We start from the raw sequence: 121,896 nt of genomic DNA on the forward strand, positions 1-121,896 counted from the left end.
TCTGGGCAAGAGCACTCTGGGCAGAGGGGATGGAGAGTGTAAAGGTCCTGGTGATGGTGTTCTTGGGCTATTCAAGGAATCACGTGGAGCCAGAGTGTCTGGAAAGGAGTGAGGCAAGGGGTCAGCCATAGGAAGAAGTCAGAGAGGTAGCGTGGGACCAGATCACAGAGAAAGCAAACACAATCTGAAGACTCATGGTCAGGGAGAGCCCCCCCCACCCCAACCTGCCACCGAGCCCCTGGGGAGAGCCACAACCCATACCTGGGTGTCCTCTCCCTCTGTCCAGGCTGCCTCTCCTTTCAGCCTTCAAATCCCCCTTCCCCTGCTTGGCTTCTTCATCTCCCTGACTGCAGTCTTCTTAAACTTTCTTCCACGTCCTCTCAGAGGCCACCAATGCCTCCTAAACTCCAGCTTGTCCACAGAGAGACAGAACTGCCTCCCTTGAGAACCAAAGCCTGCGAACCCTTTCTCTTCCCGTTGCCATCTGCCTTGGTACCAAGTTCCTAATAAGATGGATGACCCTTCCTGCTGCCCGACCTGAGAGTGGGAATCTCCCGTGGCCTCTTCTCTCAGAAACTGCCCCTGCAAAGGCAGCTCCCTCCTTCTGTGGCTGCATTGGCCATGTCTCCTGCCTTGGCAAAGAGCTGGTGGATGGCCACGTTCCTCTGATAGGATCATATTCTCACCCCAGCCCTGAACGTGTAAGCTGGGACATTCCTGAAATCACTTCATCCACAATCTTCCCATCCACAAGCTCCAGCTCCCTGGATTGTTGCAAATCTTAGTCTTGGAGCATCATTTCTATACACTTGTCTGAGCAGTTTCATTCTGGAGGAGAAAAATGTCTTCCCCTTGCCTTTTCTTTGGTCTTCCACTTCGTGTCTTTCCAAAAGCCCCCATCAGTGTCTGTCTTTCCGTGGCAACTTGGCATCATCCAGAGCTTCTTTGCATCTATTCATTTATCCATTAATTTAGCAAAACTGTATTAAAGCAGGTCCAGTGCCTGCCCCGGGGAGGGGAGGGAAGCAGCAGGCAGTACAAAGACAAACATGCACAGGACACTGTCCCTACCCTCGAGGATCTTCCATTCTGTCAAGGGAGAGGCAGAAGCATAAACAGACTATTTCAATACATGAGGCCTGGTGTCATGTGATGGTGGTCCCCGATAGTAAGGCACCTAAATCAGAGTCTAGTGGGAGGCGGGGGAGGCGGGGGAGGTAAGGGTGGGTTGAGGGAAACTTCCTGAGGGATCTTAGAAAGTCCTCTCCCAGGTCCCACAATAATAAGGAAACCTCAAAGGTACTGAGAACTTACTACCTGCCAAGTGCCGTGCTAAGGTCTCTTGTGAATTATCCCATTGGACTCTAGGTAGAGTGGATCTACCTGGGATGCTCACCTGATGGCCTGTAGGGCTGCTCACTCTCTTGTCCTTTTCCCCAAAGAGGAAGAGAAAATTCCAGTGGCCCACAGGCCCCAGGAAACAACATAGCAGCTTGGAATCTCTGGAGCAGGCCCAGCTGGCTCGGTGGAGGTTGTCCAACCCAGATGACACTTCCCTGTGTTACATCCTGGTCGCTACTTCTTGCTACAGGGCAGTCATTTCTGGGGCTGGGGGGAGGGGTTAGGATGTGGGTTCCATCTTCTGATTCTCCTCGGTCTGTGCAGAGCATCCCTCCTGCTGGCCTCCCTGCCTGCTCCTCAGCCCAGGACCTGAGACGGTAAGCTGGGAGTAAAGACCGCCGCACACCCCCTTTCTTTTGGGCACTTAAGAGTTCAGCTTCCACAGTTCCAGACACGGACAGACCTCTGCCTTCCGCCTTCTCAGCCTACCCACCTGCTTCTCCTTTGCTGCTGTTGGAAGAGCTCAGGCTCTCAGCCAAAAGACCAAAGGCGTAGCTTCAGCCCTAGCATTGCCTCTCCCTCTGTGTTAGACCATAGGTCAATCTTGGAACTTGGCTGAGCCTCTGTTCTCCCATCTGTACAATGGAGTTCATGCCCCTACTCTCCACAGGGCTGTTGAGCAGATGTGCTGCTACATAAAATTGTGAAAAAGAGCTATTCTGTCCCAGAAACCTGAAGAAGACTGTTGAGGGATGCTTTTCTCCTTTAACAGGTGAATATTCCAGGCAGATGTTCCCGGCAGAGCTAGGAGCTAGGTCTGAGCTCTTCCTACTAGATCAGGTGAGGAAACCACACAGGGTCCAGATGGCTCAGAGGTGACAAGCTCAGGAATGGTCCCTGCTTCACAGAAACTTCTGGGTCTTGGGGCGCTGAAATCTACATCCAATGAGAATCTATATCGTCAAACAACTGTACACCTCTGGGCTCCACTGCATCAGGAGTCAGGCGATCTGGCTGTCGGTCTTGACTCTGAGATTAGGACAAAATTGTATGATGCTTGCAAAGTCACTGTCCCCCTCTGGGTCTTAAAGTCCTAGCAGGAAAGTGAGTGGTGCTAGTGGTACCACTAGCACCCCTCACTGCTGTAGCACCCATACAGCACCCCCAGCTCTGATGTTCTGGGACCAGCACACAGTACACACAAGACCCACCCCTTCACCTCCCCACAGCGGGGCTGAGCCAGAGCCTACAGCGGCAGGACGGCAGGACGCGGGAGAGACCTCTGCCCCTGACCTCCTGGGCCTGAATTTAATGATCCTGCTTCCTGCTGCTCAGACTTTCCGGCCTCTCTCCAGCCCCACTGGCTCCCTGGGCCCTCTGCTCCCTGACTATAGTTCCTTCTGGCCTGTGTCTGTGGTGGGGGAATGTTCTGCAGCTGTGATTGTTTGGGGAATGTGCTTTTTAACCCTTTCTCTCCCTTATTTGCCTGCAAAGTGCGTAGAAACTGGCATTTAGTGAGGTCCCCTGGTTTGGGGTCCCATTCAATCCAAATGCTCTCAGAGTGGCCTGAGGGGCGTGGATGGTCAGCCTCCCGCCCATGGACTGGAAGGCCCCGGAGGGTGGCCGGCTCCTGGCAGGAGCCACTGCCCCGCTGAGGGAGCTGCAGGGCCTGGAGGGCTCAGAAGCTCTGCCTCTGGGTCTCCACCCTGAAGACGCATACTGCTGGGAGTCCTCCATTTTTGGATTTTAGCCCCAAACCCACCACCTGAGCCTCTACCTCTCCTACCGGGAAAGGCCTCTCAGGAGGTTCTGGAACCTCATTCCTTCTTTCCAACCCCAAAGCCCAAAGCCCAAAGCCCACCCTCCTCCTAACAGGCTGCCCGGAACCAGCAGCGCCTCCCAGCCGGCACACCCTCTCTCCCTTATCTAAACATCACCTACTTATTCCACCCCTCACCCCACTGAAGCATCTGCTGGGTTTCCCAACCACCCCTGGGTCAAGCCTGTGTCGGATGGGTTGAGTCATTACCTCCACCTCCTCCCCAACTCTCCCAGGTCCCAGGGCTTGGTCTGGTTTAGCAGGCTGGGAGGGACGAGGCATTCCTCCCATGCAAGGAGAATCCAAGGCCCTACGGGCCTCCTGGGACTGGGATTTTCCTGATGTTCAGCCTACCTTTGTCTTCCCTGGAACAATACCTGGTGGGTCCCCCTATGTCAGCACCATAGACCCCTCCATCACCCATTTGACCACCCAACAGATCGCCTGAGTTTGCTTCCTGCCCAGCTCTCCCCTGCAGCACCTTCTCTGAGTACTCACAGAAACTTGGACGCAGCAACTAACCTCTCTGGGCCTCAGATGACACATCTCTGAAATGGGGATAATAATACCTCGCCTGCCTCAGGCAGGACCCTGGGCCAGCCGATTTCCCAACGTCCTCTTCCGGTTCTCTTAGGTCTGCTTATTCTCAGCTCTTTCTCGCCCCTACTCTGAGAACAGCACCTCATCTGCACCCACTTGGGATTCTTAGCTCGCTTCTTCCCCATCCTTGGCACACCAGCCTTCTCCCAGCAGCTCTGTCCTTGGCTCCCACCTGTCTCCCATCCACATCCCCCTACCCTTGAGTCTCTCCAGACTTTCTTATAGGAATCTCCAAACAAATCCAAGAACAGGCCTCCAGACACCACCCCATCCCACGCTGCCACCAGAGGTTCAGGTCACCACTTCCCTCTGCACTCCCCCCGCATCGTCCAGGGAACCCCAGAGGTTACAGAGCAAAGCCCAGTTTCCCTCTGGGGACCAGAAGATGGGCTCTGGCCTCTGTTCATGCAGCATTTTGGAGCTGGCGGGGCCCTCAGCGGTCCCTTCTGTGTGCAGCCCAGTGGCGGCAGGGCGGGGGAGGGGGGTGTGCGGCGGGGGGAGGGGGGGCTCCCCTCTCTGTACGTGCCCTGCACACATGCTCACAGCGGCCTCACTCAATTCTCCCGCAAGCAGTCTCTCCTGCCCTCCCTCCCCCTCTCGATTTCTCTTTCTGCACTGTGCTCCTAGAACACACCCTCCCAGCCCACCGATCCTACACATGCCACTGCGCTTTACAAGCATTGGCTCCAGAATTTCCCAGTTCTCCACTCGCTCCTCCACCCCACCCCTCTAACTCCTCCACCCCCAAAAGGGTGGGCCCCTGGCTGCCCACAAGACAGACATGCCTCAGCTTCCCCCAGCCTGCCTTTATCAGAAGAGTCTTTGCAGGCTCCTCCCTAAGCCCCTCACCTCCCTTTCCCCCTGAACGAAAGCAGTTCAAGGTCCCCAGCAGCCCTGGCAGCCCCTCCCTGGCATCTGGTGAAAGGACAAGAAAGAAGAACTGTAGGTTCTTTTTCCCCAAGACTCCTAGATTTTGCACCAAAATGCAGGGTGTGCTCCTGTTTGCATCTTTTTTTTTTTTTGTTTCCTTTCTGAAAATAACCATGAAACTATCATTTCCTCCCACTGCCTTTTCCCTATCTTATTTGGATTAGCAGAGTTGCTGGGAGAGGTGCTTTGGAGCCACTGACAGCCTCCTTCTCTGACCTGCGCCTGGAGGACTCACAGGTGGCCCTCAAGCAGGTGCTGCCAGATGGGTACTGGGTCCCACAGGTTGGAAGGAAGGCGTGCAGACGCTGGGCACGGTGGGTCCACGAGAACCCCCCCACCAAAAAAAAAAAAACAGCAACAATCAAGGGCTTCTGGGAAACCAGGTTCTGCCTGGCCTTGTCCCCAGAGTGGCATATATTGGGAAGAACTCTGCCCTGGTTTTCCCCTCAGCTGTAGCTCCTGGGTGTGGGGGAAGGACTGGCAGCTCAGCCCCCTCCCAGGCCGACAGGAAGGGAGGCTGCAATGGTTGCAGACTCTCAAAGTCTGTGTGCAGGGTGGGGGTGGGGGGGAGATAAACACAGAGGAATCTATACTTACACAAGAAGGAAAATGGGGTACATGCTGGGGAATATATTGCTCTTTTTCTATTTTATTTTCATGCTCCTCCCATTCAGCCATTCTGGGCACCCATGCTGCTGCATCAAGCAAGCCTCTAAAGATGCCAGATCCAGGGCTGGGGGCGGCGGATCCGAGAGGCCCCCAAAGGAAGCTGCGGCTCGCTGCACCCAAGCGCCTTCAGGGTCCAGCCACCTGACTTTCCCTTGACTTGCTTGAGAAACTGGGTTCTCCCTCCACCCCCATCCTGCTCAGCCCTCGCTGTGGAGAGTTGTTGGCCCCGCAGGTCTTAAGCCCTCTGTGACACCTCAGAGAGGTCCAGAGGCAGCGGCTTGGGCAGAGGGAGGGCAGTTAGACACGGAGGGGCAAGGAGCCTCTTCTTGCAGGGCGCCCCGTGGCCCCGGCTCCTGGAACCTCAGCCTCTGAGGCCTGCGGCCACCTGGCTTTACCTCTGGTTGAAGTTCACCCTGAGGGAGGGTCCATGGGGCCCGGGAAGTTGCAGTCCCATGTGAGGCAAGGGATGGCTGGAGGAGGGTCTAAGACCTGTACTGCACACAGACCTTGGCCTGGCCCTGTGGGGTTTGGGGAATCTGTGCCCCCGACCCCCTCCTCGCACTCACTTAGCCTCCCTTCCCTTCCCTGTGTGCCTTCTTTGGGGGTCCTTTGCTGATCAATCCGGAGGTGCCGCGGGTCAAGGCTGGAGGTGGGCAGCTGGTCTGGCCTCAGTGGCGCCACTGGTTCCTCCTATGCTGTGAGACCCTCTCTACATCCCCGCTCAGGCTGGGTACCACCTTCTCGGGCGACCAGATTTACCCTCAGGAAGGCTGGAGTAGTGGCGTCTGCCCCATCTAATTCCTCTGGGTCGGCCTGCAGCAGCGGGGATCTCATTCTTTTCCTTGATGGCCCTCGCCTGCCCTGAAAGGCAGAAGCCTTGACGTGGTGAGCTCCTCCCCCACCCCACAGTCCTTCCAAATACATCCATCCCATATGCACCCTCTCAATCCTGCCCCTTCTTCCCCAGCGGGACCCTTCTCCTCCCCCACTCCTGTGCCAGGCTGAGCTGCTATTTGGGGCTCTGGACGGCCCTGCGGTATAATCAGTGCCCAGGGATAATTGCCACCTGCCATGCCGGTGTCTGGGGGCTGTCTCGGCCACAGCAGCAGGGGGTGGACGCCGGCAGCCAGGCCTGGAGCGAGGTCAGGCTAGGGCAACCCTCCCCATCCCCCCAGATCTGCTCTTTGCCACCTACACAACCTGCAAGGATTCCCCACGAAAGCCATGCTCTCCTGGGGGCTGTGCCCACCTGGGAGATCCTGTGGCTACAGCTGGGAATGGGCGGCCATCCCAGCCAGGGGACAAAAATCTGGAGGCCACTCTATCACCCACAATCATCTCAAAGCCTGTCCCCCCTATACTGTCCCCAGTGGGTACCCTCCCGCAGCTGAAAGCTGACCGCTGGACAGCACCACAGCTGGAGCACGGGCTTTGCAGCTAGGACTTCAGTTTGACGTTCAGCACAAGCTTTCCCGGGGTCAAGCCCTCCAAGCCTCATTGTCCCCCTTCAGGGAGGAGGCAAACGAGATGACATGTGAGAGTAGGTCTCCCATAAATGCCAGCTCCCTGACCTTTTGATACTTTCTTTTCTACTCCGAGGCAGTTTACACAGCCTGGGTTTAAAACACCTGTCGTTCTCACTTGGCCAACTCTACGACGTTGGGCAATCCGTTCAGCCTCGGTTTCCTCATCAATAAAAAGGAGATAATCAGAGGAGCCTCCTCATCAAGTTACTGTGAAAAAGACATGATCTAATACATGCCAAATGCTTAACGCAGTGCCAGTAAGTGTCAATGGTAGTTACTATTATGGGAAACTTCAGAGGGCAGAGAAGGGGGCTTGGGAGCATCCAGCGGCCAGTTGTAAGACGCTCAGGGGAGCAAAGCCTGAAGAGACAGGCCAGAGCTGATGGAACTAGCTACACAGCAACCCTGGCACCTGGACATCCCCTATTGCACTGATGGCCCTGGGGGCTGAGGGTGATTTCTCCTAGGCCTTCTCCCTCTTTTAACCCCGTTTGCTCTAAGGTGGTACCATATACGCTTTTTGAGATCAGTGAACACCAGACACCTGTGGATGTTTTATTTTTAAAAGAGAATCACGGGTTTCCCTGGTGGCACAGTGGTTAAGAATTCGCCTGCCAATGCAGGGGACACGGGTTCGAGCCCTGGTCCGGGAAGATCCCATGTGCTGCGGAGCAACTAAGCCCATTTGCCACAACTACCGAGCCTGTGCTCTAGAGCCCGAGAGCCACAACTGTGGAGCCCGCAAGCCTAGAGCCCGTGCTCCGCAACAAGAGAAGCCACCGCAGTGAGAAGCCCGTGCACTGCAACGAAGAGTAGCCTCCCTCGCCGCAACTAGAGAAAGCCCGTGTGCAGCAACGAAGACCCAACGCAGCCAAAAATAAATCTAAAAAAAAATTAAAAATAAAAGAGAATCAGCAGTAGCAAAATCAAGATGAAGTACTTTGATCTTGAGATGGAAAAATAAAATTTCTTTTGTCTTTACTGTTAGAGTCCAATGCTAATTTGTCCTGACCCTTGGAACTCTTCACACAGATATCCATGAGTGGCCTACTAGGGCCACTCAGAGCAGTGACTTCTTCCTAGGGTGGAACAACACTGTTGGGGAGAATGGGCTGCAGGGCTGGGCAGAGAAAACAGGATTCACAGGGCCAGCCAGTCCCTGACACAGCCCAGTGCCATCCCTCCCTATTTCTCTTCCCTAACCAGGCACAGAGCTCCCATCTCTGGCACCCTGGCCAACAGGCCAGACCGGGAGAGCGCCTTAGCTCTCCTGCCCCACCAGCACCACAGCAGGTGCAAAGGCCACTTTGGATAGAAAGATGAGGCCAAAGTACTAGATACTGCCCCCGTGAGGATGGAGAAGAAAAGAGAATGGTGAAGTGTGGAGTGTGGAAAGTGGGTACCATCCCCACCTGCAGGAACTTCTCAACCCCAATCCGAGCCCTGAGGATGCCAGCCCTAAGGCGTTTCTTAGCCCCACCATGGCCTGGGTACCAGCCTCACATCACAGCCATGATGACTCCACTGTGCTCTCCCTCATCCTTTTCAGCCACCAGCGCCCCACCTCAGGAGCCACACCTTCAAGGACTTCCTCTGACTTCCCCTTGGTGGACCCACCTGGAGGAACAGGCCACCCAAAGCCAACTTGGACTGCGGGAGCAGTGGGCTCAGTGCTCCTCCCGCGAGTTCTCTTTCCAGTGGACGCCTCCCACTGTGGGGCAAGTCATCAGGGGGCTGCCCAGGCTTGACAGAGCATACTTGGACTGATGCCTGGGGCATATGTTGTCCAGGGGGGATTGTTTTCCCTCCTGGTGTGCTCTCTCTCTCTCTCCCTCACTCGTGTCTCCTCCCTGGCTTCTGTGAGCTAATCAGGGAGCAGGAGGGGGAGGAGGGGGATGCTGCTTGCCTTCCCCGTTATCTGCAGCAATCCACGGTGACTAATGCTCCCAGTTGGTAAAAAGGCAGTGTAATCAAAACACTTTTTTTTTTTAGTCCTTAAAGTTAGTCATTCTCCCAGAGTGGAGGAAAAAAAAGCCCACAGCAGGCACCATGAAATGCAAGCTGAGAGACTCGCGCTGCGGATGGAACTAAAGCATTGGCCATGGCAGCTCCCTGTGGGTCTGAGGCTCAGTCCCTCCTCCTCTGGGCCCCTTGGCTAGCCTTCCTCCGCACCCTCATTTGTTCTTGCTTTCCTCGATAGATATCTGGGCTGTCTGATCCCTGAAGGACTCCCATGCCAAGCTGGGATCTGCCCTTTCCTCTCACCCTGCGAGGTGCTGCCACCTGCTGGTCCTGAGTGCTCCAAACTGGAGGAAGCATATAAAAGCTCCCAGGCCGAGGCTGGGTGCCAGATCTTTTGTTAGTTAGGTGTGTGGTCATGTGCTGCCCCCTCCCTTCACCCCACCCGGCCATGGGCCAGGTTGCCCATGTTGGATTCTCCATTTTGCTACTTATTATTAGCTTCATGCTAATAATAATAACAGTACCTACCTCGTAGAGTCATTGTAAAGATTAAACAGGAACCGCTTAGAATACTGCCTGCCACATCGTGAGTGCTCAATTCACTCATAAAAATAATAACAACAAAATAACAAACTGGAACGTATACCATCACATTGCCCTTACTCATCCATGGCAGACATTGCTAATCAATCACAGAATTTCCCCATCAGTAGAAGATTCCCCAGAATCCTTAGCACAGCACTCCAGCACTCCCTAGATTTCTGTGTGGGGAAGCTGGGAGACGAAGTATATGACAAGCTCAGAGCTGAGGGTCAATGGGGAGCAGCTGCTTACCAATTATTGCGTGAAAAGCTCCAAAGAGAAGTCAGGGGTCTGATGGCAGAGCTGGTAGTTCTTCAACTCCTTTCCCTCTGGTAAATAGCTTTGTCTCCTAAAGTAGATCTCTGCCACCTGAACGCTCATTAAACTTCTGGCTTAGGCTTCTGGGGAGAAAGCAGTAGTCACCAGGCTTGAAACCAGGAGCATCTACCTCTACCCAAAGCTCCTCCACTCTCTGCTTCCACTTAGAAACTGAATTTGCTTGTGTTCTATTCCACCCCCCCCCCCCCCACTGAAGGGGCAGGGTCAACCTGTATTGTGCTGTCCTTTGGTTACAGAAGAGAAAGACATAGCTCCCAGCCCTGGGTCTAGAGACCCTGCCCCTGAGTTTTCCCCAACAGTGGGAGGGTGTTTGTGCTTCCTCATGCTCAGCTCCCCAGGAATCAGTACATGGCATGCCACACTCACGGAGGGAAGCCTGTGGGTCCACAGGATAGCAGGATGCCTGCCTCAGCCCAGCAGGCCTCGAGCTGAACCAATGAGCCACAGGTAAGGAGACGGAGCTAAGCTCAGGGCAGGCACTCTCCTTACAGACTCCCAGGAAGCCAGCACTCTTCCTAGTCCCCTCAAAAGTCCTGCTGGCTACATGAAAGGTTTGGGGTTGAAAGTAAGCAGCACAGCCTTAGTAGGGTCTCAGTCTGAATCCTTCCATCCCAGAAGGTACATGTTTGGCTTCATTCCAAGACATCCATGATTCCTCAGACCAGCTGACTTCTCTGGGTTTGCCTCTCTGTTTGGGCCCCATCTCACATGCCTTCCCCGTTCTCCTGTTTCCTGAGGGCCTCTGGAGTCAACAAGAGAGTTGACTTGGATTCTCAAACTATTGGAGACTTTGGTGATGTGATCCATCTACTCATATTTTAAATGAGGGGACCAAGGCCCAGAAAGGAGATGGGACTCGTCAGCTGTAGGTTTAAAGAACTAGAGCCCAGTACTCCTCCAGATTCTTAATCTAGAACTCATCATTCTTGCCCTGCAGGATGTGGTTTCCACCCCACAGCCCTCAAACAGACTTGCCCTGGGTTACGGCGGTTGCCTAGGTTGATACTTGGAAATTCTTTAGCACTGTGGGGCAATAACTAGGGGAGACAGAGTAGGGGGAAAGGAGGAAGCAGGTGGGGAAGACATCCACACGCACTGAAATTCCAGGAGCCTCATAAACACACTGCACCCTCCGTCCATTTATCACACCCTGTGCAAAGCAGCAAGGACTGTCCTTCCCTTTGCCCACACTCTCTGCCCCAGCTGCCCTTTGGTGACTTCTCTTCTTCCTCTTTACTCTTCAAGGCTGCTCTAGTGCTCATTGTGGCCTGTTTCCTGAGGAGTAACAATGGTGATGAAGCTGATCTGTGTGATGTGCTTGGGGGCCCACTCAAGAATGGAAATAGAAAATATAAATGAGAGACTACCTCCCCTGGACAATTTTCTGAGCTCCCCTATTCCCCCTGGCCAAGCCCTCCACCCTGCCCTGGGAGGTCAGAACAAACTATACATTTCTTTGCCCTAGTTCATCAGCTTAACTACTCCCCAAGCATCCCTTATAACACTAAAGCCCATTTGAAGAAGAATTCTTAGAGAGAAGGCCCTTGGGTGTCCAGCAGTTACCAGCAGCCTCACTGCCTGCTGCTCTCTCTTCTAAGGCAGGGAGATTTGGAAGGGTGAGGAAGCCAACTTGGCCCAGAACAGCTTAGGAGGGATTTTGGAAGACCCACGGCAAGTGAGCTGCTTGCCTGGAACTCAGTCCTCTTCTCAGCCACCATAGGTTCCCTCTGCCTGGACTCTCCCCAGCCTCCCCTCAGACTCACCGGGCCAGTCTGATTTGCCTTCAGGATGTGGCTTACCCATTGGCTCCTCCCAGAAGCCTTCACTAAAACTCCATGTGCAGTTGGGGGGGGGGGGCCTTACAGGCTGCCACAGCACTTTCTTTCCCATCATATATTATTACTTTGCTGCCTGTTTATCTCTCTCTCCAGGTAAGTAGCCCTGGGAGGGCATAAGGGCAGGATCCGTACTGCTTTTTCATGGTTGTATCCTTGAAGTTAGCTCAGTGTCTGGCACATTGTAGGAGCCCAATGAATATGTGTTAAATGAATGAGCATAAAAATGGAACCATTCACATCATTTGGGTTCTGTAGTGCCGAGCACAGAGGGAAGACTGGAAGACTGGGAGCAACCCTTACTCTTTGTCCTCTTTTGTTGAGTAAATCCACAGAACATTCCAACCTGAAAAGCACTATTCTATTTTCTATTCAGAGCCCTGTGCCATTTTGGAGGAGCGAAGAGATCCATTTGTTTCTTTGCAACAGGTAACTATGTACAGGGTACAAAATTTAAAAGATACAGAAGACCGTACAGTGAATGTAAGTCTCCCTCACACCCACTCCTTCATCGCTCCTTTCCCCCCTGCCCCCGCTAGGCAATTAATTACTGCTACTGTCCCTGGATGAGAAATCTCCTTACAAACTGAAAAACTAAGGCAATCCCCGGTTAAGCAACACGTGTAGTCCGTGGAGGAGAGTTTTACCAAGTCAGCGTTTAAGGTACAAAACGCACCCAGGGGTCCACATGCCCCCGCCACAGGCTAAATCCTCTGGAGCCCCTAAGCCTAGGCGCGAGGGTCGCGGGCCAGGGAAACTCCGCAAAAGTTAGCGGCAGCGGAAGGGTTAATGCGTCTGACCCCGTCCTCCCGGCCCGCCTCTTCCGGGCAGAGGGGGGCGGGGCTCACGTCACTTCCTGGAGACTGGCTGAATCCGGAAGCGATCCCCCAGGACCGAGTTGCAGCTGAGGACCCCGGCGGCAGGGCCAGGTTCGGGACCATGAGCTGGTGAGTGGGGCCCAGGCAGCGGGGGCAGCTGGAGCCCCTGGCCTGCAATGCGCTTTGCCCTGCGTCCGTCCGACTTGAGTCCCTTGGCTCGCGCTGCCCGCGGACCCTCTGCCCCGGAGCAGGGCCCAGTTGGCCCCAGCCCTTGGGGTCATTCAAGGGGCCTTCCTCTGGTGCTTTCCTGGAGGCTCCAGCTCTCGGCAGGCCTCACCGGGAGGTGGGGCGGGGGATCCCTTTAGAGTGGGATCCCGCGTATCTTTGCTGACTCTGTACCAAGGTGCTGGCCCCGTCCGTCTTCTCTCAGCTGCGTGAAGTGAGGGACGCCCCTTTTACCTCCTTTACTAAGTATCCGTTGAGAAATATCCACTTCTCTCTCCCCCGTGGGCATCTCTCCACCACTGCCAGGTGGCCCTCACTCTGGCCGTCTGAGCCCAGCTCATGGATCAGAACCCCTAGCTTTCAGACGAGTAGCCTTTGCTCCACTTAGTCTTCAAGAGACAAAACTTGCTTCTCTTTTGGAAGGAGCCAGAATTACACACCACCCGCACTCCCATTATGGGATTGGACTAATTTTTTTCCAGGGCCTTACACACTCTTTGCTTTCCCTGTTAAATTAACGTAAGTAAGCTTAAATGTTATGGGAACTATCAGGCCATGAGAAAAGAAGCCAGGGAGCCTCAGAGTAGTAGTCACAACTCCAGAGCTGGCACGTGCGTTGCTATAGAACTGTATGATACTTGGCTCATAGTGGACACTTGATAATGTTCAATGGTTGATTTCTTTTGTAAGACTCAATTTGCCCAAAGGACCTTACCTTCAGGCTTGAGGGCCTGTATATCCACAACCCAAACCTCAGGGCATCCAACTAAAGTGTGCTTGTATGAATACATTGACCCCCGGAGATGTACAAGAATCAGTCCTTTTGGAATCCAAGTTACGTTGGCATAGGGTACATGTTTGCCACTCTCTCGCCTGCTGCATCTTGAATCTTTGGAGTTCTCTTACCTAATGTCTCCAAAAGCAGACAGTACAGGTGCTTTACGTTGCCTAGACTGGCATTTACAATTCTTAAGAATGAATCGATCTTTCCTTCACAAATCAGGAGAAGAGTAGAGCAGAGGCCACTAAAGGTAGAGTCGTCTCTGGGTGATCTGAGACGCATTGTTTCCACCTGTCTTACAGAAATCCTTTTTCTGAAAAACTAGTAGCCTATTTCAGGCTGGAGAGAATTGAAATTGACAAGTAACTGCCCAGCCAAAGCTGAGATTTTGTCCAGTAGAATTAATTTAACAATACACACACATCTTGGCACCTCCTTGGACTGAGGGTCACAACCAAAAGGGTGGCTTTGTCCCTCAAAGCTGAGGTTCCTTTCTCTTCCTCCTTAGAGGGCTTCTACGTCATCTCTTGCGTGGCCCCTGACCCTCTCTCCCTGAGAGGGGAATAGCACCAGCGCCTGGGCACACAATTGCACTCAGTTCCTGGCTCAATGGCTGGCAAGGGGACCAGGGCTGGGTCCTTCTGATTCACTCCTGGAGTGGTTTTCCTGCTCCCAGAATGAATCCATCCATTCATCCGAGATTGGAATTTTCAGTGGGGGAAGAGACCAGAGTGACGTAGAGCCGTCATGGGAGGCTGATGCCCAAGGTCAAGTTCACCAAGCACATGGGATATGCCAGCCATCGTCGAATAAGGCCTAGGGGTACGCGGCCCATGGTCCCCAGAGGGTAACCATTGTTCTGGGCTAGGCTGGACTTTCAAAATGTCACAGTGAGAAATGTCCAGTATTGGTGCCCTTTGCACACTGTGGACTTTGCATGAAGAGTGAGAGGTCTTTGTTCTCTGCTTCCTCAGTGCATGCAGCCCGCCCACCGCCTGTTTGTTTAGTGGGCACTTGCTGCCTTCCTGTACCATCCGCTCATCCATCTGCCCACTGATCTGCTTTTCAGCAAGGTGGCCCAGTGATGGGCTCTGCTCAGAGGAAGGCATTTGATGTTTACATCTCAGATCGCTGGTCCACCTCTTGGCCCCAAGCCGAGTGCTGCTTTCTTACCCTTCCTCCTCCGTGTCACCCCCCCCCCTGTGTGTGTGTGTGTGTCTTTATTATGGTGTGGAGGGAGAATTAAATGGAATTAACGATAGTGACCTTAATCTTGCTTAGCTGTCTCCAGGACCCATAGCCTCCCTTGGAACCACACACCTTCATGGTGACCTTAGGCTTCAATGACGAGGAAAAAGGAGCAGTGCTGCAGGAAATCGTCCTATACCTAGAGGCTCAGGAGTCTGACTCAGAAGGAAGGAAATTAAAGTCAGTGCAGATAAATTTGGTAGGAGTTGGAGTGCTGAGTTCAGGCTCTGGTTCCCTCATTCGCAGTGTGGCCTGGTTAGGCATCTGATCTTCCTCTGTCTTGTTTTCTCCAATTATAACATGGAATGGATAAGCTCAGCTCATACTTTGTCACCCAGACCTGTTGTGAAAAGAAAGGAAACCCTGGGCTTCCCTGGTGGCACAGTGGTTGAGAGTCCGCCTGCCGATGCGGGGGACACGGATTCGTGCCCCGGCCCAGGAAGATCCCACATGCCGCGGAGCGGCTGGGTCCGTGAGCCATGGCCGCTGAGCCTGCGCGTCCGGAACCTGTGCTTCGCAACGGGAGAGGCCACAACAGTGAGAGGCCCGCGTACAGCAAAAAAAAAAAAAAAAAAGAATGGAAACCCTGCGGATGCTATTTTGTTTTCTGACTCTTCTGGGCTCTTCTGCCCCTTAAATATTGGTATTCCTCAGGGAACATCTTTTTTTTTTTTTTTTTCCTGTTCTCACCATGTATACCCTCCCCATCATCTTCAGGATAAAGGCTTAACTCTGGGCCATGGCTTATAAGGCCCTTCTGGATCTGGCTGTCCCCCTTCACTCCTGTGTCCAAGCTTTTCCTGGTCTCTCGTGCCCCTGCTCCTCTGTACGTGCCATTCCCCTGCCCAAAATGCCCTTTACTCCCCTCACCTCCCCACCCGCCATCCCCCAGGCCAACATCTACTCATCCTTAAAGAGTCAGGGCAGGCTTCAGCTCCTCTGAGGGTCTTCCCTGAACGGCCCCACACACCCTGCCAAGCTGAGTGGGGTGCCCCTCCTCTGACCACCATTAGCATCTGTACTTGAATTCTTGGCTTACTTTTCAGTCAGCCCACTAGTCCATGAGCTGTTGAAAGCAGAGGCTGTCTCTTGGTCACCACTGTATCCCTAGCGCTGTTCCTGGCAATCAGTAAATGTTTACTGAATGTATGAATGAGGACTTTCTTCCCATTTACTGACTTGCCTTCACTCAGGAAAAAATTTAAGATAAAAATGTGCAAAAGCTACTGGCCACTTCCTGAAGTGAAGAGCCTCTAAGCGTGCTATTGTTAACATGAAGAAGTGGCTTCCGAGGCTCTCTGAGGCTGTCTCTGTTCTCTGCCCTCCCCTCCCCACCCTTCCCCCACCCAAACTCCTTTATTCTTGAGCTCCATGGTGCTTCTCTTGTAGTACTCCCACGCTATCCACGTATCACAAACGTGCGCCTCTCCCCCACATAAAGTCCGTGAGAGCAGGATCTACAGCTTCTCCATCTGTGTGTACACATACTGTCTTGCACATAGTGGGTACCTAATCGGTAATTGTCAAATGAAGTGGATGGAATGTAAAGAAGGACGGTAAACTGCTGGATCAGAGGGAACCATCCATGCAATTGCAAACATTTTCTCGGTGGAGTCTCTTTTCCCTCTAGCATCACCAGTGCTATCTTACATTCATATAGTGCTTTTAACTTTGCACAGTACTTTCCCATCCATTCTCTGATATCATCCCCACATCTACCCTTTGAAGTTTGCAGTTCAGGTCTGATTATCTCCCTTTGACAACTTACCCGAATTCACTCACCTGGCAGAACTGGGACTGAAACCTGCATCTCCTGAGTATTCCCTGTGCTTAAACAGGAACATTAGGAAAGTGGAAGACCATTCCCAAGCTGATTGGATCCCAAAGGAAGGTGTCTGACTTTGCTAGGCCGTATTGACACCACCAGGTTGGTAGTGAATTACAGGAAGTGACCAGTTTTCACAGGTAAAGTGATAGAGGAAGTCCTGTGTCCTGCAGACCTCCAGGTATTCTGGACCATCTCAGCTTCTTCCTATTCTGGGGCCTCCCTGCATGGGGCAGCCTTATCACTTGCTTCTGTGACTTTGGACAGACCAGGCTCTCCCCAAGCTTCTTCCTCCTGTGTAAAGAGCATAGTAATGCCTAGAAGACAGGGACCCCATGAGGAGCCCATGAGATTCTATATTCAACATTGTTTTGGGAACAAATGTAAAACTCTTCTTTCAGCCTTTCATAACAAGGGGGGAAGGGACCTTTTCCCGATTTTGGAGGAGTAGTTGGAAAGAGTCAAGTACCTTGAGTCCCACAGCTTCACAGTCAAAGGTGTTTTCTTGTATATTATACTTTTAAGTAAATGTGTTGAGGTAGCTTTCAAATTGGCAGTTAAACTATTAAAGTTGTTTTCCAAAAACCATTATTCTGGTGGCTAATCTATTAAGTAGAGCCCAGTATAGTTTGTTGCACACAGATAGTGCTCAATGAATCTTTGTTGATTTAATGCATATCGAACAGTTTTTAACGACAAGGGCCTGTGCTAAACACTGGGAGACCTTCAAAATGCTTTAAGAATCCATCCTTGTCTTCGGCCGGTGTATGGAAAGTGCCAGAGGTTCACAAGAATGAGAGCAGATCACTAAACGTCCCTGTGGCAGCATCAAGAAAGACTTCAAGCAGAGGGTGTGATTTTAACTGAACCTTGACGTAGCAAGCGTGTCCTGTTGCAGTGGGGAACAGGAGAGGGGTGTGCAGTTTAGAAGAATGGTGTGAAAAAGGTGTGTGGAGACAGAATGCGTGAAGAGTGTTGGGGGCAGGCAGTCAGGAGGCCAGCTTGGGTTTAGTAAATAGTGATTTGGGTAGAAGCTTCATTGATGAAAGCTGGCACTCTGGTTGGGGCCATATTGTAAGCACTTTCAGTGCCATGCTGAGGAATTGAAATTGAGCCTAGGCTTCTGAAAATTGAAGGTTTTTGAGCAGGGAAGTGGCAGGGCAAAAGCAATGATTTTTGTCAGGTTAATTTGGCAGTGGTCTGCAGGATAACTCAGAAAAGAGAAAGAATGGAGTTGGGGGCGGGGTACCTTGGACAGTGGCTTCCGAAGTTTTTTGACCACAGCTTGCAGTCAGAAATGCCTTTGATATCAACAAACACACACACACACACACACACACGAAATAAGTTTCACATTGTATGTGTACAATGCACTCAGTATTTTCTACTATGTTTTATTTTGTTTTTTAAAGAATGACCCACTTCAGTTGATTTCATGACTAATTTTGATAGATGTTTACAATGGAATGATGTGTAGCAGTGTAAATGATCGGTGAGGGATGGGTGTTCTACACACCCCAGTTTGAAAAACACTTTTCTAGGAGTTTATTACAAATATTCAGACTAGAAGCTTATACCTGTGACTCCAGCCAGGTAAAGATAGTGTTCTTTATTTGGTTGTTTGTCATTGGTTATAAATAAGGAATACAGAAGGGGCGGCTGTAAAGAACGCTGGCTGGTTCTGCATAAGAACTTATTGCATAGATTTGAAAGCCGCCAACCACTTTATATAGAAAAGAAAACCCAGGTAGACAAAAGCCTAAATCAGGATGTTCCATTGGGCTTCCCTGGTGGCGCAGTGGTTGAGAGTCCGCCTGCCGATGCAGGGGACACGGGTTCGTGCCCTGGTCTGGGAAGGTCCCACATGCCGCAGAGCGGCTGGGCCCGTGAGCCATGGCCACTGAGCCTGCGTGTCCGGAGTCTGTGCTCCGCAACGGGCGAGGCCACGACAGTGAGAGGCCCGCGTACCGCAAAAAAAAAAAAAAAGATGTTCCATTTATTAGTAATCAGGGAGAGCAGATTAAACCAACATTGAGAAATGAAATGTCATTTCACAGCCATCAGACTGGCAAAAATGGGCAATTTAGTCTGGCAATGCCAAGCCTCTGAGGATGAGGAGCGGTGGGAAGTGGCATCCGCCGAGTGGGGTGGCGGGGTGGGGAGCTGACGCAACCACCGGGAGACTCTGTAGTGCCTCACACAGCCAAAGACGGGCCTGCCCCTCACCCAGAGAAACTTCTGCCCCTGTGCACAGGAGACCTGAGCAGGAATGTCCGCTACTTCATTGTTTGTACATGTCTAGCCTCTGAAGAATGGGAAAATAAAACATGGTGTCATTACGTAGTGAAATACGCAGTGTCAAAATGAATGAAGTGAGCCATGTGTACCAGCAGGGGCAAATCTCAGAAACGTAAGGCCCAACATAAAAGGCTAGTTTGGAAATGATACATTCAATATTGTACTATCTGTATAAAGTTTAGATCTGTAAAACAACACTGTGTTGTGCTTATGGATTCAAACTGATGAAGCAAAAGTATAGGATTAATAAACACTGAATTCGGGGTAGTGGTTACCTCAAGGATAACAGGAGGGAGGGAAGGAAGGAAATGGGATCAGGCTGTAACACTCAGGGAGCTTCAGCAGTATCTGTGCTGGTGTGCTGCTTGAAGAATAAGACCCGAAGCAAGTACGGCTCAGTGTTAGAATTTGACAATGCTAGGTGGTGGGTACATGAGTATTTATTATATGTGCTCTGCTCTATAATTTTCTGAGTGTTTCCAATATTTCTGTAACTGTCGTCATGCCTAGCCTGACCAGTATCATGGCTAAGGCTGACCTCATAGCAGGAGAATTATTGCCTCCTGTGGCCAAAAGCTGGGGATGACCGAGGCAGGCGGGCCTAGAAGTGGGTTTCCATCCCAGCCCTCCTTCTGCTTCTAGGGGCCAAACCTTCAACAGAGAAGAGGAAACGGTGGAGTGAAAGCTCTTTTTAAGATTCCTGGTTGGTAAGGGACAAGCGAGAATGAGATTAGAGCTAGTGCCTCAGCTGGTCTGGTGCTTCTCAGAGTGTCTGCCCTCAGCCACTGTGAACCCATCAGAGTGGAAGTCGGGCCATAGGAGGCTTCTCTCTGGCTTGTTCAGTAGGCAGGACAAGGCTTTCACCTCCAAATGTCTTCTGATTCCCTATTATAAAATAGGAAAACTGAGTTTCTACTTCTTATCTTAGCCGGTTAGAATGAGAATAGGTAGTAACTTGTCTGTCAAATATTAGGAGTCTCTTAAAGAGCTGCCAAAAAAAAAAAAAAAAAAATTCCAAATCACCTCCCTGAATTGCCTTCCTTCCTCTCTCTTCTTGACCTTTGGATGCTCCATCAGCCTCCAGACTTGTGTCACAAATCCTTTTACTACTCACGAGGAAGTCACCACTCAATTTTAAGCAAATATATTAACTTGGACCTGGTAGTGGTGATTATGGCAGGGACTACTGCATGCTCCCCAGACAGAAAACAACCATTTCAGGTTTCCTGACCATACTTACCTCTGTGTAATTTTGTGCAAGTCCCCCATCTGGGTCTCAGTTTGATCATCATCAACAAAATACCACCACCATCGTCTTTACGACAGATACTCCCAGGCTGCTGGGAACTATTTTAGAGATTAAACTCACTTAGCTTCCACAGCGACCCTATAAAATAGGTATATCATGATCCTATTTTATAGACAGGGAAACTGAGACACAGGAAAATTAGGTAAGTTATCCAAGTCTCAGAGCTGGCAGCTGGCAGAGCCAGATCTTGAGCCCAGGCAGCCTGGCTCCACAGTCCACCCCCTCATCCAGTGCGCCGTCTCTTGGGTGAAATATGGGAGGGCAGCACTTTGAATGAGCTGACATATCGGAAGCACCTAGCGCAGACACTGGCAATAGTAGATGCTCAATAAATGATCGCTTTAATTGGATGATCTCACTCAACATTCTGTGATTCATTCTGTCTTTCCTTTTCAGCGGTCAGCCTGGGGAGCATGGGGAAGGAAGGATCACAGCTGAGCTGGGCCATTGTTCTGGTCAAGTAACAAATCAGCCAAGTCACAGAGTCGTGCCTTTTATTTTTAAACACACACATACCTCCTCGGACTGGTGGCAAGCGAGAGTGGTGTTGTCTGTGCTCTGGTTCGGAATCCAGCTAATTTAGGGGAAGGACTGAGGTGGGGCTGGAGAGGCTATGGTCATAGGCACTGGAAATGGATCCTTCACAGCTCAGGCCATTTCCCCTTCTGATGGGGTCTCTCACGTCCTTGCTTGGGCTGAACTTTCCTTGGCCCCGGGCATTGTGGCCAGCTGGCCCTTCAGAGAGGATGGCATCCAGCAAGCAGCTGCTCCGCCGGAGCCAGCTGACTCTCCACAAACCCTGCCCTGGCCCCGGCCCACTGTTTTCTCTCTCCGATTGTCAAGGTGGTGGTAGCCTTGGTGGGGCCTCAGACCCGAGAAGGCAGCGACCAGAGGATAGAGTGACAGAAGGGTGGGGGAGGAGGGGCTTGTCCTTCCAGCCTGCAGAAGCTGCTGCCTTTCGCCCACCTTCCTGCTCTTGCCGAGACAGTGACTCAGGCCCAGACCACTCCCCGGAGAGCCAGGATTTCAGCCACTGTCTGCTGCCTCCTACTCTTTGCTCAGCCCTCCCTTCGTTCTCGCCTCCCTCCCCTCCCCCCACGCCCCACCCCCAAAACTGTGATCTTTGCCCCGCTGGAGATATCGGGATGATACACGGTTGGGTTGACTGAATCATTCCAGGGTTCTCTCCACCCCCGGGCAAGGCCTCGGCCCATTCAGGCTCAGTAGAAACAAATTCTGGAGGCCCAGTGAAGGCCAGGGAGGAGGGGGTAGGTTTTAGCTTCTTTAAGCTGTTCTTGGTAATGGAGTGGAGGACTCTCCAAAGAAGGTGGGGCTCAGGAGATCTGCTGGGGTGACCAGGGGATCCCCACCCAGCTGCCATCCGGGCCTGCCTCTCGTCTCTGCCTCTGCAGTGGAGGGGGTGGGGAAACAAAAGATTGAGAAACCTAGCAAATCGAAAATGCACAAGAGCTGGTTTTGTAAATAGACATTACCCAAGAGCAGGAGTTTTTGGGGAGAGGTTTTCCTGAGACAGACAGAATTAGCCAACTGGCATCATGCTGCTAATAGAGACATTTACTGTTTGAAAAAGTATATTTGTAGCTTTGGAGAACATCCTGTTGACTTTTCTTTATTGTGAAAGAAAATAGAACCCTTTTTCTTCCCCCCTTTCCCTCTGTACACACAGAACTTTTTTTTTTCTTTTTTGAGGTGGGGCATGTTGGGGGTTGGAGCAGGGTAGGGCTGAGAGAAATGTTTTCTCCATTTTGTTGCCGAGACCAAAATATCCCTCCTCCTGCCCTCTGGTGCTCATATTTATGGAATGGCAAGCAGAACAAAGTAAAGAATCCTACTCCAGGGGCCGGGAGCTCACAGCCTTCATGATGGTTTCCAGAACGTAGAGATTCTCTGGGGAGCAAGCCCAGTCTCCTCTCTGGATCTCTGCGTACCCGCCCGATTCCGGGGGGAGAGCCCTGAGGAAAGCTGTGAGAAGGAGGAGGAACAAAAGTCTGGAAGCCCGGTGAGCGCCCCCTGCCCCAGAGCCCCAGCCGTGCCAGGACAGCACTGCTCTGAGATGCTCTGATACTGTCAGTCTTGCCGCACACTTTCCAAAGCAGTTGCTTCTCCTGAGGACGTCCCTGGGTTCCTGCGGGGGCCTAGACCGCAGGATGAAATCAAGAGGTCAAGGAGAAGAAGAGGCAGAAGAGTCAGTTGACGTGCAGTTGCTTTGCTCTATCGTCTCACCATCTTTCACGTCAGTGGCAGAGAATCCGATCCCTCCATCAGGGCACCTGCCCCAGTTTTCTGGCTCTTTCTCTGGCAGAGTGGGGTACGTTTGCTATTTGGCAGCCTGGGAATAAACCCAGGAGACTCTTCTCCTTTCATATTTCCTCTCAGGCTCTTGAAAATGTTTTCCCTTGACCCATACTCTGATAACTTCGCCAGGCTTTACTGCCAGTGCCAAAGGCCAGCTCCGTTCTCTCCGTCTCCACTGAATTTACTTTCCCTTGACCCAGGCAGTTACTTGTAGCTGGTGATGCCTTTTTCGGTTTTATTTTACTCAGGTAAGGATTGAGAGACCAAGGACAATGAGATTACCTTTCTTTGTTCTTTATATAGCCTGATCTAAGAGTAGCTTTTTTCAGGAACCCTAAATTAGAGTATGGTATTTGATAGGGCCCCTGGGCCAATAGACTCATTTTACTCATTCATTTAATCATTCGTTCCCTGCTTACTATGTGTATGAAGCCAGACTATAAGCTCCATGAGATCATAGAATGAGTCTGCCGTATTCATCCTGATATCCCTAGAACCTCGTCTAGTGCTAGGCATGAAGGAGGCCCCTAATACATATTTACTGACTGTTCATTCAGTAAAAGGTTGAGAATAGCACTGTGCCTAGTACAGCACTTGGCAGGAGTTGCAGAGAAGCATAACATTGAGTCCCTACCCTTGAGGTGCTTTCGTGTCATAATCAGAAAGCAAGATGTATGCACGTCAAAGTTAATTAACCTGTACCTTTAACCAAGCAGAGCTCACTTCAGTAATGGAAGGATGGCTCAGTCTTAGGACATGTATTCACACAGTTCGTCACAGCACTAGGTCATAGGAGAACCAACTGGTCCACCAAATGCATGCTGAAAAGGCACTGATATAATTCAAAAATCCAGTCTTTGTATCTTTCAGTAAACTAGAAACAGAAAAATATTTCCTTACCATTAGCCTCCTGAATAAACCAGGAGCCCTCTTCGTATTTTATAGTGAACGATCAAACTCGAAGTATTCTTACTAAAGTTAAAAACATTTTTCTGTAATTTTTAGCCAATGCCGTAATACAAGACAAAAATAGGTATTAAATATTGGGGAAGAAGAGGGAAATTTTACAATTATTTTTAAATGGTATCACTGTCTACTTGGAAAACCCAATTAGTTTTTTTTTTCCCAGCCAAATTTCTTGGGCTATGTAGGTTAGGTGTATAGCTGTGGTGATTGGTTGTGGGGTAAATATTTAACACCCACTAGCTTTCCTGTGTACTAGGAAGATGAAATGAAAAAGAGAATCCATTTATAGTATAACCAAAAATATAAAATTCCATGGAATGTACCTAAGACATGTGTAGGGCAAAAAAATTCACAGATACGTGTTACTTTTGGATGTTAATATTTAACTAAACAAATGTAGAGGACCTATGTGAAAAAAACTCTTAAGACTAAAGGGCATAACGAAAAGACTTGAATGACTGGAGAGACGTATTTTGGCCCTGAATGAGCAAACCTAATATTTATAAAGATGTAGTTTCTTCAAAAGTTAGTCTATAAATATAATGTATTTTCAGGAATTAATATCCTGATTTGGAAGGGGAAACACAGCAGATGATTTTGAATTTCATCTTAAATATGAAAACAAAATTAAAATAGCCCAATTACCTGAAAAAGAAATGTAATGAGAAGGGATTTGCTTACCAGGTATCAAGATCTGCTTTAAACCTAAATAATTAAATTTGTGTTATTGGCAAAAGAGTAGACAGATCTATGATATAGAGCGGAAGTATTTAATGCTGATAAAATGGTTTTTCGAAGATAGATTTTTTTTTAATTCATTCATTTATTTTTGCTGCATTGGGTCTTTGTTGCCGCAAGCCAGCTTTCTCTAGTTGCAGTGCGCAGGCTTCTCACTGCAGTGGCTTCTCTTGTTGCGGAGCACAGGCTCTAGGCGGGCGGGCTTCAGTAGTTGTGGCTCGCAGGCTCTAGAGCGCAGGCTCAGTAGTTGTGGTGCACAGGCTTAGTTGCTCTGTTGTATGTGGGATCTTCCCGGACCAGGGCTCAAACCCATGTCCCCTTCATTGGCAGGCGGATTCTTAACCACTGCGCCACCAGGGAAGTCCCAAAGATGGATTATTTTTTAAATCATGTTAAAACAACTGGTTAGCCATATACTCAAACTCTACATGGAGTAAAGATTTAAATATAAAAGACAAACCACTAAAATTCATATGGAAATTCAAGGGACACAGAACAGCCAAAACAATCTTGACAAAGATGAACAAAGTTGGAGGACTCACACTTCCCAATCTCAAAACTTACTACAAAGCAACAGTAACTAAGACAATGTGGTACTAGCAATAAAGATAGATATGTAGATCAATGGAATAGAATTGAGAATCCAAAAATAAACCTTTATACTGATGGTCAGTTGATTTTTAACAAGGATGCCAGTTCAATGGAGAAGGAATAGTCTTTTCAACAGACGGTACCGGGATAACTGGATAGTCACATGCAAAAGAATGAAGTAGGATCCTTACCTACACCATCTTAAAAAATTAGAAAACACAAAAGGCCACATGTTATATAATTCCATTTATATGAAATGTCCAGAACAGGCAAATCCATGGAGACCGAAAGTGTCTTTGTACCACACTACAAAATGGTGAATGACTGCTAACAGGTACGGGGTTTCCTTTTGGGTGATGAAGATGTTCTCAAATTAGCTAATGGTGGGAATTCCCTGGCAGTCCAGTGGTTAGGACTCTGCTCTTTCACTGCCAAGGGAGCAGGTTTGATCCCTGGTCGAGGAACTAAGATCCAGCAAGCCACACGGCGTGGCCAAAAAACATAAAATTAGTTGTAGTGATGGTTGCACAACTCTGTGAATACAGCAAAAACACCAAATTGTTTGAAAGGATGAATGTTATGGTGTGTGAATTACATCTCATAAAGTTGTTACTTAAAATGAGTAAATAGAGCAGTTTCTCAGTAAAGGTGACAAATTGTAGGATTTGTGCAGGAGATGAAACCAGGCGTATATAATAATATAATACATATACATCTGTAATGTATAACACATTATACATTATAATGTATAATAATGTACATCTATTTTATCTCCCTCGGAAATCCCACACAAAGCACAGTGAGGTGATTTTTTTTAAGTCATCAACCTACCAATTCAGGGAGAATAGAACAGACATTGACGACATTTGGGGATTGGAATGCAGTTACATGGGGTAACTGACTTGGCAGTTCCCAGAAGGCCAGGTGGTGAACTGGCATTTAGGAAAACCAAGAACTTACATCACAGAATCCTCAAAGGTTCAGGAACTGGTGACACTAGGTACCTCTAGAAGTGGGCTGAAGCCGAACACTCAGATCAGGGGGATTGGTTGAAAGCTGCTTATGAATAAGTTGAGACTCCTACCATCTCCTCCCCAACGCCATTTCACTGGACACTGTCCCCACCTCACCCTAGCAGAAGAATGAAGGGGCCCCACCCCTGGAGAGTGTGAAGCAGGGAGTTTCTCCACAAGGGCACACAGAGGTGGATTTACTGTATGAAACTAATGAAGCTTAAGCCTCAGGGCCCCTCGCTTACATGGACCTTGTCCAGGGCCCTAGAAGGAACCCTAGCCATGTGTTCAAATGATCCTGTGTTTCTGTAAACTTCGAAAATGTATTTATACTGCGCGCAGCTAAGAATATCTCTGCCTTCCTTTCCTCCTTTTTTTTAAATTAATTATTTATTGGAGTATAGTTGATTTACAATGTTGTGTTAGTTTCTGCTGTACAGCAAAGTGAATCAGCCACACATATCCACTCTTTTTTAGATTCTATTCCCATATAGCTCATTACGGAGTATTGAGTAGAGTTCCCTGTGCTATACAATAGGTTCTTATTAGTTACCTGTTTTATATATAGTAGTGTGTATGTGTCAGTCGCAGTCTCCCAATTTATCCCTCCCCCCCCTTTTTCCCCTTGGTAACCATAAGGGTGTTTTCTGCATCTGTGACTCAATTTCTGAATTTCTGTTTTGTAAATAGGTTCATTTGTACCATTTTTTTAGATTCCACATACATATAAGCGAGATCATATGACACTTGCCTTTCGCTGTCTGACTACACTCAGTATGACAATCCCTAGGTCCTTCTTTTTCTTCTTTATACTACCCTTCATGTCAGGCAGCTTTGGAGTAGCCTAGACCCTTTTTGGGATGGGACAGGATTGGAGGGGGTTGTTGAATTGGGAGTATGCTGTTTTGACTTCAGTTTGTAAAGACATTTTTGAAAAACATAAAACAAGTGAGAAATTAGAGTCCTGAGTTGGAAGCGCACAAAGGATACCTTTTTTGATCATCTTCAAATGTATTTTATAGCTAAGAGAAAAATTGGGTAAAAGTAGAACACAAAACAAAAGTGACAAAGGTGAGAATGAAATCAATAGATATTACTCTGAAATCATGTAAAGTGTAACAAAACATTGTCACATTGTACCAAAAGCTAGTAATTCATTAAGAGAGTAAGATCAGTTTTAGATAGGAGTGATGATTATCTGATGATCTAGTTAATGAAGAGGAGGAGCAAATCATATGAACCTATTGCTAAAACATTTAAATTTCTAGTGGATTTAACGTGAAAGACATAACAAAGATAACATAAAACTCATACCCTCCTACTAGGACCTCAGTGACAGACCAGTTACTCTCATTAATTCAGAGAGCATTTAAGATTAGTCATTGTACAAGAAAATTTGAAATGTGGCCTGAAATTTTACAGTTTATTTATGAGAGAAACATGAGATTTTCCTAAATTTTACAACAGTCCTAAAGTTTATATTATATTTATATGTTACCAGTAAGCTGGAAAAAAAAAGCTTTTGTAAACTGTCAGTAATAGAAAACAAATTTCAATCAACGCTACTAGAGAAAAGGCTGAATTATTTGTCTTTTCTCTCTAAGGAAATGATTTATCAACTCTGTGTCACATGAAGAGGCAATCATAGACTATGCAGCCAAAAAAGTGCAGAGAAATAAATATAAAGGTGTGTCAGGCAGGTGATTAATAAAAATATTAGGTTATTCTTGATTTTCTGATGTTCATGTTATTTGTCAGCTTTTATAGCTTGTAATTTATAATGCTCTTTTCTCTGTTTAAATAAACATTCACTTTCAGGCCTATTTTTATATTTGCAGTTTTGTAATCTCTTTTTTTTAAAGGGCATGCAAAATTGTGTAAGCTTCAGGCCCACAAAACCCAGATCCGCTTCAAGCACAGGTGAGGGCAGGACTTCATAGGAGGATGAAGTGGATGAATGCGTGTGGAGTGCTGACACATCCTCTTACACACACACCCACTCACACACACACACACACACACACACACACACACACACACAGCCTCTTCTACTCTGCTCCCAGAACAGTGAGCTGGGCCTTTATTCCCAGTCCAAGACAGTGGAAGAATCTTCTCTAGGGAATTTTACCTCCCTTGGAGAAAAGAGTACAAACTGGCATCAAGGATCCCCCACAAAACTTCTCAGCCAGATCATCCTACACAATAGACAGACATTATTCATGTACTTACAGCTTCTAGTCAGCGTTTTGGTCCCCAGTCATATATTGGAGAAGACAACCAAGAATTACCACTCATCCAAGGGACATGTTTAATATGAAAAATGGAGACTAAAACAAACGCAAAAAGCAACTTGAAGGGAAACTGAGACTGTAAAGGAAGAAGAAACTTTTTTCAAAGCTATCATTAAGATTTTCAGATAAGGCATCCAAGAAATAAAAACAGGGTACCATTTAAAAAAATAAAGGGACATCCTGAAAATTAAGAAGAGCTGTTGGAAATTAAAAACGTGGCAGCAGAAATGAAAAACTCTTTAGAAATATTAAAAGATAAGGAAACATTGAAAAATAGAGAAATTAGAGGACCAGCCAAAGAGGGTCAGCATCAGAATTATAAGAATTTCAGAAATAAGAAACAGAGAAAATGGGTGTGGGGGGAGTGGTCAGTAGCAACAAAGTTTCCTTTAATCCCAGAACTAAAGATTATAAATTGCCAACTCGAAAGAGTCCTGTGTATCCCCCAGCACAATGGATAAAAACAGACCCCAAGGTACATCGTTGTGAAATTTTGCAACACGGGAGACACACATCTGACCCTCGAAGCTGGCATGAAGAAGATAAAAAGCAGGTCACATACAAAGGTTGGGCATCACATTGGCTTCTTCAGACTTCACCACCACAGCGGCACTGGGAAATGAGAAGCCAGTGAAACAGTGCCTTTGAGATTCTGGAAGGAATCATGTCCAGCCTATAATTCTATACCCAGTCAAAACTAACTCGTGTGAGGATAGGATAAAAGGGGTTTGGGTTGCGCAGTCTCAGAACTGATCTCCCTCACACTTTTTCTCCACCCAGACAAGGAGTAAACCAAGAAAGGAGAAGACACGGAATCCAGGTGGAAAAGATCCTAGGAGAGAGGTGGAAGGAATCCCTGTGAGGGTGGTGACAGGGGAGCCCAGAGTGGAGGCAGCCCGTCTAGACCCGAGCAGGTCCAAGGCTCCAGTAGAGACTGCTTCAGGAAGGGAAAATGATAGGACACCTGATACGCATGAATGTGTTGAGAGTAGATTTAGACAACTGAGAGAGGATTAGGGATAAACATCTAGAAGATGAAGCATATGAAAGAAAAGGAAAACTTATTTTTAGGGAAACTTGTGCAGTGTTCTTAGTTCTGTATTGCTGTGGAACAGATTACCCCACAAATTAGTGCCTCCCAACAATAATACCAGTTTCTGATTGTCAGGAATTTGGGAGCGGCTCGGCTGGGGGTTTTGGCTCGGGAACTCCACAGTCCCCTGAAGGTTTGGCTGAAGCTGAACGACCTGCTGGCTGCCGCACGCAGGAGGGAAAACAAACCATGTTCTGTTCCTAATGGTGTATTTCGTGTTGCTCTTACCAGATCACGGTATACCTCTGTTGAGAAGGCAGAGTTGCAGATGTGCCTTTGGGTAATAGGGGTGAAGACCCAAAAGAGGTGTGTGTTTTTGTTTAGTTAAATCTTCCTCTTCCAAGATAAAAAGTCAACAGCTAGGGCCTAAAACCTGATCATCACAGGGTGGTAATGCACGCATTTTTATTTAGAGATGCAAAGGTACATATCAAAAACAAAACAAAACCAGCCACGTTAGAAGTGCTCATCACAGGCGATTGAGTTTAGGGGAGCCTAGAACCTAATGTTTTACTTAGCAGACATTGTTGCCTTGTTAAACTATGCACATGTATAACTTTGATAAGAGCAAAACTTAGATTAGTAGAAGGAAATCATAAAAGTAAAAAGTAGGTCCAGGTGAAATTTTTCTGTGTTGGAGTGGAAGAGGCAGGTCTTTCTCAGTATGACACCAAAAGAAGAAATCATAAAGGAAAGAGACAGATTTGGGCAGTTTCACTTCATACAAATTAAAAGCCTCTGTACATTAAACACACACATGTACAAAATGGAAAGGTAAACGTTAAGACAGGAAAAAAATCCTGGGACTGGTGGTAAATGATTTCAATCCTTTAAAAAATGTAAACTGTTTCAGTCTGTCTCAGGCAATTTGGCAAGCGAATCAAAGCCTTGAACATGCATGTATCCTTTGACCCAGCAATTCCAATACTAAGAATTTATCCTATGTGACTAATCCTTGATATGCCCAAAGATTTAGCCGTTGGTTTTTGTTTATATTAGAAGAAAAACTTGAGGCAGTTGAAATGATAATGTAAGCCATGTGGGTTACAAAAAGAAAACTAGTGACACAGTTGATTAATGAAATACTAGGTAGCTCTTAAAAGTCAGGCTGATGAAAACTTGTGTATTGGCATATAAAAGCACTCCTGATATATGTTTCCTTTATTTTTTTAAAAGTTGTGTAAACATGCATATGCTGTACACACTGAAATTTGGGGTATTACTTTTTCTCTGGGATTTTGTGTATTTGTATCTGTGTGTGTGTGTTTGTCCTTTGTGGTTTTCCAAGTTTTTGACACTGATCAGGTGTTATTTTTATAGTCAAGGAAAAGAACTTAAGGGATTTTTTTTCTTCAGTTTATTTGAGAGATATGGAAAGTGCAAAAAAGAAAACAGTAATCATATTCTCACCACCCGGAATTAACTACTAACATTTGGCATATCTGCTTCAGGTTTTTTTCTTTCTGAAAATGTTTAAAATATAATTAACACCAAAACATTAACCTTGGTTATCTTTTCAATATGAGACGGAGGGCTATTTGGGGTTTTTTTCTTTTCCTTCTTTTCCTTCTCTTTGTCTCTCCCTCTCTTCTCTCTCTTTTAGGCTTTCTGTACTTCTCAAGTTTTCTCTGATGAGCATGTTTTACTTTTTAAAGAGATGAACTATAATCAACTGTAAAAGGTAGAATATTTTTAAATGCCTAATAAAGTCGTAGACATCTTGAAGAAGGTAAGCAAGGTTTGGGAGTCAGAACAGCTTTGATGAAGCCAGGAGAAGGGAAAGGTTCTCTCTGGGTGGGGTGGCCGTATGTCCCAGTTGCCCTGGACAGTCCAAGTTTTATGCCTTTTGTCCTGATGACATTATTAATGACATGTTGGCACTAAAACATGGACCTCCACTTTGGGACAGGAAGTTGTTTATAAGGCGTCTAGATTTGGGGGATAAATGAACAGCCACTTGGCTGAATCAGAGTGGTTGTACTGGGTGAATGGGAAGGGAAACTAAAAGGCGGGGTGAGACCATATTATAGAGGCACAGTGACTGCTGGTTTAGGAAGTTCCTCGACCAGTTCTAGGGCTGGCTCAGGAAATGTACAGGGTAAGCCTGGAGCAGTTCATAGTCCAGAAAACAAGGAAGTACTAAACAAAACACACACACACACACACACACACACACACGCACGCGCGCGCACACACACACACGCACACACACTGATGTGGGTATGTCAGAAAGACACAGGAGTCAACTGAAGGAGCTCCCAGTGGCCAAAGCTGGAACAGTTTGAGCAACAGAATAAAGTAGGATTGGATTATAACCCATATAAAATAAATATCGATGCATTTATACTGCTATAAGTGACTGAATAAATAAATAGAGAACAGAAATCTCCCATGCAGAATCCCAAATAACTTATGCCAATACTCTGCCCGCAAAAAGGTGGAGTATTACTTCTCATTTCTTAAGTGTGGGCTGTGCCCAGTGGCTTCCTTCCAAAGGTGGGGGGGGTCGTGGGGGGGAGGGGGAGGGACCATATATCGGAGAATCCCGGGAAAGGCTGCTTCAGCCCAGTGACGGAGACTCACATCAGCAGTAGGAAGTCGGGTTGATAGCTCGAACCCTCAGTATGATGTGGCAAGAATGGCACTTCACTCCTTCCCTCCAGAACCTGTAACTCCAGTCTAGTCATGAGAAAAATAGCAGACAAGTCCCAGTTGAGGGACATTTCTATAGAGTACCTGACCAGCACTCCTTAAAACTGTCGAGGTCATCAAAAACAGGGAAAGTCTGAGAAAATATCAGGAGGAGTCTGAGGAGACAATGACTAAATGGAATGCGGCAACCTGGCTGGGGTCCTGGAACTTAAAGGGGACGTTAGGTGAAAACTAAGGGAATCTGAATAAAATGTAGACTTTAATATTTCAGGATTGGTTTGCTAATTGTGACAAATATGCCATACGAATATAAGATGTTAATAGTAAGGGAAACTGGGTGTGGGATATATGGAGTTAGGTACTGTCTTTACAATTGTTCTGTAAATCTAAAACTTTTCTAATCAAATGTTACTTTTTTTTTTTTAAGGCATTCTTCAGGCAGGGAGATGGCTTTTGAAGAGGTGAGGTGAAAACGAATCAGAGTCATATGATAAAGTTATAGGTGATTGTCAGGAGCTGCAGTGAGATTACAGAGGCCTGGTTCCTTCTACACAGTTCACACGGCCTCTCATTTGTGCAGAAGCACCCAGTTCAGCACCAGCCTCCTCCTGATAACACGGTCCTCTTTCATTTCCAGGCTTTTAACAATGAACCCTTTCTAAATTCCATAGTATTTTAAGATTAGGTATTTTGACCAGATGATTTTTTTCCTAGTTCCTTCAAACACATATGACATATCTATGTGAAAGAGTATTGAACTGTGAGTAGTAGAGAGAAAACTGGACAAGAAATCACAACCCTGATTGTTTGTTCTGGGTCCTGTTGCTGAATGACCCTGGGCTAGTCACTGAACCCCTCCAGATCTGCTTCCGCATCTCCAAAATGAGAGGGTTGAACTGGAAAAATTTCTATGGTAACTTGCAGCTCTAAAAATACTGTGATTCTAAATTAAGATTTAGAGAGAGGCTGTGGCACCACAAATAATGGAATCTAAGTTCCTAATTCCTTTGTAGCTAGTCTGTAGTACTAGACGCCACGTTAGAGTCACTTTGAGGACCGCTCTGAGGGCTCTTTAGAATGCGCATTCTGCTCCCCATGTTCTTGGAGTGGAGATTCAGTTTAGAATTCAAGTTTTAGGTAAGCTGAAAGGGCTACGTAGTCCAGCTCCTTTGTTTTATAGTTTGTTTAAGAAACTAGTCAGAGGCAGAGACCATGGTTTCTTTTTTTTTTTTTTTTTTTTTTTTTTTTTTTTTTTGGTGCGCGGGCCTCTCCCTTTTGTGGCCTCTCCCGTTGCAGAGCACAGGCTCCGGACGCGCAGGCCCAGCAGCCATGGCTCACGGGCCCAGCCGCTCCGCGGCATGTGGGATCTTCCCGGACCGGGGCACGAACCCACGTCCCCTGCATCGGCAGGCGGACTCTCAACTACTGCGCCACCAGGGAAGCCCAAGACCAGGGTTTCTGATTCCTGGTCCAGAGCCTTTTATATGACAACATGCTTCACACAGAGCAGGATCGGTCTTTTTGCAGTGCCACCAGGGCCTCATTTGCACTGTCACCAGAATGGTCCTTGCGGGCAGTTGCTCACTGTCCAAAACCATTGTGTCAGTCAACTCGAGTCCCTGATTTGGGCAGAAGTAACTGTTGCGGGGGGAGAGGACTAAGGCTCTCCTGTCCCCTTAACCTTTCTTCTTCAGGTCTGAGAGAGGGAAATGGCAATTTCATTTTTTCTTTCCTTTTCAATTCCATAGCTTACCTTCCCTTGGTAATTACATAGCCAGAGATTATTTGTTTACAGAAGCCACGTGAATCAGCCAGCCCCCAAAGGGTTAACGCTCCTAAATTACGGGGCTGGATTAACAATAAACAGGATGTCCTCCAGAAATTAAATTTAAACCGCTGTGACTCAGGCTGGCCCATCCTCTCAACCAGATCGTTGTCTGGGGTTATTATCGGTGGTTAATTATACCACTGGCCTTAGCGGCAGTGTTGGTCAGTGTGGGCCAAGAGGAGCCAGGCTTGGGGAGAGGGGGGTGTGGAGGGAGGGGCCTGGTGGAGGGGGTGGGGGCGAAGGAGTGGGAGCGGGAGGTTTGAATGGAAGGGACCACTGGTCCTGAGCACTGGAAGGAGAGCAGTGAGAGTGGGGTCCAACCTGCACCCTCAGGGCTCTTCCCTGAGCTGATCCCAGCCAGGGATGCTTAACTCACTGCTGCCTTGGTGGGAGAAGCCCGCGTTTCTGTAGCTGTGGGGATGCCCTGTGGCTTCTTTAATTCTCAGAACTGTAGGATGGGAGAATTTTCAGCGCTTGAAGGAAGCTTCTAGATTACCCAGTTTAACCCTCTTGTTTCACAGAGTAGGAAATTAAGTCCCGGCGCAGTCATTTCCTGGCGTCCCGCTCCTCAGGGGTGGAGGCGGGGTTAGCGCTCAGGGTTTCACTCCTGGACCATGACCTTCCTTCCATTATGCCACGCCTTCTTCCATTTCCAAGTGGGGAACCTGAGGTGCAGAGCTTCCCAGCAAGTTCAGGGCAGACTTGAACTGGATTCAGATTCTTCTCCAAGCTAGCTTTCTTTAGATGTTGTCAGTTCTCACGGGAAATAACCCAGCCTGACTGGTCCTCAGTGCTCCTACAATTCGTCATCTCTCCCCAGCCCCACAAGAAGCCCTCCACAGTCTGTCTCTCTATAGAGAAGTAGGGAAGCACCTGCTACTGATGATAGTGGGCTTTGCGGCGTTTTCTAAAGGCACGTTTTCAAGGATGATAGCTGTCCAGGTGAGCCTGCAACCTCTGACTTCGCAGCTCCTCAAGACACAAGGTTTGTAGTGACTGTTACTAGTACAGTATCTCACCTTTCCTGCCTTCACCTTTGCAATGTATGTAGACATTGCAGAGAAAGATGCCCTGGGGCACCTCCATCTGATTCTGTCCATGGGGGACCGTTCTCCTGGAGCCCAGCCTGGTTGCTGATGGTCCTAGACCCGCAGGCACGTGGTACGAGTCCCGGGAGTGAGGCACTCCTTCCAGGGGGGAAGTGGCCGTACCTCATCAAGTCTTTTCAGCCACATCCTTCCCCATTTCTCCTAACCTTCCTCTTTGACTCTTTGTCTTACAGGATTCCTTTCAAGATTGGGCAGCCCAAGAAACAGATTGTCCCCAAAACAGTGAGTAACCAGTTCTTTCACTCCGAGACTCACGTGGCCTTTGTGTAGAACCGGAGCTTTGACTCAGTGAATGGTGGTGCTGGGAAGGCAGAACCCAGGCCTTATTATTCCCAGTTGTGCTGCTCTAGAACCTCACACAGGCGGGGGCTTATAGGGCCCTCCTATCCTGGGACACTTTCCTCCCTCAGGTCAGCCTGGGCCCCTCCCCTTCCTTGGGCAGGCGGAAGAGGTGGGTTACAAAGTGAGGACAGACACCCTGCTTCTGAACGGCCCAGCACTGGGGTCTAGCGTGACAGTCTGCACTTTCCTGAAAGGGTTCCTGAGACATAGGCTCCCGCCAAGGACACGTCCCAGGCCTCTATCTCCCGCCGCCTCAGGCTGCGTAAAAGGCCAGAAAGCCTCCCTGGGATGTCCAGGTCCCCTTCTCTCTGCTGCTACATTCATTCTTAGCCAGGACCCGGAGCCACTCACTGGGAGGGCATGATTGAATCCTACCCCTTTGTAAGTCCACAGTTTTTGTCTCTATTTTATTGCCACAATGGAAGAGGAGGAGAATCTAGATTCTCAGAAAGTTAGAACTGTGGGACTTCCCTAGCAGTCCAATTGTTAGGACTCCACTCTTTCCACCGCAGGGGGCCCAGGTTCGATCCCTTGTTGGGGAACTAAGGTCCTGCAAGCTACGCAGTGTGGCCAAAAAAAAAAAAACACTGGAAGCCCTTAGAGATCATCCAGTCCAACCTTCTGAGTTTTCCTGACGAGGAAACCAAGGCCCACGGAGTTTTTGTAACTTTCTAAGAATTACGTTTCATAAACCTAATTCTGATGGAGCTGGAATTAGAACTCAAGTTTGAGGCTCCGTTTCGTACACTTTCCATAGCTTCACGCGAGCTCACTCGGGCTGTGAAGCTCTCCTGAGGTTTTGGAATTCTAGTCAAGAATGGCCTCTCCACAGGACTTCACTGGTGGCACAGGGGTTAAGAATCTGCCTGCCAATGCAGGGGACACGGGTTCGAGCCCTGGTCCGGGAAGATCCCACATGCCACGGAGCAACTAAGCCCAGGTGCCACAACTACTGAGCCTGTGCTCTAGAGCCCGAGTGCCACAACTCCTGAGCCTGCGCGCCTAGAGCCCGCGCTCCGCAACAAGAGGCCACTGCAGTGAGCAGCCCGTGCACTGCAACGAAGAGTAGCCCCCGCCTGCCACAACTAGAGAAAGCTCACGTGCAGCAACAAAGACCCAATGTGGCCAAAAATTAATTAATTAATTTGAAAAAAAAGAATGGCCTCTCCAGCCCCTCACCCACCAACGTGGGTGAGGCTCTTGAGGGTTTAACGTGAGAGACTATATCTGTAAGGTTAGCACTGTCAGCCTGCTGGAGGCCCTGGACTGTCATCCCAGCCGCTTATAAGACGGTTCTTGTCTTATAACCTTGGCCCTCCTCAGTTCCGGACTCTGAACTGGGTTTGGCGGGAGGGGAAGTGCAGCACGCATCTGAGCACTGGCTCCATCTTTGGGAAATCCAAAGTTAGGTCACTTAAAAGGAAATGGGTCCATGTTAAAAGGGCCCTCCCTTTTTTTCAAGCAAAGGCAGGCCAAGGACAGACTCAGAGTATACCTCCCATGCAGAGGCTGACCAGCTGTGGAGGCTCTCAGCTGAAGCACGAAGAATCTGGGCGTGCTCCAGCCAGCTACAGGAAGTGGGAAGGTGTGGCTTTGAGTCTCCAGAGTTTAATCCAGGGCAGATCTGAAAGGGAAGTGGTTTCGAGAAGGGTCTTTTATTCCCAGCACTCACTACCAAAAAACAAACAAACAAACATTTCTCCTAACACCCCAACCTTGATGGAAATAGCCTTTGTTCTCCATGGAAAAGTATAGGGTAGCATGCGGTTTCTAGCTTCCTTGCCAGAATTTGTTGTTGGAAAGGTCTCTAGGTCTTTTACTCTAAGGGGTGGCCAGGACTCCCCGGAGGAAGGGCAGATGGACAATCTCAGTGCCTGTGGATGGTCCCGTGGCCTCCCTCTTCCCTTCCTGGCATCCGTCGTGTTTGGGATGGAATTGTAGCCCTCTAACACCTGGCATCAGCTCCTCCAGACAGGCTGGGCATCAAGAACTGGTTATGAAACTGGATTTGGAAGGTTCCCTGCCTGGATTCCCATCCTGGCCCTGCCACGTGTTGTCCGTGACCTTTAGCAAGTTCCTTACCCTCCCTGAGCCCTCATTTTCTCCTTTGTGAAGTGAGGATGATGCTAGCTCCTATGTCATTGATGTAAGTATTATGCATCTTACATGAGGTAATGCATATGAAGCACTTAGCACAGTGCCTGGCATGTAGTGAGCCCTCAGTAAATATTAACTGCATTATGAGACGATAGCTGATTTGACTCTTAATAAACCGCCAAGGACCCAGCCTGTCCCAAGTAGCTGGATTCCCCAGTACAATGAAATGGTAGGCTGGGCCTTTGATCTCTCGCGAGGAATAGAATCCTTTGCTTCCTCAACTCCCCAGAGGCACTGAAGTCTGTGTAGCAAGACCCTACCTCTTCGGAGTCTCCCTACCCTCCCCCGCACAAGCCCCCTCCTGGCCCCCAAACAGGCCGAGGCTGTACAGTTGTCTCAGCATCTCTGGCAGCTGCCCCCGAACATGGGTGACGCACTCTATTTTTCCTGTCCAGGCACTCTCGGGGAGGGGAGCAGATGTGGCTGTCTGGGTTATTGGAAGTCGTGGCACCCCTGTCATGGGAAGAAAAGCTCATGTTATCTTCAGGGAGTTTCAGGAGGTTTTTGGCTCAAGGCACCCAACCATCAGACACAAAGAAAGCATTGTGCATTTGCCCTCCCCATTCTGCTGTGCCCAGGTTATTAACACAGATTCCAGTATTGTCAAGGCTTTGGCTGGAAGGGCGTGTTCTCTGCAGGGGCTGACCACTGGGGCTGAAATGGAAGGACAAACACTCCCCCACTTTCCAGTCCTAACCTTCTGCTTAGTCCCCTCCCGCTGCCCCAGCTCATGAAGGAGCTGGAGCATCTTGGTACAGCAAAGAGATGCTGCACCTCCCTCTGCACCCGGCATGATGGAAGGCTTCGCACATTGAAGCAAGGGTTTCCCTGGGTCTCGCACACACCTAGATTCCCAGCGAGGCAGGCGCTCTGGAAGGTCAAGGCAGATGGGAGTCCCTGCAGGTCGCGCCTTCACCTGAGAAGGGTTTTCAAGTGCAAAGTGGAGGGACCCTTTGTAACAAACCAAAGGCAGGCCGCTCTCCACCCTGAGCCGCCCTGGAAGAGGAGCTTCTCAGAAGGCACAGGGCTTGCTCTGCCTCAGACCCAATCTGGCTCCGCTTAGCCCCGGGATTAGAGCCTGGCCCTGCCTGCTGCCCTCCCTCTTCCCTTCACCATGAGTGTGAGTGGGTGGGAACTCAGCCCACTATTCACTTAACAACCACCAAGCTCCTGCCGTGTGGCAGCCTGACCTAGGCCCTGGGGACAAGCTGTGAGCAGCACGGCCCCTCCTGCAACCCTGAGCCTCCGAGAATGCAGGGGTTGCTGAGGCAGTCTCGGTGCTTGACCCTCCCTGCGCTGACCTCGCCAGCCTGACCCAGCCCACCCTGACCTGCCGACAGTCGTGCACATGTGTTTACACTTGCATTGTTGACCGGGGTCCAGTTGCCTTTTTGGCAAAGGCATCAAGCATCCAGAGATGTTCAGATCTTTTGTATTTGGCTCCTTCCCTCTGCACGGATATACCTTGGAATGAGACTCCAGTGTGTCCCTTGATCCCCTCAGCCGTTGTCTGAGGGCCTAGAATCCCGGTGCTCTCAGATCTTTCCTCTCAGATCTTTCCCCCGGGGAGGAGAGAGACCTCAGGAGCAGTGAGCTGTGGAAGCAACGCCAGCTGGCTACCGACAAAAGAGGTGAAGCGTTCTTGACCTTCTCTTAGGCTGTCAGATGGCCTTGAGCTGGGAGAGCAGAAGACTCAAGCTCCCCACTTCTCCACTTCCAGCGTGAGACCCTGAGTTTCTCCTCAGCCAGTTGGAAACCTGCGGTCCTTCTCTGTGCAAGTTCCAGCAGTGGCAGCCCGGGAGACCAGGTGTTCCCTGACATCCCACACAGCACGCTGGGGATTGCGCAAGAGAGCGAGGGGAGCCTGGCCCTCGCCTCCCTTCTCGCCCACCCACCCCCAGGGTACCTGCTCTCTGCTCTTGGTCTTCAGGAGAGCTGGACCCTGGCCAGGGCATCCTTAATTTCAACTTCATCTTTTCGGCAGAAAAAATACTTGTGCAACGTAAAGACTCAGCTCAGCTGTCACATCCTACAAAGTAAGAAAGGAGACGTGTCCAGTGGAGGGAGGCACCTCTGTGGCCCCAGGCACAGGGCCCAGGCTTTACCCCACCTGCCAGCTGACTGAGTGCTCTGTGCCAGAGGGTCACAGACCAGTCTGCTTCCTCAGACCCCCGGTCCTCTCACCACCCCAGTGGAGGGGAGCAGGGAGACCCCGTGTGTAAGCCGGGCGCTGTGCTCTGTGCTCTACACATACTGCTCGTTAATCCTCCAAACAGGCCAGCAAGGCTGAAGCTGCCAGCCCACTGCCTTGTCAGCCACCTGAAATTCCCATGGGCTGAGACCAAGTGAAACTATCCCATTTTATTAGAAAAGAAACCGAGGCTCAAAATGTTGGAAATGTTTCTAAAGCTCCTCATCTAGTATCAGAGTTCATATCTTCTGTCTGCTTGCTCCCCTCCACCGCCTTCCCCCGGGCGCTGTTGAAAAAAGGACTAGACTAACTTCAGTGCGGACTCCAAAGGGCAGGGTGAGGCCCATTTGCTCCAGAACAAATCTCCCATCCACGATCACACCAGCAGCTGTTCGGACCTTCAGCTAAGACTCTGATTCCTGTCCAGCTACAAATCCCCCCGACTTAGGTAGCACTTTAAACTTTTATCAGGCACATGCACTTTAGCGGGAGTGAATTATGAATTTTTTCTTGAGAGAATCTTTTGGTGGGTCATACAAAAGGTGATGATGAAAATGTTGGGTTCCCAGATGGAGAAAAAGTGGGTCTGTTGAAAAGAGAGGAAAAGACTGTAGGGCAGGAGGCTAGGGCACCAGTGATTGATTGATTGATTGATTGATTGATTGATTTCGCTGCACCACGTGGCTTTGGGATCTTAGTTCTGGGACCAGGGATTGAACCTGGGCCCTCGTCTGTTAGAATGCGGAGTCCTAACCACTGGACTGACAGGGAATTCCCAGTGATGAATTTTACTTCACAACTTTGTGGAAGGTCCTAGATGTTAGAATCAGAATGTAAGGGGAAGACCATGTGTTTCTGCTTCTGAGTTTTACAGTTCAAATGAGGAAGGCGAGCCATCTCCATGCAAGAGAGCCCCGTTGTCAAGCCCTGAGGTCGGATGCTAAGTAGGGCCTCTGTGTCAGGCCTCACTGGGCCCTTCCTTGCCCTCCATGGGGCTCCCCACAGCCGCCCGTCACGTGTGTGTTTGTTCTTTTGATCTCCCGACCAGGACCCGTGTCTGTTTTTTTTTTTTTTTTTTTTTTTATTTTTGGCTGTGTTGGGTCTTCATTGCTGCGTGCAGGCTTTCTCTAGTTGCGGCGAGCGGGGACTACTCTTCGTTGTGGTGCATGCGCTTCTCATTGTGGTGGCTTCTCTTGTTGTGGAGCACAGGCTCTAAGTGCGCAGGCTTCAGTAGTTGTGGCACGCGGGCTCAGTAGTTGTGGCTCAAGGGCTTAGTTGCTTCGAGGCCCTTGGGATCTTCCCGGACCAGGGCTCAAGCCCGTGTCCCCTGCATTGGCAGGTGGACTCTCAACGACTGCACCACCAGGGAAGCCCCCGTGTCTGTTTTATTCACCAGTGTATCCCTGGCACCTGGCAGAACGCACTACACTTAATTGGTGCTCAATAAATGTTTGTGGGATTAATGAATGCAGTTTAAAAAAAAAAAAAAAAAAGGCCTGGATTAGGAGTCTGAATTCTAGCCCTGCTTTGCCACACACTAGCTCTGTGTCCTGATGTAAATCACTTCCCCCCCTCTGGGTGGCATTCTCATTTATCTCGTGAAATAATTGGCCTGAATAATGTTCCGACAGTCTACGACTGTCAAATTTACCTTAATCCAAACATGGAGCATGAGGCCAACGGGGTTTTAGAAGACTCCTGGTGAGGCACAGCGGGGCTTTGATGATCACTGCAAATCCACACTCCTTCACCTCCAGCCTGTGATAGCCAGGATTTACGGCTCTCCCTGGCGGGAGTCTTGGGGCAGCCGCCAGGAAGGTGCTCTCATAGGTCATGGCTTTAGTTCATCAGCCAGAGCTTTTCCCCCTTAGGTAGAATGACAATAGAGGGCGCAGGCCTGGGAGCCAGGCCGCCCGGCCCGTGTTCAGACCCCAGGCCTGCCGCTTACTAGTGGTGTGACCTTGCTCAGGTGACTCCCTCTCTGTCCCGGTGACCTCAGTGCGGTGAGGGCCGTCAGCGCACCTGCCTGCCAGGTGAGTGATGGAGGAGAAGCCGGTCACGGGAGAGTGTGGCGCCTCAACAAGGCATGCAGGGAGCTGTTCGGCCTCCTTGGAAGAAGACAAAGCAGAGGCGGGGGCTCCGTCCTCCTATCGGCCCTCAGACGTCAGGACTCCGCAGACCACTCTCCTGCGACCGTTGCCTGGGCCCCACTTTACAGATGGGGAGATTCAGGCTCTAGAAGTGCAAGTGACTTTCCTGGCTTCACCTGCCCTGTAGGCCGAAGAACTGGGGTCAGGGCGCATACCCACTCGGTCTAAGTATCAGGGAAATCTGATGACTCATCCAGAATTTAGAGAGCCTTGCCTGAGTCGATAATCATATCTGTGATGGCTGCATCCCAGCGCACAGAGCGGGGATACCTGGTCTTTCTTGATCCACCCTGAACGCAGCAGGTTCTGGACCTGTGAGGAAACCAGGACCGGGAGGGGAGGGGAGCCGTTCCCGCCCCAGAGCTGCTGAGCGGCAGGGACAGGACCGGACGCCAACCCACCCGCTTTCCTCCGTGCCCTGCCTCTTCCCCGATGATGAGTTTCCATCACACTCTGAGCCCCTTACCCAGACCCCGCAGGGGAGGGGAGGGAGCACAGCCCAGCCTCGCTCCCTGAGGCGGAAGAACAGAGCCAGCCGGGATCCGCTGGTACCTGCCTGGCTGGCCCGTCTGGGAGGGGCGTCCTTTGACCTAAGTCAAACACTTAATTAATTTGGGAACACAGGGCTTCTGTCACGAACGGTGTGCTGGTGCTTGTGTGGACTGGATGGTGGTGCTTTCTGCAGGAGGGGTGCGGGGAGGGCGTGGAGGGAGTTTCGTAGGTGACAGATTTTCTCCAGCCTGCTGTCATTCCTCCAGTGATTGAGTTGTCGCTTCCCTTACAGGTGGAAAGAGACTTCGAAAGGGAGTATGGAAAACTCCAGCAGTGAGTGTCAACCCCCAGAAGGGAGGGCAGGGAGGGGGCTGCTCTGAGAAGGAAGAGAGCCTTCTGCCTGGGCTGCCTCGTCCACTCACCCTGGGAGCCAAGGGCAGCTCAGTTCACGACCTGCCAGAAATTCTCCCCCCCGGGGTGGTGGCTCCGTGACAGTCGTTAACTCGTAGCCTTTGGGCACCTCACGCCAAGCTCGCGGTGGCCCTTCAGTCAGTGGGGACATCCGCGCAGAGCAGGCCCTTCCTTCTCCTGGCAGGTGACCTGAGTGTCGCTTGGGGCTCGGCTCAGGGGGACGGGCAGAACGGGGGCAGAAGCAGGTGGGTGATGCCAGGTCCCCAGGCCCGTGCCCCTGCCTTGCAGGCTGGAGGAGCAGACCAAGCGGCTGCAGAAGGACATGAAGAAGAGCACGGACGCCGACCTGGGTAGGCGGCCCGTCCCCCGTGCCCGGCCTGGACGGGGGAGGGGCAGAGGTGGACACCCTCCTCGCTCAGTCCCTTTGGGAAGTAGGCGCCCCGCAGACGTCCCTGAGAAGTGGCTTGAGGTCGCCCTTCACTTAGCAGATCACCACTCCCTGCTTTCCCTGGGGCGGCAGCAGCCATCACTGGCGGGTGGAGGGCAGCTCCCGGGGTCTGCGCCCCAGAGCCTCCGGCCAGTGCTCCTCCAGAGGATGGGGGGGCGGGGGTGGGGGTGTCTGGCCATGACCGCCCCTGCTTCTGACCCTGGCGTCTCCAGACTGTGTGTGTAGCAAGCCACGGGTCTGATTTTCAGTCTGTCCGTTACTTGTTTTGTAGTTAGCTCTGAGTCGCCTGGATTCCATCTTTCGTTGTGGCTCCCGCTGTCTTTCTAGTAGGGAAGTGCTGTGGCCTGTGCTCCTCTTCCTTCCTGCTTTTCCGCACAGCTGCACCCTCAGAGCGTGAACGGAAAGGACAGAACGTCAGGGATCTGTGAGCTGGAGTCTAGCTGTAGAGAGTTAAGCTTTTAACAAAGAAATCAGGACAAATGGGTGACCCCTGGCACCTAGGATTTCTGGCTGCTTCTGGCCCGAGTCAGACGTGGAGTCTGGGCAGCAGAAGCCCTCCTGAAACAGTGGTGCCCTCACCCACCCCAGAGCCTGCATCCCCCAGTCCAGGCCAGAGAGCCTCGCACACTGTTGGCTGGGGCATCAGAGTCAGTGAGGGCCTGCTGCAGTGTGGGTCGCCCGGCCCACCCCGAGACTCTGATTCATCAGGTCTGGGTGAGGCTTAGGGACCCCACTTTGAGAACCACTGCTCCACACGGTCGGGGGGAATCAAATTACACCTTTCCTGGTCTTGGAAACCCCTGAGCTGCTGCCTGGGCAGGATCTCACATCCAAAGCTGTGGGTCCAAAATAAGACCAAGTAGGCGTGACCAGACCCTGCCAGGTCCTTGTCGACCCCTGCACTCCCAGGTTGTGTCAGGGCTCTAGAGACCCACGTGCGGTCCAGGACTCCTGGGCTCCCTAAGGTACGAAGCCCGCCAGCCTCCCGGTTTGTGCTGGGCTGACCATGCCCCTCCCCTGTCCCTGTAGAGGTAGAACAAGGGATGTGAGCTGCTCCAGAGGAGAGTGGAGGCCACGGCACCCTGCTGTGTTCACACAGGCCGGTGATGCCTCGGGGCGGGGCTCCCAGACAAAGGGCCACCCCGCAGACTCTCGCCGTTCATTGACTTCAGATGGTTCTAGCAGAGAGACATCGGCGTGAAGATGTGGAGGCGTTAGGAAAGAAAAGGAAAATTGGGAAGAAAGTCTTCCCTCCCAACCCCTGACTTTTGGGGGGTTTTCCCTCAACTATTAAAAAAAAATTAGGGGAAAAAATTTTTCAAAAACATTTCCAGTTTTGTCCTTGTTTTCTATCTTTTAATTACGCAGTCTGTGACTGTTTCATAACCCAGTCAAATGACACGTGAGTTTGCTCCTAAGCCTACAAAGCCACGTTACTTTTTTTTAAGAGGGTTTCTGCCTCCGTTGCTTCAACATCTCTGGGAAGTTCACATTTCTAGTCTTCTCTCATACTTTGCCCTTTTGCTAGGGGACTGCAGCACACCCCCAGATTCAAGAGAAATCAAGGTGTATAACAGTAGTGTGCTCTGGTTTCGTTGGCAGCATTTTTTTCCTTCACGGTTTATGCAATAATGGTGTGTCTTGCAGTTAATAGCATCTTAAATTTAATGACATAAAATAAGAAATAGATCAAAAACACGTTTTCCCGTGAGCCCCTGAAACTGGTACAGACACTGTGGGGCAAGCAAGGCCCTTCTCCAGCCTTTCCTGCCCCTCTAGGATTTCGTTTGCTGGTAATGGAGGCCTGAAAACTCTCACGGGACCAAGAACTCCAAAGCTGCCAACAGGTTGCCTCGCCATAGCAAATCCGGCCTAGTTTTGTCAATAAAGTTTTATTGGAACACACCCATTCTTTGGGTGTCATCTATGGCAAAGCTGAGTTATTGAAAGCCTAAAATCTTACCTCTAGCTGTACAGTAGGTTTGCCTCTCTGGTGTAGATACCATGCTACTCTTTCTGTGAGGGAGCCCCAAACCAAGCTTCACATCCAAACCGCCTGGAGATTTTTTTTTTTTTTTAATGCATATTCCTGGATTCCAGGCTTACTGAAATAAATCTTTGGAGCTAGAAATACGTATTTCTTACAGCTTCCCGCCCAAATGATTCTGTTGTAATCCAGAGTTTGGAAAGTAAGTCATTGCAACAGGTAAATCTGCTCAAAAGAATTACCCAGAGCAGTATCAGGAATGCACATTACACCGTAAGGACTGGCATCTTGTGCCTCTGGGGTACTGTGTAGTTTATGGCCTGTGGCCATGGATGGAGGCCGTCCAGATGCAGGCCTCTGGCCCCAAGGACGACAGGGAGTCCTGAGGACAAGACCTTGAAGCATGCCCTGTCATTGGTTCACTGAGCTTTGACTTCTTACAGCCATGTCCAAGTCCGCTGTGAAGATATCCTTGGACTTGCTCTCTAATCCCCTCTGCGAGCAAGACCAGGACTTTCTGAACATGGTGACAGCCCTGGACACGGCCATGAAGCGGATGGATGCCTTCAACCAGGAGAAGGTGACTGGGGTCTTGGTCTCCCCCTCCTCGAGGCTTCTTTCTGGGTGGAGTGCTGCATGGAGTCCTTATCGGGGCTTGGTCTCCTCTCTGGACACCTGAGTGTCCCAGCCCTGTGAGCTCTCCCCTGGCCACCCTGCCCCCGCACCGGCTGCTTCCCGTAGCTCCCACTAGCTCACATCACTCACGTGGGGCCACGAGGGAGACTCAGGCCGGCTCTGCCCACCCACGCCTGTAGCCCCTCAGACTTGCCCGCCCAGCCTCCTCACTGAGCAAGGCCATCGTCGGCTTCACAGAATGAGAACTGACCCGGGACAAGGCCGGTGCGCCTTGTCACCCTTCAGGCTCCCCGGTTGTCATCTCTGCCTCACTCCAGCGGCAGTTAGGGGTGTCTCCCTGCCTGGGGCTCTCGGGGTACCCCTGTCCTGCTCTCTTTCTCTTCTCAGGAACTTGGAGGCTCCCCCTTTTGGGAAGAGTCTGGCTTCCCCCCAGTTTTTTGTTGTTTTTTTTTAATTTTGGCTGCGTCGGGTCTTCATTGCTGTGCACGGGCTTTCTCTAGATGTGGAGAGCGGGGGGCCACTCTTCGTTGCGGTGTGCGGGCTTCTCATTGCAGTGGCTTCTCTTGTTGTGGAGCACGGGCTCTAGACACGTGGGCCTCAGTCGTTGTGGCATGCGAGCTCAGTAGTTGTGGCTTGCAAGCTCTAGAGCACAGGCTCAGTAGTTGTGGCGCATGGGCTTAGTTGCTCCGCGGCATGTGGGATCTTCCCGGGCCAGGGCTCAAACCCATGTCCCCTGCATTGGTGGGCAGATTCTTAACCCCTGCACCACTTCCCCCCAGTTTTGACGCCATCGGGTTTTTCTTTTGACAGGTGAACCAGATACAAAAGACTGTGATTGAACCCTTAAAAAAGTGAGTAAAGGTCATCGGGGGGACCACAGGCCTGAGGGCAGTTACTGGAAAGGCAGGTCAACCAGCCACTTGGGGACCGAATATCGTTTCTGGCAGCCTGTCCCCAGACTCACACGGGGTGGACAGGAACCTCCAGGGGACACCAGCTCCCTGATCTGTGGCCCTGGGGTTGACACTCCCGGTAGCTCCAGAGCACCTGCCTGGCCAGGCACGCTCAGTGGTGGCAGGGCCTGTCTGATCCTCCACAGTGGCCGGCCGGTGCTCCTGTGGTCATTCTGCCATTGTCCCTTTGTTCCTGACCGAGAACCAGTGGGACCAGAGCTTGTGGAGTTAAGCTAGCAGAGATCTTGGCCGGGCCTCCACGGAGATGAGTGAGGCCTTTCATCTCGCTCAGCCGGGTTGGGAGAAGCAGCTGCCTGCCGCACGTGGCTTTTGAAGCGGTGGGGGGGGGGGGGTGGGGGGGGGGCCGCACACGGGAAAGGGTGCTGCAGCGGGGTCCCGCCTGGGAAGGTCCCCCGATTCATGACCTGCCAGGGTCAGAAATTCTTCTGTGAGACTCATCTTCTGTCCAGCAGGTCCTGGTCAGTGATCAGACAGGCCTATTCCCCGGGTCCCCTAGCGGGGCGGCGCTGGGCGGGAGACAGGCAGGAACGTTGCCTTGAAGCTCCCGAATCACTTCATCTTCCTCCCTGGCCTCTCCCAGCTCGGCTCCGGCCTAGAGAGGCTCCCGCTCCAGCCCAGCAGCTGCACTTTATTACCTCTTCTGTGGTGGTCCCTGGCAGGTGCCTCACCAGGGCCTGGGTAATGAGGCTGTGCTAATTACCATGAGGCCTGGGTCAGGGCCCGGAGGGCGATGGAGAGAGCAGGTTTTGATCCTCTGACCCCTGGCGTTCAGGTTGTTGAGCTCTTGTTCCCTGTTCAGGTCCAAGGGGTGGGGTTAGGCAAAGCTCTTTCTAAGCTGGGCTGTCTGGAGGCTTAGCCGTGGAGGGCAGGCAGAACCTGGCCCGCAGGGATTCCTCCCCGCTCCTGCCCCGGGCCCCTGTCCCCAGCCCCTGCTCGGCCCCAGGTCGCAGGGTCATGTGAGGAGCAGGGTGCTGGGCAGGCCAGTAGCTCAGGAGGGAGCGTCGGAAAGAGCTCCGCTGCTTGTAGTAGCTCTGTGACCCCGTCTCCAGGCCTGAGGGTTCAGAACTGGGTGGGAAGGACCCCTGGCCAAGCTGACCTTGCCCACGGGGGTCCCAGGGGTTGCCACGGAGGCTGCCGTGCACACCCATGGCTGGCAGAGCTAGGCAGGGGACACCGGCCCAGAGAACTGGGGACTGACTTCCGCCTTGATTTCACCACCACCGAGGCGGGCCTGAAATCTGATGCCTGGCTTCTGGAGCCAAATGGAGAGAAATCGCGGCTGCTTCCCACCACTCCAGCCGCGCACCACCTGCCAGGAAGGTGGGTGAGTGGCCGAGGGGGTGGCCACCATCTCCGCAGCAGATCCGCTGACCTCTGCCCAAGCCCCCCAGGCCTGCCTGCCTGCCTGCCCGCCCGGCTGGCTTCTTTGTATCCCGTGGCCGACATGCGATCTCCCCCAACCACATAAACCCGGCACTGCCTGTTGCCGCCTCTTGCCAGGAGAGAAGCTCCCAGGGACCCCAGCACCGGAAACAGGAAGCTGCAGCTTTCCTGTCCTCTGATGAGGAACATCGCCACATGGCCACCCCGCCGCCCCCGGCCTCCCCCCAGGGGGCTCGGCCTCTAATCCCCCAGTCTCTGGGCCGCGTTCACAGGGTGGGATGGGGATGCTTTCAATTTCCCTTTCCTGGTGGGTGGAAGATCCCGGCTGTGTGGGCACAGATTGAGGAATGGCAGGCATGCCCCACCTCCCAGCCAGCCTCCCTCCCTCCCCCTTTCCCTCCGCCTCTTGATGCCTCTTCACCCCACGCTTACCCTGAGGAGCCATTTGCTGCCCCACCTTAGGACAGGCAAGAAATGGGCAGAGCTTCAGGAGCGCCTGGGGAGGCCCAGCCCTGTCCTCCCTTCTCTGCGATTCAAACTTTAGGAGCTTAGGATGTAGTGCAGAAGCCATGCGGCATCCCCCGAGAAACGGACCAGAATGATAACTGCCGAGGCGGGGCAGTGCAGTGGAGTGGGGAGAGCCCTGGACAGGACAGGCCTGTTCCTCCAAGTCTCTTCCCCTTCTGCGGAAGCAGGAACGGAGCTGAACTCTCAAAATGGCAGAGCCGGGCACTCCCCTGAGTGGAGAGGGAGGTATCGTGGGCTGGAGTGGCGCTGTATGTGGAGGGCAGAGTCCCTCCTGGGGTCCTAGCCCAGGGACTCCCATGTGCCCCTCACCACTAATTATCAGGGGGACGCCGGGCACTGAGCAGAGAGGTTCTGGGCCCGCAGCCTTGCTCCTTCGTGGCAGCCCCATAAAAGTGCAGGCTTGGTGCCCCAGGGAGAGCTGGATCACCCCATCCTTCTCAGGTCAAGTCAGCAGGTACCCTGTCAGGTCCCAGGGACATGTCTGGAAGGGGCCCGGGCTCTGGGGGCCAGCCTATGCTTGTCCTTGCCTCCCTGCAGCTTCCCTGCCCTGATGAGAAGGTAGGGGCAGCACTAAAACACCCCACACGAGGAGGGGTGTCTGCTGCCAGGAGCCCCTTACCCCGAACGGTACCCTGGTGTTTATACCCCCCCGGCACGTGGAGCTGGCAGAGTTCTTCCTGTTACTTCAAAGCGGAAATCGAGGCGGTGTGGCCTCAGTGGGGCAGTGACCTGAGCCAGGGATTACAGAGTTCGGTCCCCACCCCCCCACCCCCCGCTTTTGTCAGCTACCTCCGATTACACTGTCTGATCTCCCCTGCCTGACCTTAGCTTCCCTGCTTTACTGTGAGAAGGGCGTGACACCTACCCGGGCGGTCCCGAGGCCCAGGGCCCAAGGAGTCACGTCCCTCGGCAGCGGTGGACATCAAGCTGAGCCCTCTGCGGCCTCTGGGTTCAGCTAAGGGTGCTGCTGTCTGCCGTGGGAGGTGGAAGTCAGCGTGCTGACCAAAGTTTCCCTCGGGCCTCACAGAGCAGCCGCTTCCTCCCCCCAGAGGATACGTGGCCTTGCTTCCGGAAGGCTGAAGGTAGTGTCCTGTGGACACACCCGTCCCCTGAGGTTGCCTGGAAATCAGTCAGCCCTGGATCCACGCCTTCTCCCCCTCGGCTCAGGACCTGCCCTGAGGCTGGATTTCTACATCCTCTGTAGGCCAGCCCAGTCCCAGCATGTTGTAGTCAGCCCTGCCGTTGTGTACGACCCTGGCCCTGGAGATAAAGCCCAGTGGACTTTCTGGGGGGAAGAGGGTTGTGAGCACTGGTCCAAGTGCTGCCGGGGTCAGAGTATCGAGAGCTGCTTGACCACCCGCAGATGACGCCCGTGCTGCACATTGCTTCCTTACTCGTGCCGCCCTCCTCCCCGCGGACGTGGGGTGCAGGGGGAGGTGGTGTGGCGGCTTCCCAGGCCCAGGTGCCCCTGCTCCCCTGAGCCACGTGCCTCTCCGCCGGCGAGGGAGAGGGGCTCACCTGGCATCTGAGACCCCGTCGTAGCACTGCCTGAGGCAAAAGCGGTGAAGTGAGTCCAGCTCCCCCAGAGGGTCTCAGCCGTCCCAGGCGTGTTCAGCCCTACCCCAGGGGGACCTTGTGTCCTGGGCGTGGCTGGTCCAGTTTGCAGAGCACCAAGTAGGCCTGCGTCTTCTGCCCAGCAGAGCAGTCATTCAGGTGTTGACTTGATTGCAGTGTATAGGGACCTGCGACTGAGGATTTGGAGAGGATTCGGAGAAGCGTGGGTGGCCTGGCCCACGTTAGCATCTCCAGCTACGTGGCGAGCCCGTTACGGACACCCAGAGAGTGAGAAGAATCCGCTTTAGTGGCCTTTCTGTCTGTTTCATCAAACCCTGCTGCCTGGGCCTATAGCTTTGTTTGGGGCATTATGCGTCCGTCAAGTGTCTGTCCTCTGTTCTCTGGCAGAGGTATTCATTACTCTTATATGTCATGTGGCCTCTTGATTTGTTGAGGCTTTTTCCTGCCCCATCTTTCATCTTCTCTGAGTTGCTCTGGGAAGAACTGACTCTGCTTCTGGTCCTGGGTCTCCCTCTGTGTGCTTCGCAACCCCCCCGAATAGCCACTGCGCCGTCACCTCGGCTTGAGGCCGGGGCTCCACCGGCCACTCGGGCTCCCAGCTGCGAGGTAGACGCTCCAGCCCCTCAGGCTTTGTGTTCAAGGAAGCTGCCCCATCTTCTCTCCAGTTCCAGAAAACCTGCTTGCAGGCTGGCCTGGCCTCCTCCCACACTCGTTAGTCAAGGAGAATGCAGCATTCCTGCCTGGAATGCGGTCCTGCCCTGGGTCCACCCCAAGACTGTGTTGCCCTTCCCGGTCAAAGAGGATCCTAGTCACAAAGATTACGCCCACGGTGCCAAAAATGCCAGAGCCTCTGCTGCTGCTCTTGCTGAACAGCCACCCTGGCACTGCCCTGTGGTTCTTGTAGTCCTGGTGGGGCAGGAAGAGCTCCTGCAGTCGTTTTCCTCAAACGTTTGGTGTGACAGTTCGGCCGTTTCAACAGTAGAACATGAGGATTCCTGTTTTTCCAGCAGAGTTGGTAGAAAAGGCTGGGAGTAGCTTGTCGTCATTTAATAGGAGTAGAGTCGATTTACAAGGTTGTCTTAGTTTCGGGTGTACAGCAAAGTGATTCCGTTTTTTATATATAGTTATAGATATACATGTATGTATAGTGTATATATACAGGTGTGTATACATGCATATGTATATGTGTATGTGTGTATATATATGTATTTTTCAGATTCTTTTCTGTTATAGATGATTATAAGATACTGAATATAGTTCCCTGTGCTATATAGTAGGACCTTGTTGTTCATCTGTTTTATATATAGCAGTGTGTATCTGTTAATCCCAAACTCCTAATTTATCATTTATCCCTCCCCCCCTCCTTTCCCCTTTGGTGACCGCAAGTTTGTTTTCTATGTCTGTGAGTCTGTTTCTGTTTTGTAAATAAGTTCATTTGTGTCATATTTTAGATTCTACATATAAGCGATATCATATACTTGTCTTTCTCTGTCTGGCTTACTTCACTTAGTGTCATAATCTCTAGGTCCATCCATCTTGCTGCAAATGGCATCATTTCACTTGTTGTTAATGGCTGAGTAATAAGGGAGTAGATTTCGGTTGCAGGTCTGTCACCTGCTGTTGGCAGCATGAGGTGGTAGGGAGGTGCCAGAGGGAGAGCTGGGACACTTGAGTTATCTGCTGGACCGTCACTACCTAATTGTGACCTTGGACAAGTCATGTCATCTCCCTGGTCTCAGTTTTTTCACTTTTTTAATGGAAGATGTTGGACAGAAGCTTGATCTCCCAGCTTTTCTGATACCAGCCCTCAGAGCAGCTGCCCTTGGCCTAGCTCCCGGAGCACCCCTGGGTCCGGGCCCACTCCCAAGGGGTGCTGCCTCCATCTGCTCAGATGGCTTCCTGAGCTCTGTCCACCCCTGTTCCTTCGTGATTGTCCAGAGAGCTCTCCTGGCTCTGCTAGCTCATCTGTCTTTTGTTTCTTCTGAGATGCCTGATGCTAATTAATAGAACCTGAATCTTTTTGTACCAGGTCAAAAAAAAAAAAAAGACTCCAAGGAGTCTTCAGCTCCTCCATGCCGTAGCACAGGTCTCTGAAATGTGGGGTGGGGGCTAAAGGGCAGTGGCAGCATCAGTGGCATCATGCATTCATGACCTGCTGAGTCTTACCCAGGTCGGTGGAGTGGCCCTTACCCTGTCTTCCTTGCCCTGGCCTTACCCCAAGGCGACATTCTCAGCCTGTGCCCCACCAAGGCCAGGGCCCCATCTATCTCGTTCACAGCAAGATCCCCAAGACCTAGAACAGAGTCTGGCGCTTGGTAGGCGCTCGATACATATTTTTGAATGAGCGATGAGCTGCCAGCATGCAGCTCCAAGAACAGGCCCGTCTCCAACCCACTGTGTCCGGCAGGTTTGGCAGTGTCTTCCCGAGCCTCAACATGGCGGTGAAACGGCGGGAGCAGGCCTTGCAGGACTACAGGAGGTTGCAGGCCAAGGTGGAGAAGTACGAGGAGAAGGAGAAGACAGGGCCGGTGCTGGCCAAACTCCACCAGGTACCGGGGAGAAGGGGCTGGGGCTGGACAGGGGGCCACGTGGTTCCTCCTTCACCCAGGGACAGGAGGCCAAGTTCCTCCTTCACCCAGGGACCAAGACACCAGATGTCCTGACTCCCCCCACCACCACCATACACACACACACAGCACCTCCACCACCCCCCGTGCCCCACTCAGGAAGCTGGATGAGCCAGCAAGAGCTGTGCCACCCAGGGTCTTGCTCCTCAGGCCCGAGAAGAGCTTCGGCCCGTGCGGGATGACTTTGAGGCCAAGAACAAGCAGCTCCTGGATGAGATGCCGCGGTTCTACAACAGCCGACTGGACTACTTCCAGCCCAGCTTTGAGTCCCTGATCCGAGCACAGGTGAGGCCGCTGCCACCCCGCATGATGGCCCAACACTTCTTCCCTCGGGAGGCAGTCGCGGGCTTTGGAGACCCATCTCATGCCAGCCACGCCCTGCTCCCCACACCGGAAGCGGGGCTCAGCCACTCTCTGCCCCCAGCCCTGCCCCCGAGGGAGGAATGCAGGGCGCCTCCCGGTTGTTGGCTGGAATTCCCGTTTCGGTCTCTCCGTTGCTCTTTGGTTAATCCCAACTTTCGCACGAGGTCCCTTGTCGTCCAAGAGTTCTTCGCTGAAGTTCTCTCTCTCCACGAGCAGCAAGAGGAGACCAGGCCGCACCTCCAGCGCCTCACCCTGATGGGCAGGTCGCTTGCCTGGTGGGCCCAGGTCAGGGACAGGGGCCACAGGTGAAGGCCTTTTTCCGAGGACCCTGCACCCCCTCCCCTCCCTAGTTAGTCCTTCTCTTTTGGTGGAAGACTAGGGGGTGTCTTGACTTTTAGCAACCCTTGGAGGGGTCCCTAAACCCCGGCGAGAGCCATGCGCAGGGGCCCCACCTGGGCGCCAGGCCGTGGTGCATCTTCCAGCGGAAAGGCAGGCCTGCTCGGGTTGGGCGCGGGTGGACGTGCACCATGGTAGCACCGGGCCCGAGACCCCATGCCTCCTGCTACTCAGGGGTGTAAAGACAAAGTGTGGCTCCTGCCCTCCTTCCCCCTCCCCCACGTCCTTCAAGCCCTTAGCAGGGAGTATTCTCCCCATCTGTAAAAGAGAAAAGGTTGAGGTGCCAAAACCAAGAGGTCTCCTCCACGTGGGAAACACCCCCCGCCTCCCGCCTGCCAGGTGACTGCAGGTGCTCAGCACTCTGCCACCTTCCCCACCAGGTAACAAAGCTGAAGGCTCAACGTGTCCCCGTCTGCCTCCAGCCCGCCTCGGCGCTGGGCCTGAGTGTCTGGCGCCCTCCAGTGGGCGCTCTCGTTCTTACACAGTCCACAATCACAGATACCCAGGAAAAGCCTGGTTCCTGCCTCCCAGCCTGTGTCTTCAGAGAGCACCAAACCCCATGGGAATCATGGGATCCGGACACTTGGGATCAGGACCCCTGAGCAGGATTAATGCTGGATCCGGGACTTGTTAGTGACCGTGTCCTTAGGGGCTCAGGGAAAATGAGGCAGAGAGCTACGTGCATAGGGACGTGGAAGGTTCCCACGCTTGCCCCAGAGTACAGCCCCTGGAGGTGCGGGCTTCCTTTCAGCAGCTTCGCCCTGGGCCGGGGACGGTGTGTTTCAGGAGACCTGTGACTTCCCTGTCCTGTGCCTCTGCTCCCGGACCCGCAGTCACCTGCCCTGCCCCCTCCACCCTGTTGCTCACGGGAGACAGCTCCAGGCTGCCCAGGTTGGGAGCCAGGGATACCCTGTAACCAGGCAGCAGGGTGGCGGAGGGTTGTTTACTGCCTCGTCAGCGCCAGCCTCCCCCTCCCGCGGCTGCTGCTGCCATTAGTCACTGGAGAAGTGAGCATTCCTAGTGACTCAGCCCGCGCAGTGCGGCTCAGGGCAGGGAGCTGGGGCGGGGGGGTGGGGGGGCATCCCGCTCCCCCCTCCAGCACTAGCCCGGGCCCTGTCCCCTCAGGTGACAACCCTGTTTGGAGACCTTGATTTAGCTCCCCCTCAGCCCAGCTGTGCGAGTGTGGAAGACATGGCCTGGCCTGGCCAGTAATGGCACTCCAGGTTGCTAGAGAAGGAGAGTTCCTTCTCCCCAGAGACAACTCGGGGCTGGAGATGGTAACACGTAGGGGTGTTTGAGTGGTGTGGCACACTTTCTTGAAAGTACGTGACTTCATTTGGTTGTGAGGTGGAGACTGAGGCAGAAATGGTCCCTGCCCTCCTCCCCTGGGCCTGCTCAGCTCTCAGCCATCTAGGGCTGCCCATGGGTCCCCCCATTCCTCGGCCTGCCCCCGCCTGGTTCCTGTGCGCCTCTCCCATCCCGCCTCTGGTGGCTGTGCAGAGGGAAACGCGGAAGTGAGCCTGGCCTCTGGGCCCTGCTTTCCTGGCTCTGCAGCTAAGGCAGTGATTGGCGGTGGGATGAGCTGGGAAGGGACGGAGGCTAGAACCGTGTCCCCTCTCTCACCTTTACTTCTAAGGCTGGCCCAGGGCTTTGGGAGCTGCTGTGCCCTCTCCCATGGATGAGAGCTTCTCCTAGCTTCTGTAAAGCAGTTAGCACCTGGTCACAGGGCCTGACTCACTGGCGCCCCCAGGACCCGCCGAGGACCCACCCACGCCCCCCAGCCCTTCCCCCTCAGCTGCCTGGAGAGCTCGGAGGCAGAGCACCACCACCCCCACCCCCACCCCCGCCTCACCAAGGACCCGTCGCTCCCTCTGCCACCCAGGCAGTGGGCAGTGAATGTTCCTGAAGGACCCGGGGCTGCGGTTGCCACGCAGCTCAAGGGGAGGGGCGGTGGTGGAGGGAGAGTGGAGTCGAGACCTGCGCTCCGCTTCCCACAGGCTCCGGCCCTCCGCCCACCCACCCGCCATGCCCCGGGGGGCTGGTACCCTGGAGCCCCCCACCGCCCACCTCCTCCCGTTCCCACCCCAGGTCGTGTACTACTCGGAAATGCACAAGATTTTCGGAGACCTGACCCAGCAGCTTGCCCAGCCCGGCCGTCCTGATGAGCAGCGGGAGCGGGAGAACGAGGCCAGACTGAGCGAGCTCAGAGCCCTCTCCATCGTGGCCGATGACTGAGCCCGGCCCTCGGAAGTCTCTGAAACACGAGTCGGCCTCTCTAGCTTACGCTTCACGAGCTCAGGCTCGGGCATCAGGGAGCAGAGGGCCCTCGCCTGGGAGAAGGATGGGGATACCATACCGGCAGCTCCCGCTGCACCACCCCAGCCCTTGGGAATGAGCCTGGAACCAGGAGCCCCGAGCAGGCTCTCACCTCCCCACTCGTAGCAAGAACCCACCGACAGGTAAGCAGTGTAGACTGTCTTTTAGTCCCTAAAGAACCGTCCAAAGTGCATCCTGGCCTAGGGCCAGAGCCTGGGCTCCTGTCTGCTCCCTTGAAGTCTTAGCCTGGCTTGCACGGTTGGGATCACGTCTACCTCCAAAAGGGCCACCCTGGGGAGTCACCCACCCTTGCTGCCTTTTCACCTCAGACTCGCCTGTTCTGGGAGAGGCCTCGACACTGCCCTGGGCAATGTGAAAGCCACGGTCTCCCAGCCGCAACAGGCCCCTCACCCCAGCCTCTCAGCAAGACAGCGGCCGCCTCTGCCCACTTCTAGACTTTGGGTCAACTGCAGGGCAGAGCCCCAAGTCTTGCAGCTTCCCTAGGAAGCTGGGACTCAACGCGTGTCAACAGCCTACCCCACAAAATGTCACAGACCGAGTCACAGGCCTCAGAGCAACAACAGTGGGTTTATGATGTCTCACCTCATTATTTGGGATTTTATTTTTCCAAGTAAAAAGTTTTCAATAAAATGTCCGTATATCGTTGTGCCGTAACTAAAGAGAGGAGGGGAGGAGCCACCCCCAAGTCCTTCCCAGACCCCGCGGCAGCCCCTCTCCTGGACAGCAGGGCCCAGAGCTGCACCGCCCCCCTCCCCCCCGCACCCTCCGGAGGTGACACCTGCATCGAGCAGAGGCTGCGCTGAGGGTTGGGAGGAGGGCGGAGCGCAGGCAGACCTAGAAGAGGAGCGAGGGGAGAGGTACAGAGGACACTCAGTTTGTTTTGACTTTGGTTTATTTAAAAAACAAAAAGCCAAAAAAAACCCAAAACAGAACACTTTATATACAAAGTCAAACTGAAACCACGGATTATGGAAAGAGGCGAGACTTATGGGGAACAGGGAAAAGGCTGGGCCAGAGCCAATACCACATTCTGAACATGGGGAGCCAGGGAAAAGAGGTGCTGGTTTCTTCTGGCAAGTCTGGGGTGGCTGGAACAGTGTTCACTGCCAAACACTGCCCAACGCTAAACGCTCGCTAGCACTGACTGACTCTGTTCCTGCGATGGCCACGGGAGACCCTTCCCCCCAGAACCTGCTCCTGAAACCTGGCAGGATTTGTGCCATCCGGAGGAAGGGGCTCTTACCCCCAGCCAGCTTCCACGTCTGTTTCTTCAGTTTATTGGCATCAGACCTTACAACAGACTCAAAAAGCCTTTTCCTCCCGTCTTATTCTAAACTGGAAGAGGACAGGAGAAAGCACAAGACGAAAGGGCCCCAGGAGGAATCCCAAGGTAGAGGGCAAAATGACATTCGAGGGGTGCAGAAGATGTTGGATTTAGTTGCAAGTGGAACCGGCTTCCTCACTCATCCGTCCCACACGGCACAGACAGACCCCACCCTGACGGCCTGAGCTCCTCTACAGAGGCCGAGCACAGGGGTCAGCCACCCCTGCCTATGGCTCCCAGGTCCTGCTCCAGCTTCTTTCTAGAACCAAAAGGGCTCTAACTTCAGCAGGCTCCATCGCTGACCTCACAGGATGGCAGCTCCTGCACCAGGCCCCTCAGTTGCTAGGTGCTGGCTCCTCCTTCTCTACCCAGCTGTCTGCCTGTTTGAAACAGATGTCACGAGAATCGGACTCAGAGGAAGGGCCGAGATCCGAGGACTACTGAGCACTTCCTCCTGGGAGAGTCCAGGGTGCCAGCTGCTGACTGATCGATTCCATAAGAAACTGGCGCATGGAGGCGGAAGCGAGGCAAACCTGGGCCCGGCCCCGTGCCGGCTGCCCTGACCCAGCCTCCCCGCCCGGCGGCCGGCTCTCCCAGGAGGCTCACCTTTTCAACCATCCGCTGCACCTCAAGCTGCAGGGGGGTCAGGCGCCTTCGGAACTCCTGCAGCAGCCGCTGAAGCTGGTGCTTCTGTCGCTCCGCCGTCCGGGCCGTCTCCTCAGCCTCAGCCAGCCGGGTTCTCAGCTCCTGCATCTCTGCGGCCAGCGTCTTATTCGTCACTTCAGTGGCTGAGAAGCGGTTATGGCTCTCCTCTGGCGGGGGAAGACAGGAAAGACTGCCAAGCTAAGGAGGGGAGTGTAGGGCCAGAGGCCTGGAGGCTGAGGGACGGGCCTCCCGCTCGGCTCCTTGCGTCTGCGCCCGGCTGCAACAGGTCCCCGCGCCACCAGCCACTCACCCAGCTTCAGCTCCAGTGTGTGAATCTTGTTCTCCAGGTAGAGCCGCCCGCTGTCCTGCTGCTCCGCACGCTGCAGCAGGTTCCCCACGTTGATGAGGCTGCCGTTGTGGGACACCAGGCCCTTGTGCTCCACAGGGGCAGCGCCCGGCTTGGCACTCTTCCCAGGAGGAGGGAGCAGGTCCAGGTTTCCTAGAAGGGCCGTGAAAAGACTCAGGGACGGTCCCGGGACAAGGCAGCCTGCTCCGCTGTCCCCAGAAGGCCGCAGAGCACAGTACGCACCGAAGAGCACCTCCTCAGGGAGCCCCCCATCCGGGCCCTCCGGGCGGCTGTACTGAAGGCTCCGATACTGGCAGATGTTCTGGGCCACCACCCTGCTGACCAGCTGTTTGGCCTGTAGGAAGCACACACCCAAGATGCCCACGGATGAGAAGGTGCAAGTCCCCCCACAATGGCGTGCAAGAACCTAGAACCACAGCATCCCGAGCCGCGCATGCACACGAGGATGTCGGGCGAGGCATCTCAGAGAGGCCTAGGGCGGGGCATGAGAAGGCACCTGCTCTGCGCTGAGCCGGAGCCCAAGGGTAAGCAGGATCCTCTCCAAGTCTCGCCGATGCAAGTAGCCACACCAGTTGGCATCAAAGAAGACAAAAGCAAGAAGACAGTCCAGAGGGAGCACAGGAGAGGGGTCCAGCTCCTTGGGCTAAAAGAGAAACAAGGATGAACAGGATTTACAAACAGGTCCCTTGATGCTAAATCACCCAGGACGAAGCCCTTATAAAATCAAGCCGCTTGATATTTAAAATGGATAACCAACAAGGACCTACTGTATAGCACAGGGAACTCTGCTCAGTGTTACGCGGCAGCCTGGATGGGAGGGGAGTTTGGGGGAGAATGGATACATGTACATGTATAGTTGAGTTTCTTTGCTGTGCACCTGAAACTACCACAACATTGTTAATTGGCTATACTCCAACATAAAAAGAAAAGTTTAAAAAAAACAAAAAAAAATCAAGCAGCTTGGCTGGCACACTCACACCCTTCCAGTTAGAGACCTGACCCTGGGCCAGGCAAGTCCCTTGGCCTGTAACCAAAGGCCTCTTTGGGGCATTTTCGCCCCAGGGCCTGTCACACACAGAGGAATCTTGGGTGCTCCCAGGTCAGACAGCTCGCTCAGATCCGCCCTGGTGGAGATACCGAAGTGCTCTCCTGGATCCTACGAGCATGCCATCCCATAAGCCAAGAACCACCTTTCGTCTTTCGTCTATCAGAAGATGCCAGAGGTCATTTAGGAAAAGCACCCCTTTCCCAGGAGTGAGTCAGAGGCCTTGCTAAGCTTCCCTGTCACTGAGACCCAGAGAGGCACAGAGGTCTCACCATGTCCTGAAGGGATGAGAACTCCATCTCTGACTGATTCGAGGCAACCGACCGGACCTCGGAATCCTCCAGCTTGGCTCCTGCTACAGAAAGCCAGAGATGAACTTGGAGCTGGGAGCACACAGGCCCGGACTGGCTCCACACACAGCCAGGACGGGAGCCACAGAGCCAGGAAGCCGCCACCCGGGCAGGCGCCAGACATACCGAACTCCTCCTCCCCATCGTCCCTCAGCAGCAGCAGTTCGGGGTCCAGGGCCATCTCGCAGAGGTCCTCGGACACCTCGCCCCGGGGTTTCTCTTCTTCCTCTCCCCCAGAAGATGGGGGTTTGGGCAAAAGCCCATCTTCCTTCTAGGAGAAGCAGACCAAGATGATGAGAGGAACTGCCCCTGTGACTACCAACAATAACAACGGTTAACATCTGTGCGTCAGCCGCGTTCAGGCACCGCGCCGAAGGCGCATACGCAACGTCTCATTTAACACACTTCGTTACATGGGGGTCACAGAGCAGATCAGGGCGAGTTCCAGATACCTGGGATTTTCCTCAAGAGTCAATCTCAGTCCCGTAAGAAATTTGTTTACTTGACAGTATTTAGGCAAGAAGACCCATGTGCTTTAGAAACGTTTAAGAAAATGCAGTGTTCTAGTTAACCGTCAGGTAATCTAAACACCTGTACCCATCAAAGCATTCCTATTAATGGAGACGTCCATGCTGCCGTGTCAACCACGCTTCCCTTCACTGCTCCAGGCCCACCTCCCTTCTCCCAGGTACACCAACCACCTCCGGGCTGTGTGGCCACGTGGGAGAGTTAGGCGCCCCGCACCTGAGTCACACCAGGGTCACAGAGCGCGTGTGCGCAGTGAGCGAGGGGTGATGAGAGGAGAGCCCTAAAGCACTCGGAGCAGCGCTGGTGCCACGCAGCCCCAGTTGTGTTCAGCATTACCATGTGCAGCCCCAGTGCCCGTGCACAGGGGCAGAGGTACTCACCGGCGGGGCATCTGACTCGGCAGCTGTGCCCTCACTCTGTACCTCATCCTTGGACTCCTTGGCCTCCTCCTTGACCGCTTCTTCCTCCTTGGCCGCCTCCTCCTTCTCAGGTTCGGGTGCGGCCACGACCTTTTCGGGAAGGCTCAGCAGCATCTTATAAATCCTATAGCCAAAATCCCTCTGCAGCATCTCCAGAAACAGCTCAGCCAACACCATCACCTGGTGGAAGAGGCACGGGTCACGAGCATCAGAACATGGGGTGTTCCAAACCCCACCATCCTATACGCCCTGCCCCACAGGCCCCAGACTCCTACACCTACCTCAAAAGAGATCCTTTCTTTTGGCCTCCGGTCCTCCACGATACTATGGATGGACAGGTTTACACAGCTGGGGCGTGCCATGACAGCAGGTTCTAGAGGGGGTGGAGGGGCCTCTGGGAGGTCGGTGTCCATTTCCTGCTGCGCAGTGGCCTCCGGATTCTCCGCATTCTCTTTAGAGGCGTCTGCCGCCTGCTCTGGTGCATCAGCTGCCTGTTCTGCAGGCTCTGTTTCCTGTGGCGAAAAGTCAAGAGCTATGACCATCTGGGTCCAGGGTTAGGGCCCAGGGCCCCGACTTTCCCCACGTGTTCGAAAGGCTCAGCCTCACCACTGGCACCTCCTGGGGCGGGGGAGCTGCCTCTGCAGCTTTCTGCTGGCACAGGGCCTCCCACTCTTCCAAAGTAGGCATGATGGTCCAGATGTCCGGCAGGTACACCACCACGGTCTGGAGCCGCCTCGGGGGTCCCAGCTGCAGGTACTGAAACTCAGCAAAGCGCCACCTGCTCACAGCAGAAGGAAAAATGCAGAACTGACCCATGACATTCGTGAGGGCTTCAGTTTCCAATCAGCATTTAATGAGCACATACTGTGTGCCAAATTCTGACAGTACAGAAATTCTGACAGTACAGAAATAAAAGATATAGACCAAGTCCTCAAGAAATGGTTAGTCAGTGGGGAGAGACAAGTAAGCAGACAATTACTATCCGAGGTGCCATGGCAACAAGAAGGAGCACGGAATGTGGCTGTGGGGCCACATCTGACGAGCCTTGGAGGGTCAGCTGGCCTTCAACACACTTACACACCCCTCACCGTGCTCACAACCACTGCGAGGGCAGGAGGGGAGCGGGTGATGAGCAGGGACTAGGGAACAGACGGGAACTAACAGGTCAGAAAGGCCCAGCAGAAGCCTGGCTCCCTGCCGGGTCTCGCCACTCACTGGGCAGCCACAGACAACAGCTCGGGCAGCCACTCACCACTTGGTGCAGGCACTCAAGTCGATGCCGGTCTGGGCTTGCGCACAGCGGATGGCAGTGCGGACGAGCACCTGCGGGTCGCCCTTGGGGTCGAGGCCATCCAGAGAAGGAGACCACTCGCCCCCCACCAACACTACCTCCTCTTCTTTCTGGCCCAGCAAAAACTGCAAAAAGAGACCAGGGGTAAGAAACGAAAAACCAATCATGTGGGTCTCCCACAGGGAGGCAACCTGCCACCAGTGGGGAACAAAGGGTCTGCCACACTGGGGGCGGGAGGGGTATCTCTACCCATGAATGTGAACCCCACATAATTCTGATAAGAAAGAACATCTCTCAGCCATGCTGTCCTCCTGGTAAAACGACTGGTATCTCAGCCCCGAAACCCCGTTTCTATGAGTTCCTGAGCAGGAGCGGAGCTGACAGGAACTGAACATCATCAATGAGTGAGTCTTGCCTCCTGGGCTCCAGCTCTTACTTTAATTTGCTTCAGAGGATGTTCTGGCGTCTCCCTTGGCTCAGTCATGTCATCCACGAAGAGCATGCAACAACGATACAATTCCTCCAACCCCGGGGAAGAGAGCAGCAGTACCTGGTAGGGACAGCATAAAGGAGACACTCGAGAGCTTCCTCAGCCTCCAACAACGGGATAAAGAGGCAGGACCCCAGCCAACTCACCTTGGAACTGTAAGCAGGGTCACTATCTGTGGACGTGGGCTCAGCACCAGCGTCTGGAGCTGGCTCCTTCTCAGAAGATGCCTGGATGCGGCTTGGATGATGGAGGGAAAAGGGCTGGCTCAGAGGGAAGGCCGACAGCCAGCTCAGGTGCACAGCCAGAAAATCTGCGGGAACCAGCAGGGTGCGGTAGCGGCGCTGGAGTTCTAAGAAGTCACAGGTGGAGCTATGGGAAGAAAGCAAGGGAGTCCAGATGGAGCCAAGACTAAATTATTTTTAAAAATGGAACCATAAAAGACTTGAAAGAAAAAGGGAGCAGATTATTTTATAATCTGAGAAAAGAAGAGCTTTCTAAGTAAGACACTTCTGAAAAAATAAAAATGGATCAGACTTGACCACTAAAATGTCACAACCTCTAGTGGCAAAATAAAGTCAACCTGGGGAAGGAAAACAAAAAAAGACATCTGCAATATGTGACAGAGAAAAGGGTCACTGTCTTAATATAAAAGGAACCCACAAGTCACTAACAAAGTTCACAAGTCTAAGAGAAAACTGGAAAAACGGACAGCAACAGATAACTTAGAAAAAGAAATGAGACTTACGAGCTCATGAAAACATGCTCAATCTCACTCATAATTAAATTCAAATCAGGGTATCACTTTTCACCTATCAGACTGACAAAGATCACAAAGCTGGATAACACAGTGTTGGCAAAGGCTGGGGGTGCAAGAACCTCACACCTCGTGTGAGAACGTAAACCGATACCGCCTCTGTGAGCGGCCTGGCAATACCTGTCAAGGCTGACAGACCTGTGAGCCAGCTACTCCATTTCTAGGAATTGAGCGCAACAAAATGCTTGCACCTGTCCACGCAGACGTATAGAGAAGGATGTTTATTATTACAACAATGTTTAGGATAATTAAAGACTAAAAATGGAGAACTGGTTAAATAAATTCTGGTCCATTCATTTAGTAGAATGCTGTGCAGTTGCTAAAAAGAATGAGATCAGTCTAATAAACTTTAACGCAGAATAAATTCCAAGACAAGTGAAAAAGCAAAGTACTGAACGGTATGTACAATAGGTTTCCAGTTGTGTTTTAGGAAAAAAACCACAGCTCTGTGTGTGTGTGGCTAATTGTTAGCAGTCATGTTCTGACCACATGAGGAGGCTCTATATTCACCCCTCCAGTGGTGATGATGTGGGGACCGGTATCTCATCAGATTAACCTTGGGAGGCAGGTGGGTCAGCATGGAGAAAAACAAGCCCTGCCTGGGCCTGGAGAGAGGAAGCGGTGACAGGGGAAGAGCAGTGGCAGCCCTCCTTCCCTGCCATCTTGAGGAGGTGGTGCTAGGAGGCTGCCCTCACCTCAGCTCGGACTTAGGTGGACTTGGCTCTGGGGCCTTATCTCTAATACAGCAGCTGGAGCCCTGCATCTCCCCTGCTAGATGGAATCTGGAATTGCTCATCTACCTCTCAGTCAGTGAGTTTCTACGTGTGCGGAGTAAGCTTGTGGGCCAGTGTCCTCATACATGCTGTAGCACTTAAAAAATAATTTAGAGCTTCCCTGGGAAACCAGTCCCACGGTTCCTATGACCCACAGTTTCTACCTGACTTACAACTGGTATTGGGCACCTGGATTTTGATTGATAAGCCTTAATTATAGCCTGGCATAACAATTTCTGGTGATCAAATCATAAAGTTCTATCAAGGGCACCCATGTCAGTGGTGCTATGCTGGTCAGAACTTGAGATTTTGAAGTAAAAAATCTGTCACATTAAAAAACAAAAGTGAAACAAAAAGGTCATAAGCGCACGCACGCGCACACACACACACACACACACTCACTCACTCACTCTTACTCCCAGACTATATCTCACTTACACAAGAAACTGTTACCAGCTACAAGTCTCAGCCCCCACCCCAGCCTCACCACTCACCTGTCCACAGTGTAGGGAGTGAGATGGACTCGGTAAGGAGGCAGGTCATGCCTTGGTTTCTTAGCACCCCAAGGCTCTCCACCAGCCCGCTGTTTGCGTTTCTTGGAGTCATAGTCATCGCTGGAGGTTGATCCATGACCAGAAGGAAGAGACCACACTGTTACATATAGATTCAGTACCTACTAGCCTAAAAAGAACTGGAAACCGTCTGAATCCCCAACTTTAAAAATAAAGAAGCCATGCTAACAGTCATATAAGAGTGTTACAAAAGACATTAAGATATTTAAATGCTTTTAATAACACAGAAAACCATTCATGTTAAACAAAAAGAATTATATGGAACACTATATATACAATAGTGCCTCAAATGTGCCCAAAAAAGCTTTAAAAAGAAATATTAATGGTGGATACCTCTGACAGATAAAGGTGATGAATAATTTTCTAATATTTAATATAATTTTTTGAAATGAGAAGAAGAATTTCACTGATTTTTTTTTTTACTAAGATATATATACATATGGCACCATGCTACGGGTTCTGTCAAGTTTCATTAAAAGAGACAGTTCTGGGGCTTCCCTGGTGGCACAGTGGCTGAGAGTCTGCCTGCCGACGCAGGGGACTGGGGACGGGGACGGACGGGTTTGTGCCCCGGTCTGGGAGGATCCCACATGCCAGGAAACGGCTGAGCCCGTGCGCCATGGCCGCTGAGCCTGTGCGTCCGGAGCCTGTGCTCCGCAACGGGAGAGGCCACAACAGTGAAAGGCCCGTGTACCGCAAAAAAAAAAGACAGTTCTGGTAAAAACCCTTAACACTACACATTAGAGTCATAAAAATACTGAAACCCTTTGATCCAGTAATTTCACTCTTAAAAATTTATCCCAAGGAAGTTAATTCAGAAGAAGAAAAAAGGTTATATATAGTAGAAGAAATTCAAGCCGAGTAAGAAAACCACGTGTGGCACTTCCCTGATGGCGCCGTGGTTGAGAATCCTCCTGCCAATGCAGGGGACACGGCTTCGAGCCCTGGTCCGGGAAGATCCCACATGCCGCGGAGCAACTAAGCCCGTCTGCCACAACTACTGAGCCTGCGCTCTAGAGCCCGCGTGCCACAACTACTGAAGCCCCTGTGCCTAGAGCCCATGCTCTGCAACACGAGAAGCCACCACAATGAGAAGTCCGCGCACCGCAATGAGGAGTAGCCCCCGCTCGCCGCAACTAGAGAAAGCTCGCGCGCAGCAACGAAGACCCAACACAGCCAAAAATCAAATAAATAAATTTATAAAAAAAAAAAAACCATGTGTGTATCTAGCAATCCTGAATTTTCCTAGTAAATAAGTACAGTAATCATACAGCCATTAAAACAATTATGAGGATTACAGTGCAATATGGAACAGATGTTCGAAAAGAACGTATAAAAAATCTGAACTCAGATTTAAATTATAAAAAGTATGCATATATATAGATAAAGACTAGAAAAGAACATGGAGGGAAAAAGTAGCAGAAAGTAAATTTGCTTTTCAAAATTATTTTCTAAAAGTCTTTAAGAATGGTTACCTTGGGGATGGGGGGAAGATAAGGGTAAGAGATTAAGAGGTACAAACTACTATGTACAAAATAAATAAGATACAAAGGTGTAATGCACAGCACAGGGAACATAGCCAACATTTTATAACTTTAAATGGAGTACAACTGCTATGTTGTACACCTGGAACTAATACAATATTGTAAATTAACTATACTTTAATTTAAAAGTTTTTAAATGGCTACCTTTAAAGGGAAAGAGGGAATGATATATTTTTATAGTATTTTTAACTTTATATAATAGCATGCACTACTTTATACATTTTTGTAATAAATTACTTATTATAGTATCACTATGTTATGGGGGCAATAAAAAAAATAATAGAAAAAACCTTTAGACCATCATAAAATGCCAGACTGATAAGGGGAAAAAATCCCCATGTCTCACAAGGGAAATAAAATCAATTGTCAATTCTTCGTGCTGAGGTAATGCCAAGTTGATTATATTTACCAGAAGGTGTCTACACTTTCCCTTTAGACCTGCCTGGGTTGTTTCCCTAGTCATTACACCCCTGAGTAACAAACTTGATTATATTTAACACAAAGTTTTTCTTCTTTTCTCATATTTCTGCCTGGGTAATTTCCTTGTTCATAGCATCTCCCTCCAAAAGCTGCCTTCTAACCTTGCCCTTGTGGGATGTCAGCGCTCCTGTGTCTCTAACAGAAGAACTGTTCCAGTCATTTTGACAACCCTCTTCGGCTCACCCATGACTGAAGTGAACTCTTCAGTAAATGCTGTCAACCTCAAGTTAAAGTGGACATTCCACTGAATCCTGTAAACTCAGCGAGCAGTTTTCTCCCCTTATCATGAATTGCCAGGAACAGGTTATAAGGCATGACCAGTGGAAGCCACCTCCGTAACCTCAGCAGGATACTGAGATGGTATATCCAGCTGGATAGCCCTGTCCAAAAACCGCAGTAGTTCAGCATTAGCAATCCAAAGGAGACACTGTATCCTGCCTCCCAAAACCTGAAGTTCAAAATAAAACCTGGTTTCCAGTCAAACGCTAACATGGGTGACTCCATTATAAGTTGTTGTTCCCCCTCAGGGTGACCTCATTCCTACTGCCCCCTTTGCAGAATGAGTCTGCAAATTCTCTCTACTGACTGATGGTAGTATCTCCCTCCCAATGGTCATGTCTCCTTTCTCGAGAAGCCATGACACTGAAGCATTATGGCCAAAGTAACAGAACATAGGTCTTGCACGGGGCTTGGCATGTCCAGGACAATCAAATGCAACTGGCTGTATAGAAAGGCTGAATGTGAACCTAAAGCAGGAAGTCAATAGCAGCCACTGATTTCCACCCAGGCTACATTATCCCTGAGAGCACCTGCTGTGATTCTGAATGAAGCCTTTAATAAACTCATGGAATGTGAGAGGTGGAAAGTCCTTGTAAATTTGGAAGACCAAGAAGATGGGTGTATGCAAGACGTATACCAGTAACTTGAGAATGAAAGAGTGTTTCAAGCAGAGACACAGTGGAAAACAATCCTACACAATCAAAGCCTTCCCGCCTCCTTAGTGTTCACGTGACCTATCCCGAGGGAACAAACAGTGGCTTCAGCACAGAGACTAGCTACATCACTTTGCCTAAACTTTTTCTCTGAGGAACTCCGTGCTCCTTTTACATGTTCTCAGTGGACTGCATTCTCAGCCCTTACCATGTAATAATCTACTGGCCTCTGGGATAGGGGGCTGTTTCCTTCTCGGAACAGTTCTTATTTCAGAAGAGAACCAGAACATGAGAACACCTTCTAGAGTGATGGAAATGTCCTATATCTTAATAGGGGTGAGAGTTACACAGGATTTTCCATTTGTCAAAACTGTCCATCTAAGATTTGTGCACATCAACCTAAATAAATTCTACCTTAAAAAAAAAAATCAAGTACAAGGCAGGGAGTAGATGAAAAAGAATGGCAGATACTTGTTTAAGCTGGGTGATGGGTATATGAAGGTTCATCATCCTTTTTTACTTACTATGCTTATACTTGAAATTTTTCATAATAAAATGTAAAATGAAGACGGACAGAACTAGAACAAGTCTAAAAAGCAAACTAGTCTAGAGCGTAAGCCCTAGGGATATAAACAAAAGCTTTTAGGGAGAGAGTAAGGCAGGATAAGGAACATGTGAGCCAGAGAGAACAGGAAGTGTGCTCCTCCTGGCAGCCCCCAACGCTCACAGATGATACAGGATGGCCTGGGATGCCCCAAAGGCCCAAATGCACCACGCCTGCTCCACAAAAGGCCGTGTCTGCACATCCACGGCACAGACCTGGATTTCTGGGCAGAGTGCGACACACACAGTCTACCACACCACTGAACTGTACAGTGTATTTAAAGAAACACATTTTAGACTAAGAATTAAATTATGCACTGGAGGAAACTAAAAGACAAAACAAATGCACAAACATAAAAAAACCAGAAACAGACTCACAGGTATAGAGAACATACTGGTGGTCACTAGAGGGGAGGAAGTTGGGGGGAATGGGCAAAATAGGTGAAGAGGTATTAAGAGGTACAAGCTTCCAGTTACAAAACAAGTCATGGGGATGTAACATACAGCACAGAGGATACACTCAATAATATAGTAATAGCTTTGTATGGTGACAGATGGTAACTACCTATTGCGGTGATCACCTCGTAATATATAAAAATAGCCAATCTACTGGTATAATATTGTAAATTATGCTTCAATTTAAAAAATACACTGCAGAGTTACTCTTTTTGGACAATTACTATTTTCTTGATAGTTTTGATTCTTGGTGTCTCAATCTTACGCACAAGAAATAAAAAGGAAAATTATATATTAAAAAATTCAATGTGATACTTTGAAAAATGAATTACACCAAATCCCTACTTGCTGAACCAGCTTATGAAGTTCCGATATTTGTATATACATCTCAATGTATCAGCCTATTTCAGGGTAAAGGGACCACGATCTAGCTGTTGAAAGAGAATGTTAGTGTCAACAGGTGGCAAAAAAAAAAAAGGGACATTCTCTTAGAGGCAAATAAAATAAAACACTTTCTTGCTTGATCATCCTCTTACCTTCGGCCCGGATCCAATCGTCCATGAGGGCCCCGAGCAGGAAATCTGTTCAGGTGGCTCAGATGAAGCGTATGGGATGTTTGGAAGAGACTCAGAGCTGCAGAGAGGAAATGGCTGGTGACTCAAAACCCCCTAAATATTTGCCCAACAATCCTGTACCTTTCTTCCAGTGCGTGAAATATCCACGTCTATTCTGAGAGCAGCAACCTAACAGTTACAAGTCCATTCATCCCAAGTACCCCATAAAGCCACACGCCCGATATCCATGCCACTGGTACTCACGCTTCTGAGGAAAGAGTGGGGGAATCCGGTGAGGCTGGAAGATCAGCTGGGGCTGAGCTCCCAGAATCCCTTGCTTCTGGCCCAGGGCTGCCACATGTAGAAGGGGAGGTGCTGGGGACTTCAGTAGGGGCTGCAAGACAGCAACCAGGAAATTCAGGGCATCCCATAGCTGACCTGCTCACTACCTTGGAAAGATGCAGCCCCAACCCCTTGACCAAAGTAAGGTTCCCTCCCACGCCTTTCCAATAAACATGCCAAGGAGAGATGAATACCTGGTTGGAGAGCGTTTGCACCTTGACAGCATTCCAGGGCACTGCCTGGCCTGGGTTGTATGCAGCCTTCACCAGCACCTTCTCACCCAGCTGGGGCAGCCGGCCCTTCACCACACTGCCAGCACACAAGCCAGGAGACCCAGTCAGGAGAGGAACCCTGGCCAAGCCACCCTGACTGTCCCTATGAGGCCCTTGCCATCAAGATTTCTCACACCTTGCATAACAACAGCAAAGCAATGGCATTATAGGGGACCCACCAGCATGGTGACAGAACTGAATCCAATAAGCATTTCCAGAAGGGGATCAGCCTCAAGCCTACCTTAACTGAAAAAAGACCTCTTCATCCACCACCCCAAAGTAGTCATGCAAACTGGTAACAATGCCAGTGAAGACCCGCTGCTTCTCTCCACCCTATAAGAGAAAAGTGCAGTTTAAAGGTAATAGGGAGCATTTGTCCATGCTCTGTCATTAGCATCTCATCTTCATCCACCCCGCCCCACCCTCAGCTCAATCAGAGTACTGCACGGATTCCCATGGAAGGAAGCATACATATAGAAGGAAGCATATGTACAGTGGACACAATCAATCTACTGGGGGGAGTCATAAGCTTCTTCTAAGATTTCCAGTTCTTTAATTCCAAGAAGCACCCTAGAGATCTCCCTTGAGCCAGAACCTAGGACTCCCCAGTCACAGATGTCTAGTCGCCTCTGGACTGGCCAAGGACAGGAGTGTCAGGAAGGATGAACACTGTGATGTAAGAATGAAAGCATCGGGCAACCATGCATGCTGGGGTAGTCCCGAGTGCCGAAACTCACTAGATAGGATGCCCAACCTACCTGAAGGTGCCTGGCATTTTGGGACAGGTCTGTGGCCACAGGAGGAGTGAGCAAACCAGGAGGAGGACCCAAAAGAGATGTTGAAGCTGCGCCTATTGGAACACAGAAGCAATCCAGAAACTGCACCTACCATCTTAAGCACTAGTTCAGCTACAGGAAACGGTAAACCCAAAGAGCAAAGTGGATCCAAGCATGTCCCACACAGGGTTTCGCCGACAACTACTGTGGTCATGCTTTTTCCTAAGAAAAGTCAGCAGCAAATTGCACTCCACCAGGGAAACCCCAAAAGCCACATTTTGAAAGACTAACTCCAAAACACACACTTCCCAGTACTAGGCCAGGTAGAGATAAAGGTGTTCACCTGAGAAGTTGCGTCCCCCTGGTAGTGGGTTGATCCGCTGGCGCTTAAACTGGGACATTGGGAATGCTGTCCTCTTTCAGAGTCTTGGGGAAAAACCTTCAATCAGAAAAGAAATAAATTAACAGCCCATAGGGAAATTTTCCATCTACCCCAAAAAAGGAACTAAGGATCTTAAGGAAAATGGAGAGATGGATACTGAGAAGGAAAGGAGGAGACGGATGGTGAGAATATGAAAAGGAGCAGGAAATGGAGAAATTACAATGTTCCAGTCAGCCCTCACAATAATCTAGTGGTGGGTGATACTGTTATGCTCTTTCAACGAAAAGGAAACTGAAGCTCGGAGGGACTGAGACTTGCCCGAGGCCACATAACCAGGTAGGTACAAAACTAGGACTCACACCCAGATCTCCCGACAACTTAAGAGCTCCTCTCACTATGCCACGCCACCCTCAGATAGTTGGGGAGAGTGGAGGGTTGGAAAGAGCCCCGATGACATTCATTCATTCAATGCATCCGCCAAAGAGTTCCACGCAAGGCCCGGAAAAATGGAGGAGGCTGCTGCCGGAGAGGAGATGGTGTGGGCCCTCTCCCCGGAAGCCCGGCCCGTTGTTCCCCGGACGGGCGGGTGGGAAGACAGCTCCGTGGCCCGGCCGAACGCGAATCCGGCTGCGCGCCCGCCCTCTTGCTCCCGCGCTCCCCGGCCCTCGGCTCCCGCCTCATCAGCCGCCGGCGCCGAGTCTCCCGGGGCGGGCCGCGGCCAGGCCACCGTGGGAAGACGAAGGCGCGCGGCTTCTCCTCCTCCCGCCCGCCCCCAGGGCCGAGACCGTTGCCAGGGAGACGGAGCTTGCAGGCCGAAGGGGGCCTCGGCCCGTTCCGCGCCCGGTTCATCTTCGAGGCCCGGCCCTCGCAGCCCCTCGGCCAGGGGAGGGGCGAAGAGGCAGAGGGGCGGCGGAAGGCCCCGCAACCCACCTGCGGGCCAGGGCCGCGACACCGGGGGGACAAAGACACCCGGAACCACCACAGCCGCTGCTGCTGCCGCCACCGGAAACGCCTCTCCGGAAGCGCGACCACTGGTCGGAAGCTGCCTCTCTCCCGGATATGGTCCCTCCCTCCTCTCCACTGACCTGTCCCTTCCCCCACCCCGGCCTGCCATCCCGCTCCAACTGTGGAGCGGAAGTGCGCTTTCCCCGATCGGATGCGCGTTAGGAAGCCGCGCCTCAGTGGTGTCCTCTCTTACGTGTCCCATTAGAAAAGCAGGCTTCGGAGAATTGGTTCCTGGCCCCAAGACTGCTGGAGCTGGAGCCCCAAACATAAGGGAGCACCTATGCCTCATTCTGGCAGATCCCAAGACCGCAGCAGCAAGAGAACCAGCTGACTGGAGGAGGAGGAGGAGAACCATCTGACCTCCTCCTGACTGGAGGAGGAGGATGCATGATCAGTGGCCATTTCCAGAAGACATCCCGGTGTCTGATTCAACCATCCCTAGCCCTACCCTTCTGTTGGCGGCACACCCCTCCCCACACACCTCCTGCGTACCTGCAGGAGACTAAACTTTCCCCCTTTCTCAATTAACAAAGAGCTAGGAACCTAATAGGCTATATAGTAAGATAAACCTCCACGATATTTAGGTATACATTTACAAAGAGTTCTCACAATCATTTCCTTTAGTCCTCACATCAACCCTTGGGGGATAAGGAGGTCAGGAATTAGTGTCCTTATTCTCAGCTATGAAACCTGAGAGGCTTCAATGAAATGACTTGCTCAAAGTCTTGCCGCTAAGCACTGGCCATTTTAGTCCCCATTAGCAATCCCAGTTCCCCCTTACCCTCTGACCTTCCCATCACCCTCCAGTCTAGCCTCCCTCCAACACCCTTTCCTATTCATTTAACATTCACCAAGCACTTTGAGACAGTTTAATCTCACTTTACCCTCAAAACAAGCTTGTGAGGTAGGTAGGACAGGCATCATTATACCATTTGGGAGATTAAGTGGGAAGCTATGGCTCAGAAAAGTTAAGGGATTTTTGTCAAGGTCTAAAAGCTAGTATGGGCCTCTGGTTTCAGCTGTGACGTGGAAAGGCTAGTAAGGAGTAAAGCAGCTGAGAATAGACCTTGAAGATTACTCTGCTGTTCCCCATGTTGTCCTTGACTCCCATCCCTGGTGCAGTCTTCAGGCAAGATTCAATGCAGAGGCAGCCAAGAGAGCACCCTTCTCTGTCCTGGGGCTGCCCGTGCAAGTATGAGGAGGAAGGGAGGACGCCAGATCAGTAACTGTCCGCTCAGGAGTGAAGGTCAAGTCCATCGTCTGCAGTTACCTCACCCTGAAGACTGACTCTTTGAGTGCATGATTCCAGAGAGATGGTTGGATCCAGCCAGTTCACAACACTGACAGTCCCACAGTCCCCAGCGACACGCTGGGCCCCAACAGATCACCACTCCAAACACACTCCACGGACGCCAGATGAATCAGTAAGTTCACATTGCCTAAGCCCAGGGATTTCTGGCAACCAGGGAGGAGCCCGAGAGCTGCTGCACCTTGGGGCCTCTCAGGGACCCAGGGTTCCTTGGCTGCTCAGAGGAGAAAGACTCAGCCCTTGCCTCAGAGAGAAAACTGAGGGTCAACAGCTTTTCCTGGCAGTGCCCAGAAGCAGCAACAGGGCAGAGGGCGAGGAAGAAGACTTCACTGCACTCCCCCCAGCTGGGGTTACATCCCTGCACCAGGAAGTCTCAGCATACAGTAAGGTTTTTTGCTCGTTGCTTCTTAACCACTAATGATGGCATAAAGGTCTTCTGGAGGGTTTGGCCTGGAGGCCTTTCAGGGAGGTCCCTTGATGCAATCCTGTGGAGAAAGAAAGGAGGCACTAGGCTAGGAGGAAGAAACAAAGGTAACGATGGTCCCAGAGTTGACCAAGCATTGTAGGAGGCCTGGGGATACTGACAGGGATAATCCCCCCGTGACCACCCTGAAGGCGCCAGAATTATTCAGTATAGACCCCTACCCCCCAACCCCCGGCATCCACTGTGGCATGCTGTGTGCCCTACCTTGCTTTCCTGGGGAAACCCACGGAGGTGACCTAAGTGTCAGCTTTGAGGGGCGAGGGCTTGCTGGGCTTATATGAGGATTTCCCATCTTTTGGTCCTGGCTCTGCCACCGTGTGGCCTCGGGAAAATGACTTCCGTCCCCAGCCCAGTCCTCAGCCTCCTCATCCATAAACGGGGTGCTTTAACCACTTTCTGTTTCTTCCAGCACCCTCTCCAAGACTACGTGTCTCAAATTTTGCAGGGACGAAGATAACAACTGGCAGCGCAATCTTGGCATCCTAGCTCATCAGCCTCCTCCCTCTGCCCTGGGCTGGGCCACAGGACTCACCTGGGGGCAGAGCCATCAGGAGGGGCAGCGGCTTCAGCAGGTCGAGGGCTCCTCCACCGGATCCGGTTGAGCAGGACCTTGACCTTGTTCCAGTGGGAGAGATCCCGCTGAGCAGAGGGTGAGAGGGTCACCCAGGGCCCCTCCCCAAAACGTACCCCTGACCAAGCTCCCAGAGATAGCTGTCAGCACAGCCAGGACAGATCACCTGTTCCAAACAGGAATCCTCTCGTTTTCTAGCACACATCCCAACCACCCCCGACCTCCACCGCATCCTGTCACCTGCCCCCACGTACATCCCTCACCTACCCTGTGCCCCTGGGAGGATGGAAAGGTGTGAGCTGGCTCTGCCAGGGCCTCTGACAGCCTGGAAGGGCTGGCGCTGGGCACCCCTACCTTTGGGGGTGAAGCTGTGCTTGCTCCTTCGGAAAGAGAATCCAGTTACCCAAGGCCAGGAACAGGAAGGCACTCATCAAGCCCAGAGCTCAGGGGGTCTGCCTATGGGGACCTGGGCAGGCAAGATACAGACAGAGACACAACTGCGCCTCACCTGTCTCCTCTGTCTGGCTGAGCCGCTCCCACCGCCCGTGTACCTCACTGCCCGGGGCGTGAGAGGGTGGAGGTGAAGGCGCCAGGGCCGGCTCCTCCTCTTTACGATCCTGTGCACAGGAGAGATGGGCTTTCAGGGCCTGGCTAGAGGGCTGAGGCTGTTCTGAAGGGAGTCCTGGTTCCAGGGGTCCCCCCCCCATCCTCTGCATCCCCCACTCACCTGCCTGCCCGCTGGCCCGACTGCCCACAGCTCACTCACCCCAGGGGCCCTCTGAGTCTGCAGCTGCAGGCAGAGCTGCTGCAGCCTCGCCATCTGCTCCAGCACCAGGCACAGGTGTTCCAGGTAGCGAAGACCCTGCCCTGGGAGGCAGGCCCAGGCTTCAGGCCCCAAGCCCCCCACCTGTGGGACGTAGTGAGGTAGGGGAGAATTCTGAACTCAACCAGACTCGCACCCTAAGGGGCCAGCAGATGGGGGCAGGATGAGTGAGAGGAGGGACGCACACCCAGCTGGCCTCCCAGTGCCCAGCCAGGCAAAGTGCCGGGCAGGCCCCGGACCTGCCCACCTCCACACAGCTGGGGGCGGGGTGAGGCAAGACATTCTCACACAACACATCAATGAGGCGTAAGGGAGAAGAAGTTGGGGGGCGGAGGCATCTCACCACCTCTGCTTCTTCCAGGCCTGCCTCTAGGACACTCTCTGCCTTGGTGGCCTCCTGTCCTCCTGCTCCAAAAAGGGGCATTTCATACTCAGAGTTGCTTGGCGGCTTTGGGGAGCGGTAATGTGACAAGCTGGCAGAGGAAGTCGGGAGCTGGCGGGACCGCTCCAGCACCTGCTCCAGCTTACGGCTGGCTAGAAGCCGGCTTAGGCGGGCAGGAGGCTCCATGGCACCCAGGGCCAGGGGCTCAGCGTTCTGCATGGGCTCGGAGTTCAGAGAGTCTTGAGAAAGGCCCGGTGAGGTGGCTAGGGACCTGTCCCCAACCACCATCTCCACTCCTGAGTCCTGGGAGGCCAGTTTGAGAAGCGGCACCTGCCTCCCAGGTGCTCTCAGCCGGCCATGCCCCTTGCAGGAGTCTGCCGACCACCCTGGAGCGGCATCCGGGATCCGTCTGTAGGTGCTGGTGACTCCAGGCACTACACAACCACGTGCCAGGTCCTCGCCAGCCCCATCTGCAAGGAGAATCAGTCATCAGGCTGGACAGGCTGCCCCAACACCCCTGGTATTCCTGGCAGCTGGCAACATTCCCTGAGGAGTGTCCTGGGCCAGAGGGGACAGGAGGAGACTGGTTGGCCACAGCCCCGCCCAGATCTCTCTCCAACCCTGGCTGGGAGATGTTAGAATGTGGTTCCCTTTACAAAAGTAATTGTTAGTGATATCTGCCTTGGAGGGGGGAGCACTTTTTCTTCCAGGGAGCCCTCGTGCTCCAGCCCCTGAGCTTGGCCTAAGACCTCTGAGCCATAACTGGGGAGTGGTAGCCTCTTCAAGTGCTCCCCATGGGGAAGTATGACTGTGCCCTAGCCTCAGGGAGAGGGGAAAGGGCGCAAAGAGGGAAGCCTGGGCCCAAACTGGCATCAGGATGCAAAAGGAAGTCCATCCTGGAATTCCTGGGGGGAGATGGGTAGTAAAAATAACAATCGCTATAACCATTTTGGACTTTTGTTCTTTTAAGTGAGAAACAGAAGGTTTTGGAGAGTTGAAAAGGAAAAACTTAAACGGAAGAAAGGGAACCAGGCGGGCAGGAGGAGAAACAGCGTGATCGCCCATTCACTGTCCTCTCCTACAGCTCTCCTGGCCTGTGCCAGGCTCTCCTGCGATCTGGGTGCCCCGACTGTAAGGATGCAGAAACGGAGGCTGGAGACGATGGAGGGCCGCCTTCGTCTCCCTGCCCGCCACGCGGGAGAGCTGGAACGGGATGCCAAACCAGGCCCCTCTGGGCAAGGAAGTCGACCAGGAAGTCCACCCCTGCGCGGCTCCTTTGGAAAGGGGTCCGCCGCCGCGGAGAGAGCTTTTCGCAACTGCGGGCTGGGGCAGGGGCCGGTCAGAGGAGGATCCATACCGGGAATTAGAGGGAAGTGGACTCGGAGGAAATGGGATGGAGGTGGCGGTCGGTTTAACGCCAGAAGCCAGAGGGTCTCCAACGGGCAAGGCGCGATCCCCCGGCCCTTCCTAAGGGAAGCGGCGAGGAGGGCGCAGCGAGGTCGGGCGGGCTGTGCCGGGTGGGGCGGGGAGCGCAGACAGGGGCCCGGGCACGGGAGTCGGCTCCAGGCCAAAGGTCCCGGCCGGCCCCGGGGTGGGCGACTCACCCCGGCCGCCCAGCGGCTCCACGGCGAAGACGCGCCGCCGGCCCAGCATGGCCCCAATCCCGGCCCCGACACGGCGCCCCGGCCGTGGCCGCTGCAGCCGGACGGAGCGATCCCGGCCGGCGTCCCCGCGCCGCTGTCGGGTGCGCGTCCGGACCTGGCTGGGCGAGGCCCCCGGACACTCCCAGCGGGGATGGGGGAGGGACGGCGGGAGGGGTGCGCAGGTGTGCGGGCGCTCGGAGAGGGGCCGCGGGGGCGGGGCCTGGTCCCACCCCCCCCCGCGCCCAGTGCCGGCGGGGCGCGGGCCCCGATCTGCCGTCCTTCGGGCCCCGGGCGGCCCCGCACTGCCGACCCCGGACGTGGAGCGGGGAGCCCTGCCCGGAGACGCCGTCTGGTTCGTGGCGCGGGGTCACCCCGCCCTCGGTTTCCAAGCGGGGTCTGTCTTCCTGCCGCCGAAATGAACCCGGGCGGGGATGAGGGGCGGCGGCGACCGGACGCGAGCGCGGAAGGAAATGGAGCCGCACGTGCAGGCGGAGGGAAGAGAGCGGACCTGGACACCGGCGTACCCGCGCTCCCAGCTGTGTGCCTTGGGGCAAGTCACTCAGCCACTCAGAAACCTGGCGCGATCAAAGGGGGAAGTGACTCCCGACACAGGAAGATCCTTTCCAACAACTGCAGAGCGCCTTGGGTTCTGGGCTAGATCTGAACCCCCTCCTCGTCCCACATCTCTTCCTCACCCGGGTACCCTAAAGCTGGGGGCTGGCGCGGGGGGAGGGGGCTTCAGGATCCGGGGAAGCGAAACAGGGGGGACAGGAGGGCAAGCCTGAAGTGCTGGAAGTGTAAATGCTCTCCGGTCCCCGCCCCCGAACTCTTTGGGTCCGTGGGATTCCACCCCCCAACCACCCTGACAGGGGGCCGGCAGCCCAGGCAGACACTGACGGTGAGACAGCCTGGTGACCAGATGGGATGGTGGCCTCTAAGGAAACCTCAGCCTCCTGAGGAAGGCGACCACCAGGCTGGAAAACTCCCAGCAGGACCTAAATTCCCTGGAGGGAGATAAGGGAGCTGGCGGACGTGCAAACTTGCACCTGAGCCTCTGGGGGAGGAGGCCGGAGCTGGAGCTGGAGGCGTTGGGAGCAAGTGGTTATTAACTGGGAGGGAGAAGACAGTCTGCCCACCTCCAGCTCCCTCCTTCCCTTCTGCCAGCACCCTACGCAGGAGCCGTCAGCAATCAGAGTCACGAACTACAACATTCTAACTTTGGGAAACAGGCCTACAGCTAAGCCCGGGGAAGAATGAGAGCCTCTCTTAACACCTTGATTTTTCAGGCCAACCTCTTCCCTGCTAGCTGCGGGTTCTCTGGGTTGCTGCCTCCCAACCCTATCCTCCTGGAAAGCACTGCCCCCCCACCTTCCTCTTTCCCAGGTACAGAGAGGGAAACCTGGGCCTGGGGGAACTGCTTTACCCAAGTCCAACAGCCCGTGAAGATCCCACGCCAGGCCTCCCTGGGGAGGAGAGGAGGAGGGCTGGCCATCAGGTGGCTTCCTCCCTCCAAAGTCAGAGGATGGGGAGGTAAAGTGAGGGACCCTTTGCCAGATCTTGTCCTGAATTTGGAGAATGTAGGGCCAGATTCCAAGCAGTCTCCGTGGTGACTCTGGGGCAGGAATGCATCTGGAGCAGGAAGCCCAGCCAGCAGGAATGCAGTGTCTCAGCACAAGGCTCTGTGTGGGCTCAAACCACACACAGAACACACACACACACACACACACACACACACACACACACACACACACACGGCACACTCCCCTCCAGGCCATTCTCCCCTCTCCATGCAGTTATGCCAGAATCTTCAGGGCAGCTGGGATCCCTCGCAGTTGAGGGCCAACATGTTGCCTTCCCATCTGCCTTCTGCTGCCCTGACTGTGGCAGCCCCAGGCCCGGAGCTGGGCCAGGCCTTCACCGCCCGGAGGGCTGTTTCTCCTTCACCCCACCTCCTACCAGAGGAGAATCATCTCCCTTTGAGTGATGCTTCAAGGAATGGGAGGGGCAGCACAGCCACCCCCTCGCTGCCCAGCTGAGGGGTGAGCACCTACCGTGAGTTCCTGAGACACATGGTAGCCCAGCAGAGTCATCCTTCAGGCTGAGGCCAGGGATGCTCGATGCCTCCCAGCCTCCATGGGGAAATCCCAGCTTCAGGAAGCATGTTTCCTGCCAGCCCAGCGCTGAGCTAGGCCCTGTGCGAGGAAGGGCAAAGCCAAGAGCCTAGGGCAGCTCCTGCCAGATTAGAGATGGCTGGAAGCTGTGGTGACCTCCCTTATGGCCTGGAAGGGAAGGGCAAGCACACCCCAGGGCAAACCAGAAACCCAGGAGTCAGGCTCCTGGCTCATCCTTTGCACCCTCCCCTTACTGCTAGGAGCTCTTAGACCAGCGACTTAGCCTCCCTGTCGTTGCTTTCTTCATCTACACAACAAGCATGACAACAGTACCTACTTCAGAATGGTGAGGACCGGAGTTTAAAGCACTTTAGAATTATCTATTGGTGTCACTTTGGGAAAGTGGTTTTCTCATCTCTAATAGAAGCCTGTATCAGACGCTCTCTCAGGTCGCTTCTAACTCGAATCTGTCATCATTTCTGAAGTTATTCCCCAAAATGAAGAAAAAGTAAAAAGGGCACAGCACTGGACAAATAACGGCCGCATGTTTGGGCGGTGCCCCCTCCCCACCCCAGCACGTCTGGGTCAAAGGGGGTGGGTGTACACAGCTGGGCAGAGACCAAAGGCCTCCCCCAACCTTCTCTGCTGACAAATGAGATGGACTAATAACTCCGTCTTCCGAAGAAGTTCACCCCCAAGCTCGGGCTAGTTGTGTGGCTGCAGAGAGCTCTGATGCTGAAACCCTCTGGCCCCGGGGAGGAGAGCTGGCTGACGCAGAGAGGTGGATTTTAGCTTGAACCCCCGTCCGCTCTTCGAAAGGCATTCAACAACTCACTGGCCTACCCATTTCCCATGGGCCTCCACTCCCCCTTGGTTCTCCATTCCTTAGAGCACTGCTAGCCCAGCATGGTTTGTTACAGGCGAAGATATGACCATATTAAGATTCTAACACACCCTTTTCCAACCTCTCACTTACCTGCTGAAAATGTTTCAGTGTCCCCAGAGCTGCAAGGAGAAATTCAAACCATATCTTACAACATTCAAGGCTCCCATCTTCCTTTCCAATCTTATCTCAGTGTCGCTTTCAGCCGCTGCCCTAAACTGATCATGCCACTTGCACTCAGCCCCTCACTCTGCATTTCTCTCCTCCATCTGTCTGTGTCCTTTCTTCCTCTCACACCCACGGCCCCTGCTCTGAACTCTCAGGGCGCTCCTGTCTGTTCAGCACGAGTTCTTTACACTCACTACCATGTAACATTATTTCATTCATGCCATCTCAGTCGCTGCCACTTGACTATTATCTTTAGCAAAGCCAGAAAAGTGCTCTATCTCTGTACTCCCACTGTGCCAGGACCTGAGAATTTACAGAGGAGTGAATCCCCTTTTGTGAGCATTCTCCCCGCCAAGGGCTACACCTGACACTAGGTGGCGCCAAGGAGCCCATCCCACTTGGGACCAGACAGTTCTGGCCTGACAACTCCTGAGCCGCAGACAGCCTTGATCTTTCCTATGAAAATAAAGACAGCCATCCAGGCAAAAGGTGAGACAATTATAGCAAGGTGTAAATTACATCAAGGTGCCTGGGGAGGCAATACTACACAGTCTATGCCAAGATTCCTTCCCAAAAGAGCCAGATAGCACAAAGCACCCTCTGAAGCCCAGCTTTGATCTTTTCCCTCAGGCTGAGTGGACGATAAGGTAGGTCTAGAGCACACAGCAGCACCCATGCACCTTTCTGAAGTGTCCTCTGGAATTAGGACTGGGAGTGATGGGTGAATCAAGCCAAAAATCTGGCAGAGGACCACTGTCCCCCTGCCTAGCGGCAGCTTTCAAATCAACCACCAGCGAAGCCAGCTGGGGCTCCCAGGGAAGGGGCAGGCAGACCAACCCTGGCTTGGAGGGTGTTGGTCCTCAGGGTAGGAGCGCTGCAGGGTTGTCCCTCCCAGGGAAAGCTAACTCACAGCCCTGTCCAAGGTTACTCCTGGGATAAGCTTTCTCAAACGGGTGCAGACAGAATCAGGCAAGCGCAGGACGTTCTTTAGATGTTGCCCCCTCTCTGGCCCACCGAGCTCCCCTGGGTGCGTCAGCAGGGCAAGCAGCCTCCATACCAAGTAAAGCAAGGGGCACAGAGCGCCAGCGCAGATACTGTCTCGCGGAGACAGGCCTGGGCAGGAGTCTCAGGGCCTGCTTCCTGTTTGCTGCTGGCCCTCTAGCATCCCTTCCCCTCTCGGGCTCCCAGTGAGAAACTCATTCCTCTACCAGGGATCATCCCAATAAAACACACATCTTTAAAAGAGGGTCCAGGAAGAGCACGACCCTCCACTAACAGGGGTGGGTGTCTTCAGTCGGGAGCGCCACGTGCTGAGGCACGTGGTAGGGTGGAGGTTTGAGGGAGGCGGAAATAAGAGGGGAGAAAAATTGTACGTAGGAAGACTCTCCACCCAGTGGTAGGGAGAAGCTCATCCCCAGGGGCTGGGGCAGGGAACGAGAGAAAAGAGGGGCACCTACTTTATTTTGTCCACGTACAGTATATATTTATAGAGCTCGTATGTTGAAAACTTTACACAGTGAATACCTGTAGCCTCTGGCCCAGCCCTCTCCTTCCAGATACTTCTCTCCATGTCCCAGCCTGCTTAACCCCTGGTACACAAAGGTGTCCAAGGCAGCACCCACTTCGCACTTTGACGCAGAGCCTGTCCAGCAGGGGGACGCGAGAGTATCCAGCAGAGCCCTGGGAAGGTGAGGCTGCCCTCACCCACAGCACAGGCAGGTCCTAGCCTCTGGCCTCACTCAGCGAGGAGGAAGGGGCCTCACCAGCCCCCATCGCCTTTCCAGGCCAACTTGATATTGGCGCGGCCCGGGTGCGGAGGTGCCTGCAGAGTGGAGGGCGGTCTGAGAGCGCAGCCGGGCGCTCAGGCCTGGGAGTTGATGGTGTGCGGTGTGGAGTAGCGCTGGCGGGCGTGCTTCTCGCAGTACAGCTCGTCCCCCACCCAGAAGTGCCCTCGCATCTTCAGGTTCAGCCCACAGTCAGCGCAGGTGTAGCAGCCCGGATGGCGGTACCGCCCCTCCTGGATACGCACGGCCTGGTTCCTGCGGGGTGGGGGGGGGGGGGGGGGGGATGCGGCGGGGGGCGCACCCTCGTGGGGGGGGGGGGGGGGGGGGGGGGCACAGAGAGGAGAGAGCCATTAGCCTAGGGGGGAGGAGAGAGGGGAGAACACCAAGCACGAAGCCACCATTCCCATTCTCAGGGAACCCAGTTTCCAGCCCAGAGTCAGGACCCGGTAAGGTCCCAAAATCTCAGTCACTTGACTCCCCAGGCCTGCCCTCAGGAATCTCCGTTCAACAAACCCCCAGCCCACATCCCCGAACCCCAATTTTTAAAAAGTCATTCCTCCCACACACAAAGGCAGACAAGCACCATCCTGAATCTTGTGGATTGTTAATAGAGCAGTGATTCTCAAAATGCGGTCCCAGTGCCAGGACCCACAGCATCACATCACCTGGGGATGAATTGGAAATGCAAACTCTGGGGCTAGGGACCTCCCGAAGAGGAAACTCTGGGGGTGTGGGCCCGAAATCCCTCAGAGGTCCAGCTGCCGATCTTTGAGAAACACCGTATAGGACCCCTTCCTTGGGCCTGCACAGCAGTGCTGGGCAGTGTCGCGTTCTGCAGATGGCACACGGAGGCCCACGGAGGCCAGGGGTTCGCCTAAAATGAGTCATCTGACCCTCACCACTGTGCACGGAAGAAATTTATCTGGGGGGGGGCAGGGTTCAATTTTCCAGAGAATGTGGCTGCCTTATAATGAGAAAAATGGGCCTACCTCTGGAAAACGCATCCCATTCCAAAGAGGGGGAGGAGGAAGTAACAGCAAGAGTTTCCAAGAGGAGGCACCTCATCCAGAGGCAGATCTGCAGAGGCTTTGAGATGGTTGGAGAGAAATCGAAAGCAGTAGCATTTCTTCCTCCTCCAGGGAGGCGGGGAAAGAAACCGAGGAAGAGGAGAGACAGCAGGGAAAAAGCCAGTGCAGGCACCCTAAGAAGGCTGAAGTGACCCCTGAGCCCATCACAGATCCACTGTAGCAATGCTCCCCGCAGGGTCCCTGGCTAGTGGAGCCATGCAGGCCCCTCCTGAGAGCGTCCTGGCCCCTGGCCCCCGCCCTGCGGGGTGTGCCCTGCCCCCGAGGCCGCCAGCACTCACGCGATGCTGGCGCTGCACTTCTCACACGTGTGGAGCTTGGGTGGGATGGCCAGGGCCCTGGAAGTGGGCTGGGAGGACTGGGGGTTCAGCGAGCTGGGCAGGAAGGCGGGTGTGCCACCTGTGGGGGGTGGGGGATAAGGGTGGGGAGGACAGACAAACACATCAGAGCTCGCCCACGGCAGTGCCATCAGGCTGTATTTTTGATGCCCACTCCACCTCCTCCAACACAGCTCCAAAGAGAACCTTGTCAAAGGTGCACTTACAAGCGGACCTCTAAAGTAAGCCTGGGCATGAGAGGGGGTCATGGGGGAAGGAAGTGATCACCCCAGATCCTTGGCTGAGGTTGGTCAAGGGCAGGGAGCAAGCTAAGGCAGCCTGAGCAGTGTCTGCTTGGTGTCTGACACGTCAGGCCAAGCAGGCATTTCCTCTCTCCTGACCCAGTGATGATGATATCAAGAGATGATAATAATAGATAATAACAGCACCACAGCACCTCTGTACAGTTTCCAAGGGGCCTTCACGTGCATTATTGTGCCTGAGCCTTGGAACTGCACGGATGTTAGCAGGTGTGGTCCTCATCTGTAGCCGAGGACCCCGTGACTCCAGGGGTGAAGTCACCATCTGTCTGCGCTGCCCTCCCCCCACCCTTCCGCCTCTCCCCGCGCCCCCTCCCAGGGCCTGCCGAGGCCTCAGGGTAGTGATGGACAAGCTCTGCTCCAAACCTTCTCACCTTGTCTCCGAAACATCAGAGTTGGAACCAGCCCCGAGGTACCAGTGATTGTGCCAGTCAAATACTTCTGACTGTCCCATCCTTTCTCTCCCTGATACCACTGCCCAGGCCAGGCCCTCCTCATCTCTCCCCTGGACCATGGCAGTGCCCCCCTCACCCCCTACTCCCCATGCACCCACACGAACTCCTGAGGCACGGTCCACTTCCTGGGCAGCTTGGCAGCCAGTCTTCCCAATAAACAGAGTTCCTGGTGGGGCAGACGTGGGTCCTGACCGCCTTCGATCTCCACAGCACATGACTGGTCCATCAGACAACTCGGCAAACGTCTCGAATGAGCAACTGGACGGCTGGCAGAAGCCTGTATCTCTGTTGTTCACTTCGGCACCTCACACACCGCCTGGCGTTATTTAACAGGTCCTCCTGGGTTGGGACGCTCCTCAGGCCTGGCATGCGAGGCCTCACAGCCAGGACTTAACCTTCGTGGCCACAGTCCATGCAGCCAGGCCCCAGTGTCCTGTCAGTCCCACCCCAGAGCCCTGCGGCTCCAGCCTCCACATTCCACACTGCTCCCGGCCACCATCTTAAGGCCCTTTGTGAAAGTCCTGATCTTTCTTCAAGGGCCCAGTCAGATTCTTCTTCCTCCATGAAGCCGTCCTTGGAGACCCAGTACACACCGCCCACATTTATCGTTCCCTTGGCACTTCCCCTGATCCCAGCCAGCACCTCTGGGTTGCACCCCAGTAACTCCTACCAGACCGTAAGCTCCTGTAGTGCAGGGGCTGTGGCTTCTACGAGTCAGAGCCCACTCCCATGATGAGCACTTAACAAATACTAATTTAATAACATGTCCAGTCGGGGGTCCAGCGTGTCCTGGGGGAACATCCTTCTCCTACCCGAGCCCCCCGGGGGCTCACCTCTCTCCTCAGCCTCCAGGGCTTCCTGCAAGAGCCGAAAAGAGCTGGACTGCCGGGGGGCCACCCGTGCCTCGCGATTTTCCTGCAGCATTTTGAAGACTTCTGAGTCCTCTCTCAGGAGGTGGCTTTCCCCTTCCGAGGCCACGCTGCAGGGATGGGAAGGAGGCAGCCAGGAGTGAGGGCCCCGTTCCCAGGGGTTGGGATGAGCATGAGGACAAAGAAAGAGTGTCCCGGGGGGGTAAAAGGGATTCTGGGGGCCAGAGGAAAGTGGACGGGGGTTAGGGAAGGGGGGGACCCCCCATCCCTCTCTGGGAAGCCTGTCTCCTGCCCCTCCCAGGCCCTCCAAGATCCCACCCCACCCTCCAGAACTCACTGGTACCTGAGCCTGGGGCTGGAGGAACGGGGACCTGGGGAAGGCGGCGGCGGCAGAACCAGCACAGCCGAGTCGCCAGCACGGCCCAGGCCGGCCTGCGGGAAGGAGAGGCACCAGGGGAGGAGTCGGCGGCCGGGCCTGGGGCCAGCACACCCATCTGGGCAGCCGAACCCAGCTGTTCCCCAGGCCCACCACCAGGGGGCCCCGGCCCTCGCTGACCAGTAGCCCCACCCAACCAGCTCGCAGAACCGGGGGTCAGCAGCCGCCTGCAACTGCTCCTGCTGAGTCCCCGAGGGGAGGGAGGGCAGCACCCAGCTCTAGAAGGGTGAGCCTGCTGCCCTAAGGGGACTGGGCAAGGGGCAGGATGAAGATGAGCGTGAGGGGCCACCACGGCTGTTCCTCTGCCATCTCACACGATGTGTTTGCAAAGATGTTGCACACTGGGGCCTGGCAGGCAGAATGAGCAGAGAGAAAGTAAGCTGACCCTTTTGCAATGAGGAACAGGAAACATAAAGGGCCAAGACCCCTCTTGGAGTCAGGGCTCAGGCCGCACAAAAGTCCTGTCTCCTACACCCTCTGGTCCTTCCTCTGAAATGGCCAGGGTCTGGGCTTACCAGCCTCTCCCGGCTGCCCTGGAAGGTCTGCTCCTGCCCCACAGCGCCTTGGGGAGCCAGGTCCCCACAGCAGAGCCCCCTGCTCGATGTGTGCTGTCCCTCTTGGGCTCCTACACCTGTTCTCTACCTGGAAATCTTGCCTTCAGTCTCCCTGTTTTCCGGCCTGCACTCTGCACCCTCCCCTACTCTGCTCCCTCTCCGTGGCCAGCCCCAATGGAAAGGACAGCCTCAGAGACGACCAGGCCGGCCAAGGTGCACCGGCTGAGGGCATGGTCTCCTGGAAAGGAAAATGCCCTCGATTTTAAAGTTCAAAGTTGGGGATGAATTATGGGGTCAAGTGGAAAAGCTGCATGACTTCTTAACCTGAAAACAGAAACTTCACAGAGCTAAAAAAAACAGCCATAGGGACTTCCCTGGCAGTCCAGTGGTTGGGACTCCGTGCTTCCACTGCAGAGGGCAAGGGTTCGATCCCTGGTTGGGGAAGTAAGAGCCCACATGCCATAAATAAATTAAAAATGTGGGGTTTTTTTGGTTTTGGGGTGTTTTTTTTTTTTTGCAGTACACGGGCCTCTCACTGTTGTGGCCTCTCCGGTTGTGGAGCACAGGCTCCGGACGTGCAGGCTCAGCGGCCATGGCTCACGGGCCCAGCCGCTCCGCGGCATGTGGGATCTTCCCGGACCGGGGCACGAACCCGTGTCCCCTGCATCGGCAGGCGGACTCTCAACCACTGCGCCACCAGGGAAGCCCTAAAAAATGTTTTTAAGAAAAATTTTTTTTTAAATTAAAAACAAAAAGCCCTTAGACCCTCACCCACTGGCCCTCTTGCACTAGCCTGCATTCTTCTTCTGTTCTTGGGCTTCTACAGGTAAGGGGATTAAGGGTCAGAAAGCAAAGTGGCCAATCCAAGCCACCTGGGAAGTGGGAGCCAGGGCTGGGAGTCCACGCCTAGGCTCCTGGGTGCCCAGCTGCTTCCATGCGGTCAACTCAGGAAGGACAACTGGCACCAGATACTCAAGAATGATGTCCGATCTCGCTGTCCTAGACAGGCCAGCGTGTGCCCTGCACGGGGGCACCGGCCAGCGGGGAGGGAGGGCTGAAATCCACCCTGACTCCCTTCTCAGGCCAGGTCCTCATGACGGCCGGAGGGACAGGGGTTGTTTTCACTTTACATCTGCTCACCCAAGTGTGTGCCTCTCCAGAGGGGGCAACTTCCGGTTTCTGTAAGGTCTGTTGATGTTCTTCGCCCTGGGCCCAGCACAGCCTCAGCCCACTCAGGAGCCAGCAGCAAGGCCATGGCCACAAGAGCCTGGGGCAGGGGCACCTCATCTGTAGTCACCTCTGCCACCTTTCTCCTGCCGGAGCACCTCACCCCGGTGGAGGGGAGCCCAACGCCCTTAGTTGGAGCAGCTTCACCTTTCCTCTCCCCACCTCCCTCCCGGTCACCTGTAGGTGACACCTGCCTTCACAGAAGCGACCTTTCATCTCTAGATCTAGAAAAGCTGCTCACCTGTCCATCAAGAGCTGTCTCCAGCCAACCCCTCTCAAAATGTGTTGGGGGGATGTTAATAAGCGATTGGCAGGGGGATCCCCGAAGAAATTCTGCAGTTAAGTAAGTTCAGGAAATTAAAAAATTAAACATCTTTCTTCCTCACAGGCAGGACTTTTCAGAGCCTTTAAGGTGCTCAAGTGCACCGTGACTCCCAAGAGGGAGCTGTGGAACCCGGTGACTCCCGCCCCGTCTGACCACAGCCTCATTTGTAGAACAGAATGCAAGCTTCACGGGGTGAGGAATTTCTCTGTTTTTCCACCTGTGCATCCCCAAAGCCTAGAAGGGTGCCTGACACAAAGCAGCTGCCCCACAAGTAGTAGCTGAAAGAATGACCAGGGGCCTCAGGGTGAAAGAAGGGAATTCAGGGCATCGGGTCTGACTCTGAGGCCCAGAGAGTGGAAGGATGCCTTGTCCAAAGTGACACAGTAGAGGTGGGACTAACCCAGGTCTCCCTGCCACCCAGCTCAGGGCTCCTCTTCACACCACATGGGTGGCCCTCAAATCTGTGCGTGCATCAGATCCCTGAGGGCTCCTTAGAACAGGGATGGGTGCCCTCACCCTGCCCCTCACCCCTGCGTCCGATCCAGTAAGTCTAGGCTGGGGCCTGAGAACTTGCATTTCTAACAATTTCCAAGGTGCTGCTGCTGGTTTAAGAGCCACTCCCTGTCCCACCCGCCTCTCCCCTTTGCCCCGGTTTCGAGGAAGGAGGATAGGGTGGACCAAGCTCATTCCCAGCTGATCTCAGCCCAGAGCTCTCTGGAGAAGGCCCCCAGGCCCCAACACACCAGGTCTTGCTTGTACCGTGGAGTTCCCATCTCCCCAGCTCATCGTTCTCTAATCCGAAACCTACCCCATCCTGCCTTTGACATCCAGCAAAATTCCTGACAAAGCTTTCTCAGGCCACCCCAGCCCACACTCAGCTATCCCCTCCCAGAATGCCTCCTGCTTTTATAATTAAGATCATACTGCTCAGTGCTTAATTTTCCCAAAATTGTTTTGCATGTTTATCTTATTTCTGCCACTGCATTTTTAATTCTTTAAAGACGGGATCTCATTGAATACATACATCTCTATGCCCACGTCTCCTGGAGGGTCACTGGGCAGGCCAACAGAGGGTCACCAGGGAGCCACTACTATGCAGCCCCCAGAGGACCCTGTTCTTTCCTTCTCCAGAGCCCCCAGTTTCTAGCACCCTCCCCCAGTCATCTCCAAAGGCTCTGCTTTCTGGAATGCAGAATCTACCCGAGGTAGGATTCCAGCAGCTGGGCCTCATCCTCTTCACCCCAAAGGCTGGACATGCCCCCACTAACTCTGCCCCCAGCAGCTGTGGCCCAGGACTCTTGGCCGCCTCACTCCTCACCTCCCCACCCCCGCCCTTAGAGAGGAGACATACCACCAAGGCGGTGTTGGGCTGCCACTAGTGGACAGTGGGAGCCGGCAGGGTGTCCAGGGGAAAAGGGCAGGGGAGGGGGGCAGACAGAGAGTAAGCCAAGTGCAACTGGAGTCGGAACCACAGGCCGGCTGGTGGTTCTCTGGTGGTTCTCGGGGGCTGAGTCAGAGGAAGAAGAGGGGGAATGGGTGATGGGAGCTGGGGGCGGGCATGGGGCTTGGAATGGGGAGGAATGTGTTCAAGAGATACAGCCAAAGGGAATCATCCCAACAACAGCAGCTAAACTATTTCGGTCCCGGCCCAAGAGAAACACTTGAGAAGGGAGGAAGCCAGCAGGAAGGGGGGAGGCAGCGGCGGGTCTGAATGTAAGAGGTAGAAGGACACCTGGGCCTGGACGGGTAGGGCCGGTGCAGTGAGTGTGACCCTCACCGGAGCTCTGGCCTCCCGGCTCCAGAGAGGAGAGTGCCTATTACTAGGAGACCGTGGTGCTGGCCGCCTAGGTGGGACCAGCCACATGCAGCCCCACGGGCACCACTAGCAACCAGCCAGGACAGGAGGCTCTCTCCTCCCCTCAGGTATCCTCACCTGTCGGCTTCCGGGGCGGCCCCTGTAGGACAAGTGGTCAGCAGTAGTGGGTTCCGGGGAGTACGCCAGGCTCTGGAAACTGAAATGGGGAAATGGACAGTGTGTGCCGGGGGCCCCGCCACCAGGCTGCCCCGGGAGACAGAGGTGACCCTAGGGCCCCCTAAACCCAGCTACAGAGACTTTGAGAGGCCGGCTTGGACCTGGTGGCCAGGGGGCCCACCCGCTGCACTCACCTGTGGCTGGTCACCACCTCTCCCGCGGGGGCCTGGGGGCTGGCGGGGGGCAGGGTGGAGAAGGGGCTGCCTGGCCGGGGGCTGAGGGAGGCCTGGCTGGAGCAGGAAGACCGCAGGGAGGACTGGCTGTCGGTGTGTGTCCTCCTGGAGCCCTGCGGAGAGAGGGGCCTGGAAGGACAGGGCCGGGAAGAGCAGGGAAGGGGGCCCCCCATCACTTCAGGGTGTGGGGCTCCCAGCAGGAAGCACCGTCCTACCTGGAAGCGAGTGGCCAGCACTTCGGGGGAGCTTTCCCCGTTGGTCTGCCCGGGAGAGGCAACCTGAGGCCTGAAGAGAGGACAGAGGGAGACAGAGTGTCACCGGGTTCTCAAGATTAGGAACATGTCCAAAACATTTGGACATCGGGTAGCCAACTTTTAACTTTGTCAAATTCACAGCAAACAACTGTCCTCAACGACCACCATCATTTCTTAAAAGAAAGGACAATTTAGCACCAAAAAGTAGAAAGGACATCATTTCAGCAAAAAGTTCAATAAATTCAAAATTTCTTTAAGAGCTCCTCACATCATCACCCCTCCCCCTGCCTCGCCTTTACTTTTCCTTTTCTAGTCTTTTTTTTTTTTTGGTGGGGGGAGCATTTCATCCGGACTTTGTCGCTGGTCAGCATCAGTTTGTAGATTGATTTGGACTGCTGATTGCACATAAATGATCCTTTATCTTTCACCCCTGGAGAAACTGAAGCCCAGAGAGGGAAAGTGAGTTGCCCAAATTCCTAAAGGCCAACAATGGCTGGGCCAGCTGCCCCCTCTGCCCAGGGGCCTGTCCCCCATCAGCTCCGCCTTTGAGAGGATCCCTCCCTGTGATTTCCAAAGTCTTCCCCTCTCACCCCACCCCCTGTAAACCAGAGGGTAGAGCCAGCCCCCATTCCTGCCATGAAGGCAGCTGAAGGACCTAGAGAACAAGGCGGCCCAGCTCCCCTGATAATCACCAAGGCTCCCCCTCCTCAACTCCCCAGGGACCGCCCCCCACCCCACCCCGCCCCACCGCCTCCTCCAAAGCCCTGCCCAGTGGAACCTGGCTGAAGTCTCGAACAGGAGGTGATTGGAGGGCTGGGAGCTGCTGAGGGTGAGGGATGAGCCCACCACGTCCCACTACACGGTTTCTGGATGTCTGACTGCCTCCGGAGAGGTCAGCAGGAACCTCAGTCACCACACGCCACACCAGCCACAGCCTCAGCCTCCCTCCCTGGGGAGAATTTAGGGCCAGAGCAGGGGAGCTTGGGCCCTAGCTCCGCCCAGAGCACTGCTTCCTGCCTGGGGCTTTGAGTGCTGGAGAGGTCTCCTGGGGGTGGGTTACTGGGGGAGGTTAGGAAGGGTTTGGGCAAAAGAAAGAAGAGACAGGGAGCCTTGACCTGCCCAGCGTGGAACTGGAGGCCTGGGGGTCCTCGGCCAGGCCCGCCTCTCTGATGGAGCTGGGTCCCTCTTGGAGGGACCCGAGAGGAAGTGATGGTGTCAGCAGCTCCCTGCCCCTCCCCCGCCCCACTTTGCAGCTTCTTGTAGATTTTGGTCCCCTTCCCAGATGCCATGAGCTATTCTCTACCCTCCTCCTCTGGGTCCCACTCCTGTAAACACTCATGAGCCAGACTGGTACAGAATAGTCACTGAAGGGGCCGGGGCCGTGAGAGCGTCACAGGAGACGGGAGCCAGGTTCTGCAGTGACGTAGGGCGGCAGGGGCGAGGAGAAGGCGCGGAGCAGAGGTACCTGACTCAGGTTCAAGGCCCTCCCAGAGGGCTCTCCTGGCTGGGGAATCGCCCAGCATTCCTGCCCCGTGACTCACTGGGATGCCCCACCCCCAGGGAGCCACCTGTTCCCACCCACACCCCCAGGCTGAAGTCCTAGGAACCTGGGAATCTGCCTTCACCAGCAGGGCCCAGAGAGGCAACTTGGGGAGCAACGGAGTGGTTCTATGGGGAGTGAGCCCCCAAACTCCTCACCACCCCAGGATCTGAGCAAAGGTTCTCCCCCGCCCCTCTTGGAGGCAGGGGCCCTGCAGACCCAGCCTAAGGCACACCTTTCTCCTCTTCAACCGACTTCATGCCCACGCCCTGTACCCTGCACACCTGGGAACCAGTCAAACCCAGGTGTCCAGGTGGCTGATGCCAGCCTGCTCTGCCTGTGAGTGCACGCCCAGCTGGGCACAGGGACACCCCTCAGACCACCCTGCTGCAGCCCCAGAGCTTGGGACCTTCTCACGGATGAGCCGTGAGGGCCCAGGAAGGCCAGACTGGAGCTGAGAGCAAGGGGTGAGGGCGGCCACTGTGCAGTGGGCTGGCAGAAGGCAGAAGAGTGCTGGCAGGCCCAGCAGCGGTGGAGGACCTACCGGTCCAGCTGCAGCCTCAACGGCGAGGGGCTCTGGCGGATCTTGCTCTGGGCCTCGGCGTGCAGCATGCTCTTCGCACTCTCACCGTTGATGGCCACAATAATGTCACCGGGCCGGAGGTCAGCAGCTTCGGCCTTGCCCTCCTCAGTTACCTGTAGGGGGTGAGGAGCAGGTAGTCTGAGGTGACACTCAGGTAGGTAGGGATGGAGAAGAAGGGATTTCCTTGTCCTGCCCAAGAAACACAGAAGCTGGTTTCAACCAGGCTGGCCTGCATCTCCCTTTAACATCTCTCTCCCTGCCTGCTGGTGTCCACCCAGCCCATCAGCCAATCCCCTCCAAAAGCTGGAGTGGCAGCCCCCTGCCACCCACCTCAGCGCTGGCCTTCTAACGGGGCTCCCCAAAGAACGTGTAATGGCAGAATTTCAGGAACTGTGCTTGGAAATACTTCTGGATAGAGAGCCCTGCCCGTGCAAATCAAATCATGGCTGCACGCAGGCCCTCTGCGTGAACACTCCCTGGCCTGGGCCCGGGTCAGAGGAAAACTGTCAAGAGCTCGGGGCTCCTGTTCTAATAATCACCCAGAATGGCTGCCAGCACGTATGGGGTTAGTGGCCAAGGAGAAAAGAGAAGGCCTTGCGTTGGGCCCAGCTCCCTTTCACTCTCTAGAAGCCTGTTTCTGAAGTGGCCACCACATCCGCATGGCAACGGGGCCCCAGCCCTGCCCACGCCAACAATCCCAGAAGCAGGCCTCTGGCTTCAAAACAGAAAAAGAAAGGTGTCTGTGAGGACCAAGTGGACGGGGCAGACTCTGACTTAGGGGGTACCTCCCCGTCTCCTGGAACTAGCCCTTACCCTGGTCACCACGATAGGCGTGTGGAAATCCCTGCCGCCCGAGATGCGGAAGCCCCAGGGTGCGGGTCCCACCAAGTCCACCGTCAGCGCCATACCTGAGGGAGAGAGGTTGGAGAGATGGAGCCTGCCCCTCACCCCACAAGGGACTCTGTGAGGTGGCAGAAGGGGGTGACAGGTCCCCGGAGGAGCCAGTCAGGGGCAGGCGGTGGGTGGAGGTGGGTAGAGGAAGTGACTAACTTCTCCTGCGTGCCCCAGTTCCACTTCCCCCCCACCCTGGGAAGTCAGGACTCCTGAGTTCCCCCTTTGCCCCGTCTTCGGCAGAGTGGCGGGGTGCTACACAGGGGCTTGCTGAGAACAGGCAGGCGGGCGGGCGGGGCTGACAGGTGGTAGCTGTCAGCATTTCCTCCCTCTCCCCTCCTCCACCATCAGGGTGAAGTCCCCCTAGTGCTTGTTTCCGGTCCCCAAAACCGATAGCACAAGGGACTTCCTCCCCACTCTGGGGGAGGGCAGCGCTCTGGGAACAGAGGTGACAGCACAGAAAGGGGTGGTACCACCACATACTCTCAAGTACTTGGCTGGGGACGGGGCAGCTTGCCCACGTGAGGCCAGGCTCTTCAGAGGGGCCTCCTGGCTGCCTGCCGCGCCCCTGGCCGTGTGGTCCAGGTAGGCAAGACTGGGCTTCCCACCTCTGCCAGCGGTCTGCTGCCCTCCGAGCAGCTCCGGCAAGAAGGACGGGCTTATCTGCCAAGAAGGGCACACCCACCACCGGGCGCTGGCCAACAGGGCGAGCTGACTGATGCTGCCCGCAAGCTGGGGCCCCAGGCCTCCCACCCACTGCCCCTCCACTGGGCAAGGGAGTGTCCCTGTAGACCAGACCCATGTAGGATTTCCTGACCCTCTAGCTCTGCAGTCAGGAGCCAACCCAGGCAGGAAGCTGCAGTGCCAGGCTGGGCCACCGCCCTACCCAGCGCCCACCCTGAGGCCGCCCCTGGGGAGGCCCACAGACTACAAACGCTGCCCGAGTCTATCAGGCACACTGGGGCCACTTCCCGCGTTTAGGAGCCTGGGGAGAGGGCGCCTGGGCGAGCGGGGCTGTCTGCCCTCTTCCCGGCCCTCCGGCTTCCCCTTTTGCCCAGGCCCAGCCTCTGTCCCTCCCGCAGGCCCCAGGTCGGCGCTGGCGGCTAGCAGATGCCTTGGATTCCCAGACCTTTGAGCCGGCCAGTGGACTCCGCTCCGGGGGCCGCGGGGAGGTGCCCAGACCGTCGGCCCGGCTTGCCCACTTCTGGCTCCTTCTGAGCTCCGAGACCAAAGTACCCGCGCACGCCGGGGGCTGGAGGAGGAGCACCCGGGACGGGAAAGCCCAGCTAGCGGGGGGCGCCGACCGCAGGCGAGGCTGCGGGGAGCGGCCGTGCGCGGAGGAGAGGTCCGGGCGCCGAGCCGGCCGCGGGCGCGCAGAGCTGCGAGGGCGCCGGGGCCGGGGAGGTCGCCGGCCGTGCGGACCGCACGCAGGTGGGCGCGCTCACCCGGCTCCCGCTCACCTGTCGGGCTGGGCGGCCGGGCCGGGGAACGAAGGGAAGGAAGGAGGGAGGCGAGGAGACGCCGCCGTTCCCGCCGCAGCCGTCTGCCCGACTCTGGGGAGAGCCCGCCCGGGACTCCGGGACCTGCCTCCGCCCATGTGATCCCAGGGCCGCCCCTGCCGCCGCCCCTGGCCAGGGAGGCCGCCTCCTCCGCGCAGCTCAGCCCCGGCGCTGCCACCTGGCCCGCGCCCGCTAGGGGCCCGGGGCTACTCTCCCGAGAGCCCCCTAGAGGCTGCGGCCGTCCTCCCCGGGGTGTCCCCATCCTCTCGAGGTCAGGGGAGGTGACCTGGTGACGGGCCCGGAGTCCCACTTCGCAGACAGCTGAGCCTGCTGACCCCCGAAGCTCGCCCAGGCCGCCTGCGCCCCCCTCCTTCAAAGGGGCCCTGAGCTCCCCCAACCCCAGTTCAGGGCCGGGGAGGGGAGGGAGGGGGCAGGCTGGGGCTGTCTGCGGTCGGCCCGCCCGGCTCCTCCGCCCACTCCAGGCTCCGAGGCTGGCGCAGATGCAGCCCCGACACCCATAAATCCCAACCCAGAGGCCGCCCCTCCGCCTTCCTGCCTGGCCAGCGCGCTCGCGGGGCGGTGGCCGCGGACTGCTGCGGCGCTTTGGGTGCGCAGAGCTTCCCTGCTTGAGATGCGCCGTAAGCCTGCTCCACTCAGGGTGACATGCCAGGCCCAGGAAGAGATGAAGAGAGACTCCGGCTGGAAGTGACCGGGCCCCCTCCTGGGCTACACACGTCCCTTGCGGGCTGATGCCTGTTCCGTTCCTGGCTGCCCTCCCCTCACCCTTTCGGCTGCCTTGCCTGCGGCCGGCCGCTACCAACAACCACCAATGGCCCTGATCCCCCTTGCCCCCAGCCCTCTGCCAACCACCTGGATCCCCGGCTCTAGGGATCAGGAGAGGACAGCCAAGGAGAGGCCCCAGGTGTCAACTCAGAACCATCTGGCAAATGGTTCCCCCAGAGCCAAACCTGGCAACCCTCACCCTGGGGACCTCAGGGCCCACCAGAGCCGGCTTCTCCCATCTCCCTCTGGTTTCCACTTCACTCTCTGTCAGGCTGGCCTGTTTCCAGGGGAGGCCACCTGGAGGCACAGCTGTACCTTGCCTGCCTCAGGTGTGAATCATTCCCTCTGAGTTCTGTCTGCAAGGTGTGCCCTCACCATCCCTCTCGCCTACCTATGCCCTGGACCAGCCTGCCTCCAATGCAGCTACGTCCCCTGTCCTCGGTGTGTGTAAGCCACACCCTCTGTCCTCGGTGTGTGTAAGCCACTCTCCCACTAAGAAGTTCCAGAGGCCTCCTGGTGTGGCCTCTTCGCCTGATGCACCTGTTCTGCCTCCCCAGCTAGACTGGAAGTCCCTGAGGGAACAGGAAGCTGCAGGTAGGGCAGGCACCACTGCCCGGCGGGGGGGGGGGGGGGCTGCCTCTAATGCCAGGTCTGCCTCTTCCCAGCTGTGTGACCTCGGACAGCTTCCTCAGCCCCTCTGGGTCTCAGTTTCCCCTGTGTAAACTGGGGATGATGCACAGCTTACCCTCCCGTTGTCCACACTGCCCTCCTTTTAAAGCTGCCCGTTCCTCAGAGGGCAGGGTGGGTTTTGTTTGGTGTGTTGCTCCATTCCTGGAGTGTTCCATAATATTTTGTTGAAGGGATATTGTTTGAATGATCAAATGGATTAATTTCCCTTTCCTCGCCGCCCATCCCCATCCTGCCAGTTTGTAACAGCGACTCAGTTTTGCACCCCTTTCTGCTCAGACTTCGCCTTGGAGAGTCTCTGGAAAGATCTGCAGGCTCAACAGCAGGATTTCTGCTCTGTGGGTTGTGCAGTCACAAAACTCACAGCAAAGACAAAGTCAGCCGACCCCAGGGCATGTCCCTGTGGGACAGAAGGGCATACGGTTCTGCCCTTAGCAACTCTGTGGCCAAGTGACTCACCTCACTGGGATGAGCATCCCCGGCGACCTAAGGTCCCTTCTGGCTCTGATCCCCCCCTCCGCCCCTCCCACCTCATGCCAAGTCAAAGCAGAGAAGGGGTCATGTACAGGCAGGGCATAGGGTTGATTTGCTGCAGAGGCCCCAGGGCCCCGCCAAAGAGAGGGTGTGGAATTGGTTTCTGCCCTAAGGAAAGGAAGTCTCAACCCTGAGGTCCTTTTTGAGGGCATCAGGCAACTTGAAGAAGCTGAGATGGGGGATCAGGGACAGGCTAGCATGTTCATGAGGAATGGTCACTTCCATGGCATGGGCTGGGCCTGCCAACCTAGCAACAGACCATGGTGGGGACTGGGGTGGATGGAGAAGTGAAAGCAGGTCTTGTTCTTCAACCTGCTGTTTAACCAGCAGTGGAGCCTGGGCCGCACCCAGGCACGAGGAGCCTGCCAGGGACCGGCCACAGCCCTGTCATTCACAGGCCTCTCCCACCTGTCCTGATAGAATTAGCCACCACCGCCTCTTTCCACCCACCTGGGGTGCGGGTGCCCTAGGTGACAGGCCTAGATGACAGGATTGCCAGGAAGAATGTAAGAGAGGCCCAGCCCGGGGCCGCCCCAGGGACCTCACGCGTGACCTTTCTTCTCCAGGGTCTCTGGACAAGGACTGCGCGGGCATTTGGTAGACTGTGCAGAGAGGCAGCAATAGTCATCAGATCTGACTTCAGGTCTATAATGATGTGACCCAGAAAATTTCTCTGCCTCAGTCTCTCCTCCTGTAAAATGGACTCATAACCTGCCTGTTGGGATGCTTACATCAGATAACATGTGGGTAACACCGTATGCCCCGCTCATCTCCCAGCAGTGGCCAAGAAATGGAGCTTTTCTTCCCGATTAGAGCAGCCAGGCCCAGACTATGCCCCTACAGGAACCACCAAGCCCCAGAAGAGTCGCCTTGGCTAGCTGTGCCCCACCACTCCCAGCTTCCTGCCATCGATTGCTCAAAAACCCGAGCCCAGAAAAAGAAAGTCAACAAACACACTAGAACTTCGGTGTGGAAATGGAGCACACAGAAGGAAAACATTAGGAGCAGAACAAACAGGAATGTCATTTAGTTCAGCAACCCCATGGCAGCTCCAGAACCAAACAGCCCGCAAACAAGGCCACATTCAGCTCCCATCTCTGGTTTCTCCCCACAGTCAGGCCTTGCCCTCATCCCTGTGACGTTAGTTCTCTCAGCACTGCTTGCCAGACAGCTGCCCAACCCTTGGGGCTGCCCAATCGTGCCGGACACCTGAGATCTTGAGAGATAATAATGGTTCTTTTGCAGCCTCCCGTTAAACACACACACACACACACACACACACACACACTCACTCACTCACTCACTCATTCACATCCCACCTGATTCCCTACATTATAAAGAATTCCCATAACCCTAAGCAGGTGGAGCCCTCTCCCACCACAAAGGAAAAGGACAGGAAGGCAAGGTCCCTGATAGCCAGATTTATTTTACATTCTCTTCCACAGGGGACTTGGGGGTTGGGGGCCGCTGGGCAGGCAGGAGGACAGCACACATCAGTCCCCCTGGAATGCATCTGGGACAGGACAGTCCTCGGAGGCCCCGCCCTTCCTGGGCGCTACAGCAGCAGGAGGATAAGCAGGACCCAGGTCCAGGGCTTGGCAGCCTGTGGGAAGAGGGAGCCTTCGGGCAAGACCTCTTGCCAGGCCTCGAATGCTAAGGAAGTGCTGCGTCCATCCTCTCACTCCCAGGCCCAGCTGGAGGCAGGAAGACAAAGGGGATGGCAGGCAAGCTGGAGTGAAAGGGGAGGAATCCCTTCCAGGCGAAGACGGCCTTTGGTCTCTATTAGGTTAGGAAGCTGGTCCTTGTTAGAGGAACCCCATGGGGGTGAAGCTGGGAGCGGGCCCCCGTTAGAGGAAACGCCATAGCAGGGTGCGGTGGCGGACGCGGGGGTCTGGTCTCAATAAGGCCTGGAAATAGTCTCCACTTCAAAGCAGACCTCTATATTTGGGGAGTGGGGTAGGGGAGGAAATAAAAGGGCTGTTAGAGGAATGCCTGTGAATTGTGGGTGGGAATCAGTCCAGGGGGCTTCGAGGGAGGTTCCGTGGGAAAGGCTTCTGAGGTTGTCTGCAGATGCCAGGGGCTCAGGTCCTGGGGGAGGAGGATGGGGGGCGTCCTCTCTCCCGCCCATAAGTGCTCTGCTCCCCATCCCATCCTGGCTGGGCTCCGAGTTGCCATGGAGACCACTCACACCGGGGCTACATAATTTCCAGGGAATGTCCCAAATTTCTGGGTCCTCCGGGAGACACCTGAAATAGGAAAGACAGAAAGAGCATTCCCCACGTTTTACAAGAGGAATGGGGTTGGGGGAAGTGAGAGCCCTGCCCTCTGCTGGCAGTGCCCAGAACTGCAAGTGGAGTCCCGGTCCCAGGGAGGATTTGTTTTTTCTCGCTCCTGCCCCCTAGAGGCAGAAGCTTAGACGGGACAAGCCACACTTCATGATTTCGATAATGATGGACGAAATCTGAGCACTCAACAACTGTGTACAGCTCTGCACACAGCACTGAATAACCCCACCCGTCCTTGGGAAAACAAGGACACAGGAAGATGAATCACAGAACTTAAGCTGGGAGGAATCTCACTGGTCTAGTATGACACCCTAATTTTAGAGATGGGGCAGGTAAGGCCACATGAATTCCCCCAAAGCATTCAGCTGCTTAGAGGCAAAGGAGGGACTAAAATCCAGGCCTCTGTCTGCTACAACCCCAAAGAAACCTGTGTGCTGGGGTAGAGGAGGGGAAATGCTAGAAGACACAGGAATATAAAATGAAATTAAAGTCCTGGACCTTCCCTTCCCGGCAGGCAACCATTCCATCCTCTCTTCTGAGCAGCCCAGGCCCATCTTGCCCACAGACCTTGCTGATACTCCTCTCCTGCCCGGAGTGCCTCCCCTCTCCCCTCTCCTCCCCAAATCCTTCCCCTGTTCCCCTACTTCCTCCAGAAAGCCTTCCCTGACCTGCACTGTCCAAAATGATACCCACTAGCCACATGTGGCTGCCAAGCACTTGAGATGTGCCAGTGTGACTGAGAAACCAAACATTCTAAACCTTTCCTCTAAAAGCACTTGTGGGGCTTCCCTGGTGGCGCAGTGGTTGAGAGTCCGCCTGCCGATGCAGGGTACGCGGGTTTGTGCCCCAGTCCGGGAAGATCCCACATGCCGCGGAGTGGCTGGGCCCGTGAGCCATGGCCGCTGAGCCTGCGCGTCCGGAGTCTGTGCTCCGCAACGGGAGAGGCCACAGCAGTGAGAGGCCCACGTACCGCAAAAAATTAAAAAATTAAAAAAAAGAAAAAAGAAAAGCACTTGTGGCTTATTCCACGAAAAGTGGTGCTTTTTCCTCTTGTCTTTATTAGGAGTTGTAAAAAAAAAAATGCAAAAGTAGACGTGTACAGAGTAAAATGAGAATGTGCCCCGAAGCCCACCCATCCAAGTAAGGACTGGTAACAAGGTGGTGCTTCATAATCACTGGTGTGTCCGAAGCTTAGTCAGCAGTGAGGTGCTGGGATTCAGATGAGAAAGGGGGCTGCTGCCAGGTCAAGGGGCCACCCCTCCTTAGGCAGCCAGCCCTCCAACCTCTCAGGCCCTGCAGCCTGCTGAGTGGGAGCTTCCCCAGGATGTTCACTGCTCTCTGAGGACAGCCTCATCCTCTGAAGCTGAGGCCTGGACAGGGCCTGCCCACTCTGGGAAAAAGCCTGCTGGGTTGGTCATCTTGAACCAGGCCAAGGCCACCCTGAGGCTTCCTGCTTTAGTCCTTTGCCTGGGCTGCCCCTGGGCCAGCCCCGAGAGCCGGGATCTTTCTCCTCTCTCTCCTCTTGGGGGTGGGAGGAGCTAGCTGCTAGCTGGGGGTGGGGATACACAGGTGTGAGACTTGCTCCTTTCCATCGGGGGCTTAGTGTCTCAGGAGATAGGACCCTTCCCCTGCAAGGACTGCTCCAGAGACAGAGGTGTATGATGGAAGGAACAGGGGCCTGGGGGTTGGGAACCGTGCTGCCCTGAGTCCAGCTGGCTTCGCCAATGATCCTGAGCTGGTCTGCTTTCCTCCCAGGCCTCACCCCTCTTCAGGGAATGAAGGCAGGCAACAGAAGTGCTGGCTTTGGGGAAGCAGCCAGTGCCCGGCCGGAAGGGTGGGGGATGGTCAGTCCGTGAACCTTTGCTGAACCAGCACTGGCCGCCAGTAGCAGCCACCCCAATCCCCCCAGGGACCCTGAGATACCCTTTCTGAACTGCCCTCAGCCCATCCCCCACAGGACCTGGAGATACCCCTTCTGGCCTGTCCCCCAACGCATCCCCCTAGCACCCTGAGATACACCTGGCCCCAGCCCACATACCTACAAACCAGCCGTCGTCACACTGCTGCATGACATCCACCCAATCCCCCTCCCGCAGCTCCAGCTCATCCTCATTCTGGGGCCTGTACTGGTACATCGCCCGGTACCTGCAGGAAACATCGCCATGGCAACCACCAGAGCCCTCACCCCTTCCCCAGACCAGGCCTGGAGTGTCTTAAAACCAAGGTAGCCACATCCTCTGAATTTCCCAGCGTCTCTCCATGCTCCCATTAGCCCCTGGCCCAGTTCCAGGGATGGCGACTGTGTCTGGCTTTAGTGCATTCTTCCCCAGGCCTGCTCCCTGCTCTCCAAGCCCTAATCACCCAAACCCCACCTCCTCTGAGTTCCCAGTGCCTTCAAATCTGTCCTACCACTTCCCACACTTTGCGCACACACGCGCTGACCTCAGGGCTGGAAACGCAGTGAGGAGACGGAGGTCAGGGGACCCAGTGTGGGAGGCTTGCTTTAAGGCCCAGGGCTGGCAGGGACAGGTCAGGAACACCGCAGACAAGCACCTTCCCGCCCCCGCACCCCCGACCCCACCAAAATCACCCGTAAGCACTGTAAGGACAAGCACTTTTTAGTAGGAATTTACCAACTCCATCCTGCGATGGGGGGAAGAGCAGGTTAGGGGGTCCGTGTGCTCAACACTCCCTGCGGGGTAGCCCCCCCCCCGACCAAGCACCCCAGACAGTACTCACAGGGTCCAGTGTATCTGAGTGGTGTTGGGGGATGAGGTCCCCAGCTCCAGCGGGCGGCTGGAGCCTCCAGGATGGGACAGAGCTGACCCAAGGGTGCTGAGACTCTGGGGTCCACAGGAAGGCAGGCAGACACATGCAAGCATGAAGGAGGAGAAGTGAACGGGCCTGCCCACCTCACCAGGAGCAGCTTCCCACGATGCCTCATCTTATCTCGCAATCCCCACAGCACAGGGAGATCTGTCTGACTGTTTCACTTCACAAGTGCTGGGAAGTTGGGCCCAGGTAGGGTAGATGGCTGATTTGAACATGTGCACGGACAAAGCCGGGAGCAGGAGAAGTCCTATGCGCTGGCTCTGTCTGCCCATAACAGTTTGCTGAGTGAGTGGATGAACCCAGGAGCAGATGCACTTGTCTGTGAGCTATGTCAGCACGAGGACCAATGGCTATCATTTACCCATCAGCTACTACCTACCAACTACCCTCTGCACCTCTGCAGTGGGGATTACTATCCCCATTCTACAGGCGAGGAAACCCAGAACCAGAGAGGGCAAGCCATCTGCCCAAGGTCACACAGCAGGTGAATGGCAGACCCCCAACTCATGGCACACCCTGTCCCAGAGGCTGATATAGGGAAATCCCAAGAGTGGATTCTGGAAGGTCAGGAGGTTGGTGCTGCCTTTGGGTCCTACCTAGAAACTCCTGCCTCCCTGGGCTGCAGCTCAAGGACAGAACCAAGGGTCTGAGGTCCTCAAGGCCAGGATGGGGCTGCAACACAAGGTTCTGCCCAGTCACCCCACTAGTCTGTCCTGAGCAGTCTGGGAGGGATTCCGAAGCACAGACCATCACAGGAATGGGAGATACAGCGCGCGGAGCAGGGCTCAGCTCTCCGGTCTAAGGCAGGTCACCTTACCTGGGTCTGGGGTCTGGGCTCCTGGGTGGGGAAGGAGAAGCCAGTGCGGCGGGGGGAGGTCCGGCCCCCCCAGTCGGTGGGGTCAAATGGGCTGCGCGGCATTAATGGGGAGCTGGGGTGATGGGCCAGGCGGGCAGTGGTCAGGCGGGGAGATGCAGGGAGCTGGGGGCTGTCGTCGCAGACCCGAAGCCGGGGCTCCCGGGTCACTTGCACGTAGCTGGCAGGGAAGATGCCCTGGCGCCCGGTGCCTGAGATGCGGCCCTCGTACCAGTGCTCGTTCACCTTGCGGATCAGGCAGATGCGCTCCCCCTGGTCGCAGAGAGGGAGTTAGTACCTGCAGGGCCCTCCCGGGTGCCACGTACCAGAGGTAGCCTACGTGGAACAGTGTTATTTAAACCTAACACCTTGCACGAAGGGATCAGATTCAGAGTGTGTCAGCAGGTTATACAGAGGTCACACAGCTCAATGCCAGGCTGGTAAGAAGCACTGGGCAGGCATTAGCCACCCCTGCCATGACTGGGTCCTTCCCTGCCTCCGCCCTGGATTATCCGGTCACCACTGCATAAAGAAACAAACTCTCTGAGGGCAGCTGCTGCGTCCTCAAGCCCCCATGCTGACTAGTGTTAGTGGGGCTGCCCTGGGAAGGATGGTCTCTGGCCTCCACCTGCCCCCACCTCTCTCCATCCAGCCACCTCCTTCCCCCTCTCCCCCGGGCCAGCTCTTCTGGGGAAACATTCGCTAGTGGCAGTCATGGCCTCTGCCCCCAAAATCAGCCAAGGGAGACCAGTTCCCTGCTTTCCAGGACATTTTTCAAGCTTTCTGAACCATGATCTATAGTAAAAAATATGTCGTAACAACAATCTAGTACACACACAAACATATATACATAACTGTCTAAAAGTTTGTAAAACATCTTTCTACATGCAAGGCATTCTAAGATTTCCATTCTATTAAATATGCTGAGGTAATTCCCTGGCAGTCCAATGGTTAGAACTCGATGCTCTCACTGCCATGGGCCCAGGTTCGATCCCTGGTTGGGGAACTATGAGGATCCCGCAAGCTATGAGGATCCCGCCACCAGAGAAAAAAAAAAAAAAAAAAAAGCTGACTGTGATCCTCACAGCCTATCAAACTGCAATTTGAACAAAGCACAACTACTCTAGAAGTTTTGAACGTTTAAAAAATGGGCAAAATTAAGTGAAATATATCCAAAGAGACTGAGGAAAAAAATCTGAAATACTACTGAAGATGGGCACACCCGATTTTTTTTAAAATGTTTTTACTGCACATACTTACCTGTGTCTTCACCTGCCCCTGCCCTGCACCCACACTCCCTGCCTGGCCGCACCTTTCGGAAGGAAAGCTCCACCTCCAGATCCCCCTTGAAGTTGTACTGGGCCACGGCTTCTCCATACTCCAGCACCTGGTAGGTCGGAGGCTTGATGGGCTTGGGGATCTCATCTGCAGGCAGCACCTGTGGGAAGACAGGGCATGAGAAAGAGTCACCTTGGGCATCAACTGGGCACAGACCTGGGGCTCCTGGGAGGGTGAGGCAATATGGGCAAGATCTGTCCCCAGCCCAGAGAGGAGACAGACACCAGACACAAGACTGAGAGTGGCCAGGGGTGAGCACAGGAAAGGGGGTGGTCGGTCCCAGAATGCTCCTGGAGGAAGAATTTCCATCAGAGGTATGTGGAGTGGGCATTATTAGAGTGGACAACAGCAGTGCAAATAGGAGACAGTTTAAATTGGAGCACAGAAGGACATGAGGAGTTCCAAGGAGCAGGGAACTCCTGGTTACCTAAAAGTGAGGATCTACCATTTCACTGCTGCTGAGAACCAAGTGTCCCTCCTCCTCCTCCTCCTCCCCTTCTACCCCACCAGGTGCCCTGAGTCCCCACACTCTCTCTGCTTCACCCTACCCAGGAAACCAAGACACTAATAAACTAGTTCCTACTAAGATGTAAATGATTGATGACATAGAATACTATATATACTTTGTGGAACTTCAGGATCAGGGACATCGTTCTGAGGATACGGGAGGTCTATTGATGCCTATGAGATGAAGAGCCTGAATTAGATGACCCAATCCATGAGTCAAAAAGGAAGCCACAGGGCTTCCCTGGTGGCGCAGTGGTTGAGAGTCCGCCTGCCGATGCAGGGGACACGGGTTCGTGCCCTGGTCCGGGAAGATCCCACATGCCGCAGAGTGGCTGGGCCTGTGAGCCATGGCCGCTGAGCCTGTGTGTCCGGAGCCTGTGCTCCGCAATGGGAGAGGCCACAGCAGTAAGGGGCCTGTGTACCATGGGGAAAAAAAAAAAAAAAAAAAGAAGCCACAAAGGAAATGAGAATAGTTTGAGTTGAGTGAAAATATCAAAATCTGTGGGATGTAGTTAAAGCAGTGCTTACAGGAAAATTTATAGCATTAAATGTTTACATTAGGGGAAAAAGGTTTCAAATCAATAATCTGAACTACCACCCTAAAAAACTAGAAAAAGAACCTAATGCAAGCTGAAGGAAGGAAATAACGAAGTGGCAGAAATCAATGAAACTGAAAACAAAAATAGAGAAAAATCAGTGAAATCAAAAGTTGGTTCTTTGAAAAGTCAATAAAATTAACGAATCTCTAGCCAGAATAAGAAAAGATACAGATTACCAATATCATGAATGAAAGAAAGGACATCACTCTGCATCTTACTGACATTAAAAGGATAATTAGGGGACTTCCCTGGTGGAACAGCGGTTAAGAATCCGCCTGCCAATGCAGGGGACACAGGTTCGATCCCTGGTCCAGGAAGATCCCACATGCCGCGGAACAACTAAGCCAGTGTGCCACAACTACAGAGCCTGTGCTTTAGGGCCCATGTGCCACAACTACTGGAGCCCGTGCTCTGCAACAAGAGAAGCCACTGCAATGAAGACGGAATGCAGCCAAAAATAAATAAATTTTTTTAAAAAAAGGATAATCAGAAAACATTATGAACAACTTTTTGCCAATAAATTAGATAATTTAAAATTCCTTAAAAGATGCAAATACCCGAGATAACCTGTAGCCCTATATTTATCAAATCCAGAACCTGTCTCTGGATTCAGATTCTAGATCTTCTACTTAACGACTTGTCTCTGAACCTTAGCAAGTGCATCTGCAAAATGGGGATGATTTATCACTTTCCCACGTTAATGAGGGGAACAAGGGAAGTAATAACACGTAAAGAAGGTGATGCAAGTATATGTGATTTGTGAACTGTCACACGATTCGTACTCTTGCCAGTTGCAATTAGAATTCTTCCCAAAGATAGCTTGAGAGAGGTGGATTCTGAGTGGTGAAAGTGGGGGAGGCCGACAGGGCTGGTGGCCTCTGGTACAGGAACTGAGTTGTTTGGTTCTTCCCCCCTGGGCTGGGCTCCACCTTTAGCCCTCATTTAACAAACATTTCCTGAGAGCATGAATGAGGCTGAGACTTGGCCCCTGCCCGGAGCTCACAGTTTTACGTCTTAGGAAACTTGCCATTTGTGAGGGAGCAGCCAGCTCCAGAGAGAGGGGCCCTGGATGGTTAAAAGGGTCTCCACTCTCTGCAAACCCATCCGCCCGCCCAACCAGGCCCCTGCTTGTTGTTGCCCTGCTCACCTCCACGTAATTAGCAGGGAAGATGCCCAGCCGGCCGTGGTGCTCCCCCTCCAGCCAGTTCTTGTCCACCTCCTTGTGGATGTAGACAATGTCACCCTTCTTTAGAGTCAGCTCCCTGAAGGCCAGAGCAAGGACATCTAGCAACCTGAGGTCCTCCAGGTCCTCCTTCCCTTCGGACCCTGCGCAGCGCACCCAGAGTCCTCTCCACCCTCTGGGGGGCCCACTGCAGCTCTGTCCTCCCAGAGACTGCCCCAGAGGGAAGGGGAGGGAAGAGAAGGGCACTTACTTAGGGGACTGTGCCTGGAAGTCAAACTTGAGCCGGGCGGCCTTCCTCTGGGCAGGGGGAGAGGACAGAGGGACTGACCTCAGTCAAGCAGCTGGCAGGTCGGGAAGAGCAGCCACCGGGACCCACCCCAGGCCCTCCTTGCACCCTGACCCTAACGCTCCCACCCCCCTTACCTTCTTCTCTTCCTTCCTGGCTGGGCTGCCCCCTGGTTCAGAGGCACTAGGGTCTGTGTGGAGAAGCACTACCTCAGCTTGGGAAGGCCATGTCTGGGGGGCAGGGTTGGGATGGGGTTCTGCTCCCCCTCCCCGCCCAGGACAGGAACCAGTGGAAGCAGGGGGCTCCATGACCTTCCTGCCACCTCCCCCGGGGCCCCAGCACATCTGGTGCCTGGTGGTGGTGGTGGGCGTCTGCCTGGGTGACAACAAGAGCAAGATCTGGTTCTTACCTCGGGTTGAGGAAGGGTAGTCGAAGTCCCTCCGACCTAGGAACGGGCTTCCTCCGTCCGCCATCCTGTGGGCGCTCAGGGAGGAACCCTGGTAAAGTGCATTCGGGGAACTGGAGGTCCAGGCGGAGGCCGGGCTGCGCGGGGGCACACGAGTGAGCCACCTGTCTGGAGCTTCACAGCCTACTCGGCTCACCCCTGACCACCCAGATGTCCCACCCACCCCCTTCTCCCATCACCCGCCGCCTCCTCCCAAGGCGTCTCCCAGGTCCCGAGCTCTCAGCAGGATGTCCTACTTCCCGAGCGGTAAAGGCCTGGAAAGGGTGCGGCCCGGGGTGGGGAGGCGGGAGTGCGCGGCAGGATCCCCTCGCCGCCACTACCCGAGTCCCGAGCTGGGGGTAGGCTTCCCTCTGCGGGCCAGGGACGGCCCCCCTGGCGGCGAGCGGTGGATCGGGCCCCCGCCGGCCACTTTCCGCGCTCCGGGCCCCTCCTCCCGCCGTCAGTGTCCCGGGCTCGCCCCCTCCCCGCGCCACGTCCCCGCCGGCGGCCCTCCCGCCCCGCCCTGCTCCGCCGCCACTCACCGCGCGGGGGGCCGCGGCTCCCGGGACCGTCGGGGCGCCTGCGAGCTCTGTGCGGGAGACGGGCGCGGTCAGGGCCCGGGACGCCGGTGCCCGACACAGCCGAGGCCGCCGCCTCCGGAAAAGTTTGCGGCTCGTAGGAGAGCGGGAGGGGGAGGAGAGGGGCGGGAGGGGGAGGGGTCCTAGAGTCGCCTGCGCGGGCGGCGGGCTGGGAACTGGAGGAGCGAGGAGCCGGGGGAGGAACCGCGGGTGCGGAAGGGGGAGGGGAGGCCGGGAAATCGGGGCCCGGTTGGGGTTGGGGTCCCAGCGGGCTGAGGTCTAGGGGGCGGGTCGAGGCGGGGAACCCCTCCGGGTCCCGTACGGCAGGCTGCCGTGGAGTCGGCCTGGGAGGGTTCTTAGGGGTCACTAGGAACAGTGAACGCCCTGCATTTTAGGAAGGAGAGAGCAAACAGGGATGAAGTCTCCCAAGGTCGCGAGTGCAGCTGGAGGCGACGCCTCTCGTCGGCCTGCGCCTCCCACCCAAGCCCGGCAGCCGCGGCTCCGGGTTTCTGCGTGCCCCCCCCCCCGGGAGGGGGCTGGGAGGCCGCTACCTTGGGGGATGGCTGCCCGGTCTCAATGGCACGCAGGTCCTTGTCCAGCTCGGCGCTCAGCTTGGCCAGCTCTCTCTCCAGCAGGACCTGGCGGCGGGTTATGGGGGGAGACTTGGACAGCGGGGAGGGGCGGGGGGCAGTGCACCGTTGGGGGGCACTGGTCAAAGGTCAGATGTGCGAAGCCCAGTGGGCAGCGGGACAAAGCACACGGTGCTTGGGTAAAGGGCAGGCTCAGGGCACAGGGCCAGGCCAGGCTGCCTACCTTTGGGCCTGCCAGGAGGTGCGTCTCAGGGTGTCAGGGGGGCCCTGCCCGCTGACCAATCTCACCCATCCCCTACTCCCATAGTAATACTTTAGTACTTCCTGATGTGCCTCAGTACCATTTTCTGTTGTATTACTTCTCTGTTCAAGAGCCTACAGGACTCCCTACTTCCTCGCCCATCAAGTCTTCTACGGCCTTCCACAGCCTGGCTTCACTCTACGCAACCTGCTTTCCCTCCCACTGCCCGTCCAGCCGGCTGAGTGTTCACACGCACACACACACACACACACACACACACGTCCCTCCAGCCTTTGCCTGTGTCTCCCCCATCCTGAGCCCCTCTCTCTGCCTGTCCTCCAAGCTCCACCTCCAAGAACATTTCCTGACAATTCCAGTCCACGCTAATCACTCCCTTCTCAGCTCCTGCTTTGATCAACACACAGTTTTCAACACACATTTACTGAGCACCTACTGTATGCCAGGCACTGTCCTGGGTGCTGGGGGTATAGAGGTAAACCATATGGGACTGGAGAGGGTCAGAGCTTTGGGTCCGTGGCCTTTGCCCATGGTCACTGGGACCAACACCACCCATAATCTCCCTCGTTGTTCCCCCAACATGCGGTCTCCCCTCCTGCCCACCTGCCCGCAACACTCACCTCGATGGGCTGGGGAGGCTTCTCAACAGGGTCATCTACCAGTGGTTTCTTGGGCTAAGAGTGGGACGAGTGAGTCAGAGGGGGTGAACTCACTCCCCAAACGCACTAGGTGCATCCTATTCTAGAGAACCAGGCCTACACTCACCTTCTTCCCAGTCTCTAGTTCTTGCAGAAACTGGTTCCAAGATTCTTCCGTCCAGACATTGTCTGCTTTCTCTCGGTGTCTGGACACCTGCATAGGGGTGGGTAGGCATCAGCTTGAGTAGAGAGGTACTGGGACACTGGCCAGGCTCAAAAAGCAGGCTTTCAGGCCACTGTCCCACCCCATCAGTGCCCTCCTAAGAATTCTGGGCTCTTCTGGCTGCACAGGCCCCAAGCTATTATCTGTGCTGTTGCAGCCGAGGGCCTGGCCAAAGAGTGTGGTGGTGGGAGAAGTGGGGAGGCGGGGGACGGGGGTGGGGGATGGAGGGGACGGGGAGGGCGGTGGGGGGATGCTGGGCGAGCTACCTGATTTGGGGTCTGGTGCAGGGAGGAGGATGCTCCAGCATTGCAATTGAAGGTGTTTCTAAGAAACTCTTCGGAGATATCCCAGCTTCTTCTAAAAAGAGGGAAGGACATCTCTTCAGTTTCCTTTTAGGGAAACTGAGGCATGCGTGAGCACACAATCCTGGGGAGGGAGCTGCACCCCCTCCCCACCTGCCTCAGGGCTGTGGAAGCAGTATTAAATAGTAAAACGTTATAAGCTCTGAGTTCGAATCCCAGCTGGCCCCACCACTTAGCTGTGTCATCTTTTGGCAAGTTAATGAATTCTCAGAGTCTCTGATCCAACACCTATAATATGAGAATGATTCCCACCTTCATAAGGGTGTGGTAAAGCTTAGGTGGGGGAACATAATGTGAGACACCCAGGAGAAGGGCTGACACACACATCTGCTCCAGGAGTGGCCAGTCCCTTTCCTGCTGGCCTTGGAATACCCCGCATTTGTGTTCCGTCTGGCCCTGTGACTGTGGGTATGTATGTTTGGGCAGCTTCGATGAAGCTAATCGCCATGACTAAGTGCCTTGCACCAATGCCCAACGGTGTGGGACTATGTCTTAGCCCCAGGAAAACCCAGGACGGGGCAAAGAGCCTGCAGGCCTGACCCTGGAGCTCTGGGCAAGTTACTTCTGATCCGTGGGCCTCAGTTCCCTGAGGTGCTGGATCAGTGATGTCATCTGTCACATTTGCCTTAGTTCCCCTCCAGGGCTTCCTTCTTGGCTGGCTGAAATGTTCCAGCCTCTGCTGCGTTTGAATGTTTCCACCAAGTAGAACCATTATACCAAGCTTATCAAATGATGGAATGTCTGACGGGAGGGTCAGTATTTGTTGGCTGTAACTATGACTCCATTCTCTATTTTAGAAAGAACATCAGTCATAACACTGATAATGAGAATGGAATACATTGTTCCTAATTTAAGGAAGCTCTAGTCATAACTAAGCCTGTATAATAATAATGTTTGTGGAGACTTGCAATGTACCTTGATCTTCACGACCACCCTCTGATGCCCACTTAACAGATGGGGCTAGTGGGGCGTAGACTGGTTACCTCGGTCAAGGTCACATGGCTAGTGGCCGCACACCGCCTTTAATCCGGAACTCTGGGTCCAAATCTTGAGCAAATCCTAGTCTCTACCTTATCGATGATGCCAAGAGCCACAGCCCAGTTAAGACCATGCTGATGCGGTCACCCCCTCCCCATAAAGGAATCAGAAACTCATTGATTACACTGTGACAGACAAGCTCCTGATTCTTAAGCTTGGGCTGAGCTCCTCCAGGGCCCTGCAGCCCGGGCTGGGCTCAGGTGGTTTGCACAGAGAAAAGGAACTCCGTCCTTGACCTATCTGGAGGGTTCCTCTCTGCGGCATCTGGGAGAAAGCTTGGGATCCTCTGTGCCCCTTGTTTTCTTCCAGGCTTCAGAGTGGATGGCCACAGGTCCCAGGTCCACGCCTAGTCATGGGCTGCCCCGCTCTCCACCCCATATGATGAGTGGATCTTTGGGGTGATGAGTTCCTGCTGCCAACCACAAAGGCATCACAGGCGGTCCTGACCGGGAATGGCGCAAAGTCCATCCCTGCCCGCCATTCCCCTTTGGCTCTGGCGGGGAGGGGAGCATCTGGAGCCGTGGGGACCCTAAGAAGGGGCAGAGCCATGGAGGGGAGCCAGCCGCCCTGCTCCAAGACTGTGCCAGCTGTGGCCACCAGGGGGCGCCAATCCCCACAAGGAAGCCAGCGCCCCTCTGCAGCTCCTCCCCACGTTGGCTCACCCGCTCAGAGACGACTTCTGGCCTGGCCTGGCAGCAGGTCTTTGCTGGGGCCCTGGATGCCTTGAGTCTGCTGAGGTGGCACAGGAAGAAGCCACTGAAAGTGGGAGAAAACAAGCAGGGGTGGTGGGAGGTGAGAGCTGGGGTTATGGGCGCCTGGGTGACCCCTTGAAGGTTCTGGCCCACACCCACCCGTGCTCCTGGATGGCTGGCGGGAATGGGAGTGATAGTCTGGACGACGAAATATGGGTTTGGGGCCAAGAGCTTTACATTCTTTACTGAACCTTCCAAACATCTCTGGGGTGTTCCCGTTTTACACGTGAGGAAAGACAGGCCCAGAGAAATCACGGCCAGGGCTAGGCATCCGCTGGACAGTGAAGCGGAGGCTCTTAATTACCATCTACCAGGGCATTTGGAACTCGTGGAAATGGGCTATACAAACTTCTCAAGCTGAGCTCAGCCAACTGGGGAGCCCCAAAGCCAGGTGTGGCTGCAGGGAGGGGCAGATGCAGGCGCCGGGCTGGGGTGGGACACCCGCACCCCCTCACCTTTGGGTGCTTCCTTGAAGGTCCGGTCCAGCTGCAGGTCTGTGGGAGCAGAAAGGACCAGGTCAGGGCTGGGGCAACAAGCGAGGATGCGGAGCCCCATGAGGCTGCCCCAGAGGCTCCCAGCACCCCTCCTGCCTAGAGCAGGGGCCAAGGGGCTGAGTCAGAGCCTGAAGAATGTCCCGAGGGAGGGAAGGAATTAGGTTTCTGGGAGGGCTTGAAATGCCTCTGGCCGACTTAGGGCCTGAGCGAGCCAACAGGGGCAGTGGCCTCGCCCAAACCCTCCTGCCCCTCCCTCCCGGCGTTCCCACACACACCCTCTCCCTGATCTTTGCAGACCTGCCCTCACCAGGTCAGTTTGGGGAATCCCACTTCCCCTTCGCCCTCTTTCCCTTTCTGCACCCTCTTCTAAACACCTGTCCTTCCCCCTTTGCCCAGACCCACTCCTCAAGGTGCTCAGGACTTTCTGGGGCCTCCTAGGAAGAGCTACTGACCAGGCAACCCACTTGATCCCCTTGGCACGCAGACACACGACCACAGTTCTGACCTTAAACGCAAACCAAAATGCCCCTCTCCGGATCCCACACCTTCCTCCAGCTCCCAGAGTTTTCTGCTTTCCTTTGCAGCAAACTGCTGGCCGTAGGGAACTCAGTGTCTCCAGTTCCCCTTCCCGATAAGCAGGCTTTCAGCCTGAGCCACCCTCATCAAGTACCCCAGTGACCTCCGCCTTACCAGATCAAAGGGCAGTCCCGCTTGACCATCAACAGCATCTGTCACAGTGGATCACTTCCTCCTTTTGAAATTCCTTTTCACTTGGCTTCAGGGAGACCACTCTGGTTTTCCTCCTGCCTCCCCCCGGGCTGCCCCTTCCCAGGCTGCATAGCTGATGCCTGCCCATCTCTCAAACCAAGTGCTTCAGGGCTCAGTTCCTGGGCCTCTGTCTCTCTGTCTCCCTGGGTGATCTGGTCTAGTCTTCTACCTTAAAGATCACTGTCTATTCCAGGGACTCATAACCTTAGCTGCACATCGGAGTTACTTGGGGGAACCTTTAAATCAAAATCTCTTTGAGTGGGTCCCGGGTATTAACACCTGCAGCTTAAGCCTCGCCTCTGAACTGCAGACTTGTATATCAGTTGCCACTTTGGGTGAACCTTATCGAAAACTGAACGCCCCTTAGGCCTGCACCTCTCGCAGCCTCCCCTGTGTGTACATGCATTTACAAAGGGCAACTCCATCGACTCACTCAGGTTTAAAGTCATCCCTGACTCACCTCTTTCAATCCATCAGCAAATTCCCATGACTCTGTCTCCGGAATCCCACCAGGCCCGCTGCTACTGCCCTGGTCCGAGACTCTTTAGCCTGGATTCAAGCCAGGCCTCCTGACTGGTCCCCCACCTCCGCCCAGCCCCACCTCTTCCCCGCCTGGCAGCCAGAGGGAGCCTCTTCAGCCATCACTTGTCAGAGCCTGTCACTCACTCTTCTGCTCAGAGCCTCTGGGTGGCTCCTCAGTTCTCACAGAGTAAAAGCCAAAGGCTCTGGGCGACCAGATCCCAGCACCTCTGTGATCCATCTCCTGACACGTGCCCCTCTCACTGTGGTCCAGCCCCTCCCTGCAGCTCCAGAACATGCCCGGCCTGCTCTGCCTCTGGGTGCCTGGTGCTCCCCAAGCGGCAACGCTCCTCCCCCAGCCCTGCAGGGCAACTCCTTCACACCCTTAGCTCTCCGCTCAGATGCCACTTCTCAGGGGCCTTTCCCGACTAGCCTGCGTGAGGTGGCAGCCTCCCTGCGCTGGGCACTCCCCCGGCTTTTTTTCCCTAGCCCTTCCCACCACCTGCCATGTTAAATACTTATCTGTTTATTCTGTGACCCCCGCCCCCCGCCTTAAGCTTCGCTGGGCAGAGACATTCTCTTTTGCTCCCTGTTTTGTCCTCAGCACCTAGAACAGTGCTCAGCACACAGCAAGTGCTCAACAGTTGGTTAAGGGACTGACTGAACAAATGTGTGACCTCATGGCTTCCCAGGTCCTCAGAGGACACCGGGAACAGTGTCTGGTCATTGTACCCCGAGTACAGAGAGGAGATTGGCGGCTCCTTCCTTTGGCCTGTTTTAGCAACCACTCAACACAGAGCCTGGGGTGGGTGGAGAGACTTCCCTGGGCAGGTAAGTTCCCTTTTCTACCCCTTACTCCCCAAGCCCCAGGGGTCCGAGCCCACGTAGGCAGAGAGAGGGCTCTGGAAGGGTGTCTCACCCGGCATTTTCCGGTGAATCTGCTGGAACATTCTCCGGTACCAGTCCCTGGGGCTGTCAACACTCTGGGATGAGAGAAGGCGAAGTCAGGCTACCCTCCCAATATCAAACCACAGAAGTTTTCTCCTCCCTGAGTCCTTTCTCTGGCCACCCTTGAAGCCCCAGCGGGTGGGCTGTGGTGACATCTTTAACAACCATAACTTCGTGTAGCGTGTTACGTTTGAACAAGATATATGGAAGGATCTCCACCAGTGATGGTCCCTAAGCTGTGAGATTTGGGGTAGTTTACATTTTTTTCCTCTTAGCTTTTCTGTATTCCTGATGATTCCACACAGAACATGTGTTTCTATGTAATGAAAAATAAATGCAACAGTATCGGTGGGGGGATGGGGTGGGAAAGGTATTTCACATCCTCTGCCTTACCTGTGACGCTAAAGAACCCTGGGAGGCAGAAGGTCATGTTACCTACTTGAGTTTCACTTGAGGGTGAGGAGGTGGAGAACTAGAGGAGGCGACTGGCTCAGGACAGGCCTGGGGGTGGAGGAAGGGCAGGTCCCCCGCGCCTGGACCCCACCCCCGGATCCTCCCACGCCTGCCACCCCTTGAGGCCTTCTCAATCAGGACTCTCCCGTTCATCCCTTCAGCCGGTAACTTACTCAGCACCCGTTTCACGAGTGCCGTGCCAGGTCCTGGGGCCGTGAAAATGGGGGTCCCTGCCAGGGTCAACCCTTACACTAGTGGCGCTCTACCACTGAGAACCTGGTGGGCAGTCTAGAACCCCCCCCAAAAAAACCACTGTGCAACTCAGACATGCAAGAGTGCCTGTAATTTTATGGGGCTCATGATCCCCCAAACCCATCATGGTTGAACACCTGCTTTAGTCTGGCACGGCTTGGGTACAGCCTTTGTTGTCAGAGGTGGAGCTCAACGTGGGTCCCTGGGCCCCATCGATCAGTGGCCCCAACCCTGGACTCACAGATCGGGGTGCAATAGGCATGCCGCTCTCATCCACAGGCCCGATTCCCTCATACTTGACCCAGCGCTTGTTCAGACGTTTGCTATCCTTGGTCCACGTGGCTGACCAGTTCTGGGGATGCTGGGAGGCAGGGGTCTTCTGGTTCCCAGAAGGCCGGCTCCCAGGACCTGGCCAGGTCTGATACCAGGCAGGGTCTGTGGGGCATGTACAGGGGGAGCTTTAGCAAAGGGCAGGGGTCCCACCTGGGCTTGTTTGTCCCTTAGCTCCTCAGAACGCTGATCCCTGTGGGTTCAAAAGTTTCAACATCTCCTTGTCTGTCTGAGTTGACGACACAGATTGTCCAAATGTCCCCATCCCCAGCAGGACCACAGGCCTCTGTTTATTTTTTAGTAGTTAAAGTGAATGAAAATGGATTTTATCTTGAGAAATCTGTGCCCGTCCCCACTCCACCCTGCTTTGCTGGGGATGTCCTAAAAGTTTTCAGAATGAGAGCCAGGATCGTCACTTGCAGAGGATGCTGGGGGGAGACAATCCAGGTGAGGAGGCAGCGGGGTATGGCAGAAAAGGCCCTGGGGCTGGGGGCAAAGACTGAAACCAGACCTGGGCTCTGCCGCCTACCGGCTGTGTGACCATGGGCACAGCAATCAACCTCTCAGTGCCTGTTTCCACTTCTGTAAAATGAGGGTAGCCATGGCAGAGATGCAGGGAGGGCTAGTGTGTGTGACTGTATTCAGGACAGTGCCTGACACACAGTCAACGGGCAAGGGACAGAAACTCATTCACCAGAACTTTCAGCCCCCAGGTGTGAAAACGTAAGGGCTTCAGGGCAGGATGGACGAGGGTTTGAATCTCAGTTCAGCCTCTGTGACTGAACATCCCTGAGACTCAGGTTCTTCAACGGGGAAGATGTTGATAATCACACCTTACCTTGTCAGGATATCAAGGGATGACGTGAGATAAGGCCTGTAAAGTGCCTTTACAGTGTCACAGAATTCTCTACGTGCTTAACAGCTATTTGTTAAATGAACGAACTACTTGACACAGGGCCTGCCTCAAGGGAATGCTCAGTAAAGGTTGCCACCCTCCTCAGGAGAGGGGCCCTTGGGGTGGGCCTGCACCCAGGAGGCCCCAGGATCTCCCAGACCCCGTGGCCCAGGCGGGGCTGACTCACAGGATCCCAGGAGCTGGCAGGCTCCCAGAGCTGCTTCTCCGGCCTTCTGCTGGGCCAACGAGTACAGACCGGAGCAGACCTTAGGGGGCCTGTCTTGAGTTCAGCCCCCTCCCCTTCTATAGGCAACACACGCTCGCATTCCTTCACCCTCCATCCCCAGTCCAAGCTATCTCCTGGCCATCTGGAGGTCCGCCGGGCCCCTAAGGCTATGTCCCCTGCACAGGGCCTTCCCCTGGCACTGGGTGGGGCAGGCAGGGGAAGGGATGTGTCAGCCGGGTCTCTCCCACAGCAGTTTCCCTATCACAGGCCAGCAGGCTCACACGGGAGGGGCAGTTAGCTGAGCTAACTGGCCCCAGGCCCTCGAGAGGCCTCCATCCACCTCCTGCCCCTCCAGCCTGACCCAGGGTAGAGCCATAAGGCAGGGCCCAGGAAGCTCTGACCCCCACCTCCACGGCGCTCCTGGAGCACGTTTTCCTGAGCAGACCCACCTGGGTGCCTGGAAGCATCTCTCCTTGGTGGGAAGTACCCATTGCACACGGTCCTGGGCGCAGGGTCATGGAACTGGAAATTAAGGGTGTTGGAGCCACCATTCCGGATCACGGGCACCTGTGGGGAGGGGCCGGGAGCAGCAGGCAGCTCAGGCCCAGAGGGCTCTGCAGAGGGGTGGGAGGGATGGCTACTAGGGCACAGCCATACCCCATGGGGACGGCTTGACCCTCTCCAGGAAACCAGCGAGGCTCTCTAGAGCGATCACCCACCTCCTTCCCTCCCTCCATCCCTTTAATCCTCCCTCTGCTCCCCAACCTGTCCTGAGAGCCCCCCACCAACTACAGGCCCCCAGTAACCCTCTCCCTCGCTGTTTCACTCACCCGTGTCCCCCGGGGGGATGACCCTACATGGGCCCGGAGGTGGCTGGGGATGAAGTCATCCAGGCTGAGCGCAGCTGGGAGGCTGCGGGCTGAGGCCTGCATGCTTGGGTCAAGGCGGGGGGACCCTGGGGGTACCAGCTGCTCCTCTGCGTGTCCTCTGTGGGGAAGGGAGGGGGAAGGGAGAGCCCTGCTGGATCCAGGCTGCCCGTGCCCTCTGGGCCCGACCTCGGGGTCGGGCCAGCTGGGTGGGAGCTCACGGACCCGGGAGAAAGGCCAGTGCGGGCACCCGCCTGCAGGCTGCCCGGGCCGGCTCCCAGAGGCACAATGGACCGCTTGTTAGGCCGCGGGCAGGAGCTTCGGGTGGGAGTGGGGGAGGGGAGGCCGGGCCGGGAGGAGGGGAGGCTGGCCGGGAGCGCGCCTGCTGGCCAGCCTCTCTGGGGCTCTCAGTGCACAGCGGGGCCCTCTCCCCCGGAGCGAAGGCAGAGGGAACTGGGGCAGCTGGCAGGGAAGGGCCTGGGCACTGGGACTTTGTTTCAGCTCCCTCTGCCACCCCCAGGCCCTGTGTGGACATCTGCTTGTCAGCGGGCACAAGGGGCTACTCAGGCGGGGGGGTGGGGGGCGCGGAGAGGCCCCGGGCCACGGTGAGGCCATCCGCGCACTGCCCAACAGGGCCAAGGTTCCGGGGAGGCGGGGCGCGCCGAGCATTTCCAGGCCGCGGGAGCCATTCCTTCTGAGCTCAGTGGAGTATCAGCTCTCTTCTTTGGCCTCTTTGCTCGGGCTGAAGCCTCAGAGGGCTCAGGGTGCCCGTGAGGGGTGGGGCGGGAGCAGAGCAGCGGGGGAGCAGGAAGGTGGACCTGCTCACGCGCAGGCGGTGCTGAGTGTCACGCACATGCACGCATACACACACGCACAGATGTGCGCACACGACCTTCTTTCTCCTACACCTCCAGGCTGTTTTTTGAACAGAGGGTCTTCCTGGGAGTACCATGCCTGACTGGTCAGCTGGGTTCTTCTGCCCCGGGCAAAGGTTAGGTCAGGCGAGAGGGCTCCCAGCAGCCGGGAGAGGAGCCGGTGGGGCTTTTCCACCAGAGAGCTCAGCTGTCCCGCCTCACCTGTCCTATTGGACATGGCCAGAGGCTGAGCCAACCTCTGCCACCTTCCGGCGCTGGACCAATTCTGGCACTTTTGTTCAGAGTTAAGGCTTGCGCGTGCCTGTGTGGTCTGGGGACTCACAGGAGGGCGGCGAGGGCCTTGTGAGGTGCTGTGTGTGCAGGGTGGAGTGTAAGCACAGTGCTCCGAATGTGACTTGCGCAGGGGGTACCATGGGGGGGTGATGTGAGCAGCATGGGCGTTGTGGGTACAGAGGGGGGTCAGCTGAATAGTAGGCGGGGGGTGTGCAGTGGAGGTGTGTTTGTGCAGTGGAGGTGTGTGTGTGCAGTGAAGGTGTGTGTGTGTAGTGGGGGGTGTGTGTGCAGTGGGTGTGTGTGTGCAGTGCAGGGGTGTGTGTGCCGTGGAGGTGTGTGTGTGTGTAGTGGGGGGTGTGTGTGCAGTGGATGTGTGTGCAGTGCAAGGGTGTGTGTGCTGTGGAGGTGTGTGTGTGCAATGGGGGTGTGTGCAGTGGAGGTGTGTGTGCAGTGGAGATGTGTGTGCAGTGCAGGTGTGTGTGCAGTGGGGGTGCAGTGGAGATGTGTGTGTGCAGTGCGGGTGTGTGTGCAGTGCGGGTGTGTGTGCAGTGGGGGTACGTGTGTGTAGTGGGTGTATGTGTGTGCAGTGCAGGTGTGTGTGCAGCGTGTGTGTGCAGTGTGGGTGTGGGTGTGCAGTGGGTGTATGTGTGTGCAGTGCAGGTGTGTGTGCAGTGGGGGTGTATGTGTGCAGTGCAGGTGCATGTGCAGTGTGGGTGTGTGTGTGCAGTGGAGATGTGTGTGTGCAGTGCAGGTGTGTGTGTGCAGTGGGGGGCTCATATGAGCAGCACAAGTGTTGTGGAGGCCAGAGGGGATGAAGGTGCAATGGGGGCTGTGATTACCGCTGTACGCAGTTCCTGCTCAGCCATGGTGGGGGCGCGGTGCTGCAGGGTACACACTAGGCTGGGGGCAGCTCCCTGACTCTAGTCTGAGTGGGGATTCCCTCTGACATTCGAAAAGACCTGCTGGGACCCAGCTTTTCCGGGCCCACCTCTGGCTGTGAGGGGAGTAGAGGGCTGAGGCTGGAGGAGGGGCCTCTCACCAGCTGGATCCAATTAGGACTCCTACCAAAACCGAAACAGGCAGACACACCCCTGTTCCTGCTGCTCTCCCTCCCTTTGCGGGGGAAATTGAGGCGGGGGAGAGCGGGAGATCCGAGGGCTGGGGCAGGCTGGTTCCTAGCCGCAACCCCTCCCCCGCCAGCTGACCACCGGAGGCCAAGTTGCGAGGTCAGCACTGGCAGTGCTTCCCATCAGCTGACCCAGCCTGCTTTCCTCTCCCTGCGGCCCACCCTGCCGTGTTCACTGAGAAGGGCCCTCCAGTAAGGAAGGGGCGGGCAGGAGCTCTGCCCACACCACCTGATTTTCCAGGGTCTGCTGATCCTTGGTGGCCCAGCCTGACCCTCCCCAACACAGCTCCCGGGGGCGCACGTCTCAGGATATGCAGGGGTGGGTGGGGAAGGGTGGGCTGAGTTTTCCTCCTGGCGGCTGCACCAGGAGACGATAAGGAGGACTTCTCGCAGGGAAGATGGAGGCACGGGGGTCAATGGGTCCAGCATCTGGCAGAGGACAGGGGTGCCAGGAAATTCCTGGGGTCCTCCCAGGATTCAGGCAGCCTTTCACCCTGGCAGCCAGCTCCAAAGGGCTAGAAGAGGTGAAGTAGCCCTGCTGTAGCTGGCAGACGCCTTCCTCCCTCTAAGTACTGCCCTGACCTTGGGGGCCTGGCCCTAGGCGCATTCTGGGGTATTTTCCAGCTACAAGTCCACGTGGACAAGGACAGGTTTTCTCGAATTTCACCTTATCTGGATTGAGGGGGGGACTTCTCACCTCTCTCCTCCCCGGAGTTTGGGACCAGGACCCCGGGGGGAGGGGCTCCTTGCCTTCCTCTCGTGTTGGATGCGGGTCCCTCCTCGACTGCGCCCCCCCCGCCGCGTCTCCTCTCCACTGCCTCTCCTTCCCGGCACCTACCTTCCCAGGCGAGCAGGTGGCGGGGACTGAGGACGCCCGAGAAGACAGGAGCATCTCTGCGCGGCTCCTGCCTGGCGCAGCCGCGACGGGCCCTCGGGGAGGGAGGGCGGGCAGGGAGTCCGGGCTGTGCCGTCCGCCCTCGTGACCGGGTCAGGACAGGCTCCGCTAGGCCGGCCCCAGAGGAGGAAGAGGGGAATCGACGGAGCCGGAGTTGGGGGAGGGGGGCGAGGGCCCGCGCTGGGAGGAAGGACCGTGAGAGGCGCGCGCGCGGCGTAATGTGTCTCCCGGCGATCTGGTCCGCGGGCCGGACTGGAGTGGAGGGCGGGGGCTCGGGCCGGCCGGCCCGGGGCGGGCGAGTGCTCCCCGTCGGGGCGCGGACGGGCGGGCAGCGAGGACGGCGTGGGCCCTGCCGGGGGCCGGGCCGGCCGCGAGGCGGCGCCGGGAGGAACCGCCCAGGGTCCCCGGGGAGCTCGCTCCGGTTTCCCAGCTGCTTCCCCGGCCCCCACCGCAGGGCGGGGGCCAGCGAGCGCCACTCAGAGTTTCCAGCGACATTTCCAGCGGGTGGGAAGGGAGCCGCTGCACGGCGGAGCCAGGACAGAGGGCAGGAATGATTAAAGAACCCGGGTGAGCCAGCAACTGATACGGAGCCGGCGGCCTCGGAAACGGGACCGGGATGCAGACAGGCTGGGGCCGAGATAAAGGCGCCGCACAGGCAGAGTGGCCTAGGGGGCCGAGTTTAGGCCCTGCCGCCTCTCTGCCCACTTGTGGAGAGAGTTTGTGATTGCGTGAGCGCGCGTCCGGGCGAGTGCAAACACACACACATGCGCGCATGCACTGGCAAACGGGCGGATGCTCACACACGTGCAAGGCCCGCGGAGGACAGCGCGGGAGGAAATCGGCCTAAAACGGCGACTCGCTGGGCGTGCCGCGCCCCTGAAGAGGACGAGGGCGGGGTCCATTTGGCGGGGATGGGGTTACCAGGGTCTTGGTGTTCCCATACACCGTCCTTGTTTTGATCTTGCTGCTTTTCCGCTGTTCCTGCTGCTCTGACAACGGGTCCCAAGAGCCCGCGCGCGCCAGTTGGCTCCCAACCCCTCTGGCCATCCCATCTTCCCCTTCTCCCCCAAGCCTCTGTGCCGGCATAGGGCCTGTTACAGCAAGGGTACTTAATGAATGCTTAACTGCTAGTGGACAGACTCTGGGGTACCACTTCTTAGCCCCTGGCTTGGCTCTGGGACCCCAAGCCCACCAGATAGCAAATACCTGCTGGACAATCTCAGATCTATTTTGGGAGTGATCAATTATAGATTATGAAAATATGAAAATGTTTATCGCAGACCTACTGGGAGTTAGATTGGTGCCCTAAGGTCACCATGCACTTCAGAGTGTTTCCCAAGCAAGCACATCATTCAACTCAAAAGTTGAGAAGAAAGGGAGTGGAGAAAGATGAAACCGTATTTTTAAATCCCTACCATCACTGATGCTATCAGCTATATCTTTTCCCAGTTCAGGTAAAAGAGCTATCCGGGTTGTGGGGAACCAGCTTGAAACAGTCTCACATGTGAAAAGCGGAAGGAGAGGCTTAGGTTGAGAAGAGGCTTGAGAGAGAGAGGCATGCCACCTAGCTTCCAGCGTCTGCAGGGCTGTCAGTGTGGCAACAGACTGGCTGCACCAGCAGACTGGCTGCATTCTCCGAAGCAGATCCAAGGTCTCCAAGAAAGAGATTTCAGAGGTTCCAAGCCTGCCACTTGTGGGGCATCTTCGTAAAGGCAACTGTTGCACTGAATAAGGGAACTGAACCAGATCCCCCTTTAAGGCCCCTTCCAAGAATCTCTGATTCACCAGGAAAGCTGAAGGGATGGGGGTGGGATGGGTAGC

At 54.4% G+C, this 121,896-nt stretch overlaps 5 protein-coding genes across 33 annotated transcripts; 1 reads left to right on the forward strand and 4 right to left on the reverse strand.

Moving 5' to 3' along the window:
• The first annotated feature begins 12,451 nt into the window (after positions 1-12,451).
• On the forward strand, positions 12,452-56,356 carry BIN3 (bridging integrator 3). 8 transcript variants are annotated; one of them, XM_029201365.1, is made up of 9 exons: positions 12,452-12,550; positions 34,878-34,926; positions 42,329-42,369; positions 42,736-42,797; positions 45,326-45,462; positions 46,329-46,369; positions 52,386-52,527; positions 52,756-52,890; positions 55,453-56,356. In XM_029201365.1, exons 1-9 carry the CDS (start codon positions 12,543-12,545, stop codon positions 55,597-55,599), a joined length of 762 nt encoding a protein of 253 aa, XP_029057198.1. In that variant the 5' UTR covers positions 12,452-12,542; the 3' UTR covers positions 55,600-56,356. The 8 variants fall into 8 exon arrangements, 7 of the variants coding, with proteins under 7 accessions (XP_029057198.1, XP_029057191.1, XP_029057193.1 ...); XM_029201358.1 differs by having other exon boundaries at positions 12,476-12,550; positions 52,756-56,356; XM_029201360.1 differs by lacking the exon at positions 12,452-12,550 and adding an exon at positions 21,202-22,127 and having other exon boundaries at positions 52,756-56,356.
• A 219-nt stretch (positions 56,357-56,575) lies between these two features.
• On the reverse strand, positions 56,576-71,803 carry CCAR2 (cell cycle and apoptosis regulator 2). Of its 5 annotated transcripts, none has more exons than XM_029201357.1 (21): positions 71,591-71,803; positions 70,622-70,717; positions 70,261-70,352; positions 69,744-69,835; positions 69,425-69,539; positions 69,153-69,282; positions 68,871-68,967; positions 64,242-64,361; positions 62,307-62,529; positions 62,107-62,220; positions 61,632-61,795; positions 60,986-61,157; positions 60,661-60,891; positions 60,341-60,559; positions 59,559-59,703; positions 59,355-59,434; positions 58,534-58,680; positions 58,260-58,371; positions 57,981-58,169; positions 57,632-57,837; positions 56,580-57,405 (listed from the first exon to the last, which is right to left on the reverse strand). In XM_029201357.1, the coding sequence occupies exons 2-21, from the start codon at positions 70,677-70,679 to the stop codon at positions 57,361-57,363; spliced, it is 2,751 nt and encodes a 916-aa protein (XP_029057190.1). In that variant the 5' UTR covers positions 70,680-70,717; positions 71,591-71,803; the 3' UTR covers positions 56,580-57,360. The 5 variants fall into 5 exon arrangements, with proteins under 5 accessions (XP_029057188.1, XP_029057187.1, XP_029057185.1 ...); XM_029201356.1 differs by having other exon boundaries at positions 59,355-59,437; XM_029201355.1 differs by having other exon boundaries at positions 56,576-57,405; positions 57,981-58,371; positions 60,995-61,157.
• A 717-nt stretch (positions 71,804-72,520) lies between these two features.
• Positions 72,521-77,534, reverse strand: CUNH8orf58 (chromosome unknown C8orf58 homolog). Of its 6 annotated transcripts, none has more exons than XM_029203871.1 (7): positions 76,839-77,534; positions 75,196-75,704; positions 74,757-74,936; positions 74,538-74,646; positions 74,384-74,409; positions 73,991-74,073; positions 72,521-73,459 (listed from the first exon to the last, which is right to left on the reverse strand). In XM_029203871.1, exons 1-7 carry the CDS (start codon positions 76,885-76,887, stop codon positions 73,348-73,350), a joined length of 1,068 nt encoding a protein of 355 aa, XP_029059704.1. In that variant the 5' UTR covers positions 76,888-77,534; the 3' UTR covers positions 72,521-73,347. The 6 variants fall into 6 exon arrangements, with proteins under 6 accessions (XP_029059704.1, XP_029059703.1, XP_029059699.1 ...); XM_029203870.1 differs by having other exon boundaries at positions 73,991-74,097; positions 76,839-77,531; XM_029203866.1 differs by having other exon boundaries at positions 73,991-74,097; positions 74,297-74,409; positions 76,839-77,528.
• A 3,952-nt stretch (positions 77,535-81,486) lies between these two features.
• Positions 81,487-94,472, reverse strand: PDLIM2 (PDZ and LIM domain 2). Of its 10 annotated transcripts, none has more exons than XM_029203380.1 (10): positions 94,345-94,472; positions 92,807-92,901; positions 91,955-92,106; positions 89,832-89,901; positions 89,578-89,729; positions 89,345-89,423; positions 85,213-85,301; positions 84,834-84,979; positions 83,190-83,307; positions 81,487-82,078 (listed from the first exon to the last, which is right to left on the reverse strand). In XM_029203380.1, exons 2-10 carry the CDS (start codon positions 92,897-92,899, stop codon positions 81,901-81,903), a joined length of 1,077 nt encoding a protein of 358 aa, XP_029059213.1. In that variant the 5' UTR covers positions 92,900-92,901; positions 94,345-94,472; the 3' UTR covers positions 81,487-81,900. The 10 variants fall into 10 exon arrangements, 9 of the variants coding, with proteins under 9 accessions (XP_029059213.1, XP_029059212.1, XP_029059211.1 ...); XM_029203379.1 differs by having other exon boundaries at positions 85,207-85,301; XM_029203378.1 differs by having other exon boundaries at positions 89,578-89,901.
• A 3,328-nt stretch (positions 94,473-97,800) lies between these two features.
• SORBS3 (sorbin and SH3 domain containing 3) lies at positions 97,801-120,419 on the reverse strand. Of its 4 annotated transcripts, XM_029202762.1 has the most exons (21): positions 120,019-120,413; positions 116,871-117,027; positions 116,490-116,607; positions 114,831-115,024; positions 113,856-113,919; positions 111,611-111,649; positions 111,066-111,159; positions 109,270-109,360; positions 108,908-108,994; positions 108,763-108,816; positions 107,845-107,931; positions 107,258-107,304; positions 106,680-106,813; positions 106,408-106,460; positions 106,235-106,281; positions 105,949-106,063; positions 103,670-103,795; positions 102,322-102,630; positions 101,412-101,515; positions 100,711-100,817; positions 97,801-98,633 (listed from the first exon to the last, which is right to left on the reverse strand). In XM_029202762.1, exons 2-21 carry the CDS (start codon positions 116,970-116,972, stop codon positions 98,572-98,574), a joined length of 2,034 nt encoding a protein of 677 aa, XP_029058595.1. In that variant the 5' UTR covers positions 116,973-117,027; positions 120,019-120,413; the 3' UTR covers positions 97,801-98,571. The 4 variants fall into 4 exon arrangements, 1 of the variants encoding a protein (XP_029058595.1); XR_003790788.1 differs by lacking the exon at positions 97,801-98,633 and having other exon boundaries at positions 102,101-102,630; positions 120,019-120,419; XR_003790789.1 differs by lacking the exon at positions 97,801-98,633 and having other exon boundaries at positions 100,713-100,817; positions 103,618-103,795; positions 120,019-120,418.
• Between the last annotated feature and the right edge of the window lie 1,477 nt (positions 120,420-121,896).

This window comes from Monodon monoceros, unplaced genomic scaffold (genome assembly GCF_005190385.1).
Source record: "Monodon monoceros isolate NGI ecotype Baffin Bay Population unplaced genomic scaffold, NGI_Narwhal_1 Super_Scaffold_5, whole genome shotgun sequence".
Classification (NCBI taxonomy): domain Eukaryota; kingdom Metazoa; phylum Chordata; class Mammalia; order Artiodactyla; family Monodontidae; genus Monodon; species Monodon monoceros.

What these genes read in the sequence shown, in the direction of transcription:
- CCAR2 (XM_029201352.1), bottom strand. Translation starts at nt 70,679, where the DNA reads ATGTCCCAGTTTAAGCGCCAGCGGATCAACCCACTACCAGGGGGACGC. An exon ending in ACCCTGCTTACAGTTCCAAG is followed by an intron (nt 62,221 to 62,306) that starts GTGAGTTGGCTG and finishes TGTCCCTACCAG; the next exon opens with GTACTGCTGCTCTCTTCCCC. An exon ending in TTGAGTGCCTGCACCAAGTG is followed by an intron (nt 61,158 to 61,631) that starts GTGAGTGGCTGC and finishes TGCTGTGAGCAG; the next exon opens with GTGGCGCTTTGCTGAGTTTC.
- BIN3 (XM_029201358.1), top strand. An exon ending in AACAGATTGTCCCCAAAACA is followed by an intron (nt 34,927 to 42,328) that starts GTGAGTAACCAG and finishes CTTCCCTTACAG; the next exon opens with GTGGAAAGAGACTTCGAAAG. An exon ending in GAGCACGGACGCCGACCTGG is followed by an intron (nt 42,798 to 45,325) that starts GTAGGCGGCCCG and finishes GACTTCTTACAG; the next exon opens with CCATGTCCAAGTCCGCTGTG.
- SORBS3 (XM_029202762.1), bottom strand. Translation starts at nt 116,972, where the DNA reads ATGCAGGCCTCAGCCCGCAGCCTCCCAGCTGCGCTCAGCCTGGATGAC. An exon ending in TGCCTATTGCACCCCGATCT is followed by an intron (nt 113,920 to 114,830) that starts GTGAGTCCAGGG and finishes CTCTCATCCCAG; the next exon opens with AGTGTTGACAGCCCCAGGGA. An exon ending in TGGAGCTTTCCTTCCGAAAG is followed by an intron (nt 102,631 to 103,669) that starts GTGCGGCCAGGC and finishes CTCTGCGACCAG; the next exon opens with GGGGAGCGCATCTGCCTGAT.
- CUNH8orf58 (XM_029203866.1), bottom strand. Translation starts at nt 76,887, where the DNA reads ATGCTGGGCCGGCGGCGCGTCTTCGCCGTGGAGCCGCTGGGCGGCCGG. An exon ending in GCCTGGAAGAAGCAGAGGTG is followed by an intron (nt 74,937 to 75,195) that starts GTGAGATGCCTC and finishes TACGTCCCACAG; the next exon opens with GTGGGGGGCTTGGGGCCTGA. An exon ending in CATCCTCCCAGGGGCACAGG is followed by an intron (nt 74,098 to 74,296) that starts GTAGGTGAGGGA and finishes CCCTCTGCTCAG; the next exon opens with CGGGATCTCTCCCACTGGAA.
- PDLIM2 (XM_029203375.1), bottom strand. Translation starts at nt 92,899, where the DNA reads ATGGCGCTGACGGTGGACTTGGTGGGACCCGCACCCTGGGGCTTCCGC. An exon ending in GCCGCCCCGGAAGCCGACAG is followed by an intron (nt 85,302 to 89,344) that starts GTGAGGATACCT and finishes TCCTTCCCGCAG; the next exon opens with GCCGGCCTGGGCCGTGCTGG. An exon ending in AAGTGCAGCGCCAGCATCGC is followed by an intron (nt 82,079 to 83,189) that starts GTGAGTGCTGGC and finishes CCCACCCCGCAG; the next exon opens with GAACCAGGCCGTGCGTATCC.